The sequence below is a fragment of the Quercus robur genome, chromosome 9 (assembly GCF_932294415.1).
Source record: "Quercus robur chromosome 9, dhQueRobu3.1, whole genome shotgun sequence".
NCBI classification, from domain to species: domain Eukaryota; kingdom Viridiplantae; phylum Streptophyta; class Magnoliopsida; order Fagales; family Fagaceae; genus Quercus; species Quercus robur.
The window spans coordinates 31,926,979-32,071,157 of record NC_065542.1 but is presented as its reverse complement, the minus strand read 5'-3'; the positions used below and the strand labels follow the sequence as shown (position 1 = coordinate 32,071,157).

Below are 144,179 nucleotides of genomic sequence, written 5' to 3'. Positions count from 1 at the left end.
TAAAGTTTGTTTGTTTATTCCATGTTTCTATGTTTTTTCTTAATTCAAAAATTTCATGTAGCATTTAATGAGCTTTGTTTGTGTATATATATTTAAAAAAACAAAAACAAAAAACAAAAAAACAAAAACATTCAAAAAAAATTTTCAAGATTTCCAAATCTTCCCCCCCCCCCCCCCCAAAAAAAAAAAAAAAAAAAAAGAGAAAAATTTTCAAATGAAAAAAAGTCTTTGGACAAGGGGCATTGAGCCCTTAAGTCATTTTTTGAAAAAAAAAAAAAAATTCTTTGAATTGGGTGCATTGGTCTTCCTAGTGACTTTTTCAAAAAGGCTCATTTTTTTTTTTTCAAAGATTTCAAGATTCTTTAAAGTCTGCTTTTCAAAATGGTACATGAGAATCCCTTGGACAAAACATTTTCTAAATCTTGATGTTAAAGGCTTGAACAATCAACTTGTACTAAGAAAGGATTAATTTCATTTGATTTGTGTAAACACTTTTGCTAAATTACTTTGAATAAAAGAAGAAACGGTCTTACAAGGCAATCAAAGAAAATCTATCCATCAGAAAATTCAAAATGCTCATGCATTCATTCCAAATTTCTGAAAACTTTTGTGTGTCCAATAGAGCATTCATACTTTTTCTTTTAAGAGAAATCTATTAAAAGAGCTCAAGTCACTGTGCCTGCAAGCAAGCATTACTAGGGATAGGAGGCCATCTTTGGTTAAACAAGATTATTCCTTACTACCTAAAATGTTCATTATCCATTGCTAGCCCATTTGAGCTTTCAAACATTTAGCCTTTTTTGTTATAAACCCACTAAAATCTAAACCTAGGGTGGGAAAATTCAAAGTATGCATGCTTAAATCTCATGTTGAGGAGGAGTCGACCTTGTAGCTTTGAAGCTAATTGATAAAGCTCTCCTAGAAGACATGAAAGACAAGTACAAAATTCATTAAGCTAAAGATAAGAGATTATCAAAGAAAAATGAGCTTTCACTCAATCAAGGAAAGAGAAATGAAATTCCATCAATGTGAGAGAAAAGAAAATGTGCATCAAGTTTGAAGAACCTAAAATTCATCATGCCAAGAAGAGTAGAAGGTTCGTCCAAAAGAAAGTTCATCAAAAAAGGAAAAAATTCATCAAGCACAGAAAGGTGCAAGTGCATCAAGGCAAGAAAGAAGTCTAGAGAGTGCATCAAAATGACCAAAAATCATTACTTTGAGAAAAACAAGGAGGAAAAAATGTCCCCAAAAGTTCATTCCATCAAGAGATGAAAGACAAAAAAAAAAAAAAAAAAAAAAAAAAAAAAAAAAAAAAAAGAAAGAAAAAAAGCCCGTTAGGCTGAAAACCTAAAAGGGAGGCCTAGGCAAAAATTAGGGTCAAAGAAAAGAAAAAAAAGGTGTAAATCCCACCAAGTTAGAAAGTTGAGGATGCAACCTAAAAAGGAGAAGAATTTTACAAGATGAAAGTCTAGAGATATGATTTAAGATGAATGAGCATAAAAACAAATGTTGATACAAGTGACCAATAAAGACTAGTGAGAAGATGACAACAAAGAAATGAGAAAACTTCTCCAATACTTGATTTTTAAGTAATGCATACTTGGGGAAACATCATAGGGAATTTTGAGCATTTTTATATCATTCATTTCATAACCTAAACCCGGCCTACATTACAACCCATGAATAAGACCTCCTTGAAGTCTTGCTAATTGTAGGCGTATCTTAAACTCTAATAATATTTTTCTCTTGAATTAAAAAGGAAAAATACTTAAAATTGTCAAACCCCACAGAATGATATGTCCGAGGAAAAATTTTCTCAAATTCTCAAATCCTCAAAATGACTCAAAAGAACTTCCAAACCTGAAGCACTCTCCTTGTTTGTACCCAACAATGTGATTCATAAATATTATCACATTTCATTTCTTAATTGCCTTTGAAGACTTAATCTAACGATGTTCAAAAGGATGAAAAATTTGATTATATGAGTTTAATGATCTTGATCCTTCCTAATCAAAAAGATTTGTTTGATTCTTAAACACTTTGATTTGCCAAAATGGTTGTTCAAAGGACCATCTCTTGTTCATAAAAAAAAAAAAACATAAAAAAAAAGAGAGAGAAATCTCATTTCAAGAAAAAAAAATCATTATTTTCCAAAATCCAGTTCTCTTAAACTATGTCTTGACCTGAACCTCTATGAGAGAGGTATGTAGGTAGCCTTGCAGAGGCTCGGTCCCAATCACCCAAACAATCTTGGGGAACAAATTCAAAACAATATGACAAAATTGTTTGGGTGCATGTTAGGCTAAGCTCATTTATTTTGCATCAAATATGCTCAAACTTGGGGCATTGGCCTATTATATTGTGTGCAGATATGTGCTTCTTGCATGAAAGCATGTTTTTATTTCAGGCATCAATCCATTTTTTTGCAAGCATGTCCACACTAGGGGCATTGGCCAAAAATGTTTTCATAATAATTGGTTTCTAATAAGCTAGAGAAAGAAAGCCATTTTGCAAGAACCAATGATGGCGGACCATGGTCTTCTTTCATGTTCCCCAATGGTAGCAATATCAAATTAACTCAGCTTCCATCCAAGCAAGGAATATGCCCCAAACTAGGGGCATTGGCTAAGTGCTTCCAATTTCTCATAATGAATGACTCCATTGCTGATTGAAAATTGCTTTTTTGCAGGAATCAAAGTGAAGGATCCTTTATCTCATTCAATACAAGTTATCTCAGATATACACCCTCATATAGCCAGATAATAGCATGACTTATACCATGTAGGATTGACAATAGCTCTCCTACTTTCAAGGGATCGACCTTAGTTCTCTCGAAACTCATAGGATCGACCTTAGCTCTCCTATACACTGTAGGATCGACAATAGCTCTCCTACCTCCAAGGGATCGACCTTAGTTCTCCAGAAACTCATAGGATTAACCTTAGTTCTCCTATACACTGTAGGATCGACAGTAGCTCTCCTACATTCAAGGGATTGACCTTAGTTCTCCTATACACTGTACGATCGACAGTAGCTCTCCTACATTCAAGGGATCGACCTTAGTTCTCCCAAAACCCATAGGATCGACGTTAGTTCTCCTATACACTGTAGGATCGACAGTAGCTTTCCTACATTTAAGGGATCAACCTTAGTTCTCCCGAAACTCATAAGATCGACCTTAGTTCTCCTATACACTGTAAGATTGACAGTAGTTCTCCTACTTTCAAGGGATCGACCTTAGTTCTCCTTAAACTCATAGGATCGACCTTAGCTCTCCTATACACTGTAGGATTAACACTAGTTCTCCTACTTTCAAAGGATCGACCTTAGTTTTCCCTAAATCCATAGGATCGACCTTAGCTCTCCTATACACTATAAGATTGGTAGTAGCTCTCCTACCTCCAAGGGATCGACCTTAGTTCTCCTGAAACCCATAGGATCGACCTTAGTTCTCCCGAAATCCATAGGATCGACCTTAGCTTTCTTATATACTATAGGATCGACAGTAGCTCTCCTACCTCCAAGGGATCAACCTTAGTTTTCCATAGGATCAACATTAGTTCTCCTATACATTGTAGGATTGACAGTAACTCTCCTACATTCAAGGGATCGACCTTAGTTCTCCCGGAACTCATAGGATCGACCTTAATTCTCCTATACACTGTAGGATCGACAGTAGCTCTCCTACATTCAAGGAATCGACCTTAGTTCTCCCTAAACCCATAGGATCGACCTTAGTTCTCCTATACACTGTAGGATATAGTAGCTCTCCTACTTTCAAGGGATCGACCTTAGTTTTCCCAAAAATCATAGGATTGACCTTAGCTCTCCTATATACTGTTGGATCGATAGTAGCTATCCTACCTCTAAGGGATCGACCATAGTTATCCTAAAACCTATAGGATCGACTTTAGTTCTCCTATACACTGTAGGATCGATAGTAGCTCTCCTACCTTTGAGGGATCGATCATAGTTCTTCCGAAACCCATAGGATCAACTTTAGTTCTCCTACCTTCCACAAATTCATTGGACCTTTGGGAAGCACGTCCAAATTCAAATCCATTGGACCTTTAGGAAGCACGTCAAAACTTCAAATCTATTGGACCTCTGGGAAGCACGTCTAAATTCAAATCCATTGGACCTTTGGGAAGCATGTCCAAACTTCAAATCTATCGGACCTCTGGGAAGCACATCCAAAATTCAAGATTGTTGGTCCTCTGGAAAGCACAACTAAAATCCTCATTTTGTCTTGACCACTGGTAAGCGTGTCTTGTGCTCATCCAAAAATAAATAAATAAAAATTTGCATGCATGAACTACGTTTGGACCTGATCCCTCCACCAAGAGGTATGTAAGCAATCTCCCTCAAGATTCGGTCCACATTTTGATCCACAACATGACCATCCGCATTTTTTTTTATCTACATGCATCATACATTCACCACGGTTAAATACTGATTGCAAAGTTAGGTATCTCTTTCATACATTGACATTCGCTTTTCAAGCTCTGCCAATGAGGGGCATTATGTTGACACTCCATTTTGCAACCTGCATTTAACCTCACCTGGAGGGTAAAAGAGTAATTTTGTTTTGGAAATATGCATTTTGATTCTGATCATTAGATCCTTAATCTCATTTCACGAAAATGATCTTGATGTTGTAACGATCAAATCGACTGGTCATAAGCTCTAATCGGACCATCAGATTGAAAGTTATCATTAAATCAAATTTTAATAGCCAAGATGAACTATCACAAATTGAGTCCGACTATATGTAATTATGAACAATTGATTTCAATTGGTTATAAGTATAATCAATTTGAGAATGATGATGTGTCATAATTTGATTAGTTAGGACTACATTTTATGATAGGGTTGCATACACCTAATTAACTAGATGGTTAAACATTAATTATTCAATGAATAATTTGTGAAATTATCTTTTAATTAGAGTAAATTTGGAACCAATTAAGTCTAAAATGGGAGTGATTAAAGTCATTTGATGTTAATTGGGAGCTAATTTGAGACCTATTAATGTTAATTGTGCTGAAATTGTTTTCTAACAAATGACCTCTGCTCACCATTTCGTTGATATCTCTCAGACTATTTTGAATCTATGAATGATGTTAATTTTCCCAGAAACTAGACATCCGGGGCTTCAATTTGAGTACAAGAATGAGACAATTCTGATTAGAATTGAGTCAGATATGATTTTTCGAAATTAGCTCTACAGGCTATTATAGGAGCTATGGGAAAATCGAATTTTAGCTTGCTCCTCACTCCCACCAATCTCTCCATTTAATGCACCAAATTTTTCCCAATGCTAAAATGAGGTCTAGGTTCATGATTCTTTGTCAACTCTCATTAAATAGTCTTCCATTCATATTTCCTCCACCACTATTATATAAACTCTCAATTTCCTTCATTCCAAGACAAACAAAAAACTCCTCTCTCTTCTCTTCTCTTGAGTTCTAGTGAAGTTGAGTAGTCTTGTCATATCTTGGTCTTCTTAAGACTCAAGGTATTGAGTGAGACTCACTCTCTCTCTCCTAGATCTTCTTTTCCTCCACCCTTAGGACCTTCATCAAGAGTCCTTTCCTCCGCCATATAGATCTTGCATGAAGGTATAATTTCCTTCCCTAACTGTTTGTTTATGTTGCCATGATGAAAATTTAAGATTAAAACATGATAATTCCCTTGAATATATTTGAATGTTCTTAATTGTTCTTATGTGTTCTTCACATGTTCTTGGTTGTTCATCACATGTTCATGCATATCACTAGATTTAATCTTAAATCCACATCAAAAATATGAAAAACATGTTTGTTTAAGAATTCTTTCAAATCCTTGAATCTAGGTTATCACCATTCACACACATTCACTGGAATTTATTTTTTTAATCCAAATGCAATGCTTAATAAATTAAATTAGGATTTATCACATGCACACACATTAAATTCAACATGCAAATTGATTGATAACATATTGGTTAATGTGATATGAATATTGACTACCATAATCTAGAAGACCGATTTCACTGGGCAAGGTGGGTGCCTAACACCTTCCCACCTTATAATATAGCCTCCGAGCCTAGATCAAGAGTTAGTAGATCAAATGCTTATCCATGCAATTTTCAATTTCTAGATTGTAACTAGGAAACAAAGTAATGTACTTTATCTTAGATTGTATCTAGGACCAAAGCCATGTAATTTTCCTAGAATCAATGTAAATTCAATTTCAAATTAATAAAATGAGGAATTTTTCAATTATGGTTTTCTTATTTTTCCAATAATTAAATAAGTGGCGACTCCATTGTAAAACCCTTAACCTAAAGGAAAAAATATAACTAGTCGAACCTCCATTTTTAGAGGCAATAACACGACTTCACCCATTCACACAGGGCCCAACATCATATAAAAACGGGTCGGAGGCGCGGTCTCTCACACACCATAGGTAGAGTGGTTGAGTCATGTTTGTTGAAGTGGGGTATCGACCGATTATTTACAATTACCGTGGAAAATGCTAGTTCTAATGATGTGACAATTGATTATGTGAAGAAGAAAAGTAAAGAAAGAGACAGTAGCATATTGGGTGGTGAGTTCATGCACAGGGGCGTAGTCAGGAATGAATACTTGGGGGGGCCGGGTTGTAACAGAAATATACTAAATATAATTCTTAAGTCTATTGGATACAAAATTATCAACTAGGAAATTCACATATTTGTTTACGTGATCCTGGATCACGATCTATCTCTTTAAATTGAAGTTTTGGACATTTGGAGGGATGTTCATCAGACATTGAAGTATTAACATTTGTTTCTACAGCCACAGGTGTCCTAATTTCTAAATTGCTAACATCTTTTTTCTTAAAGAATGCATCAATTGTTTTTCGTTTGCTCATAATTCTTTTAGCTTTAAGAATATGACTCAAAAATTAACCTGAAAAAAATTTTAAAAAATAAAATTTTAATTAGAAATTTTTACTTAATTATATGAATGTTATTCATACTCAAGAAAAAAACAAAATTTCCACTATAATTTAAACAGTCAACCCATTTTTAATACAACTTTAATTAATAATAACCCCTCAAACAAAAACAAAAGTAATTTAATTAATTTGTCTTTTATAATGTATTGGTTAATTTAATTATATAGCTTTAATTATTGTTGTTTAGCATAACAATAAACTATATTGCTTTAATTTATTTGTCATTAATTATACAATTAACTAATTATAGTATAATAGTGATACTGTAACTAATTAACTATCTATTGTATCCATTAGCTAATGGACCGCAACTAAAATAATACTCCCTCCGTCCCACTTTGTTTGTCCTCTATTCTATTTTGAGATGTCCCAAAATATTGTCCTATTTCTAAAAATAAAAGCCATTAATTTATTAATGTTCCTATTATACCCCTATTAATTTACTAATTCAATTTTTTGATAAATTTATTTAAAGGTAGTTTTGGAAACTTATACATTTTTAAAAGGTAGACAAAACAATAAATGATGTTCCCTTAAAAAGTTTGACTTTTCAAACAGGACAAATAAAGTGGGACGGAGGGAGTATTAATCAATAAAAGTTGGATGGTGAAGTCCTTTAAAAAAAAAAAAAAAAAAAAAAAAAACCGATATTATTTATATTATATGATTTTCAAAAAATTTTTAAATTGTTTTTTTCCAAGTTTCAATTCCAAAATTGAAACTTGGGTAATATGTGAAGCTCAAGCCCAAGTACTGCAGTGAATAACTTCAAAATCCATTCAAAGTTTCTGAGCCTTAAAGAAGTCCAAACCAAATAGGATACAACAAGCCCAACCCAACACACAAACACACCAACCAAAAACAAAAACACTTATAACACATAAACACATGACACACAACCCACAAACACACAACACACAAACATTGTTGTGGTTGTACAACAGGACCCAAAAAAAAAAAAATTTGTTATGAGTGCAGGCGTGTAAGACGCAAGGGAGCATAGTGTGTGGCCAAATTAAAAAAAAAAAAAAAAAAAAAAAAAAAGATGCTGAGTTTCATTTATAAGTTTCTTCATTTCATTCTTTATTCAATCATTCAGTGAGATAAAGAGAGAGAGACTGAGAGAGAGTCAGAGAGAAAAACCTTGAGGGAGGGCCGGACTGCCGGAGGAAGCAACGAGCACCGCTCACCGGAGCATAGGCAGAGGCGCAAAGCGATGAGTCGATGACCGATCTACCGTCTACGATGTCAATCTACGATTCATTTCCTTTTTTAATTTCAGTGAGATAAAGAGCGAGAGACTGAGAGAGAGTCAGAGAGAAAAAGAGCGAAATACCTTGAGGGAGGGCTGGAGCGAGCACCGAGCACCGGAGCAGAGGTAGAGCGATCTGCGTTCTCCGATCTCTGATCTGCGATGAAGGGCAAGCGACGACGACGACGACGAGCTCGCTGCGGCGACGTGACCGTCTGTGGGTTACTGGGTTTGGTTTTGGTTTGTGTATTGGGGATTTTTTTTTTTTTTTTGATAAACACCTCTGTGCTTTGTGTTTGGTTTGCTGAGTTTTGTGTTTGGTTTGCTTTTGTAGTGGGGTTTGATCTCTCTGCCAGCGACGACGCGACGTGATGGGATTCTGCCAGGCGCTAGCGACGTGATGGGTTCAATTTCTGATTCTCTGTATTTTTTTTTTTTTTTTTTTGGTTGAGAATCCGTGGGCTTGCCGTGAGTGAGCTACCTGTAATGGGCTCGCCGTGGGCTTGGCTTGTCGTGGGCTTGGTTTTGTTATATATATATATATATATATATTTTTTTTTTTTTTTCAGATTTTAGTTCAATTTTTTTTTTGGGGTTTTTTTTTTTTTTTTTTTGCTCGAAAGTAGAACAGATAGTTTTTTTTTTTTTTTTTTTTTTAATTTGATGGTGTTCCTAATTTTTTATTGAAGGCTGGGAGAATGGGTGAGAAATGGGTGGGGAGGCCGGCTGTGTAATGTTGGGGGGGCCTATTTATTTTTTCTTCATAGTCTAATGGGAAAAAAAAAATTTGCAGGGGCCACGGCCCCCCCCAAGCCACTATGTGGCTCCGCCCCTGTTCATGCATATGCATTATTGTGCGCATATCTTGAATTTGATAGTGCAAAGTGGGTTAAAGTTCATTCATGAATTAATTGCCAAAGTTCGGAATGCGGTGCTATATGTGAGAGCCTCTCCCACAAGGTTTGAGAAGTTTCAAGAATGTGTTGAAAATGAGAAAATCAAAGCCTAATAATTAACTTCAAATGCCCAATGATTACATTGGCTTGGGCCATGCAAACTTATGAGTTGAAAATAACGGGCACACCAAGAACTTGGGTTTCGCTTCACGTGGGCTTGTTGGGCCTATAGCAGAAGTGGGCATCAACAACTTCTCACTTAAATTGTGACTTACACATTTTAAAACAAGGTATTGTTAAGGTGTACACACACCTTTTCTAGACTCTCGAGTTACAAACTCTGAAATCCATACCATGTTCCGTCTTTTCTTCTTCTTTTTTCTCGATGGGTAGATTACATAGCATTCCGTCTTCGTTTAAGTAATCTGCATATCCACTTCATTAAGGATGGGTACAAGGGCAAGTTATTGACTTACTTACACTATAAATGTCATCTCTGATCAATGACACATACAATTAACGCTAGATTGCTACCTTTGAACTAAGAATAAAGGCCATAAGTCATTGATGTTGTATTTTGAAGATTACAATTATACGTAATAAATAAATAAATAAATAACTAAATAAAAAGCATAGATGTCACTATAAAAAGCATAGAGAAAAGTTAACGACCGACTTTAAAGCATTGGTTTTAAAAAATAATAAATAAATAAAATAAATAACTTTTATAGGAATATAAAAAAGTAATTTTTTTTTACAGTTTTTTATATTTTCATAAAAATGGTACTACAAATTTCTTTAAATATTCCATTAATTAATACCTTAAAAGCACCTATTAACTGGACCCATAATATATATTTCATTGAGAACACGCTTATTTAAATTTTATTGTTATCTTCCTCCTCTTTCAAAAGATTATGAGAGGGAGATAAAGAAAATAAAATCACACCCTAAACAGTACAAGCATAGTTCCACATATCTTTATAAATTTTTTTTTTTTTTAAAGTTCCTCATATCTTTATTGTCGAAAAGGTATCTGATACGTAGATTACATGTAAAAAAATCTTACAAAATATTTCACCAAAAAAAAAATCTTACAAAATATGGGATCTACGAACGTATACAGCCTGTACTGTCTGTAAGACAACGATTATATCCAATCCATGTACAAGTAAATTTCCCTGTCTTTGAGGAACAAACCTCAAACATCACTAAAAATTTGTACAATTCACATGCATTGAGAAAGAGGTGTACCTACTTGTGGTGATGTACACAATAAATTGATGACATAATATTGTGACCCATAACTAACTAAATCAGGGTGACATTCACTACTAGCCACTAGGACCTCCCATATCTAGTGTTCTGAAAATGAAAGCACTTTCTCCCAACCGATATTTAACCAAGTCATGCACAGCAATATCTTTCTGGGGTCTAATTAATCTACCTAGTTACACAACCAGTCAACCACTAATTTGAGAGGTCTGATATCTTCTTCTTCTTCTTCTTCTCCTTCTTTTATTTTTTATTTTTATTTCTTTTAACATAAGTATCTAGAACTTGTCAAATACCTAGTGTGAGTTTGGATAGCACTGATACGTTTGGCGTTTGGCCTTTTTTTGAGGACCCACGGCATTGTTCATGGGACCACCAAACTCAGCAAAATGCACATTTTCATGTATTTTCAGCAATAAGTTTTCAGTTTTCAGCTAATAAACGGTATTCAAACAGACTCTTAATTATATTCGAACTATGTAGTAGGGTTAGGGTTGTAAATGAACCAAGCTGTTCATGAACAGCTCGAGTTCAGATCTAGGAAAAGAATGTTTATTTTCATTTTCCTTAGTAAAAATGATAAGCTCAAACCCAATTTTAGGCTTAATTATTAAATGAGTTAAGTTCAAATATAATAAAGTGTTTATAAACAAACTCATAAACATGAGGGCTCGAATTAACTATATATAATACTAAATATATATATGCCTAAAAATATATTTATATAGACTTGAAATTAGATTATATAAGTTTTTGAATTAGTTTATATGATATAAAATTATTATTTATTGTTTATTCATAACATAAATAATCTATTTGAAGTAAAAATTCATAGATTTGTGATAGGATAAAACATTTTAGTCATATTTTTACTATATATAGGAAAATAATAAGTTAATCAAATAGCTTGTGAGCAATTTTAAGCTTGCTCGACAAGTATATGAACCAAACTTGAACATGTAATTTTGTTTGATGATAAGCTCGAGCTCGGCTTGTGTTCAAAATAAAACTATATAAACAAGCCTGAACTTTTATCACTTGGTTCGACTTGGCTCGTTTACATCCCTATGTAGAGTTTCCCATCCCAAACATATCATATAATCAATTGCAAAGTGTAATTCCTTATGAATGATCTAAAGATGCTGATTTGAAGTTTTAAATTAAAAAACTAGTTCTCATAAGGTCATAGAAATCACGAAACCAAAATCTTGATATTGAGAGGTCTAATATCAAGTTCCACAACCACAAACTCGAATACATATCTTGCCTTCCATCTGGTATTGGGAAATGTTAATAAATGCCCTTAGAGTATTGATTTAAAAAATATTTTTAGAAATTTTTTATAGTAAAAGGGAAAAGTAATTGATTTTTTTGACAACTTTTTATATTCCTCTTAAAAGTAGTATTAAAACTTTCCTAAAATGTTTTATTAACAAATTACCTAAGAACACTCATTAACAGGAGCTTTAAAGGAGTATAAAAAATTTCATAATTTCACCAAGATTTTCACATTATCTGTCACATAGCAATTGCCACTCACCTCAATTAAGCCCACCACAACATAAAGACGGGAAGGGTTTGGAAAATTAATTGGTGAAATTTAAGGTGTCAATAGACTTATTGTTTAAGATTATAGTGTCCTAGAACTCGAAGACTATATTCCTTTATTCACAGGAAAAAATTCCACATCTTCTTAAATCAACAGGAATTCATTTTACTAAGAAAATTATTATTTTTTTAAATCTCATTTTACTCAGGAAACACGACAAATATTGTCATTCATTTATTATTTTCTGTTTAATCTACTAGAGATCTATTGGATTTATGAACTGAGTTGGAAATCTTCCTCTCTCTTCTCTTCCAATATCAATTCAAAAAAAGAAACATGATAATTCAATAATGAGGGTAGTCACCAACTTGCTGTTCCTATTGATATAGGCTGAATTGGGTTTAGTTAACTCTATAACTAATGTTTTGGCCCCAAAAAGGAACCAAAAAAAAAAAAATCTATTGTAGGGTAGCTATGATAGTTCTGCTAGAGATTGGTGTTACTATATAAAAAAAATAATAGTAATAATAATAATTTTTAACCTTTTAAAAAAAAAAATTTAGTAGTAGATTTGGTGCCTTGTAATGGAAAGGAAGGCCAACAACTGACAAGTTACGTTTCATTTTCAGTCAGTTAAAATATGTTAGGTAGCTCAATGAAGTAAATGTGAGAAAAAAAAATTAGAGTCTGCTCGTTTTGTTTGGCACTGCCGCTATTGCATTGTTTTCTTTTAGTTAATGTGTCGTTTTGTTCTTCCAAATCCCATTTTACCCGCCATATATAGTTGGGGGTCACAGAACTAAGCAAGAATTATTGCACGTAACCGCCAATACAAATCGTAATTCTAAGCCTTCCTTAATTGCTTTTCCCTATTAGCTTAGGCACAGATTTGAGTATGAAAAAAGTGTCATTTTGGTTTATTAATCATGTAAAATATATTATTAGTACTTTAATTTCTTTCGGGAGGAGTGAGGGTACCATTATTGATGGCATACTTAGGGCCTTGTTTAAAGCCAAAATCCAAGCTATCAAGAATTGTGTCCAATTAATATTTTGAGTTCCCAAGATTGAGTCACCCTTCTAGCTAGGGGCTAGAATAGATTAGTTGTGCGATGCTTCAATAACAAGGGATAATGGAGTTTAGGAACAAGTACAGGAAATTTCTTACAAGGAAGGAACTAAAATCGAACAATTTGATTTGTTTTGTTAGGGCAGATAAACTAATATCTAAAGTGTTATGGGCAGTTTCTCAAAAAATAAAAAAAGTGTTAAGGGCAGGTGAAGGGGTCAGTAAAGATCTCGTTCAATATTGTACCTTTAAATATTGAAGAAAAGTTATTACACAGTCACGAACTCACGATACTTAAATGAAAACTTTGACGGTCATTATCCTTATCTATCCCACCCTTCCAATTGCCTTGTAAATCTGTTCTTATGGAAAGAAAATAATAAATGTATGTGATTTTTTTTTTCTTTTAAATTTAGACACAATAGATTTTCAATATATGACATTCACTCTGTAATGATTGTTTTGATTGACATTTTGTTGGTGTTAAATTTTAGATCTCAATTCTTAATTTTCAAGAGAATTAGTCCCAAAAAAAAAAAATCTTTTGATAATTTGATAGTTAAAGGATAATGGATTTTAACTCTGGATGTCTCCAATTGAAGTACCAACCAATTGAACTACAAGTTAATTAGTTAAGCATGTAAACAATTAAATTATATATGGCATGTAAAACAATGTGTCACCAATCACACAAAATCAATCACAATGAAAATGGCGATATAGTGACTAAGTGGAAAACCAAAGAAAATTATCCAAGGAAACTACAGGGAAAATCTTCCCCAATGAGGCAAATTCACTATGATAAGAGAAGTTTTATAATCTTAAGAAAAACTTTTTTCTAGACTCTACTGACTCATAGACAACTTAAAAGAAAATCTTTCGCTAAACCAGAACATTTGAATGCTTCAATCTTACAAATTGCCTCCATGAATGATTCACACGTGATCACGACTGGAACCACCAATTGACTCCAAGAACTTCTTAAAAGTTTTCTTTAAAGTAGCAAGTTTATGTGCTATGGCTTCAATTTCTACACCAACTAATCTTTAAATCTACTTAGATGTCTCCGGTATAGTAAAATTGAGAGAAACTTGGTTACAAAACCTTAAGCTTACAAACGTCGCTTTCTCTCCTCTGGAAAACCCTCTAGGTCAACTTATATTTCAACAAGTAGAGCACAAATTGGTTATTTGGCTTTTTACGTATCTAGTATGCATAGTCTCGATAAATCGAGATTGGTGTTGAGGTCACATAAACTCTGCTTTCTTGAACTGATCTTGGGTTTTCATTTTGAATTACACCTTTAAAACACAACAAAACTCATAATTTAACACGATTCGCCAACCCCAACACATACAGACCTAACAGTTGGCTTAGTGCTAGTGTGGTATGGTGATTTTTTTAATTAGTTGTGTTGCGCTCAACATCCTTCATGATTCATCCCTAATTATATGTCGCATTTTCTATCATATGTCGCATTTTCTATCAATTTAGGCTTACAATTAGATTTGGAAATTTGCAAATTTGAAGAGATCAACGTGAGAATGATGTTCCTCCAGACCTCCACTATTTATGATTAGGATAATCTGATTGGCATAGGAGAAAGCTTGGCTTTTGGGTTAAAATAATCACTTTTCCTCTTCTTCATTTTTCTACGTAAAAAAAGAAGAAAAATGAATTGATGTGGTTTATACTTTATAGACTCTGGGCCAGACATTCCTCTGTACCTTTTCTTTTGCCCAATAAAAACAAAGATACACGTACGTTTTTTCAAGGACAGGAAGCACCTTCCTCAAAACCCTTTTGGCTGGACCATCCGTGAGGAAAAGGAAAGCTAATCCATCACAAAAATTCATGGAAAAAAAAAAAAAAAAGGCATTTACTGGGGCCGCCATATTATTAATAGTATATCACAGAAACCCCACCATTCACTAGTTAATATATAGTAATCAGACCCATAAATTAATTTATCATATTAGCCCACAAATATATCATATCAAGATTGATATGTTTGTCTGAGACCTGTTATCGTGGTAGGTCTATCCGTACAAATAAGAATCCAAGATACCCTGCACTTTAGCTAGAATTTCATGTAATAATGGTAGGAAATATCATGTGAACGTTCTCTATATAATCATCATAAAATTAACGCATAAATTTAGAAAGCACCGCTAGGAACCCGAACATAATTAAGTACAAGTACCGGTACAAATTTTGAAAAAAATAAATTAATATAACGTAGTGGAGTGTCATGTGACATGGGTATGACATCCTGAATGAAGTATTCATACTTCTTAGATATATCTAGAGTTTAGATATAAATTTCACTTACCACCCAAAATAGAAAAAGTTTTTAAATAGAGTTTCCTCCTTTTATATGGGAAATTCAAATTTTGATAAAATCAGTTTGGAAAAAAACATTTCAAACTTTGTTTATATCTTCTTTTTTTAATCTGGATTTTGACAAATTCATTTCTTCTTATATTATCATTGCTTGCAAAATTTCCAAAAAAAATCAAATATCAATAACTATGTCATCAATTAAACATTTAATTTGAATGAAATTTGATACGCATATAAGAATATAAAAATATACACTCTAATAGTTAAATTTTCAGAATATATAACTATCTTAATTTTTTAGTGAAAAATTGAAGGATTTCTCTCTGAAACTTGTCCTTAAAATTTTACTTGCCCCCACTTTATGGGACCTCAAAAACATGACTATGTTGTTGGTCAACAAAATTTGAGTGAACATGAGACAGTAAATTGTGTTTGAGAAAATAAAGTAATTTTGAAATCTTTTTTCTTTATATATATATATATATATATATATATACAAGATAGAAATTCTTCTCTAACGTAATCTAATTGTATATATGTGTATGAAACTCTCTCTTGAAAACTTAGACTCTCGCATTTGCCCCCCACACCTCACAAACACTTATATTTATGGTGTGACCATCACACTAAAGGTATGCGATGGTTAATTTTGAAATATTTATATATGAAAAAAAAAATTATTTTTCGAAACTACTTTTCTATCCTTTCATATTCTATTCTACTTCAAGCATCTAAAACAAAATTAAATAGAAGGAATAAAAAAAATAGTAAATCAAGATTCTTTTCTCAACCAAATTCCTTAATACTTGGATCTAAAACAAAATTAAATAGAAGGAATAAAAAAAAATAGTAAATCAAGATTCTTTTCTCAACCAAATTCCTTAATACTTGGATGGCATATAAATTCATTCTCTTTATAATTCATTTAGAGGACCATATACGGTGTACCTATTCCCTACAAGTTGGGGTAATTATTAAGTACTTCCAGAATACCATAAATGTGTACTCTCCCCTCACATAACTGTGAGTCCTACTAATTAAATTTATAATGGGACCCATAATTCATATGAGAAGAGAGAGTATACATTTATGATACTCTCGGAGTATTCAATAATTTTCCCTACAAATTGTATCCTACACGTATTATTTGTAGGAGAAAATCTACCATCACAATTATTCTTTCCACAATCAAGAAGTTGCAAATTAAAAGTGGTGAAGAAAAATAATAAATTCATGAAAAAGTGGTGAACAATCATTCACGATTACACGTAAAAGTTGCGGTAAAAAAGAGTTATGATTTTGTAACAACTCTATTAGTAATTGGCTCCAACTTTTGTTGGTTTGGGAAGTAGGAAATTTGTGCTTTAATCACGTGAAAGAAACCATATATTTTGACCCACCGACAATGCATCTTGACCTCTTCATTTTTGAGCCGAAGACCTTTTCAATTCAATTGATTTATAGTTGAGAAAATACAAACAATAATAAGGGGCTAGTTACTACAAGGGGAAGGTGGCGGACCCCACATCATCCGATTGATGTTGAAGCCGAAGAAGAACCCATCTTTCCATCAAAAAGAAAAGAACCCATCTTGTATAGAACCGCTCGTCACATGTTATTCAAGGACAGCGATCAGGGATTCATCAATCATCCTATTGTGTCCTGTCGTTCCTTCAATTTGGACTCACCCCCAACTCCAACGATGGTGATAGTTCGGGACTCGATCGATTTCCCCCTCAAGTCACTGTTCATTTATATATTTTTTTTAAAATGTTATCTTAATGTGGAACTCTGTCAATATCTAATTCTATATGAATGATAGTTTTGGAGAAAAGAATGGGGTAAACAGTTTGAAGATCTAATAACATGTGAAAAAAAGTCATACAAGAAAAAGATTTAGCGGCCACATTAATGTCCACAATGATATTTGATATCACTTTTTTTTTTCTTTTTTGAGAAGATATTTGATATCACTTGCTGAGGTGCAATGGCAAGATTTTGAGTAAGGGCGGTAACATTAAGGGGGTCACTTTCAAGAAATGGATGTGAATGAAAAGAAAAATATCTAAGAACCGAAAATATCAAGGTATTTTTTTTTATTGTTTAAGTTTTTTCAAGATTGAATGAAAAAAAACTAAGAATTTTTTTTTTTTTGATTTTGTGTTTTCAAAAGAGTTTATTAGTAGTTTGAGAATTTGTTTTTAAACATAGTTTTTTTTAATGTTTTCTCGCCCCTAAAAAACAGGCACTTGTTTTCTATTTCATTTTTTTTTACTCAATCCTTCATCACTTCCAAGTAGTGCACAATTCAGATCCACCGAACCTAGCCAACCCAAATCCACTTAACCTAGCTAACACACCACCACAAATGCCCCCTCCAAGCACCACCTTAACCTCCCAAACATCAACTATGTTGCTAGTCCAAGTGTCATGACTAATCAACCCCAAAATAAGGTCGAGAGAGAGAAATTGTAGGAAAAAAAAAATCTCGCAGTGACTACTCATTCACTAGTCTCGTGGTAGACTCGATCATGTTTGGTAACGGGGAGAGAGAGAGAGAGAGAGATATTTATTATTGTAAGTGTAAAATGATTTTGAGAACAAAAAATGGAGAGAAAACACCTTTGGGCTTTTTTTCTGAAAATTGTTTTGCATAGTGACTTTTTATAACAAATTTCTAAAAATTGCTTGGTAAAAATAGTTTCCAAACAAAACAATATTAGGGGGACCCTTTTTTTTTTTAAGTTTTAAAAACTATTTTATTAAACCAACTACCAAATAGGCTCTGAGTTTTCTACATTTAAGTTAAGAATGCTCACAAGTCAATTGAGCTCAAGTTAAGGGTTAATTCATCACTCCATTTGAATCACTGGCATTGATTTCATATTAATTACTCTTTATCATTAAGTTAAAATATCAATAATATTTTTTTATCTAGGAAAAATTTAATTTCAAGTCTCTTGTTCAACAATAAAAGAGTTAATTAGTTTTTTTTTTTTTTTTTTTTTTTTTGAGAAACAAACACACACACATAAGGGAGAGGAAAATGGATACTAATATAAAAATACATCACAATTTCACTCTAAAGTCATGATAAGAGTTTATTAGTTGAACTATTAAATACTATATTGTGTATATATATATATATATTTTTTTTAATACTTAAACGTACTATATTTCATAATTGCATGAAAAATAATTCATTGACATGCTCATTTTATTCTGACACAATTGTATCCCTAAGTCTAACCATACATTTTTAATTTCTATTCAATGAATTAACAATATAAATAAAGAAATATTATGTGACATATAGATGATATAATTGAATCTTCATATATATGTATATATATATATATACAGAAAATCTTCATATTTAATCAAAGAGATATGATCATGATCATAACTTAGTATCTTACCTGTAATTTTTTTTATATTATTAAATGAATTACCGCAATAACAATTAAAAAAAAAGGAGTTAATGTGACACGTACATTATGGTGGCACAAAGTTTACAAATTTGTAGCCATTTGCGTCATACACAACACTCCAATGTACTTCGCATTAAAACCTTATTTTGCCCACATTTAAAATCTACTTTAGGAGTAATGCATAGAATATAAAATATAATTAGATAGCTTCTAATAATAATATAATATAATTGTTATAGTTTGCGGAAACATTGATTGCAGGAGGTGAGCACGTGGCCGTCAACTTGTGGTTCACGTGTTATGAGCTAACAAGTGGGGGCTCACACTAATCAAGTTTGCCACGTGTAAAGTTTACTTGATTGGGAATCACGTGATAACAAATTACACTCATCAACGGCTCCACTGCCAGGAGGACCGTGGCACATTAAGGTAAGTCTCTCTGTGTATTAATTAGCCTCTTTCACCGACCAAACTTACCTTTCTCACAATTCACAAATATCTACCCTATCTATATGCTTCTTTTTATTGATCAATGGAGCATTTACATTTTACAAAAATTCCCAATTAAAAAAAACCACCTGAAGCCTTACCTTAACTTGACGTTGGAGTAATTTCATTCCCACGAGTAGTTTTCATGTCAAGCCTTAACACGAGGTGAAGTCAATTTTTTTTGTTTGGGGTTGATTTGTGTTACTAACTTATTAGTTTATATAAATTTTTTATATACATACACAAACTAAGTTAATATTTTGAAATCCTTAAAGTTATATTTTTAATAGAATTAAATTTATTTTTCATCATTTTCTATAGTAAAATCCTTAAAATTTTTATTTTCAATATAAGTTACCAAATTGTTTATCATTGTAAGTAGAAAAATTTCAATTGAATTAATGATGTTTTCAAAGGCATGAATGATCCAAAACTTTAAGAAATACAAGAATGCATTTTACAATTAAAAAAAATGAATTTGAGAAACAATAAATTCGCTATAACTACTAAACCAATTGGACAATTTTTTAAGAACATTGTTAGACTAACTCAAATATTTGAAGGGGCAAGGACCATTTTTGGGGTCTCTAATTATTAAAATATTAAATATTTCTATATACTATAATGATATTTTCATAAATTTTGGGGGGGCCATGGCCCCCCACCCTAACATGTAGCTCCACCCGTGCATCTAAATTAGAAAACAATTTTGAGGTGGTGATCGAGCTCGTTGAACTAAGATGTAACATTAACTGAGATATTCTAGTCTTAATCCACACCATAAAAGGTATATGGAGTTTCACATTTTCAAAATATCTAATGAGCAGGGAATTAAATAGTCTAGACAAAGGGTGACACGTCATTTCAAAATTTTTTATGTATATAATTTAGAAAAGGGTGTTGTTAACAGGTGCTGTACAGCACCCGTTAATGTGATAAAATTCAAAATAAACTATTCACGTTTTTTTAGAGATGTGGAAAAAACTGAATATATATTAAATGTGTGTTAGTTTAGATGGAGAAAGTCAAATTATTTTGTGATAAATTACAGTTGAAAAGTAAAATTTTGCCAATTTCTTATGCAATGGGATTTGTGATAGATCATAAATGAACCACAGCTGGTGCTGGCAGGCACCTGTTAACAAAGTCCTTTAGAAGAATAAGTCCAAAAAATATAAATCAAGGTAATTCAATATTCTATTAAACCTCCTATCAAAATAAAAATAAAAATAAAATTCTATTAAACCGTATTTTTATATTTTTTTCTTTAAAAAAAGAAAATTTTAAACCATGTATAAACATGAAAAGTACATATAACAATGATAAATTTATTCTAATAAGCCAATAAATTTTGAACAAGTGTTTTTTTTTTTTCTTTCAAAATGTATAATTTAGTTGTGTAAATTATTATTATTATTTTTAGTATACATTAAAACTCTCATTAACAAAACCCAAATAATATTGATCCTATTGTCCAAATTTATTTTTTATTTTTTTCTTTCAAAATGTATAATTTAGTTGTGTAAATTATTATTATTATTTTTAGTATACATTAAAACTCTCATTAACAAAACCCAAATAATATTGATCCTATTGTCCAAATTTAAAGGTCAACTATCAATTTATCATTAACTTATTGACTTTCCAATATATCCCTGCAATTATCTTGTTCAGGTCAAAATTATTGATTGTCTCAAAGGTCAAAATTATTGAAAGTTTGTAAGGATAATTTAAAAAAATTCTACTGTAAGGATAATTTTAAAAAATTCTACTATATTTTTTGAGAGACAAAATATTAAATATTAAGTAATTTCACTTAGAAGGATTTTTTAAACTGAACAAACAAAAAAGGTAGAGAGAGAGAGAGAGAGAGAGAGAGAGAGAGAACATAACCTATCTGCATGGTCTGTTGGACTGACCATTGATGCATAAATGTTAACGCAAACGGAATGATTTGATTCGCCTAATGGGCAATAACGCCTAATATTAGTTACTTGTACAACTCAAAATGATGACTACTATAACTATCATTACTCATCGTTCTATGAAACAATAAACAATTAAGTTCGATAACTAACATCATGGTTGGATTTCTCTTCGTGATCGGAAATTTCATTTTTCAATAAATGCTTGTTTAATATTGAGAATATGATTTATATACCACTTAGATGATTGGCCTTTGGCCCTATTAGTATTAATTTGATAGATAATGTAATTTATAATCCAATAGTATTTGGTGTGGACTTATAAAGTGGATGATTACGGGTATTGAATAAAATATTGTTCAATTTTCCACATTTGATTTCATTTATTATGTGATTTTTATATGCTTTATTCATTAAACGAAACTTTCCAGAAGATTTATATCCTACCAGTTTGGCAGCGATGACATAAGGTGACAGTTTATATGTCGCTAGATTAAACTATAAGGAATATTATTTTATGGGAATTTTGTAAACATAGCCCATAATCTTTGACATTAAGGTTAATTTGACTATTGAACTTTCGGTTATAAGTTAGAAAAATTAACCTCTGGATATTATAGGTCAATATAAAATCAAACATTTTGTTAATATTTCTTGTTAAAGTCAAGCAAATCTATTAATTAAGTGATGTACACATCATATCTATTGGACTATCAATAATTTTGAAATGTTATTATTACCATGTATATATCATGTGATTAAATCCATTAGAATTTAGCTTAAACAAACAGAAAAAAAAAAAATATATATATATATATATATATATTTGTCATATCCAATATCTAGAAGTTAATTATTCAAATTGAAGGTACAAAAACTAATTTGACACTTGTATGAAAGTTCAAAGATAATAGTTATAAAAACCTATTTTTAATTTTGACAGGTTAAGATTTTACATTAAAAAAATTTATAGAAAAACTTATAATTTCTAGCATAACAAAGAAAGAAAATTGCAATAGACCAATGACCATTAGCCAATTGTCATTGGTCTATTATGAATAATCTTAGGAAGCTATGAATAATTTGAAAATTATTCATATTTTCTAATTTCCCAATCCCATGTTTTATAATTATTCATAACTTCCTAAGATTATGAAAATTGTATGGGTAACTTCCTAAGATTATTCATAATTTCAAAATTTTTCATATTTAACTTGGAAAAGCTAGATCAAGGTACCAATATAAATGAAAATAGATTCTCAGAAAAAATATATAACTGAAAATAAAACATGGGATTGGAAAATTTGAAATTATGAATAATCTTAGAAAGTTACCCATGCAATTTTAATATTTAGCCTTATATATACATCTAAATAGAAGGAATATGTGTTGCTTCAAAAAAAGAAGAGAAGGAATGTGAAAATTTTGGATTAAATACATAGGCTAAGATTAAAATAGAGGTAAATTTGTAAGAGAAGAATCGCATTAAAGACCTCAACCGAATAGATTAATGGAATGAGTGAAAATTAACCTGGTAAGATCTTGCAAGGATGAACTAACCTACTTCTTAAACTTTGAACCAAATAATAGGATTAGTCTGTTCATAGAAATTAGTATATATATATATATATATAGTGAGTGAAATTAGTATCCAATTTCTTATAAAGAGTGAAAGCTCCTAACAATGCAATAATGCATCATCCCCCTAAGTCAGCTATAGGGATATGCTCCTAAGGTGCCCACCTAATGCTGTAGAGCAATGACTTGTATTATTACATTAAATGCAAAATGGGGGCATTTGCTAAGAGTAATTAATGTTGACATAATGAGATAAGTGACTTTTCTCAATCATTTTCTAAGGTGTGGTGGGGGGGGGGGGGGGTGTTGCTCGATTATAGAGCTCTGGCATCCTCGACCAAGGTCTGGAGCTTTGCCCCTCTAGGTGTTAAGCCCTTTGCATCATGTGGTCCTTGTTTGAGAGTACTTTACACAAATACTAATAAGTGGATGGAGAATGTTGCACGATAGGGTGTTGTGGGGTTGCTACATAGACATGATTTTATATTTGACCCAATTGGGTTAAACCCTTAACTCGAAAGCTTGTTTAGAAACCCATTACGCTTGGGCCTTAAAAGGTTCCTCTTCTTAAGTCAAGCTAATTAGAAGCAACTAATCATACATAATATATTAAAGTCGAAACACAATTAGAATCCAAATAATCTTTTAATTGTAGTCTAATTTTATGTCAAGTATCTATTTTAATTTTGATGCCAAGTTACTAATTCGTAATACTTAAACTTAAATCATCAACACTATTAAATGTTTACGCAATATACATGAGTTATAACCTAGTTAGCATATAAAATTAAAGCCATTGACGGTGGACAGATGGAGCAACATAGAGAGAGAAATTTAAAAACAAGAAAAATTTAAAACTAATTAATACATCCAAGATGGACCAATCCTTAGAGTGGTCCAAGGACCAACAATTTAAAATTTTCCATAAGTAATTGCCAACTTGTAGATAGTTAATTGAATGATCAACTAGTACCTACTTTATTCATAGAAATTTCGTTATTGAAATTCTATTAATAGATAAACATTACACATTGAATGATCAACAAGAAGTAGACAAATACTGCGTGCGAGAACAAACTAGAGGGAAAGGAAGAGAATGACATTCAAAATAAGCAAAAACACCCGCGCTACGTAACGTAACCAATTAACTATATCCTATTGCCTATTGGGTGAAAATAAATTCTAGTGGGCCCTCCTTCGCTCGTGTGATCTGATCATATGAGGTCAGTCATCAGTCTTATGATTAAACAATCAATTTCCATAAATAAATAAAATAGGTTGCATCTCAAAATAAAAAATAATGAAGAAAGGAAAAAAAAAATCACTTTTATGATCCAGTACACTCAGTCAGAACTATATTACTTACACTTACTGTGGCCCCACATCGTCCGATGATTCAGATCTAACCTCATACCTTTTTTTTTTTAGAAAAGATCTAACCTCACACCTAATTGTTCTTTGATACTTTTTTTTTTTTGAAATCCGTAAACTCCATTCCCACTGTTTTTTTGGAAAAAATTTATACTTAAGGTTCGTTTGAGAACAATTTATTTAATTAAAATTGAGAACTTTTTATTAAAAGTACTCTAGATAAAACTACAAGTTAGCTAAAATCATAAATAATATCAAAAAATACAATAAGACTCATAAATAATAACAAAAAGAAGTTAAATAATAAAAGAAGTTGCCTAATATAAACTATCTCAAACACAACCCTTAATGTATATTCCATAAATAAAATTTTCATAATTTTACATTCAATATTAATATTTTAATTAGTATATATCAACATTTAAAATATGAAATAAATCTATTGAAAAAAAGAAAGAAAGTAAAATAGGTGTCAAGTGATGTGTACGTTTAAGAATCAATTGTCAACAAACAATCTTGTAACTTAATTGATAACTTCTGAAAATGATTTGAACTATGAATTAGAAACTATTAAAAAAAAAATTCTAAAATTGATTTTGTATTATTTTTATAATATATTTGATATAAAATTTTAGCTTCGACGTCCACTGCAGGTGGGGTCCCATGGCCCATTTTTTAATTTTCAACACAGATCTTGCGTCAAAAACTAAATTACATTAATTTTTTTGTTTATTTTAAGGAAAAGCTAAGTTACGTTAATTAAAGCTAACAACTAATGATAATAAAAATAAAATTGATGATAAGAAATGTTATAAAAGCATAATCAGAAAGCGATTCAAGGAAGCTAAAAATAGAACTGAGTGTAGTGTAAACATTCCCTCCCCTCTATCTCTTTCTATTCTGGTGTCCGAGCTTGAAAAGCAAACCAACTTGACTGTTAAAGCCAAACCCAACTTTCATAATCGCTCAAACTCTAATGCACCACTTTTATTTATTTATATTTTGTATGTATCTACTATATATATGTCTCACATGACTGCAATAACCGGCAACAAAACGACGAGGTGGTCGGAAAGCGACAGCTTTTGAGTTTGAATTAAAAAAAAAAAATGCCGCAAAATGGTCTGGCCGGAGAAGCCCAGGCTTTGGGCGAGTCCGGTGGCCGGACGGTGGTGGTGGGGGTGAAGCTAGACTCGCCTAGCAGAGAACTGCTGACATGGGCTCTGGTCAAGGTGGCTCAGCCTGGTGACCTTGTTGTTGCTCTTCACGTTCTTGGACATGATGGTAATGGAAAAAAAAAAACATGAGCAGAAGTCTATGATATAAAGTTTTGTACTTGGTTTTTGTTTTTTGATTATTTTTTAATTTTATTTCTGTGTTTTGATGGGGTTTGTTGTTTTTGTTGTGAAATGGATAAATATGTGTAGAAATTGTGGATCGAGATGGGAAGTCATCTCTGCTTTCGCTTGTCAAAGCATTTGACTCTGTTTTTGACGTCTATGAAGGTTTCTGCAACCTCAAACAGGTTCGGTTTCCTGCAAAATTTAAGCTTAAGTTGCAAAATTATTTCTGGGTTTTGTGCTATTTATTCATGGAATTTTCTAGTATATAATTGCTTTGCTTTTGGTTGGTTTGAAAGCAGAAAACTAAGTTAAACAGAGTAAAACTTGAGTTGCATGTGTATTTCTTTTTGTTATTTGTATCAAGAATCAAAATTTGTACTTTCAGCGTTTTTGTTTTAGCTAACAAAATTTTGAAGAGTAGAGGATTTGGTTGAAATGTTGCAGGTGGATCTCAAGCTTAAGATTTGCAGAGGTACATCAATTAAAAAAATTTTAGTTCGGGAAGCACAATCTTATTCTGCTGCTACTGTTATTGTCGGAACTGCTCGTAACCACCATAAATTGCGGCCATCGACATCGCTGGCTAAGTACTGTGCTAAAAAATTGCCCAAGGATTGTTGGGTTCTTGCTGTTAATAATGGGAAAATTGTGTTCAAGAGAGAAGGGTCTCCAACAAGTGCAAGCTACTCCAAAGGTTTTGGATTTTTTTATAATTGATTTGTTGTTTTTTGGAATGAATTATAGTACAGTTTTCTTATTTTATGTACTTAATACAGAAACTGAAGATCATCATCGAAATGGGTTGCTTAGAATGATTCAGGGGACACTGAAGAAGAACACGAAAGTACTGAACGAAGGCAATGCTAGTGTGAGTTTAAAGGAGAGATTTGATAATGGTACCTACCAAGAATTGGAGGAGGGCTTAGCTAAAGCTGCTCTGGATAGTAGAGAGAGTGCTATGACGGAGAAATGCTCAATTTGTGAGTCGAACTCCGATTTGCCAGATAATTGTGGTGAGCAATCTGCAGAAGACTCTTCCAATGATGGCGTTGAAGACAAGTCTTTGGCTATAGTGCCAGTACAGAAGGAAGAAGCAGCGTCTAGTTCAATTTCTGTTTTGAAAAAAGAATTACCAGAATCAAAACCCGGCTGGCCATTACTTCGTCGTTCTATTCTACCAGATAAAAAAGAATCTGAGAGGTCTTTGGTGCGGCAGATCTCTGTGGTTCAATGGGCATTGCGGTTGCCTAGTAGAAAGTATTTGTATATTACTAATTCAGATCACAAACAAAATAGTTGTGATCAGTGTGAAGATCAGTCCTCAACTTTAGATAGTGAGAGTGGCGCTATTGTTCCAGTGGATACCAAGACATCGACTGCTCCACCTTCACCTGAACGCAATTCCAGCAGCCCACCAAATGAATTGGAGGGTCTTCATGAGAAACACTCATCAAGTTGCAGATTGTTCAAGTACCGAGAACTCCTTTCAGCAACATCGAATTTTTCGCCAGGTTTGTTCTGATCCACATTTCATATTCGAATTAACTTACTTATAGTCCATTGTATGTAAATGTGGTTTTACTTTTACAAGTATTTTGCTCTGTAATTCCAGAAAACTTGATTGGGAAAGGAGGCAGCAGTCAAGTTTATAGAGGCTTCCTTCCTGACGGGAGGGAACTCGCTGTGAAGATCTTAAAGCCATCTGAAGATGCTTTGAGGGAGTTTGTCTTGGAAATAGAAATTATTACTACCTTACATCACAAGAACATTATTTCCCTTGTGGGGTTCTGCTTTGAGGATGGCAATCTTCTCTTGGTTTATGATTTCTTATCAAGAGGAAGCCTTGAAGAGAACCTTCATGGTATAAAATTACATATAATTATTGTGAACACTATGAAAAGTGAAGATTGTTATGCTACACAGGCTCCGAGTAGTTTCTAATTAATGTTATGTTTTTCTGGTTCTTGCTAACTTAGGGAATAAGAAAGATCCTCTTGCATTTGGTTGGAGTGAGAGATGTAAAGTGGCTGTGGGTGTAGCTGAGGCCTTGGAATATCTGCACAGTGGCAGTGCTCAACCTGTGATTCACAGAGATGTTAAATCATCAAATATACTATTATCTGATGATTTTGAGCCACAGGTGATGTAAAGCTTATGTCTTAATTTAGTGATTTTTTTTTTCTCCTTGTTGTGCTGTTGATGCTGATGTTATGATACTTGGTTTCTTCAGCTCTCTGATTTTGGACTTGCAGTATGGGCATCAACCTCCTCATCACACATAACCTGCACCGATGTTGCAGGCACCTTTGGGTTTGTAACTTCAACTCCCATAGTTTTAGCATCCATAGCTTATCTGCATGCTCAGCATTCCTTTCAAAGAGAAAATGATGGTTTCATTTTTGAATTGTTTTCTGAATAACGGTGAAATTTATGTTTAACCATTGAATATTATTACATTTTGCTGCAGTTACTTGGCTCCTGAATACTTCATGTATGGCAAGGTAAATGACAGGATAGACGTCTATGCATTTGGTGTTGTACTTCTTGAGCTTCTTTCAGGAAGAAAGCCTATAAGTAGTGAATATCCAAAAGGCCAAGAAAGCCTAGTCATGTGGGTATGTCTTCTTTTACTCATGGGGCTATCAGTACTGAACTCACCTCTCAATGTTATATCTTAAAGAAGGATTAAATGATTCAAATTTGCTGTCCAGGCCAAGCCAATTCTAAATGATGGAAAGGTGTCCCAATTATTAGATCCAAGCTTAGGCGATAACTATGATCAAGACCAGATGGAGAGGATGATATTAGCTGCCACACTTTGTATTAGGCGTGCCCCACGAGCTCGGCCTCAAATAAGCATTGTAAGTCATCTCTAGTTCTTCTTCATAGCTTCCCTTCGATTATACTTAATGACTTGCCTACACTGCCCCCATGTCATATTCTAAATGTTATTGGAATTGCCTTCCCCCCCACCAAACACTTTCCTTTTCTTTTTTTTTCGGTGAGTGAAGATGTTGTTTTCTGGACCCTAATCTCACTTTTTATAACTTGCATATCCCTCATCATGTGGTCCCTCAATTATAATAGCTCAACTCCTGAAGTAGATTCTTTAAGATTATACTCTTGTCTAAATAACATTTTTTTCTCCTTTCTATGATTATTTGTCTAAATTTATATCTGTTCTCATTGGCCACAGGTTTTGAAGCTCCTTCAAGGTGATATTGAGGTCACCAAGTGGGCAAGGCTACAAGTTAATGCTTCAGAAGAATCTGACATGCTGGATGGCGAAGCTTGTCCACGTTCTAATCTACAGTCACATCTTAACCTTGCATTGCTTGATGTGGGGGATGATTCACTCTCCATGAGCAGCATTGAGCAGAGCGTGTCACTAGAAGACTACTTGCAAGGCAGGTGGAGCCGCTCATCAAGCTTCGACTAACCACAGTACTGGCTAATTGCAAGTAAAAATTGGTGTCTCCATTGTGTGATTCTTTTGTACATTCTTTTTTTTTTCCCTGCCATTTCATTGGCTTTTGTGTCTTCACTCGGTTTCATATAGATGGGTTTTGGATGAGAGGTTGTTTGTGGGTGTGCCCTCCTCCTTCCCCAATTAGTTGAGAATCTAGTCCCAATTTGTTGGGGCTAGCTTCCTCTGAGAGAGAAAAGGATGGTTAAAAAAATAAAATAAGAGAACAAGTGTCAGTTTTATTCCCAAAAATCTCAATTAAAATGAGAGTGGAATATGTTGTAATTTTAAGAGATTCATACTATTGTGATCACAATTAAACATTGCTCATATCCAGAACAAGCTGGTTAGTAAGAGCTATGCTGCATTTTGTGCTTGATTTATCCATCTTTTGATTACATATTTACATCTGTTTACTAACTATTTGATGCAATAGCATTTGTTATTTGCAACTTTATGACTCACAAAGTGCCCTTCATATGAGGACTATACAAGTCTTTATCATCCTCAACTTGCTACAATTATTGTTGAGCTACGTTCTGTTTGCTTTTTCCCTCCAAACCCACTTTTGGTATAGATTCCTCCCCACTCACCATCAACATCTGCTATTGAATCCTCACATTATCTGCTATTGAATCCTCACATTTTTGACCCCGACGCTCTTGTATCCTCTCGTGGATTTATAAAGTCATCAATGTCTCCAACCCCACGAAAGCTACAAGTGCTACTCTACTCTAGAAATATGTACTATTTTACTTTGTAGTGGTGCTCTAGGCATTAGTAATGGCAAGTCAAACAGGTCTCATGCACCCAAATAATAATCGCCACCGACACTCCATGTTCTGATGTTCATTACCCACACGTACACATTGACATCACTCTATAGTCTATGTCTTGTACCGAAGTGCTTTCGTTTCATGGTCTGTGTACAACACTTGTCAAGGTATCATGGGGTTTAAAATGACTGCAAGTACTTTTAACTCGTCAAACACTGCCTCATTCCCCTTCTCTCCTTCCAATTTCTGATCTCTACGTACTTTTAACTTGTCAAGGTATCATGGGATCAAAAATCACTACTAGAACTTTTAACAAAGGACTACAGGAAAATATCTGTCAAAATTTTGTGCAGCACAAGCCGACACTTCTAAACCAATCTTCATCCAGGAATACCTTGTGTATACACAATTACTATTTTAGCAGGCCAAACAAGTAACAATTATGACAGATATGCTTGACATGACACTCTAATATGTCCCATTCTAACACAATCACTACTTGCTCCTCCTACACGCGTAGCAGAAATTAGCTTCTACCCAAAGTATTGGCTAAAAATACTTGTTCCACATGCCGGACTTTGAGCAAATATTACATGAACTGAGAATATAGCCTCGCACAGGTGTTTGATGCAGGACAAGGTGGAAAATTAAGGAAATAAAGAAGAACAAGATAAATCCTAGGCTTCACCATCTAGAATCTATCTGAAAACCTTAGGCTTCATCGCCTATGGTTGTTTGGAATCACTACCAAGCCTAGAGATATATGAAATCTCTCTAATCAGAAAATTGTTATTCAAATTGCAGTACTTAAAGTCATTCCCTAGCTTAAATTTAATAGGTTAGGGATACATCAAGCCACATTATATTCCATAATTCAAAGTGAAATCTAGAAAAATCTGAAATTCAAATTTCAAAAAGTGAAATCTAGGATTTCAAATAAGGAACAAAAAATCTGAAATATTGTGGTTTTTATTTTTATTTTTATAAACAAATATTGTGGTTGAATCTGATCAAAATATGGCTATTAATGAGGTTTTCAGCATAGTTTTTGAGGAGTATCCTTGTTGGAACCATGTGATGGCATATGCCAGATTGCCAGGTTCTCCTTGATTAGAGTTTGGAACCTAAAATGAAGCATACTCTTCTGCAAAGAAACTTCTGCATGGACTAGTGCTAGCTGTAACTCTGTATGACTAAGGGTTGCGCTATGGATAATGCTAACTTTGTAGTAGTAGTACTGCTAATAATGATAGTCTCAGTTTTGCAATTTCAGAACGTGATAATCTGACTTCTTCATACCTACAATATGTGCAGAATACACCGATGTCTGACATTTGTGTCAAGAAACTTGAATTTTCTGGTTTTACCATCTACCCTTTTCATTTTCAAGGAAACAATGTGAATGTGAACTGCTTTTCACACAAACAATATGATTGTGAACTAACAAAGATACAGTGGTTTCTCAAAAAAAAAAACAATGATACAGTTATGTTATGGTGTCCTGACTTTAACTATTGCCTCTGACAATTTCATTTTCTTTTTCTTTTTTTACAAAAGTTAGAAACTGACAGTTTTAATGTTGTAACATCACTTTTGTATTACAAATCTACATATTATTATATCCTTTATTTTTTATGCTTTGTTCATTTCACTTCATAGGATCCTGATCTTCATTAAATACATTTTGAATCACGTTCTCCACTTTCTTTAATCTTAACATCATTTCCTTATTCTCTCCTTTTGTTTCAACATGAGTCCAACTTACTATGATGAAAATAGACTGATTGGTAATGTTTATCTAAGACACATTAGACTTTTTTTTACTCCACTGACAAATTTAGTGATTCTAGGTGACATTTACCTTGCATGTTGCTTGTCTTCGTTTAAATTATTTCGTTGGGAAAGTGAATTATATATATATTTAATTGAATCCTGATTGAATGCCACATTCATACATGATGCTATGTCAATCTACTTATGAGACTACTCTTGCATTAGACTTTAGATCATCATGTTCCACTGGAGTAATCTTAACAAGCTTGACCAATTTCGCCATTATGTAATAGCTGATGTAATAAACATTTCTTCCAATTTTATGGCAAACCATATTTTTGCTAATTCATAAAATGAGTTGAGTTCATGATTGTGGAAGTAAATATTAGAATGTTATAGGATTTTTTTTTAGAAGAATGTTATAGGACTTTGAGGAGTTAGTAATTTAGTGAGGACAAAAGAAGGAACGTAAAAATAATGTTATTGGGCGTATTTATCCTATCAATCTTATCAAATCTAAAGCATTTTTTTTTTTCTGAATATTCAAGCACATATTGAAGGCTAATGCATGGTTTCACCAAGCCAATGAAAGAAAGAAAAATTGTTATAGGGCCAAAAATTCTAGTTGGAAATCGCAATTTTAAGTTATAAGTTCAGTGTAAAAAAAAGTGAGTACGTGTATTTTATATGCAATATTGTGTTTAAAATAAACACCACTCTAAAATTAAATATAGGAATGATTTAAGACTGACTTTTTAGAAATAGAAAAAAAAAAAGAAAAAATGATTTATTGATCTTGCAAAAATATGTTAGGACTTAACAAGTCCTCTCTCTCGTTTCCCTAATTAGGATTTATCCATAGTTTTCTTTTTTGCGACCAAAAATCTCAACTTTTTTAAGTACATGACATCAAACCATATGATCATCTAATCTTTGTCTCAATAGTACTAAAATCATCAAGAGCCATGTAATAATTATTGAATTAAAAAAAAATTAGGCTAAAATACAAAACTCACCCTCTAAGTTTCTTCAAATGTTATTTCAATCCTCTAACTTTGCTTTTATTCATTTTAATCCTCTAAGTTTTAGATTTATTCAATTAAGGCCTTTCTGTCAACTTTTGTTAAAACAATTTTTTTTTTTTTTTTAAATCTTGAAAATACTTTTCAATCATTAATTGAATTTTTTTAATTTAAAATTTTGAAGAAAAATTTAAAATATTAGAAAATTAACCACAACATATAACAAAAGTTTATTTAAAAAAAAAAAACTTTAATTGAATAAACTTAAAAGTTAGAGGGCTGGATTGAACAAAAACAAAATTAGAGGATTAAAATGAATTTGGGTGAAACATAGAAGGAAAGTTTTACATTTTAGCCAAAAAAAATTATATATATATATATAGTACTTAAAATCCCTCTTTGAAGCTTCAGCAGGAACAAAAAATTTCTGGATTTTGAGATTTAACGACCAGGAACAAAAAATTTCTGGATTTTGAGATTTAACGACTTGTCACAAGGGGGTTTGAATTTGGATAAGTAATAGGGTAGTTAACTTGGAGAATGTGACCCAATCCGCAAAAAGCCCATATACTGTGGACTCTTGGAGGCAGGAGGCTCATGGCCTTGTGAGGCCTATTTTTGAGAAAAATCAATAAAGCCCAATTGCTTTCAAACGAAGTGCCAAGGCAGTGTTTGTTGGTAAGAATGATATGACTTCCAAACGTAGATAATAGAGCAATGGGCATGATTTTGTTATTGGTGGTGAATGTAACTGCACGTGCAAGTTATATTTTGGACTTATCTCATAAAAATCTCTAAAACCTTAAAAGTACATTTAGACATCATCCTTGTCAAAAATTGTGTCTTTGTGTTTGTAAAAAAATGAAGAACATGAGAGTAAAGTTGCAAGAGAAATATACATAGGTTTTTTTAACATGGAAACACTCTGTGTTGGGAGAAGGAGAATACCATGGGTACAAGCCAGTCGAATATTCCACTATTTTTCTGAAAAATAGTTACAATGGAGAAAGAGAGAATGAAACAATGGAGATAATAGAGAAAAGAATAGGTGGGAAGAAGACTTCCACCATAGTGTTAAATTGTGTCTATGTGTCCTCTTCATTGAGTGTTTTATTCTTTTATAATTGTTGAAATCGGCATATGTCACTTTCCTAATGGATAAGGTGTTGCCTTACTATTGGAGAAGGACAAAGGAAAGCCTTGACAAAATGAGACCACATGCTTGGTGCTCCTTTGACAAATGTGTTTGGTGCTTGTACTACATGCAATAATGCTTCCTCAATAAGTGGGCCCTCTACCACCGCACACCCTTAGTGCGATGGTCACTTTACAAAAATATAAGTACTTGTGGGGTGTAGGGGGTAAGGACTGGGGTTCAAGTCTCTAAAAGAGAGCTCCACACATATATACACTTAAATTAGGCTAGAGTATAGTTATCAGTATTGTACGATACGAGATATGTATCGTATCATGTGGAAAAAGTTATGTATCGTATCGGCATATTGTAAGTGTTAATAAATTGTACAATATAATGTGTGTATCGTATGAATCGTATCGTATCATAAAATCGTATGATATATAGACAAATGTTTTAAAATGAGATTTTTTGTTAAAATTTGTACTTTTATTTGAATCTAACAAGTTGTTAGACTTGTTTTTAGCAAAAAATTATTAGTTTACTTAATTTAGCCTACTCAAATAACATATTCACAAGTTTTTTTCCCCTTTTCTATAATTGGACTACACAGTACACACTTAACTTTCATTTTAATATTTAAAAATTTATTTATTTTTATCGCTATTGTTATAAGTCCAAGAAACTAGGATGCCAAAAAAAAAAAAAATTATAGAAAAATTATTAAAATGAAAAGAACAAGAAGAGATAGTAAATGTTAATGACAAATAACGATGAAGAAAATTTTAATGAAGAAATAAATTTACAAAATTATAAACATGATGATAGCGTTGACGTAGATGGGGTTGATTAGACAATTTGATGAATATGATGAAAATAAATTTTTTTTTTTTAGTCATTTGTAATATATTATTACTTTTAAATTTAAGTAATTTGAATGTGTATGTTATGAATATATGCTAGTTTGATTTATTTAGTTAGCTTGTTAAATATTATTACATAAATGATGAATAAATTAGTCATTAGTTGAATATATTCAAAATTTATATGATTATACCCTTTATATATATAAATTTTTTAATAAATTTTATTAAGTGTTTGTGTATTTTACGATGTACGATACGATACGATACACGATACTGAAAAATTAAAAATTGATTCATGATACGATTCATATTTTGACAATTATGGACTAGAGTAGAATTTCTATTTTGTATATATATATATATATATATATATATATATATAAACAAAACAAAAACAAAACAAAAGAAAAACAAGCTGACCCTCTACTGTAATATTCTTAAAACCTATAGCATGCAGTTGTAATGGTCTATGATTGATCTTGTTATCACTTTCATACACTATCTTGGACACATGAACCACAACTAATGGTTACATGCTTGCTATACCTTGGACACGTGGTGATGACAGATTGGTTCATTATAAAGCAAATCCAATATGCCCCACTTTTGGGGTTGGTGACCATACACAATGTAGCCTGATTGTTTACAATGAGGCTTTTGATTTTTGTGTTAGGTTTTTAGCTAACGTTATGTTTGTGTGTTGTAAGTATGTGTGCTTAGAATGCCTAATATTTGAAAACAAGAAAGTTGTCAAGTTTTGTAATTCACTATCTCAAATTTGTGGCTTCGACACTTTTTCGACAATTTCTTATCCATAAAAAATGTTAGTTAGATCAATCGAAGTGTGGTAGACCAAATTCGTGTTTCGACCCATTCTGCCAATTAAATCACTAGGGTTTTGGTTCCTTGAGTCTCTAGCATATAAAGAAAACCCTAGGGAACATGAAAAGGACTTTTGGAGCCTAAGATAGTATGGATCTAAAAGTTTTGTGTGGTCACTTACAAAAGTTTCTACTAATGTTCTAAAGTGTTGTGAAGCATTCATATGCTAGGCTAGTTTAGAGGCTATGATATTATGTGCTAGTTTGGATGGCACTTTTATTTGCTGCGTCTGCGTTTCCTCCTTCCTTTTCTTTTTTTTTTTTTTTTTTTGCCTTTTCAGCCGCAATGGTTGACCCATTCTCCGGTGAACAGTGTATTTATGCACTGTTTACGGTCCCACAAACTCCACTTTTTATCAACTTTTTCATTAAAAATGGGTCCCACAATACTATTCACACATTTAAAAATTATTTTGCTACAGTGTTTTCAGTTTTCAGTTTTCAGTTTCAGCAAAATAAGTTCTATCCAAACACACCCTATAAAAGGTTTTTACAGTAAGTTCATTTATTGAGATTTTAGAATATAAGGACAAAAAGTTTGTACCAGATCTATAGATTTCTCTTTATTATAGTGGAGTGCTTTTTGGTAAGGTTCCCTCTGGTGGATTTTACTTTAGAACAAGTTGTTTTATTGGTTTTCTATAGGTTATCATATTGTGTTATGTTATTTCTACTAATTTCATATTATTGGAATTGTTTGCCTAACCATGGACATTGCATAATTGGACTTAAAAATTACTTAGCCTAAAATTTGGTTGACCGATTCTTTTCGGGGTCTAAAAAACCCAACATTTTGAGTTGTCATGGACTCAGAAACTCACACCCAGTTTGTGAGCTTCAGAGGTTAGTGAAACTAGAAGTCCCCCAAGTCCTATTTGTAATTGAAACATGATTTGAAGAACGAAAGGTGGTAATGTTGAAGTTCCCCATGGTTACAAAATTTTCTAAATAGTATTTACAAATTGTTGTCACCAATCCTATGAAATTAATTTCGATGTTTATTTATTATTTTATAATTCTCTATCATATAAGTTTGCATGCCATTTATAATAAAACTGGTAATAGTATTATTATATTTTATAACATATTAATATTAAAAATCTTTAGAATAATAATATTGCAAAATACTATGATGTTAGATCCATTCAAGTTTATTTTTAGGATTTGTATTTTCTTCCGTATGATTTGGAGGAGTTTTTTTTCTTGTAAAATCTATTTAGTTTATTTTCGATGGTATTTTATAGATAGAGTAAGGATAAAAGTATAGTGGATTTGACACTTGAAAAAAAAGAAAAAAGAAATGGCATACCTCTGATGCAAAATGTCCTTTTCCAATAAATTATTAGTACATATAAATAGGCATAGAAAGGATGGAGAAAAATATTAGAAAAATAAAAAGATAGACATTAATCCAATTTGGCATTTATATTATCATTTAAATAATATTTAACTAACATTTTATATAATAATTTTTTTTTAAAAAATTCATTCTTTTTACTTTTTAATATGATTTTCTTTTTTAAGAAAATGCTAAAGTTATAACGTATTTTACTATAAACTAATATTGCAATGAATGTGATTAGTGACATGAGGCTTACAAAGGTGTTAGAGATATTATAAAATTTACAATATGAGGATTACAAAAATATATCACTAATCAAAAAAATTTATTAAAAAATGTATTTAATAATTGATTGAAGTCCACCTATCATATTCATTGTCACCTCAAATTATAAAAATTATGTAGTAAAATTTATAGCATTTTTAACTTTTTTTTTTATTTAAATTACTTGTGATTAGTGACATGTCTATTTATAAAACTTATTTATTTATTTTTTTCTCACTTCTATTTCTAGCATTACTTATCTCTTTCTAATTTTTTATTTTAAATCTCCCAACCATATATAAATATATATATATATATATATATATATTTAAATCCCCCCCCCCCCCCCCCCCCCCAGATTTGGGGCCTTTCCGAGGTAATGGCCTAAGTGGCCAGGCCTATGGCCGGGCTTGACATTACTATTATTATTTTTGATGTGGCCCTGACATTAATAATAGTAGTAATTATTCTTTTTAATTCTTCCTTCAAACAAATTTATTAACTCTCCATTAATTACTTTTTAGTATCCAAATTAAGAGAATTCACTTCAGTTCTCTAAAAAAAAAAAAAAAAAAAAAAAAAAAAAGGTTATTTTAACACACAAAAAACCCACTTTATCATTTTAGCACATCATTTTACAATATACCATTTATCAGATGTTCTATACTTTAATTCTATACATTAAAATAATATTTCCTACACATTAAAATAATATATTTATCCAAAAAACAGCAAATATACAAATGCACAACCCAGTCGCCATCAGGTCCAACAACCACCACCACAACAACAACCACCGCCACAAACTACAACCACAATCACCGAATCCTCCAACAAATTCCAAATCCAAAAACCTCAACAAAAAAAAAAAAAAAAAAACCCAAAATCTTCAACAAAATCCCAACCCAACAGATCAATCAATGACCAAACTCAACCAACCGTCGGCGACGAGATCGGCAGCAAGAGCTGTGGAGGACGACGAGCAAAGATCGGCGACTATCCCTAGGCAAGCAGAGGTTCAGATTGGCGAGTAGAGGTTCAAATCGACGAGCTCTGCTTCAGATCGGAATCACCTTCTCAGAGAAAAAAAAAAAAAAAAAAAAAAAAAAAAAAAAAAAAGAGAGAGAGAAAGAGGCGCAAAGACGGAGAGATAAAAAAAATGAAACTGAGAAAGAAATAGGGAGCAACGGAGAGGTGGAGACCAGAGAGGAGAGAGAGAGAGAGCTGTGTTGCAGACGGAGAGAGATGTGTTGGGAGGAGAGAGAAAAGTGAATAAAATAAGAAAAAAATTATAGCATTGATGTCTGTACCGTCTCATATTTGAGACGGTACTGTAGCGATGTGCCAAATTTTTTGGCATTTGGCACATCTCATGAGGGTCTATTTTTGATATTTGGTGTGCCAAATGCCAAATATTTGACATTTGACACACCTGATGAGAGTGCTCTAAAGGTTTGATTTTTTTTTTTTGGTCATAAAAGTTTGATTCATATTTTCTAAAAACAACAAAAAATCAAAACAACTAAAAGGACCGAACACCAAAAGAATAAAACAACTTATAAATTCAAAATCTATTAGAGCATCACCAGCAGTTTATCCAAATTTTTGTACTGTTTAGTGACATGTCTATTTATAAAACTTATTTATTTAATTTTTTATTTCTGACATTACTTATCTCTTTCTAATTTTTTATTTTAAATCTCCCAACCATATATATATATATATATATATATATATATGTATATTTAAATCAAATTTTGCCCCCTAAATCTGGGGCCTTTCCTAGGTAATGGCCTAAGTGGGCCTGACATTATTATTATTTTTTTGATGTGGCCTGACATTAATAATAGTAGTAATTATTCTTTTTAATTCTTCCTTCAAACAAATTTATTAACTCTCCATTAATTACTTTTTAGTATCCAAATTAAAGGTTTGATTTTTTTTTGGTCATAAAAGTTTGATTCATATTTTCTAAAAACAACAAAAATCAAAACAACCAAAAGGACCGGACACCAAAAGAAGAAAACAACTTATAAATTCAAAATCTATTAGAGCATCACCAACAGTTTATTTAAATTTTTGTATTGTTTAGATAGTGAACAGTGATATTTAGTTTTTACCTATCTATTTTTTCAAATACACTTTTTAACAAATTCTCTGTTATTTTTTTTATCTCATTTAAATATTATTTCTTAGTTAATTCTTTATTTATTATTTATTCTTTTTTTAATAACTACATATTTTTTTATTCAATAACTGATTATTATTATAAAAAAAACATTTAAAATGTAAACAGTAAACACAATTGTATTCTCTACTTGTAAAGAAGTACTATAACAATTTTACTCTAACATATGGAGATAAAGAAGCCGTTGAAGTTAGTTTTTAAGATATTTTTTTCTCTAAAATTGGCTTTAAAAAAGCCATTGAAGATGCATCTCAATCCATCTCCCAACATGTGACGTTTACTATGTTAGGCCGGCACCGTTTAACAAGTCATGACACGACACGAGGATCATATGATAATTATCCAGATCAAGCAAGTCAAATAAGCGTGTGACCCTACACGCACCAATGACACGCCTTCTTTTTATAAAGCAACCACTACCACTCACAAGACACGTACGCAACAACACAACTACACAAAAAGAAAGAAAAACGCGGAACGCAACTACATCACCCACACAAAAAATATCACAACATCATCAACAACAACAGCCGCCGCATCAGCATCCGCATCCGCAGCCAGCAGATCTGACCTTCCGCCACCATGGACCTCCATCGCTTCCTCCAACAGCAACAACACCACCACCACCACCACCACCACCAACAACAACATCCTTCTTCAAGGTACGCTCCTATCGCCTCTCCTCGTCCTCACTTCTCCGAAACCCCTACTTTTTCTCATCATCACCACAACAACAACAACCAAAGCCACCACTTTCCTCAGCCACATCCACCACCACCACCACCACCACCAGCGCACCCCCGCCCTCTTCCTCCTATATATCACCAACAACCCCTCCGTCCACCACCACCACCACCACCACAACAGCAACGCCATCCCTTCACTCCAACCCAATCCCAATCTTTCTCCTTCTCCTCACCCACAACTCCTCCCTTTTTCTCCCACAACCAGATCGACGATCGCACTCGCTACAGATTACCCGAACCCGACCACTCCCGACCCGAATTCTTCAACCAGCATCCTAGGGTTTTGCCCGATTCCCGACCTTACCACCACCTGGATCTCGATCGAAACGGCGCGCATCAGCATCATCATAATGAGCGCACGTTCGATAAGTTCAGGCTTGAATCTGAGGGTAATTCTAGTTCTAGGTTTGTTAGACCCGAAACCATTGGTTATACCTTTGGTTCCGATCCAAACCATAGAGATAGAGAAAGGAATGATTTGGTTTGGGGCGGCGATCATCGCCGTCTCAATACATCTTCTCGGGATTTAGGGTTTGTGTCTAATCAGAATCAAACTTTAAGGAAAATTGAGTCGAATTCTAGTGGTTATGATCTCCGATTTGGTTCAGTGCGCGAGAATGAGGGATTTAGGGGTGGTAGAATTGATGCAGGTCATGATAGACAAACCTCTAGAGATGGTGTAGGTGATTCTTTGTATGAGATTGGTGATGGTCATGGTGATGGTGATGGTGATGGTGATAGGGCTCGGATTGGTTCCGGCAAACGAGAGTATTTTGGTTCGGAATCAGGGAGATATAACAGTGGTAGGGTAAATAGAGAGGGTAGTTCTGAATATAATCGCACTCCGAGGAAACAAATACAGAAGAAGAGTGCTCTTTTGAGAATTCAGGTGGTGAAAACTAACCATAGGAATAGAGAGAGTGAGCGTGAACCATCACATTATTCTGGTTACTTTGATAAAACCAACTCTGGTTCTTTTAGAGGTAAAGATCAATTTGGGTATTCGAGTCATGGGATGGAAGAAGAAGAAGAAGAAGAAGTAGAACATGTGAGGGAGGGAAGCCCTGTAGAGCTTGATGTTTCATTCAAATCTAATTCTCTGGTAGCCAAGGCAATTGTGACACCTCCTAGTTCAACAGTTGTTTCGGATACGGATTTGACTCCTAAGAGTGAGAAAATTAGGAAAATGTCTGATGGGGATCGTTTGAATTCAAAAACGAGAAAACTCAATGAGGGTACTGTAAAATTGGATAGTTCAACTCATGTTACTAGTAAGGCATCCCCTTCTGGAAAGGACTTGAAACATTCAGGAGAGAAAGCAATGACTTATAATGTTGGGAATGTTTGTGATGGTAGTTCGCAGCCTAGTTCAAGTCGGGCCAGTGTATCACTAGTAAAGAGTAAAGTGGAAAGGTGTAGTAAGGATACTGTTTCAGATAAAGATGGTACTAATGTTGGTTCTGGCAAAAATACTGCTCCCAAGGTTGTAAAGAGGAAAAAAATAGTGAAGAAAATAGTGAGAAGAGTTGTAAATCCTCAATCTCGTTTGTCAAGTTCAGAGCAAATGAAAAAGTGTGACCAACCTGTGAAATCAGATGGCTCCACTCATGGTCCACCTGCTGCATCGGGGTCTGATAAGGGCGTGACACCTTCAGAAAAGATAATCACTTCTGATGGTATGGCTTCGAGGCAAGATGTTGTTTTGCAGCCTTCTACAGATGAGGTAAACTTGTTGCCTAAAAATGACATAGTATCAAATGAATGTGGAATTAATGTTGATTGTAATAGAGCATGTGTACCTAAGATCAGGAGAAATTGGAAAGGCTCAACTTCTCCTTTTGGTTCTCCAAGTTGTGAAGAAAATAAAATTGGTAAGAGTCCTGTAAATGCTGATAATTCAACTCATATCTTGGATAGCATTTCAAATACTGACAATGATGTAGCTAAACCGCTAAAGGAAATTACTTTTTCTGACATTGATATTGTGGAAGATGTCAGCAAGCAGATTTGTCATGATGGAGTCTCTTTATCACATAGAAATGGTGCAGAAAAAGATTCCACTGAGGCCATGCTTTCTTTAGAAAATAATTTTAATTCTGGTTTGTTAAGTTCAGAGGAAATCAAAACTCAAGAGGATATTACTAATACATACTCTTCACATGATGGTACAGATAAAAATTCGGGTTTTGAAAATGGCATGGTCAAATCACAAGAGAATATTACAGTTTGTGATGTTGGCATCATGGATGCCAATAGAAAACAGCCTTGTACAAATCAGTTTACCATATCACTTGAGAATAGTATTGCAGAAGAAATTCCTGGGACACGGGTAGGAAGCAGTGCAATTGTTGGTTTGTCAAGTTCAGAGGAAACCAAAATTCACCGGGGTCTTGTTCATGGACAATGCTCCAAACATGGTAGTGATATTACATGGGATTCTGACAATAGTTTTACTAGTTTGGAGGAGAAAATTACTGTTTTAAATGGCAGGACCGTGAATAATACTGGCAAGTACCCATCTCCAGTTAAGGTCATGTCACTTGAGAATTGTGCAATTAAAAGATCTACAAGTGGCGTTTCAGTCAGAGCTAGTGAGGGTAACACACAGAAGATTAAGAAGAGGAGAAAAACAAGGACTCAGTTAGACTTCTCAAATTCAACTGACATACATGTAGAGCCTGTAAATGATTTAGTTAGCTCTGCAAATGCTGCGGATTCAAACTTATGTTTATCTGTAAAGGGTCCAAGTCCTGCAGAAGTCACATTTTCTGGGGTTGGAAGTTCAAATGTTGGTTTACTACCTGGTCAAGATGGTATGAGTGGGATCCATGCAAAAAGTTTGACAGATGGGCTTTCTGAGGTTAAGTTTACAAATAATGTTGATGTTAATGGTTATCTGTATGGGACTTCACTTAGATGTGAAAACAAGAGAGAAGTTTCTGCCTCTGATTTGGTGTTTAGGTCAACGGCATATGTGACCAATGAGGGACCCACAGGCGCCTCCACATCTCGTGCAGAAGTGCCCTTATCTAATAATGATGATATAACACAACCAGACAAGGAAGTTGCAGTGTCTAGCATAAATAATCTGTGTACAAGTGGTTTGATACCTTGTCCAAATGGGCTCACAGCGTTGCCTAAGGATACTTTGGACAAAGTTTCTTCGAAAGCTGTGAGGGCAAGCAGGGATGTCTTGACAGAAGATGGTTTGAAACTTCTGCATCATGGTGTTGAATCTTGTATAATTGCTGAGGACAAGGCTATTCCAAATGCAGAGTCCCCTTGTATATCAGGGTTGGGAAGTGAGCCAAAAGAAATGAGTACACCTATGGCCTCTAATATTAATCAAAATGACATTATGGATATAGAGAGTAGTGGTAATGAAAAAATGGATGCACAGGCCGCAGAAGATCGAGTTCTAACTCATGGTGAGAGTCAGTGCAAAATTAAATCAGAACCTCAGTCTGCAGACTTTGATCAAAGATTTTCCGGTAGAGATAAGGAATATGATTATCCACTTGTAAAGGAGGATTTGCCTTCTGTTTCAAACAAGCCATCTTTATTTGCTGATGGTCATAGAATTTTTTCTTCTAACGCTAGTGATGAAGTTATGGAGTCTATGTCTGGAACACATCCGACTTTGGTTTCTCCAGATACCTTGTCTGAAGTCCAGAACATACACACGTTGAATGCCAGGACATCACTTAGCCAAATTTCCAATGAGAAAGTTTGTGGGGATGACCAAAAACTGGATCAGAAGTCCATTGTAGAAGGTGGTTCCAATTTATCTACTCATACATCATTTCCCCAGTGTATCAAGCCGGTTCCTGTGACTGAAATTAACCACTCAACCATGGGGAAGACGGTACTGTTGCCGTCACAAGATTCCAAAATTACATCTCACAGTCTGAGTGTCAAGACTACTGAATTAATGGGGAGGAAGACACAACTGGGTCATGCCATTCCTAGGACATATCCAGGTCATTCATCTTTTGTTTCGACCAATTCAAAGAACACAGCCTCTTCTACCCAAATTGCAAAGCCCCGAACTTGGCATCGAACTGGTAATTCTTCTGCTCCTTTACCAGGAAATAAGCCTTTCTCACAAAGTGTTCCTCCTCAAAGGCAGTTGGTCAAAAATAATTCGAAGTCTCAGAATACTTCTTACATTCGTAAAGGCAACAGTCTTGTAAGAAAAACTGCCCCAGTTCCTGCTCAACGCCAGGGCTCTCATGGTTTGAGTTCATCTGTTTATTGGGCAAACTCTTCAGGCATAGATGAATTGAAGAAGAGCACAGGGTCTGACATTAGGGTTGATGTTATTGATGCACAGAATCTTTTAAAAACAGGAACGAATACTCCTTTTGAGAAGCCTGGGACACCCCCATTACCCAATGACACCAAATTATTTACTCAAGCTACTGTCTCTTCTGGGGATAATACACCTTCCCCATTGGCAGAGCGTTCAGTAAGTGATTGCTTTGAAAGTACATCAGATCCCATGAAATTTACAGAAACTAAAAATGTGCCAAAGACTTCTGAAGATTCTTTGAAGATTTCTGAAATTTCTGAAAACTTAATTGGTTCATCAAACAATTTGGAAAGCCAGGCTGAACTAAATGGTGCCAATGTGGTATCTTCTAACATGAAGAGGATAGTATATGTAAAGCGCAAATCAAATCAGCTGGTCGCAACTTCAAACCCTAGTGACCTGTCTGGACACAATGGAAATAAGAATCAAGCTGCTTCTGATGGCTACTACAAGAGGAGCAAAAATCAGCTTATTAGGGCTTCATTGGAAAATCAAAGTAAGCAGTTAGTTGCCATACCTGATGACCTTTTCAACTCAGAGGGGCAACGGGCTACTACCATTGTTTCCAGCAGAAAATACAGTAAGAAACGACTGCATAAGGGTATGTATGAAAAACTTATTCATCTGATGTTGTCTATTTTATCCTTCATAAGGAACAATCTTCCGACCCATAGCAGTTAGTCTGTATGCATTCACACACACACACAACATATTTGAAGTTAATGTTTCTGTGGTAAAGGATCCGTTCATATAAAGTATGGCTGTGCTGAATGAGATTATCACGTATATTCTGTAATTTATTTTGTAAATGAGGCTTAGTTTTAAATCCTATATTATGACTCATGTTTTTCTAACTCTATGTTTTCCTACATTCATATTTTCTTCCTCCTCCCTCGGTTATTGCATATAGTTGTTGATAGCAGTGTCTCATGAAAAAAAAACAAAAACAAAAAATTTCTTTTCTCCCTAATCCTCTAGTTATATGATGCTAGGAGGTAGGATTTTAATTGGTACTAGCCATCTTTTCTAATTGACTGTTAATTCTGGTAATCAACATGCTCTTAATGAAGTGTTGAGCTACTCTTTGGTGAAATTCATTGTTTTAGATGAAGAGATGAATATGCAGGTTGATACCATAGATTTTCACAATAGAAGTTGTATGACGTCATGTAATTTGATGTCAAGATAGAAATTATTGTAGTTGGAAGTTTATTTTTCATGTCAGATACAAAATATCTTATCATAATTTTCTATTATAATGGGCATATTTTTGTTCTGGAATGCTGTGTAGTATCTGGACCATTGTGCAAACGTATTCCATTTTACATCATTTAATTCCTTCTCTTTTTCGTGGCATTCGGTTTGTTGATATGTTTTTGATAATGTGTTCTGGAATAGCTATGTTTCCAGATTAGATGAGTGAATTATGTTTTTTAACTAAAAATCATAATGTAGATGATTTTATATTCGAAACTGTAGTTATGTATGATGATGGTCAGTTGACAAAGTTCACTGTATGTATCTCATGGCGACCATTCCTAAGTGTTTTAAACTTTGAACTTACTATCAATGGAGATATTTGGAGATATTGGTGTAGTAACGTGGATTAGTTTGTTTTTGCATGATCGGTAATTACTGAGAAGCTAATGTTCGATTTTTATTTGCAGTTGTGGCAAAGACACGTGAACCTATGAAATCCTCTTTGGTATGGACATTACGTGGTACACAGTCCTCAAAAACTGATCAGAAGGTCTTGCCTCAGCTCTTTCCATGGAAAAGAGCAACATACTGTAGAAATTTCATGCAAAATACCGCTTCTATTTCCAATATTAGTTCCTTATCTATGATCAGGTACCTTAGCGTGTGAATATATGTTAATTAATTCAGCAAAAACAAGAAGTGAACATGCATTATATGTCTTCTTTCAGTAAGAAATTGCTACTGTTGAGAAGAAGGGACACTGTTTATACAAGGTCGAGCAATGGATTTTCACTTCGAAAATTCAAGGTTTTAAGTGTTGGTGGTTCCAGTCTAAAATGGTCAAAATCCATTGAAAAGCACTCGAAGAAGGCTAATGAGGTTAGTTTGGCTGCAGCCCACAGATACTTGTTTCTTCCCTTCAAAGTTAGCTAAAGTAAAGTAATGGTTGGCTTCAAGAAATAGAGCATTTTTATCATTTTCTAAATAATTTATTATCATCTTTTCTTTAGGAAGCTACACTAGCAGTTGCTGCAGTTGAGAAGAAGAAGAGAGAACAGTATCGTGCTGCATGCAGTAGTTCTCGGACAAAGAATAGAAATAATTCTTCCAGTAAGTCCTTTCATAGTATAGAGTTAGATCCACAGGCCATTTGTTAATCCTGTTGTGCTGATGCATTCACAGTTCTTGCACTCTATGATATGTCTGTTGTGTTGGATATATGATCAGTATGTTGTTTTAGAATGGACACTTCAATAATTATTTCATTTTAGTGTAATAAATTGATATTTAATGTATCCAATGATTTTATAGGAGAGCGTATATTCCGCGTTGGTTCAGTTCGCTACAAGATGGATTCTACGAAACGGACACTACAGAGGATTTCAGGTGGCCCATTCTTGATGTCTTTGCTGAATGATGACCTTTAAGTTTTCTATTTTCTCTCTTTTATTTCATATTGTATAATATGTTAAGTTATTTAATCACTAAATTGCTTTTATGAGTTTTCGCTTATGTTTTGTATAGATGAGGAATCAACATGCTCTACTGCTCCGCAATCAGAAAAGGATATCAAGAAATCTTACATTCCTAAGAGATTAGTGATTGGCAATGATGAGTATGTTTCCCTCTGTTTGCCTTAAACTGTAGATTACTGCAGTTAATGCAAGTAAATGTTAACGTTTATAACTGATGTCCTAGGCACCCCAAAAAAAAAAAGTGAACTTTAGTGTGTTACTTATTTTGAATGCATTAGTGATTTGGATAAATGTGTTCCAAATTTCCAATGTCGGCAGATATGTTCGGATTGGCAATGGTAACCAGCTTATCAGAGATCCAAAGAAACGAGCACGTATATTGGCAAGTGAGAAAGTTAGATGGAGTTTGCATACTGCCCGGCTTCGGTTGGCAAGAAAGCGGAAGTACTGTCAGTTTTTTACAAGATTTGGGAAATGCAATAAAGATGATGGAAAATGTCCCTATATCCATGACCCCTCCAAGATTGCTGTCTGCACAAAGTTTCTGAAGGGTTTATGTTCCAATCCCAACTGCAAATTGACTCATAAGGTTTGTCATGTATTCAGTTAGTGAACTTGATGTTGTAGATCACAATGTATCTGAAAGTGTTTGTTGACTGTGTATATTGATGCATTTCTCATGCACAGGTCATTCCAGAAAGGATGCCGGATTGCTCTTACTTTTTGCAAGGTGATTTTGTACTACATTGTGCTCTTGTTTAAGGTATTGAAAGGACAGTTCTTACATATTTGATATTTCCTGGCAGGTTTATGCACCAATAGAAATTGTCCTTACAGACACGTAAATGTGAACCCAAAGGCCTCTACTTGTGAAGGATTTCTTAGGGGCTATTGTGCTGATGGGGACGAGGTATTACCTTATCATAACTCTTCTGTTGTTTTGGTTATATTCAGTGATATGTTCTTTTGGCATTAATGTTTTACAATATGAATGTTGAACTGGTTTCCTTTGCTACTTATACACTGGTAAGTCTGGGTGGGTGAGTGTGCATTTGCACATGCTTGTTTGTTTTACAGGGTCATGAATATTCATTTTGACATACCATATGATAACAGCCTTTTCAAACCATAGTTTTTATTTCAGCCCAAGATCAGGGAGTAAATCTCTTCCATTTAATGATTGGGTAGATTTATGCTGGTCGTCATTCTGTATCTGGTCCAACCTGACTGAAGCCAATTGACCTCTTAGGGATGAGCCATAAATTTTTCTCTCACCTTGCTCAAAGTTTTCCTTTCTGCCCCCACTCCACAGCTGCAGGCTTCCCCTCAATTTTTATTCTGGGATGCTGTGTAGTACTTGAACTTTGAGTCTTGGATTTCTGTTGGATGCTTGATAACTCTCTCTCTCTCTCTCTCGCTCTCTCTTTCTCTCTCACGCACACAATTGCACACTAACTTCAAAAAAGTGAAATGGAATATATCTCTCTGCTCTCACAGTGTCGGAAGAAGCACAGCTATGTCTGCCCCCTTTTTGAAGCAACTGGAACATGTCCTCAAGGGTCCAAATGCAAGCTTCATCACCCAAAGAACCGAAGTAAGGGAAGTAAGGGAAAGAAAAGGAAACGAGTGGGACAGCAGAGGAAGGCTCAGGGGCGTTACTTTGGTTCTACACATGTCAATGTTTCTGAGCCCAGATCAGCAGTGAATGAAAAACACTCTACACAAAACAATGATGACATTTTCATTGAGGGGAAATATGCTGATTACATTAGCCTTGATTTTAGTGATGAAGAAGTTGGTGAAACTAATGATCCAACAAGCGAGCGAATGTTTTATGATAGTGATTCATCGGATCTACAATTAGATGACCTTGATGAGCTAATAAAACCAGTTCGAATAATGAATAGGAATACAGCTTAATTTTCTTAAGACCGACAGCTGAAGTTGAAACTCATGAGTAGGAATACAACTTAATTTTCTGAAGACAGTGACAGCTGAAGTTGAAAAGCATGCTTCCAATGCCATGAAGGAATTGTATATGTAGGAAATGAGGTATAGCATTTTTATTTCTTTTCTTTTTCTTATGAGGGAATAGTCAAGTACTCAAAAGAGTTCTAGACATCCGCAATTTCTAAAAAATAGAAAGATGTATTATGCCTTTGTTTCTTTTTTCTTTTTTAATCTTCTTTTCTAGGAATGTTTTATTTCCTTTTCATTTTTTTTGTAATCTACATTGTACATGAACCCATGAATTAGGAAATTAAATGATTTTCAGAGATCTTATTGAATGGTCACACTCTTTTATGATTCTAATATTCTATTCTGCCAAAGTTGCTTAATTGACATGCTAGATGATCTAGTGTTTCTGTGAAAGCTGTCATCAATCATATCACAGTCATGCACTCTTCGGCCAAAACAGGAGAGAGAGATAGGGACATGATTTGAAATGATATCCCAAGCGGTCTTCTACGTATTCCCTTCTGATAATTAAAAGCCCTGACAAAGTTGCAAAAGTTTTAACAAGTTATGGTTCAGTTGAAGGTCATTTAGCACAAAAACCCAGTGATGTAGTAAAAGGTTAAAAGTCTTATTCAGAGGTCGGGCTACTTCTTAGTAATTCATAATAATTGAGCCGAACAGAAAACGAAAGAAACGTGCTCATGTGCCTCGGATTCGAAGGGACTGCCATTAGTAAAGCTACCAAGTCAAATTATTCAAATTTACATGAATTAATGTACCTTGTACAAAGATTAATGATTATAAAAAATAGTGTAGGTATACATGCCTAAATCTTGTTTTGAAAACATGATTTCAGTTAAAATTGTGAAATCATGTTTCATAAACACGATTTTACAAACTATGCGTACAGCTGTTTGTAACTAAATGTGAGCAACAAAAATTAATCTTGCACAAAAATCAACGGCAAAGATTATTGAGATAAACGCATGGAATATACAAGGCCAACACTTTAAGTAGTGATTTGATAGCTGCCAAAATTCCTTGCACCTTCACCACAAACTCGCTTCCACTCCAATAAAGACGATAACTTATCCACAAAATATATGGATCTAAACGTATTGGCACAATTGCAATTTCTCAAATTTGGAGCAATAACCAAACAAAACTACAAAGAAAAAGTTTGATAGACTTGTACACCAGAAGGTATTATACAACATTCAGACATGGCAGCAATTTCCTCTTACATGGCTTGCACAAAAGTCCCCATGTTGGGTAGGATTGGAGGGAAAAGAGAAATGAGAAAGAGAAGCACATTTACCATTTCAGCTCAACAGCAGCAGCAAGCTGAAGTAGAAGAACCACAAGAAGTGAAGGTACAAGAAGAACAAGAACTACAGCAAGAGAAAACGAAGCAACAAGGAACTACACCATTAAGGCCAGTGGAAGCACAAGTGAACGTAAAGAGCAAGAATATGGGCAGAGAGTATGGAGGGCAGTGGCTCAGCAGTGCCACGCGGCATGTTAGGATTTATGCAGCCTACATTGATCCTGAAACCTGTGCATTTGATCAAACCCAGATGGACAAGCTTACGCTTATTCTTGATCCAACAGATGAGTTTGTTTGGAATCCTGAGACTTGCAATAAGGTTTACTCTTACTTCCAGGAGCTTGTGGATCACTATGAGGTAATTATTTCCGGAACACCGTTGAGCAGCCATCAATTTCTTTGTTATAAATCATGCCTCGTAGTTGAAAGTTGCAACTAATAATCATTGCTTAGCTAGAGTTCACATTTACCTGTGCCATATATTTCGAAACCATTAATTCTAACATCATAGTTGAGGCGACTTAAAAATCTTCAGTTAGCAAATCCTTATTAGGAATTGCGAGACAATGAATTTGATTGATTGAAATAGAGTATATAACTGGTTGCCCCAAAGGAGAGAAGCAAAATCAAACACCGCACTTCATCACGTCAATGATCCTCATGGTTGTCTAGTAAATGGCGGGACATATGGTACCATATTTTCTCATCAATGAGGATCCATCTTTAATGCTCTTGGACAAAATGTGAAGACTTCATATTAGTACACACTACACACTAATAGAGAAGAAAAAGAATTCTACACCATAATACTCTAATATCGTTACCACTATATACATTCCGAACATTCTATCCATCAATAATGAAGGGTTGTGCAACTATTTTCTACAACCCTTCATTATTGATGAATTATACCACTAAAAGACTTTAGTTAACTTGGTAGCGTAAATATAAATGTTCCCTTATTTACCAAGCTTGTAAAATTTGTACGGGTTTGAGGGTTACTCAATGATTCCAACAATTTTTGTGATGCCTAAGCATTGGGTTAGAACCCCCATCAACCCCATCCCCCTATTTACCTAGCGCAAGGACAAATAACTAAAGAATTGTAAATTTGTACTTTTTTTTAGGGTCATAACTCTATTATAAAAGAAAAGAAATTCGTTTAAGATTGTACCATCCAACTCTATAGTGTGAATGTAAATTTTGAATCTTAAATTTATTAGCAATTACATGTTTAGGCCCATTTTACTTTTATTTTTTAAGAAGGTAGGCCCACTACACTTAATAGAAAATTTCATAGAATGCATATTTTGAACCATAAATTTATAAGCAATTACACGTTTAGGCCCACTTTACTTTTATTTTTTGAGAAGTTAGGCCTGCTACACTTAATAGAAAATTACCTAAATTTTGACCACAATCTTTCCTTCCACTTTATAGTACATACCTTTTTTTTTTTAATGTACCATACTTATCCAATCTTAACAGTTAACATAAGATATTAGCTTATTTAACAATCTATCTATTTTTTCTATTAAACAGTTAAGATACTTGGTCATCTATCCATTTTATAATAACAGACAAAAAGTTAATAACTAAGTCTTTTCTTATGGTATGCCAACATGCACTTTACAATTTTTGACAAGGTTTGTGACTTTGTTCCACCATATTCTTTTAAGCCAATTTTGCCTGGTTGAGACCCTAACATTTCATGTGGAATCAGGGTTCCCCTCTGACTGAATACACGCTTCGTCTGATTGGTTCAGACATTGAGCACTACATAAGGAAGCTGCTGTTTGATGGGGAAATCAAATACAACATGAACGCACAGGTTCTCAACTTCAGCATGGGAAAGCCACGAGTTCAATTCAACCACGATGGCCAACCTCAAGATGTACAATCACAATGATTTGATTTTGTCAAAATGGCTGGGAAAGTAACTGGAGCCAGTGTCTTATAGGTTGTGGTGACAAGCTATTAGAAAAGTTAACCTTCTTCACACACCATTACGTAAATTACATCAAGTCCAAGATAATTGTCAATGTAATAAGACACAAAATTTATTGAACAGCTCTATTTCATGTAGGGAAGAATAGTTAAAATTTTGTATAAATTATTAACCTACTTCATACTAATAGAGGTAAAGAGATGAGACCATTATATCAGCAGTTTAAATTATCCTCTACCACTCAGACATACGGATTATTGGCTTACTATAGAATTTCAAAATGGACTTTCACGGTTGAAATCTAAAATTGTTAAAACCCGTCTTTGTATTGTTGCTAGAGTTTATCTCAGCTAGATGACAATCCCTATGAGCTGTTTTGCTTCAGTAAAGAAGAGAATATTTGGCAAAAATTGAGGAGGCTTTAATATTAATGAGATGGAGATGAAATAAAAAGGGAGGGATAATCATAAGAGTGCTAAAAAAAAATAGAGAAAACAAGTGTTTTAGAGGATGGTAACAGAATATGTACAACAAAAAATTACAAAAAAGATTAGATTATATATATAAATAATTGAAATATATTAAAACATATATATAGCTATATACACACATTCACATTCAAACTTGGACCCTGTTAATCAGTCATTTGACATTACGTTACTGTTATTGTAACAGGCTTGAAACAAAATCATTTTCAGGGTAATTTCAAAACATGACAAGATTGATAGACAGGCAGAGATACAAACCTTATGTTTAGATGAGAAGAGAGGAGAGAAGGGAAGGGAAGGTGACTAAAATGTAAAAAAATAGTATATTTTGGTCACCTTCTCTTCTACTCTCCGCCTTTCATCTCCCTCCATTCCAAAAATACCCTACATCATAGGCAGCTTCCAAATAGACAACACTGTATCTGCCACAATATTTTCACACTAGGTCTTATACTATACAAAACATGGAGTCTTGTTAGCTACAACTGCCCTCTGTCATGCACTGTCGATCTTGAGTGACTACCATCTGAATCAGAGGAAAATTCCTGGTTTACTTTTGGGGCAAAACACCCAAACAAGGTTTGTCCTTCCAAGGCTGAAATGCTCCTTCATGAGACAAATTCTGACAAAATATGACAATCATCAATGCCACAACATGTGATTTGCAATAACCAGTAGTAATATATATGTTACAGCACGCACTCCCCACACACACATGCATGCACACAGTTTGCCACAAAGTACGTTCAGAGTTGAAACAAACAGATAAGAGTTAGTGATGAAGTGCATTTAGAGCCTGTATTGAAACAAATTTCAGTTTCTGTTTAAAGGAAGTAACAAGTTCATTTATTAAAGTGCATATTGAAACAAATTGAAATTTCTGTCCAAAATTAGTCTGACAAACACATACAAATTGGATTCTCCATAGAAGGTTTCCTAACCCAAGAGGTGCAATAAGAGCACGTATTGTATCTAACAAATCACAATTTATGTTCAAAAGTAATTATTATTTTTTTTATTAGTTAATTTAAATATCATGGCAGTTGTAGAACATACACCCAACACAATGAGTGCTTTAATTATGGTTAGTTACATTAATTATTTTCCAGCAGCCTACTTTTTCCAGGATAATTTTTTGAGTAAAATGCACAAGCCATCATATATTTTCTAAGACTCTAAAACCACAATTATTCTGGCCCCCATCATCCTTTTGCTGATCCCTATATCACTCCTTGATGGAGTGATTAGTCTTCACTGCACATTTGTGCTACCTCTAACTTTTGGTTTATTCATCCATTCCTTATTTATTCAATTCATGTCTTTCTACTCATCCACAACATTCCATTTCAGAAATTTTCTTTACATGAAAACTATGCATTCTAACTCTCCATCATTCTATGAAAAAAACCTTGTTTAATATATATATATATATATATATATATGATGAGGAGAAATCAGAAAAAGATCGTATTCATACAGAGCTTGAAAAAACCAATCTGTTGGAGATAAGCTGGAGACAGAAGTCTAGAGTTCTTTGGCTAAGGGAGGGGCAAGAAATATAAATAAAAAAATTCCAAAGTATTAATTCTCAGAAACGGTATAATACTATAACCAGTTTGCAGGTGGAGGGAGAGATGACTACTAATCCAGCAGTCATTTCTGATTGTATTTTGCAGTTTTATCGTCATTTGTATTCTGAAGACGGCTTTCAACACCCATCTTTGGATGTTGTGGAATTTTCTAGGATCTTTGAGGAGAATGTTGAGTGGTTGGAAAGACCCTTTGAGGAAGAGGAAGCTTTTGGCATGATACAGCATTTTAATAGCAATAAGGCACCGGGGCCAGATGGTTATTCCATGGCTTTTTCCAATCTTTGTGGAGTATCATCAAGTCTGACATAATGGAGGTATTTCAGAATCAGAATTTTCATGCCCGTGGTAAGTTTGAAAAAAGCCTTAACGCTACTTTCATCTCCCTTATTCCTAAAATACCTAGCCTATGTGGATGTGAAGGATTTTTGGCCCATCATTTTAATAGGTGGAGTGTATAAGATTATTGCCAATGTCATGGCCAACATATTGAGGGTGGTGCTACAGGAAATTATTTCAGATTTTCAAAATGCTTTTGTGAAAGACAGGCAGATTTTGGACTCAGTACTCATCGCGAATGAATGGATAGTAGAATAAACTTAGGAGTTCCAAGATTGTTATGTAAACTGGATGTGGAAAAGGCTATGGTCACGTTAATTGGGATTTTCTCATCTATGTGCTTAGGAGATGTGGGTTTTTAGAGAAATGGAGGGAGTGGATACGATATTGTATTTCTGCAGTGCGATTCTCTATTCTGATCAATGGTAGCCCAAGTGGTCTCTTTGAAAGCATTGCAGTTAGAGATTGTCTTGTGAAGAGAGGTATTAACGTTCAGGTTGTTTGCCCTCTTTGCCTAAGGGGTAATAAGACCATCCACATCCAGGCCAAAACATCACATTATGTTTTATGATTGTTGTCTAAATTAAACAACATATAACAATAATGGAAATCAAACTGTGGTTAATTTATATCTAGTAAAAAAATTTTGAGAAGTAGCTCATACAGGTCATCCATAAAATTATAAGTTGGCCCATGAAAGAAGGTACTCACCTGCAACCAAAAGAAAAATCCACGTAAAATATTCAAAACTCTATGGCGATCAGATTGGACTGATTTGATCTTTCTTTTAAAGCCTGCAACATTATAAGACAAATCTCTAAAATTTACATTACAATCAGTAAGAATACAGAAGACAATGTATATGAAAATCAAGTCTACAAATCCTTAAACCCAAGAAGAGCTATGCTTCACCAATACTTAAATTGCAGTTTTAAGTATATAAAAGTGTAATACATAAGATTACGCACAAAGGAAAGGTCCTCACATAAACAAGGCCAAGAACCAGCACACAAACACTAATGAAGTAAATTCCTGAGTTTTAAATTAGATTCATCTGCTTCTCAAAACTACAGGGGTAAGATCTTTTTCCTTATAACGCCAATCCAGGCTGCCAATGAGCTCTAGCTCAGCTGGACCTTCTCCCCTAAGTAGATGGAGGATGAGGTTAGAGGTTCAAGACCCATTGGGTGCGTGTAACTTATCAATCAAAAAAAAATCCAGGCCCCACAAAATGAAAAACCAATTTAGCTGTTGTAATAATGATTACCACCATCATCATGGTTGATATTCTGAAATGCATTACCATCAACAAGTCAAGATTATTGTGGGTACCTTGGATGTACTGATTTTTAGCCTTTGGCTTTTATACAGCATCCTCAGAGTCCCACATCGAAGAGAATTAGTAGTGTACCATCAGTTATTAATAACTGATGGTACACTACTCCTTCGCTTTAGAGCTTATAAGGCAGAGAGTGGGGGAAGTTCTCTTTGAAGTGGGACTCTGAGGATTCTGTGTAAAAGCCAAAGGCTAAAAATCAGTACATCCAAGGTACCCACAATTATAATTATGCATATTCTAAGTGTAGCTTTCTTTTCTTGGTCTGCTTCCTTAGATGGGATCCTCACTGCAAACAACCTTTGGAAGAGACAAATTTTAGTAATTGATTGGTGTTATATGTGCAAAAGATGTGGGAAATCTGTGGATTATTTACTTCTTTGCTGCCCTATAGCATCTGAGCTATAGGTCGATGGTTTTTGGTTTGTTTAGTATTCATTGGGTTATGCGGCATAGAGTCATTGAGATGTTCGATTGCTGGCCGGGTAAGTTCAGTCAACACCGAAATTTCGCCCTCTGGAGGTTTTTGCCACATTGTTTGTGTTGGTGTATTTGGCGGGAACAGAATGCTAGATGCTTTGAGGATTGTGAACGGTCTATTCTTGGTATTAAGTCTCTTTTCTTCCTTACTCTCCTTGAGTGGAGTCTAGCTTTGCCCCTTTTTTATTGTATTTCCCTTCCTGTTGTAATTAATTATTGTAATTTGGGCTCTTGAATTTGCCCTTGTAGTACATTCCCAGTGTACTTGGGTGGCCTTTTATTTTAATAAAAGTTTTCTAGTTACTTATCCCAAAAAAAAAAAAAAAAAAAAAAAAAAAAAAAAAAAACTAATAATAATATACATACTCTGGTCAAAATAGAAGCTGTCAAGCATAGGGAGGAAAATTGATTCAAGAATCATCTAGCACTAGCAAATAAAAAGAATCCTGGATATATTTGAGTTGCTTATAATGTTTGGGAAATATTAAGGGGTATCAATTACACATCTGTTATATTTGAATGGTCAAATAACCTTTAAAGTGGACTGACTGACCAGAGATAAATGCGTTACATTATTAAGTGAGACAATGCCCATACTACAAAGATGACAAACTGCCCATTACATAAAACTAACATCCAGGCATCAAAGCAGTAAAAATGGAAGGAAGGCATGCCTATCCTCTGATGGCATGAAGATGTTAACAGTCCAACAACCTTAGTAGTGGGCTAGCTAGATAAAAATATACTCCACCAAATGACAGCTCATAACACAGACAAAACTGGTCTATATACAATGTAATGATCTTGAAAGTTTGTTTGCTTGTGTTTCAGGATAAGCTTTCTATTTCATGCAATGCAAAAAATCACAAGTTCATACTATAGTTGTAAACTAGGAATTGTTCTTGACATGAGACTCATCTATCATAAATATAACATTCAAAATATATGAAAACGTGGCATATGTCAGAATGAACTTACCACTGTACTGATCAAGATATGATTTACCGCAAGACTTTGTTGAATATGATTTTGTCCCACTACGCAACTCTCTGTCTCTTTCCTTTGGCCTTCTGTAAGCTACTTCATGCATAAGTTTTTTGTACTCCATTTCATTGTAAGGCCTTCTAAGAATTTCCGTAAGGTTTTTCCTAAACTGAGAATGTCTACCACTACCAGGACTTCCAATGCGTGTCCTTCTGTCTATATCAACATTTACCTTTGAACAGTGCACACAAACAAAACAGAATAAATTTCATAACTAAGAAGCATACAATATCAGAAAGACCATTCTAGAAATAAAGAAAACAGGCCAAAGGGGTAGCAGGAAGAAATAGAGATACACATACAATTGCATCCGATCTTGAAGCTACAAAAGGGCTGCAAATTCTATCACTGAATGGATCTTTGTCTGTTGCATATATTTCCAAATCATCTGAACTCTCTACAGCCCCCTCATATGTCACTGGTTTACCATGTTCAGGTTTAAATACAAGATTTCCACCGTTACTCTCAAGACAATTCAGAAATCTTTTGTAGCATTCATCTATCATATCAGATTCCACTCTATGGTTGCAGTCATGCTTAGCTGGATGAAGAACTTTTGCATTGGCCATACCAGACCGTTTGCTCAAATGTCCATTTGTTCCACCAGAAAAGGGATCTTCATTTTCCTCATTTACATCCATCATCAAATTCTTACTTTTCTTTCTTGTAACACCCCTTAAAGTTTCCAGAGTTTCCATGCTTTCTCTCCTCACAAAATTCATCTTAGTTATTTGCTTCTCAGTCTTTTCAAGACTTGAAACACCAAAGAAAACATTTGGGCTCTCTGTCTTTTCTCTCCTTGAAGCATCATTCAAAGTTCTCCCAGTTTCAGCCATGCCACTCCTCTCAACACTCAAAACATTATTTAAATTATTCAGGCTCTCAAACTTCTCTTTCTTCAAAGATCTAGCAGTTTTGGTATTCACTCCCCTCAGACAGCTCTTCAAAGTTTCTGAAGTGTCTAACTTGAGCCCATCACACAACCCCTCTTCTCTTTCATACCTTGAAGCATCATTCAAAGTTCTCACAGCTTCAGTCTTGCCACTCCTCTTAACGCCCGAAACATTACCTAAATTATTCAGGCTCTCAATCTTCTCTCTCTTCACAGCTCTTGCTGTTTTGGTATTCACTCCCCTCAGGCAGCTCTTCAAAGTTTCATGAGTGTCCAACTTGAGCCCATCACACAACCCCTCTTCTCTTTCATACCTTACAACCACCGGAATCTCATTGTTTACAACAACTAGTACATAGGATTTTCCATCATGTCTCAAATTTTCCATGAACATCTTATACTGAGGATCCCAAACATCATCATTATCATCCAAACACATCTTATGCTGAAAATCTGCTTCTTGGTCATTGTTCTCCGAAATTTTGACATTGTCATGTCCATCAAGCACATACTTAGCATTAACACCAGTATCATTATCACCATCAAGATCATTATCATCCAAGCACATATTATGCCAAAAACCTGCATCTTGGTCATCATTCTCCAAAATTTTAACCTTGTCATGTCCATCAAGCACAGACTTACCATTAAAATCAGTACCATTATCACTATCATAGTCATTCTCGAGAAGATAATTGACATAGTGTACATAATCCATATCATACAGAGGTGTGGCTTCCAATTTAACACTATTGTTTCTAGTTTTCTTTGCAGAGTTATCACAAACTTTGGCATTGAAACTACCATTGGCAATGCACCTTCTCTTCCACCGCCTCATTAACCTCACATCACACTCATCATCACCATCTTCCCCTTTAACTCTCACATTCCCCATTCTAGCCCACAATTACAAAACCCTAGCCTTGATATTTTCCCTCCATTTTCTCTGTAACTGAAACTAACCAAAAAAAAAGAAAAAAAAGATTTTTTGCATGGAGTTAGTAAAATACAAATGATTTTTAAGAAAACACAACAACAACAAAAATTGAAAAGTGAACGAAAATTAGAACATGCATTATGCTTAACTGACTCTATTAGTGTCAGCTAAAGCCTTAAGTTTTGTTTGGTTGCCGAGAAAGTGCAGGAAAAAAAAATCCACTTTTGTAAAATATCAGACCTTTACAAAGCTTAAAATTTTTGATAGACAAGGAAGCAAAAGACAAAATCTTTAACTTTCAGTCATATTTTCGCGGGAAACAAACGGAGAGAGAAGAAGAAGGAGGAGGGTGGAATTGCGTACCTGAATGCAGGTGACGATTCCGAGAGCGAAAATGTAAGCCCTGGTTGAGAAAAATGAAAACCAAAAGGGTGAAAATGAAGCGCTTTTGAAATCAATGAAATGTGACTGAGAGAGAGAGAGAGAGAGAGAGAGAGAGAGTCAGAGAGACTTCTTGAGAGTGAGTGGGAAACGAAAACAAAGCACAGGGTACGAGGGAAGGAGAGTAAATGAGTTCAGCCAAACAGAGAAGAAAGGCTCTTACCTTTTCAACTTCAAAAAAAAATCTAGTACAACTCTCTGTCTAGATGACTATATTTGGTAAAGAAAAAAAAATTGGAAATCTATGTGATGGTCACTACACTAATCAGAACCTCTCACGTAGAAAAGTTGTGAGAAAAATTATGAGTTCATTTGTGGGAGTAAAACAACTCTTTCAACTTTCATGACTTGTTTTATATAAGGTTTGGGAGGAGATAAGAGAATTAAAAATCCTGTGAGTTTTCTTAAAAAAAAAAAAAAAAAAACCTGCGGGCTAGTAATATTTGACATGACAGGACATGCAAACAAGATAGGATCTGATATCATTTTTTGTGGGTTAGAATTTAGCATAAATGGGTTCGTGTTAAAGTGGTTCAGCATGTTTTAATATGAGTATACATGAGTCAATTTGTGTTGGTCTACTTAACTCGTAATAAACCAAAATGATCCAATTCTTTATAAATTAATGTGCTTTCTATCTAATATAAATTTAAAATCTAGATATACTTGAGTAAAAAAAATGTTTATATTGATAAATTATTCATTGAAATTTAAAAATCCTTAACCTTTTTACTTGTAACAAAGAAAGAAGGAAAAAAAAAAAACTTTAAACTTTCTTTTCACTTTATTTTTAAAAATTATCTATTAAATAAGTTGTCAAGTCAATCTACTTTATAAACGAGTTGTATTAAGATTGATGGATTTGAACGCAATTATTAAATGGGTCAAGTTAGGTTGAACTATGTATCATATTACCCTTATATTGACACAACATGAACACGACTCGTTAATATGAATTGCCACCACTAACCTTGCAATACCTCTTAATGGCTGAGATTGAAATTTAAAATATTAAATTTCAATCTAAACATTTTGGACAGGAGGATTTTTTTTTTTCCTTTTTAAAATTTTTACCTTTATAACCTCACCCAGAGAGCAAAAGGGTAATTTTACACCCCTAAAGTAACATCTTAATTCTAATTGTTGGACCCTCAATCACTTGTCATAAAACATATCTCGATATCATAACAATCAAAATGACTTATCATGGGTTTCAACCGGACCATTGAATTATAATAATTGAAAATTCAAGTTTCAACAATAAAGGGGCACCCACATTATTGGGCATAATCACATGTGATTATGAATAATTGATTTTCATTAGTTCCATTTAGGATCAATTTAAAATCAATGATGTGTCATGGTTCTAGGCTAACACTAATGGTAAGCATGCACACACATAATTAATCCTCTCATCATTCATTAATAAACCCTTAGTTTTTATCTAAATTAATTCTTAATTTGAATTAATTTAACAATAATTGAGGCTCCATAATGTCTGACTATGTTTTTTTTTTTTTTTTCATTTGGGATAGAATTTTACTTTAACATAATTTAAATGTATGTGTGAGAAACTCCTTCTTAGAGATTTGAATCTCAACTCTTGTGTTTCACACCTCACAAGTATTTATACTTATGGAATGACCATCACACCAAAGGTGCGTGGTGGTAATGTCTAACCAAGATTGATTAGGAAAATTATTTGGTACTCTTAAGTACCATAAATGCGTACTCTCCCCTCTCATATGAATGGTGGGTCTCATCATGAATTTAATTAGTGAGATCCACCATTCATGTGAAAGGAGGAAATATGTATTTATGGTACTCCGGGAGTACACAATAATTTCTCGATTGATTAAGTGGAAAAACATTTTAAAAAAAAAATGATTGCCAATTGAAGCTTAAAAAAGGAAGCTGATGGCACGAGGAAGCTGACACCCCAAAAACCTTCCAATTCAGTTTTTTTCTACCAACGCCAACTTTATTGCTCTCAAGTCTCAACCATCCAGGATTTTCATCCTCCGCTATAAGTAAAGGATAGTGATTCAAGACTTTTGTTTATAAACATTAGTCTTAGAATTCTTTTTTAATAATTCTATAGTTATAACAAGGGGGGAATTTGAATGCTGGTTTTTTTTTTTTAGAAGAAATTTGAATGCTGGTTCAATTGTTAGAAGAGAATAGATAATGCCACTAGAAGGTTTATTAGATATTCATATATCCCAAAAATAAATAAATAAATTTAAAGAGTAGAAAGCCAATACTATAATGGACTACATTAGTCTAGAGCCTTACTATATGTCTATATGTACTTTGTAGGATTCCAGGAAAGAATTCCCGGATGTTCATGAATTTGGATTTCATTAGCATTCTCTGATTGGAGGATCACAAACCTAAATACACACAAGTACATCTTTTTTTCACAAATAGCATGAGAAAGATCATCGAGCTAGAGGGGCTATATATTCAATTAAGTAGGGTCTCACCGCCATAGCAGCTATTAGTATATATAATTTGCCATATGTATTTATCCTTGATTTTAGCCCAAATATGTATTTATCCTTGATTTTAGCCCAAATCAAGGATTCTTACCTATGTAAGATGCCAACTCTAGAGATCTATATACAGAAACTAGAGTATAAATATACAATATACAGTGAATATACATCTGTTCATACATTGTTTGTGTCATTTTCTTTCTTGTAAATATCTTCAACAGCAGCAACAGGAGTATAAATATAGCAAACACAAAGTGATCCAAGGATGCCTCAGCTTATTATTATACACTATCAGGTGCTCAGCAATCCCATATGTCAATTGGGACAAAAATTTCATCCAAATAATCTGGCCGACCGTTGCTCCACTCCAATGTTTCCCACCAACTCCTCTCACCCTTTATCTTCTTCAAATCATGACTAGATACTTCATTGATTAATGGATTCGAAAGACTTGGGCAATTATAAAAACTCAACCATTCTAACTTCGGAGCAATGTGTAAACCACTAGAGATGCTAACTAATCCAAGCATGTAATGAAGTGAAATCTTCTTCAAATTTGGGAGAAAATAAGAGGTTCTATGCTCAGCAGGGATTTTGCAGCTTACTATGCTTTTGATGGAGGGACAGTCTTCAACTTTAAGCTCTTCTAAGCTGCATAAGTTATCAAGCAACTCTTGTGTGAAAATAGTGGTCAACTGGGGACATGTGCGCAATGACAAGGACTTAAGAAGATATAAAGAATTTTGCGGTACTGGCCCCTCCCATATGCTCCTTAAACTCTTCATATAATATATATACAGGTATTCAAGTGATCCAAGGACAATTCTTTCAGCATCATGTGATTCAGATACTATTTCACTGATACCATCTTCTCCATAAGCATCTGCTGCATCTATAATCATTTGAACCTCATTACATTCCCCCACAACACAGCATTTTATTTGCTTCATATTTCTAGTCCCAAAATCAGACAGCTTCTTAACAGTTGCATGCCTGTCCAAGAAAAATGCAGTTGCATGTTGGAGTACATTCTTAATATCTCTAGGGACACCCACACCATTTATATATTTCAAGCATCTCTCCCATCGTTCCAGCTCAAACTCAACATCAAGAGGGACTCGGGACATAATGCGCTTGACATGGTGTCCAACAGTAAATCTGAAATGAGATAGCGATAGGCTATTCCACTGAAAGTGCCTCAAAAGTTCCACCCTTGGAAAATAGAATTTGAAAGTTTCTAACCTCTTTAAGTTACATACTTCATTAACAATATCTTCCACACGTGTATCCCACCGCTCATCATCTGGATTCACATCAATATTCAACTCCTCCAACTGAGACAATGAACAAATTACCCCACAAGGAACCACTGCATTTGATTGCATAGATCTCCTACCATTACCCGTATATCCATAAAATGAAACTTCCAAGCATATCAGATTAGTTAATTTCTTAATCTCCTTAGGTAAATTTATAATCTTTGCCCCTTCAAGATCAAGAACCTCAAGCTTCTCAAGATCTCCAACTTTTGGAGACAACATCATAAGACGATGGCAATCATTTAGAAAAAGTCTTTCGAGGCTTACCAATTGGAAAAGGGAATCAGGCAAAGACTTGATACCGGTCCTGGATAAGTTTAGGATTTGAAGGGTTGGCATGTAATCAAAAAATGATGGAGGAATCACTCTCAATTTGTAGTTTCTAGGAAGGAACAAAGCTGATAGATTGAGGCACCTTGGATTTTCAGGCAAAACAGACAACTCATTGTCCATCAAGTAAATCTCTTTGGCGTGCTTCCAATCCTCATCCTTTGTTGGCTTAGTAAATACTAAACCACCCTGCGTGATAAATAATCCATGTTGCTCACTTGCTTCAGGTTCCACATCATTGTCTTCAATCTGAAATTCCATTCCCTCACTCTGTATAACCTCTGGTTGTCTTGTATGTGAAGCGACATTCCAAATTTCTTCAATTTCAGATTTGCTTTGTTCACCTGAATCAGTCATCGTAACTGTTTTGACATCAAACACCATACCATGAGGCTCTGACACTATTTGTTTTTCACTTTTTTCAGAACCCTGCGTGATATATAATCCATGTTGCTCACTTGCTTCAGGTTCCATGTCATCGTCTTCAATCTGAAACTCCATCTGCCCACTAGGTTTAAGGATCTTAACTGTTTCAACATCAAACACCACTCCTTGAGGTTTCAAAGTACTTAATGCTTGCGGTTGCATTTCCTCAGCCTGTATAACCTCTGGTTGTCTTGTATGTGAAGCAGCATTCCCAATTTCTTCAATTTCAGATTTGTTTTGTTCAACTGATTCAGTCATCTTTACTGCTTCGAAATCAAACACCATACCATGAGGCTCTGACATTATTTTCTTTTCACTTTTTTCTTCTGAAAAAGAAAAAAAGGTTTCAAGTAAATTTATGTGCAAAAATGACTCCCTCTCACCGCCCCCCCCCCCCCCCCCCCCCCACAAAAAAAAAAAAAAAACTACATTGTGTTATGGCCAAAAAAAAAAAAAAAAAAAATTCATTAGTAATTTTTTAAAGAACCATATTAACACTCTCGTAAACCAATGTTGGAAATTGCCTCAAAATTTTATTTTGACTTGGTTACCTATTTGAGTTTTCTTTTGTGTGTAAAGAAAGTTTGTATCTCCTAGAAAAGTAATTGCCATTGTTTATCAAAAGACATAATGTTGTATTTTTTGCCCACCAAGGAATTAGCCACGAGGCCTTGTATATAGCCAAAACTGCAAAACGTTTTGTGATAAAATGTTTTTATTGTGTTCACATATCTGTGTGGTGTGAAATCCTGGTTGAACTGAAAATATTTTCAGTTGACTAGGAAAACATAGTTAAGAGAAGCGAAAAATGTTCCACACACATAAAACATTTTTGAGGAAGCAAACACCCTCAACCGCCAGGAAAGTAGCCAACCCTCTCGCCCAAGCCACCCACACCAAACCACCAAAGAAACAGTCCCACATGCCCCCCAATGGCGAAAGTATCTCCTGAGACAGGCTCACAAGACCCATATCTCACTGACCCATGGGTCTTGTGAGCCCGTCTCATACAAGATTTTTTCCCCTAAAGACACTCTTCTGACACAAGCAATTAGACCGGTACTCTTTCGGTTTTAGCCAAAGTTACCCACCATGAACACTATTTTTAAAAATGATTCTCGTTGTTTTTCATTCCCAATTTATTGACCCACCTCCATCCTCCACAGCAAACAACCATCATCCCACCCATCCCCCTGTCACCACTCTCTCTGATTCTCTCTCTCAAAATCTCACATTTATTCTTATTTTTGTATATTTTCTCATGGAATGTGTATTGGCATAATTTATGTGTGATATCCATCTCTATGTGCAAAATTTGTGACATCCAAGTGGATGCTTGCTTGAGAATTCTAAGATATGAATGCTTTCTAGAAGAGGTGATGATGTAGAAAAATTTATGATTTTTTGTACAAGACAAATGTCAGAAACTATTTTTTGTAACATTTTCAGAAATGCAACTAAACACTAAAAAATAAACAATATCCCAGTCGAAACATTTTTCAATGGTAGACATGTAATGTCAAAACAAACAAAACCTGAATGTTGAAAATTTGCCCAAGCCATCAAACACCTACCATGGAATCACGACTGCTGAACCAACTTTCTAGACTAAAATGTTTAATGTAATTCGTTAGCACTAGCTGGATTTTAGAAGCCTTTTATGGTTCATTTCTCCACACAAACATGAGACTTTCTTGGGGCATATTTTAGGACTTTTCAAAATAATAACGGAATTGACAATTTTGGAGCTCCAAACATGAGCTTATGTTAGTGAATAGTGGCCTAACAATCTGAGACAAATTAAATTTGATGCCACAAATTCTCAATTTCCCAAAAAGTGCCAATGCATGCACTTTCCTACCATGAAGCTCAACTACCCCAAATAAGATACGGATATGACACAATATGGACATAGGGATAGATCAAAAAATTTTGAAAAATTAAAAAATGTTTGAAAAATCTATATTCCGTCCACCCAAGCTATACACAATATGGACATAGGGATAGATCAAAAAATTTAAAAAAATAAAAAAATGTTTGAAAAATCTATATTCCCTCCACCCAAGCTATATGTCTCAAGTTCAAGTCTATAAATCAATCTCTACTAAAATTGAAAGTAAGACTGTCTACCAACCAACTTTGTATAGTAGATAAGAATTTTAAATGATGGCAAATAATTCAATTGAATATAATAAGAAACAAAGTAAATAGGAATGAAATGAGTTGACAAGAAGACACAACATATATCAAGAGAAACAAACCGCAACATCATGCATGAGACAAATGTCCAAGTGTTCTCGAAGGGAATACCTTTCTCATGTTCCTCATCAGCTAATTTTGTATCAAAGTATTCTTGTTGCTCTAGTTCCCTCTTTGCTTTTTCAGCATCATTTAGCTTCTTCAATGTGTCTGGGTTGTGATGCTCTGAGAGAGCTTTCTGGAAAGCCTGAATAGCTAGTTCATAGTCCTTTGAGAGTTTTGCCATTTTTTCTAGGACAGTACCCTTCCTAGTCAAAGCTATTGCTATCATCTTAGAGTCTGATTTAAGCTGTCTTCCCCTTTCAACAGCCTTGTCACAATCTTTAATACATTCCTCATACTTAAAAAATACAATATTATTAGAAGTTTGATCAAAGTGTGGTTGAAAATATATAAATGCAAATACTAGACAGTTCAATATAGTCAGTATTGGGGCAGGACAAAAGCTTGAATGGGCTCATATACCAATTTTTATCTAGGATCTTTAGGAATTCAACAAATTAGGGTTCTTGATGAGATCTTGAAGGGTTCCTTTTTTTGATAAGTAATAATATTTTATTAAAAGAAGAGGTTATTTCATATTCATGATGATGAGCACAACATAACCTAAAAGAATTTATTTAAAAAAAAAAAAAACTTATACATTAAAGCGAAGTGAATAAATGAGTATCTAATAAGGAAATTCTACAAGGAAAACCCACACATGAGCCCAATCAAAGTCCAACTGAGATGTTGATCTTTTTATATTGTCAAAAAAAAAAAAAAAAACCATTTCGTTCTTGCCACTATAACCACATCAAACACAACGAACATAGTTTCAAATATCTCATAAGCACTTCCCTATTCAATTCCTCCTCTTAAGCAAAAGATCATCTACTCTCCTTGGTAACATCCATTGAATCCCAAAGGCTCTAAAGACTACACTCCACAAAGTGTATGCCAATCCACAATGGATCAAAATATGTTCCATTGTCTCCCACTCTCCCCATTATACCAACACATGCAACACCAACCAACTAATGAGAAACCTTGCTTAATAAAATTATCACAAGTAAGAATCTTCCCTCAAACTACTATTGTCCAAACAAAGAATGACACATTCTGATGTAGAACAGATTGTCATGGCCTTTCTGGACTTTCACACGTGCCTAAAAGCATTGCGCAAGGCAAAAAAACATTAGTAAAAATCACGGGTTTCAAAGTCGGAATCGCATAAAATTTGGCAGGCTTAAGTGAAATGGCATTCTGAGTAATAGTCGTCACTTTACTATGAGGTACCCCCTAAAATTGGCAAATTTCTCCATTTAGACCCCAAAAAATTGCGATTTTGCCATTTATAGTAATTTTTGTTTCCTTAATAACTTTTTACTCAAAAGTCAAAATAAAGCCCCGCTTGTTTTGGAACGACCTATAAAGTTAGTAGTTTATGATTTTGTATTTAACTCAAATTTTCCATTTTTGGTAAATTTTGGTATTTTGTCACCTAATCACGAAATTAGTGTGAATTAGGGTTTTAGTCATTTCCTAATCGTCCTAGGGATTTACTTTCTTAGTATTTAAATATTTTGTAGCAGTCAAAGGCAAATCAGATTATTATTAATAAAATACAGACTTTTGGTCGAATTCTTTGTCTGGTGGATTCCATAATATCACATTGTAGATTCAAGGACCCCCTTGTAGATTCGAGGATTACTACCCATAAACTAAACTGCTAGTTTTTGTCCATCAAAAAGAGAATCGTAGGTGCTTTCTTCAGACTTCCATGACATCACATTCCTTGGGGAATTAACACACCAAATACTCACCAAAGGAAAAAGTTAGCCTTTATAACACATATCATAATAAGAACAACCAGTCCCTTTCATTCTCCGTCTCCTCCCTCCTTCCTAGCTAGGGCTATTTGAGTATAAAAGTTCTAAAAGTGAGTTTATTGACTTCAATTTCCAATCATGAAATCCTATATAGAATCTCACGTTCTAGCTCTACTAGGATTAGGGGGGCCACGGCCCCTCCAAAATTAAAAATATAAATAAATAATAATAATAATAATAATAATAATAAATCTCTTTTATTTTATGTATAGTTATTATTATTATTATTATTATTTTTTGATGAAGGAAAAATCTATATTAACAAAGAAAAGGAGACAACAAAAACACAGTACTAGCTGCCGGAATCACCCCAAACAACAGAAGCAAAATTAGGGGGGCAGCAACCAAAATCAAAAGATCCAACCAAACTATGTATAGTTATTAAAAACTTTGGACATCCAGTTACAAAAATATAACTTAGCCCCAAATATTTAAGTTTGTCCAATGATACGAGGGTTAGGTCAGAATAGGAAAGGTGGTTCAGACTAGAGCATAAAACAATCTTCATATATTGGTATACAGCCTCCATCATGTTTTTGCCAGTGAATAAAATAAACAGTAAGAAAAAATCAGTACATCCAAATCAGGGTCCCCTTTGTTTCAATGAATCAAAATTCAATGACTTTTGCGATAAAGAAATAATTGACAGAACCTTAATGGAAATCATATAATAAGCCCTAATGTCCACATCCGCATGAACTCTTTTAACTTATTAAGCTAAAGAACCAGTAAGGTAGAAGTAACATATTGCAAATTCTAGCCGTTTCCATTTTTTCCAGTCTTTTTTCTTATAGGTAAAACAAGACTACCTTGTGAAAATAAACACGAAGTAGTCTAAAGGATTACATTTAGAAAAATATCTATACATGAATCGACTCTATAAAGGATTGAACAAGGTTACTATTTGTGAGACTCGATACAAAAGACCACTTATAAGAACTATTGAAAGATGCTTGCAATTGAGTTGATGTGCATTCCATTCCACATCTTCAAAAGTATGCCGATTTCTTTCTCTCCATATAGTCCACGTCAAACATAAAGGAGTAAGATTCCAGATATTGAATTAGATTCCCTACCCTGCCACCCATATAATAAATCAAGAACTTCCTCCAGAAATACCCACTGAACCCCAAACATCCTGGATGTGAAACTCCACAACTCAAAAGCCATACTATAATGAATCAAGAGGGTTCTCCATAGTCTTCCACTACAATGGCACATACAACAACAACAACTCACTATTGAATAACCCATTTTGATGAGGTTCTCACAACCAAGATTTTTTCCCTAAGCCGCTGTACACACAAAAAAAAAGAAACTTTCGGAGGAGCCTTGGCCCTCCATATTTATATCTCAACCAATCTTTAATTTTTGAGCTTGTTTACGCTAAGGAAGGAGCAACAGAGTGTAAATTACACACACATTTCATATTTTATTGAGACATTCATCAACCTAGCCTGGTAACTACATAAACTAAAACAAAATTACAAGTAAAACAATACCAGTTAGCATATAAACTTCAATTGTAACAAAACATGAAAACAATCATAATCAAGAGTAAACCAGTTCAGTCAAGAAAAGTTTGTAACCAGATTTGTCATACCTGTCCCATTGCCAGATAAGCAACAGCTCGATTCATAAGACACGAAATGTGCCCATCGTCCAACTCCACCGCCTTAGTATAATGAGCAATTGCAGTATCAAAATCATTCTTAGAGTACGCTGCATTGCCCAATTCCAGTTCCTTACATGCCTGCGGATCACTATCCATCCCCTTCTCCACTGTCAACTCCATCAGGTCTGTTTCCTTCGCCGGCTCAGCCTCCATGCCTCCCTTTCTCTCCGACCGTAACGGCAAAGACGAAGACTCAGGCATCTCTGTGTTTACAGTAACAAAGCTTCAAGCTTTAGCAATGGAGGCCAAGAGAGAGAGAGAATTGAGATTTGTGAAAAATGCTTCATTGAATAATGATTACAACAAACTGTGTGTTTATATACACTAACAGAGAGCGGGAAACGTAACTAACTCATCTAACTAACTAACAATTAACACAGAACAATGACTAAATGACACCTGTCACTAACAACTAACTAATTAAATAAAGACTAAATTACAAGTAGTTTCACAAGCTCTGAAAGCATGTTTAGTAGACTGTAATAGATACAATAATATAATAGTTATTCTTACATTTTATCTATTCAATAATTTTATTATGTTTTTATTACAGGAAATAGTTATTTATTGAATAGTTACTTTTTAAAATGATGGATAACTATTCATCTTTAAAAGGGTTGTAATAGTTATTCTTTAGTAGGTGATATAATTTCTAACATTAATATATTTTCAAAAAAATAACTTTTCCATATTCAAGTAACAATTATTAAAATAAAAAATCATAAAAAATAACTAACATCTCTCTCAAATTTAAAAAAAAAAAAAAGAAATTAGGATATAATTATATAAGTAATATATTTCCTAAAATAGATATTAAGTTTTATTATCTATATATATATATAACCGAAGCCTCTGCTTGCACCACAATTTTCCACGTCAGCATTCAGCATTATTTAAAAAAAAAAAAAATTCACTAAAACCCTATAATACATAAAACCCTAATACAAAAAAAATTCTGATTTTTTTTTTTTTCACTAAAACGGTAAAACCCGATAATACATAAAACCCTAATACAAAAAAAATTTCTCCTCTCTTAAACCCGATTCTTTGCCCATCTTCACTATCAATTTCCTCTTCACAAGCCAGAACCACCATCAGTCTTTATCTCTCACCTTTCTCTGAATCTAAACCCGATTCTTTGCCCATCTTCACTATCAATTTTCTCTCCACAACCCAGAACCACCATCGGTCTTTATCTCTCGCCTTTCTCTGAATCTAACAACCTTTCTCTGAATCTAAACCCGATTCTTTGCCCATCTTCACTATCAATTTTCTCTCCACAACCCAGAACCACCATCGGTCTTTATCTCTCGCCTTTCTCTGAATCTAACAACAATAAAGAAGCGGGCTTAATCTAAACCGGGGTTGTTGACATCGCTACCGTTGAAGGCGAAAGTGGCCTCCACGATCGCCTCCTAGCCCGTCCATTAGTCCGACCCAGCCGACTGAGCCGTCCTTCAGAAAACCCGATTGTTGCTTTGTGGTGTGCTTCTTTTCCTCTTTCTCTTTCCTCTTAATTGATTTTTTGTTTTTTGCAGAGTTTCTACGTCTTCTTCTTCCTTTGTATTCAGAGTTATACCAAAGAAGAATCATTAAAATTCTGGTATTGAATTTTTTTTTTTAATGCAGTTTTTATTGGATTTTTATTTTCCTGGGATTCTTTAATTTGGTTTTGATTCTGGGTTTGTTTTGGTTTGATGTATGGTATTTTTTGTTGTATTTATCTTACATTGGTTTTCCCTTTCTATAATTTATTATATGGGCATTGTAAACATAAGTTAGTTTTGTACATTATGAAACAGTAAACAAGTTTAATGGGTAATATAATCTTTCGGTTTGTTGGGGCTACTGCTATTTTGCATTTTGTGGCGATTTTATTTCTGTTTTGAAAGTTTTTTGACTGTCACATACATGTTACAGGGACAGTTTGTCACAAAGCTATTCAATTGCTTGATTATTATCAAGTTTAATTGTAAAGAAATTAAAATTGGGTTTTTTGGATTTTAGGGAGGCATTACTCATCAAGATTCTGCAGGCCATAAGGATACAATTGGACCTTGTGATGTGCAGGTAAAGACATATTTTGAGTATGTTGGAAAAATTTGTTGTGTTTTAAGGTCTTTTATGAGAAACAAAGATGGATTTTTTTTTTGGTTTGATCTGTATTGAGTTTCCCCCTTTTTACAGTCTAATTAAATATTTGGTTTTGTTTTAGCTTCACTATTAATGTTCTGGGATATCACATAAAGTTCAATTTTGTTGTTGTTGTTGTTATTTTTTTTTTTTATTATTTTTTTTTTTTTGTGTTCTGACATGTGTTAATTGATATAAAAAAGAAGAGATTGTTGGCCAACAAATGAGGAAGAGCAAGGCAAAGGGAAGATGGGGCATTGCAAAGCCAATACTCACTTTGATTGGTAATCTGGTGCCTTCTTTGTTTACTGCATAATTTATATTTTTTTAGAATTTGTTATTCTTATTCCATTGATGTTGTGAGCTATAGATGGTTCTCTTAAAAAAGAACCACTATAGGCATGAGAATTACAATTTTCATAATGATTTATTCATTAGTTAGAGATAATAAGTGCTCAGGTATAATATTTCCATCATTTGTGAACAAATCCTTGGAAGTTAAGAGTTCAGTACCACTTACATCTACATTCTTTAAATGCTTTAGATAATTAAGCATGTGCAACTAAAGACAAATTAGCTATGTAGTAGGGGAATTGTACATATTATTAATTACTCTAAGTCACTTTCACCCAAATCAACAAAACTTTGAGTTGAACAGCTGACTGAATTCAAATACAAGAATCATGAGTGTAAGCTATTATGTCCTTCACAAATCTATTAAGAAAATTATTGGACTAGCCTTGGCCCTAATGTAGCACAAAATGCTACAGTAAATGCTGTTAACCCAGCCAGTTATGACCAAATGAAACAGTTAACATCATAGCATTATGTCTTTTAAGTTGAAATTATTTTGTATTTCAAAGTTGTTTCTATGTTAAACTACTTCCAAAATGTCCTGATTCTCTATACTTATGCATTTAGACTGTATGCTGGAAGAATTGTGGTTGGATCTGTATCTAATTAAGATAAATTGGTTCTTTTCTTTTGTCTTTTCTTTGAATTTTTCTGATTTTTTTTCTTTCATCTTCCCCTTTTAAAATCAGCATAAAACTAATATGATCTATGGCCTCTCTCAAGAACAATAACTTTTAACTGTTTGCAAAGACTTGAGCAACTTAAATTATTACCTTTTTTATTTCAAAATGGTAGCAACAGTCACCTTCACCTTGCTTCATTTATAGTTAGGACATTTTGGGCCTACAAATGAATATGAATTGGATGCCTCCTCTGCTTGATCACTTTAGAAGTCTAAGATGTTTAGTTTTCTCTATCCAACTTCACTGCTGACTCTTTTGTTTTTTGTTTTTATTTTTTATTTTTATAATAGTTATCTTCAAATTAATCTAACACTTGGTATCTTTTCTTTTCATCCATGATTCCTTAATGTGATATCGTATCCCTCATTCGTGTGGCGCAACTTACTGGCAACAAGAGAGATTATTTGGGCTGGGTCAAAGTGGAGAGTGAGGGACGGTAGGGCTTGATTTGATTGGGAACAGATTCTTTCTATGCAGGTAAATGAGCTTATTGATGAGTCGACTAAATAGTGGGATCGTGGAAATTTTTTTTCACTGTTTACTCATAGGACCTGTGTAGTGATACTTGCCATTCCTTTGAACAATACCTACTCTCAGGATCAGTGGGTATGGAAGGAGAATTGGTCACAAAATTTCTCCGTAAAATCTGCATACCAGGTTGCACGTCGCTTGCGGCAGCCGAGGAACAAGTAACATTCTTCTGCTAGAGGAGATTTGTTACTATGGAGGAAATTATGGGCCCTTAATGTGCCACCAAATAAAGTCAAATAAAACAGACATAAACAAAAGATGTGCCACCAAATGCTATGGACGAAAATAAAGACATAAACAAAATGTAAGGAAAATATTGTATTTGTGCCACCTGGACACCTAAAACATAAAAGTCTGTTTAAAGACATAAAAGTCACAAATCTGTCTGTTTAAAGACCAAATCCGAGAAGCCCCAACACCTTGACCAATCAAATAAAGTCTTTCTTTGATTGGAAAGTTGTGTTAATGAAGTTCCTTATCAGTTTTTATTGTATTTGGTCTATGTTTGTTTTTTAATATATTTTGCTAATAAAGTTTTAAATTTTTTTTCACATCGTTTGTAGTCATATTTGATTTTCTTTAGTTGTGAAAAGTTTTTGAATTAAAAGTTTCTAGCATGTGTTGGATAGAATTCATGATAAATCTAATGTTTAATGAAAGTCACAAATAGGTTCTTGCATTGATGTTCAATATTTTCAAAACATATTGGATCATCATCCCTAAGCCATCCATATTGCTTGCTTTTTGATTCATTATGATTATTTTTTTTATTTTTTATTTTTGGTTGAAATAAATGGTATCTTTCATAATTGCTTTATCTCCTGAGTATAAGTAGTTCATGGATTTATGTAAAGTATTCTTCTCAATGTTTCAAATGAGTGGTAAAGGGAGGGAAGTGCATACTAATTGCAAGCCTCCATTACCAGTAGAAAATTTATATTGATTTTTTTTTTATTTCTTTCTGAACGAATTATTTTTTTGGTATGAATTCTCTTATTTTGCAGATAATATTTTCAAGTGGAGATTAGAAGTTGTACATTGGAGATTTGTTCCTTTGTGTATAAAGACCTTGGGAATTTCAAAATATTTATGTGAAAGCTATTTTGGTAGTTGTATCTTTATTTACTTATGCTTGAATAGTAGTTTTTAAAGTTTTCGAGAGAGGGAGTGTTTATAACTTATTTGTATGGATTTAGTTATAAAATTATCTCTAAAAATGGTTAAATTATTAAATTATTATCCCTAAAGTTTGTTATGAGTTTCTTCCTTTATATTGTGCTCATGTAGAATATGAGTGTCATCTACTATTCTAGATTACAAAGTATAAGGAATATATTTTTTAAATAAGTCAAAAGATGAATAAACAAAAAATATTAAATGGAATATTTGCCTAAGCATTCATTTATTATATATTTTTTGTTCATCTAGATATTTTGCAATAATTGATATACAATTGTTTAGTTTCCTTTAATGTTTGATTACATTTCAAATAAAATTATACTTTATGTTTTGAGCCATAGTATGTATGTTTTTTTAAAACTATCCCGTGCATCGCACGGGTTAGCGACTAGTAATGTTAAAACTCATAACCAAACTTATGAATATGTTTAGTTATTCTATTACAACATATTTTATTCCCAGTAATAGAGAATATCATTTCTGTTGTAATCCCTATTTAGTGTACTAAATTAGTTTATAACCTTATGCATATACATAGATATATTTACAAATAAGCATAATTAAATGTATATTAAAATTTTTCCAAGTTTGTATATAATATAATATACTATATCATCTTTGAAGTTTTGAAAATATTAACTGGCTACTTATAAAAAAAAATATAAGCTTATTTGAAACAAATTAAAAAAAAATTCATTTAAATTGTTATCCATGAAATTCTCGATTTTAGTTTGTTCAATCGCTATTTGTATTATAACAATAATACTGTAAGAAAAAATATTGATAGCAAATGTTATTAATTTCCTATTGTGCTAGAGTTTTGTTTTTGTTAATTTAAATTTGGTCTAGATGGAAAAAAATTAAACCTAAGTTGAAGCTTAAGTCTAACATAAATATAAATTATATTTTTGTTATTTATTTATTTTTAAATTTCCCCGATTCTCATTGCCAACAATTATATCAATAGCTTGTCAAAGTCAAACCAAACCGTTCTCTACCTTTTTTTTTTTTTTTTTACTCTTCGGATTTTGCACTAATAATTAATAACTTACTTTGCACAAAAATTTAAATATTATATGGGACTTGTGCCACAGAATTATTGAAAATCTAATTGGATTTTCTCTTAATTATGATAATTCAAATTAGGTTTGTGCAACAACCTGCTTAATTCGCCTAAAATGGCCAACCTGTTTCACTCCTCATGGATATGATACTTATTTCTAAGCAATCGGGTTGGGCAAGTTCAGCTCTTAAAGTGGCGGGGTAGGTTGAGTTTTTTAAAAAGACCCAATCGGCTAGCCCAACCCACCTATATATATATATATATATATATATATATATATATATATCTCTCTCTCTCTTGTTAGTTTTTATCTCATATCAAATTTAATTTTTATTTATTAACTCCATGATTTACACATGTTAATATGGAAAATGTGATACTTTCCCAACATATTCGTAAGCATACATAGTGACATTGATATACTTAATATCTTTTTTTTTTTTTCTTTTTTTTTTTTTTTTTTTTTTGAGAAAAAGTTAGAAAATACTCACACTATTAGACTTATGTACTTTGATCTATGTAAAATGAACATTTCCTATGATTCACTTTAGTTGTATAATTTTGTCCCAAGTCCTTCATTGCTTTATAGATTAGAGAAAATACTTTTTAAATTTATTCGTAAATGGTAAAACAAAATTTGAAGTTTAATATACAACCCATAACTAAAATTAACCTGCCTAATCCGCCCAATCTGCTGAGTTGAAATTGCCCAAATTTTTAACCAACTTGCCATTTTTGTAGATTGGAAGGTCGGTGGTAGTTTGGTTCCAACCTGTTGATTGCAGATTGATTAAGATTTTTGACCTCAACCCTACCCTATCTAACCTGTGCTTAGTCTTAATCCAAATCATAAAATTTCAAGAATGTTCACAAAAGTATTGTTTGTACACCATTACTCTTAAAAATTTGAAATGGTAATGTAATTTTAGTAAAAGATCTATGAAAAAAAGAAATTAAAATACTTATTTGGTTCCTAACCTTTACACGGTATATCAGTTTGGTTTCTGAGTAATATCATTCTATAACTGTTGTTGCGCATATGATTTGTAACTGAAATCTCAATTTTTCTTTTTGCTTCGACTTTCATACACTCTGATGGATTGTTACTTTTATATTGATATTTATTTTTTCCTATTTGGAAACCTAGAAAATAGTTGCTGAGAGGTTGAGAAAATAGTTAATACTCTTTTTTTGTTTAATAGGTTAGAGGCAAAACTAACACGTTTAAAATATTAGGGATCAAATTGACACACAATTTAAAGATTAAGAACCAAATAGATAATTTACTGAAAAAATTGATAAGTTACAAATGGGCCCTATGGGTTTTAAACTCACAAGCTCAACCTCTACTCATTCTAATGAGAGAAAGAGTGGATAAGTTACAAATGGACTCAATGGGTTTTAAACCCACAAGCTTAACCTCCACTCATTCTAATGAGAGAAAGAGGTGTCATTTGAATTAGAATTCAATGGTTTATGACCATTCTATTCTATTTCTTCGTGAACTCCCAAACAAAAGCTAAGTGAACAAACTTAAACTAATTAAATAATGACTTAATTTCTCTAGTGCTTGTTTGATTATTATTTCTTAGAAAAATGGTAGGACAACCTACGAACCTAGAAATTCCATAGAGCACTTACATCAATGTCAAATTTACACATTTAGGGTCCGTTTGGATACAGCTAAAAACTGAAAACTAAAACTGAAAACTGAAAAATACAGTAGCAAAATAATTTTTAAATGTGTAAATAGTACCGTGGAACCCATTTTTAATGAAAAAGTTGCTGAAAAGTGAAATTTGTGGGTCCATAAACAGTACATGATGTGCACTGATTGGCTGAAAAAAATTTGAAAAGTACAACTTTGCGGCTACTGTTCATTGAACAGTATATGAACAGTAGCCGCAATCTAAAAAACGCGTAAAAAAAAAAAAAAAAGGAAAAACACAGACGCAAGTTTCAGTTTTAGCCGAATCCAAACGCAGCTTTAAGCCTAAAAACTACTCCCATCTCTCAATTTATAAGAGCACTTACATCAATGCTTGTATTATAGAAAAATTACCACATTTATTAGCACTTACATCAGTTGGTTTATAATAATAAAATATGTAAAATTTACACATTTTTGTCTAAATATGACTTGTGGGGCTAGTGTATTGTGGGGTTAGTGAATTCGCGGCCCAGGCCCATTCCACATGGGGGCCCAGGGGCTAGGGCCCACGCCGAGGAGAACCATTGCCGAGGACAACCTCCTGCTCGGCATCTCACGAAATGCCTGAGGAAGGGGGGAAACTGAGTTCGAGGGCAGGGTAAGAGAAAAAGCTACCAACATCATAACACCAATCACTGTATCTGACAAGTCCATACTCTAAACCATACTGGAGTAGGGGTTGACAAGACAGGTTTGCACCCCGAAAAAAGGGTGAGATTTACACGTGAACTTGAAGGAGGAGAAGAAACACGGATATAAAAGGAAGAACTCCCCAGAAGGAAATGAGAGGGGGGGGGGGTCTCTCCTCTGGTAAAAATGGAAAAAGGAAAGGATATAAGGGTCCTAGGACATCGTCCGAGGACCGGAGTCCCACAACCCATACCAATGGAAGGCTTAGCTAGTTAAGCCAGGCCCGCCCATATAAGAATTTCCATAAACGCCATGATAAAACCCTCCACCTGTGCCCAAGGTCATGCCTTTCAAGCCCACTCTCTACAAATCATATTGTTGGGGTCCTTTGCATACGAGCCCAACATCACTCATGGGCCGTTAAACAAATCGTGTCCCTACAATTGGCGCCGTCTGTGGGAAAGGCTTGCGCATTGGCGCAGGTGGCGGTGGAGTTAAGCCTCCGTCAAGCAAATGTCTGTGAAGGTTCCTACATTTCCAGCGACGTTTGTGAAGGCTCCTCCATTTCCAGCGACGTGCTGTTGTTGCTCCGACATAGATTTCCACTAAGGGCTACGCCTCGCAGTGCCAATGGCATGGGCAATTCTAGGGGCTTCAAACATCAAGCTAGCTCCCCCCACCTTGTTCGAGGAGCTAACCTTCGGAAAATAAATGAATAAATGAACAAATACAAGTTTTGGACAGAACCAAGGCCTTGCATGGTCCTCGGACCTAAGCCTCTGGGGAAACCAACTACTTACAAGAAAAAATACAAGTTTTGGACAGAACCAAGGTCTTGCATGGTCCTCGGACTCAAGCCTCTGGGGAAACCAACTACTTACAAGAAAAAATACAAGTTTTGGACAGAACCAAGGCCTTGCATGGTCCTCGGACCCAAGCCTTTGGGGAAACCAATTACTTACAAGAAAAAATACAAGTTTTAGACAGAACCAAGGCCTTGCATGGTCCTCGGACTCAAGCCTCTGGGGAAACCAACTACTTACAAGAAAAAATACAAGTTTTGGACAGAACCAAGGCCTTGCATGGTCCTCGGACCCAAGCCTCTGGGGAAACCAATTACTTACAAGAAAAAATACAAGTTTTGGACAGAACCAAGGCCTTGCATGGTCTACGGACTCAAGCCTCTGGGGAAACCAACTACTTACAAGAAAAAATACAAGTTTTGGACAGAACCAAGGCCTTGCATGGTCCTCAGACTCAAGTCTCTGGGGAAACCAACTACTTATAAGAAAAAATACAAGTTTTGGACAGAACCAAGGCCTTGCATGGTCCTCGGACCCAAGCCTCTGGGGAAACCAACTACTTACAAGAAAAAATACAAGTTTTGGACAGAACCAAGGCCTTGCATGGTCCTCGGACTCAAGCCTCTGGGGAAACCAACACTTACAAGAAAAAATACAAGTTTTGGACAGAACCAAGGCCTTGTATGGTCCTCGGACTCAAGCCTCTGGGGAAACCAACTACTTACAAGAAAAAATACAAGTTTTGGATAAAACCAAGGCCTTGCATGGTCTACGGACTCAAGCCTCTGGGGAAACCAACTACTTACAAGAAAAAATACAAGTTTTAGACAGAACCAAGGCCTTGCATGGTCCTCGGACTCAAGCCTCTGGGGAAACCAACTACTTACAAGAAAAAATACAAGTTTTGGACAAAACCAAGGCCTTGCATGGTCCTCGGACCCAAGCCTCTGGGGAAACCAACTACTTACAAGAAAAAATACAAGTTTTGGACAAAACCAGGGCCTTGCATGGTCCTCGGACTCAAGCCTCTGGGGAAACCAACTACTTACAAGAAAAAATACAAGTTTTGGACAGAACCAAGGCCTTGCATGGTCCTCGGACCCAAGCCTCTGGGGAAACCAACTACTTACAAGAAAAAATACAAGTTTTAGACAGAACCAAGGTCTTGCATGGTCCTCGGACCCAAGCCTCTGGGGAAACCAACTACTTACAAGAAAAAATACAAGTTTTGGACAGAACCAAGGTTTTGCATGGTCCTCGGACTCAAGCCTCTGGGGAAACCAACTACTTACAAGAAAAAATACAAGTTTTGGACAGAACCAAGGCCTTGCATGGTCTACGGACTCAAGCCTCTGGGGAAACCAACTACTTACAAGAAAAAATACAAGTTTTGGACAGAACCAAGACCTTGCATGGTCCTCGGACTCAAGCCTCTGGGGAAACCAACTACTTACAAGAAAAAATACAAGTTTTGGACAGAACCAAGGCCTTGCATGGTCCTCGGACTCAAGCCTCTGGGGAAACCAACTACTTACAAGAAAAAATACAAGTTTTGGACAGAAGTAAGACCTTGCATGGTCCTCGGACCCAAGCCTCTGGGGAATCCAACTACTTACAAGAAAAAATACAAGTTTTGGACAGAACCAAGGCCTTGCATGGTCCTCGGACCCAAGCCTCTGAGGAAACCAACTACTTACAAGAAAAAATACAAGTTTTGGACAGAACCAAGGCCTTGGATGGTCCTCAGACCCAAACCTCTGGGCAAACCAACTACTTACAAGAAAAAATACAAGTTTTGGACAGAACCAAGGCCTTGCATGGTCCTCGGACTCAAGCCTCTGGGGAAACCAACTACTTACAAGAAAAAATACAAGTTTTGGACAGAACCAAGGCCTTGCATGGTCCTCGGACCCAAGCCTCTGGGGAAACCAACTAGTTACAAGAAAAAATACAAGTTTTGGACAGAAACAAGGCCTTGCATGGTCCTCGGACCCAAGCCTCTGGGGAAACCAACTAGTTACAAGAAAAAACACAAGTTTTGGACAGAACCAAGGCCTTGCATGGTCTACGGACTCAAGCCTCTAGGGAAACCAACTACTTACAAGAGAAAATACAAGTTTTGGACAGAACCAAGACCTTGCATGGTCTACGGACCCAAGCCTCTGGGGAAACCAACTACTTACAAAAAAAAAAAAAAAAAATACAAGTTTTGGACGGAACCAAGGCCTTGCATGGTCCTCGGACTCAAGCCTATGGGGAAACCAACTACTCAAAAGAAAAACTACATTACATGGACCTTAGAATCTATCCGAGGAGAACTCTCCATTAACAATTGGGTTAATTCCCAAACTTCATGGATTCTCAAGTCTGCTCTCGGATCCTCAGTACCAAAGGGATTGATGCAATATTAACAATTGGGTTAATTCCTAAACTGCATGGATTTTCAAGTCTGCTCTCGGATCCTCAGTACCAAAGGGATTGATGCAATATAGAGCAATATGTTACCAAAAATACAATCGGAGTCCCTTACTGCTCGGTTACCCCCTCAAATGAATTATTTAGAATTTATCGTTCTCGGACGGTCTCCTCGCATGTATTACGGAATATTTAGCTGTTGTCTCGGTTAGTTTCTTAAGTTTAATTTACTGCGAATTATCGTTATTATGCCTGGTAATGTTGGTAAATTAGAATTAGTTGGATTATGTTTCAAGGTTTCCTGCTCTGAGTATCATTGAAAGGAAACACACATGGGGCACACCCATTCACAAAAGTAGTGTTGTAAAAAAGAAAAATATTCAAAACAAGTAATTAAATTTCCCTTTTTATTAAAACAAAAAATAGTACAGTGTACAATGAAAAGCTGGAATCAGCTTATATTAAAACTAACTACATAATCGAAAAGAAAGGTACAAGAGAATAAGATAAAGCTAAGGAGGTGTACGGAGGAGAGATTGGCTGCTGCTTCAAGACTTTGTTCTTCCTCAACACTTTTACATGCCCATAACTCAGGCAGCAAAAGAGCCCAACGTGGGGCCTGCACCATTGAAGAAAAGGTGCAGAGAGCGCCCAACTTCAGGCTGGCGCAACTGAAGAAAAGGTGCAGGGAACCCAACTTGAGGCCAGCACCGTTGAAGAAAAGGTGCAGGGAGCTGGAAGTTGAGGAGCCTACACAAAAATTTGCCTGCGACAAGGCAGACGGCGCTGATGGCGGAAAACTCTACTTCTGATGCACCAAGGATCTGGTGCGATCAGTACCTGCTTTGGATTTTGACTAAAAGAAGGAGAAACATCATTTCCCCCTTTGTCAAGACGGAGTATTTTCTTGAATCTGTGCCTCCCTTGCCTAGACCACGCTACCTTGAGTCTCAGAAGGACCCGGCGCCTCTGTGGCGGAGGGAGTTCCTTCACCCCAACCTGCGCCTCAAACATATTATACTAAGGGAAGATAACACCGGATATGGAAGTTGTGATTATGACTGAAGAATTGTGGTTTGGGAGGAAACTGAAGGATTTGTGTGTAAGTGGAGCAAGCTCCTACCCTATTTATTTAAAAGATAAGGAGGTGGCATTTAATTCACGCAGAGTCCCAAGGAACGCTACAGACAAAATGGTTTCGGCTCAATTCCCAACGCCATCTGCAACCATAAGATTAAAGGATTCTCGTGAAGGCGCATCTCGAACACTGGAACGTCAAAGGGTACCGCGTGACCAAAGACTAAAGGAATGCCTCTTAATCCGGTGCATCTCCTATGCAAATGGAAAAAGCCCAAATATCAAAAAGTACATAATCTGAGTGAGTCGTGATGTGGGCCCAGCATTATCAAAATCCTCATCTCCAACTAAAAGTCGGGCAGCAGGATTTTGAGGGGCTATTGTGGGGCTAGTGAATTCGCGGCCCAGGCCCATTCCACATGGGGGCCTAGGGGCTAGGGCCCACGCCAAGGAGAACCATTGCCGAGGACAACCTCCTACTCGGCACCTCACGAAATGCCTGAGGAAGGGGGGAAACTGAGTTCAGGGGCAAGGTAAGAGAAAAAGCTACCAACATTATAACACCAATCAATGTATCTGACAAGTCCATACTTTAAACCATACTGGAGTAGGGGTTGACAGGACAGGTCTGCACCCCGAAAAAAGGGTGAGACTTACACGTGAACTTGAAGGAGGAGAAGAAACACGGATATAAAAGGAAGAACTCCCCAGAAGGAAAGGAGAGGGGGGGGGGTCTCTCCTCCGGTAAAAATAGAAAAAGGAAAGGATATAAGGGTCCTAGAACACCGTCCGAGGATCGGAGTCCCACAACCCATACCAATGGAAGGCTTAGCTAGTTAAGCCAGGCCCGCCCATATAAGAATTTCCATAGACGCCATGATAAAACCCTCCACCTGTGCCCAAGGTCATGCCTTTCAAGCCCACTTTCTACAAATCATATTGTTGGGGTCCTTTGTATACGAGCCCAACATCACTCATGGGCCGTTAAACAAATCGTGTCCCTACATGACCCATATAAGTTAGTATATAATTGTTTAAATTTACAAATTTGTTACAGTAACTGTGTAAACTTTACACTAACACTATTTACCCGCATTAGGTCATATGAAATTATGTAAAAATACATTATTGCTATGTGTAATTTATTTTATATTTAATTTTTATCCTTTATCCTAAGTGTCTGTTTAGCATGATTATTTTTTCCAACTTATTTTATTATTCAACTTATTTTTTGTACTATTCATAAGTCTTACTGCTCTTTTTGGTATTATTCATGAGTTACAATGTACTATTTCAGCTAACTTTTACTTTTATCTACTGTACTTTTAACAAAATTTTTTCAGTTTCAATAAAATAAGCAGATCCCAAACAAACCCTAAGCGTCTGTTTGGCTAACTTATTTTTTGCTAATTTATTTTACTATTCAGCTTATTTTTGCTATTTTTCATGGGTTTCACTGAATATTTTGGTATTATTTATGAGTCCTACTGTACTATTTTAACTAACATTTACACTTATCTACAATACTTTCAATAAAAATTTTTCAATTTCTACAAAATAAGCAGATCTCAAATAGACCTTAAGAATGAAAGAAAAAAAAAGAGATAAAGACTATTGTATATAGAAAAAATTTAAATTTTTTTCTTTTTAAAAATAGATATTTTTATGAAATGCGTGTAAACAAGATAATGTGAATTTTGTTTTGAAAGAGATGGTTCTATAAAATAAGAACGAGCAAAATGCGAAATATTTATAAGGCGCGAATAACCAATACCTGGCCACCGCCTGTGGTGGTTGATATACTCCTTGCTGATAAGGAGAGTTATCTTGTCTTACCAAAAAAAAAAAAAAAAAAAACCAATACCTGGAAACAAGCTTCTCCTTGGTTGCTGTTCCGCAAGGTCGCCGCCGTTTTTTATGAGTTCCTCGGAGATCTCGGTTTTGGCATTCAAAACAGCATAGAAAAGGTTGAAGAGGTCCATGCAAGAAGGAGATGGGGAGATCAAAGGAGCTGAGAACCAACCAGAAGTACTGGCCATGAACGCGTTGTGCCAAAGTGGGCTCAGCACATGCTTCAGCATATAACTCTGCGGCTCTATCACCGGCGAGAAAACGCCATCTGGGATCGGCAGCAAAGTCGACGGCGATGGCGATAATACCCCAGGATGAGTACTTGCGTTACTTAATATTTCTGCTACTTCTTCTTCCAACATAGCCGTAATTGTGTAAGTACTGTCGGCTCTGTCTCTGTCTCTTTTTGATGGGCTGGCCTTTACTATAGAGGCCAGCCTCGTCGCCGGCGAGAAAAACTCATCTGGGATTGAAGGCAAAGTCGACGGCTCCGGCGATCCTGGATGAGTACTTGCCTGAAGTAATATTTCTAAGACTCCTACATTTTCTTCTTTCAACATAGCAGTAGTTGTGTTAGTACTGTTGGCTCTGTCTCTACCTATTTTTGATGGGTTGGTCTTTACCGTAGAGGCTAGTCTCGCCGTAGGTACGAAATCTCCGTCGCCGGCATATGATGCTGATGAATAGCCTGTGACGCTTTGGACCATGGACCTGAAGTTACTGGTTGAGGTTTGGTAAATAACTGTCGGCGGCCGACGTCGGGAAGACTTTTTGATCTTGTGGGAGTCTTTGCTGACTCGGAGAGGAGGAGGCACAGGACCTTGGATTTGCCGAATAACTGCCGGTGGTGATGATTTTAATTCCAGTGGATTTGGATTCATTTTTTGTGCGTGGGAGTCTTTGCTGACTCGGAGAGGAGGAGGCACAGGACCTTGGATGGTGGTGATGATTTTAATTCCAGTGGATTTGGATTCATTTTTTGTGCCATTGTGTGTTTATTTAATTTGGTAGGAAAACTGGATGGTTGTGGAGATGGGTGAGGAATGAAAGGGTGAGGTGGTTTTGGAGATGTGAGACCAAGAAAGAGGGCTTTGATTTCTTTGTCTTTTCTTTTTTTTGAGAAACAGGGCTTTGATTTCTGAGTTGGGTTGCTTCTGAGTAGGGTAATTAATGGGCTATGATTGTTATCGTAAGAGTTGGGGAATGGTCACCGATTATTGTATATTGAATTTGAATCATTGATCGTGGTCAAGGTTGTTGACTTCAAAAAATAACAAAAATAAATTGACAAAAAAATTCAAAAATTCCGGCATATAGCAAGTTGGCAACGATCGAGATTTGTATGTTTTAACTTTTTAAGAGGTCAAATTGCCAAATTCCCAAATTTAACAACCAATATAACAAAAAAAAGGAGCTGCGTCAACCATAAATTTAGCAATTTAATATCATAAAAAGTTATTTTATCTATTTTATTATACAAAACGTTTTGTTTTAATTTTCAATACAATAAAATAATATATCTACTATAATAAATAACATCCACCACTATCACAATAAAATATAATATAACTTTTAATAAAATATTATTTTTTTAATATTCTTAGCCACGTTGCACATCCATCTTAAATTGTGCACTTAAGCTCAACAGCAAAATTTTTTTACTTTCCCTCGATCATTACAGTATGCTTTTTAGTATTAATGGTGTTAAAAGAGGATATGACTTTTTATAGCAACACCAATACTAAATTCACGTGAAACTATAGCTAAAATTTTTAGCTCTCTATAGCTAAAGTTTTTAGCTCTCAAGTTACGGTAAACTATCGTCAATAGCAATGCACTAGCTCAAAGGTAAAATATATATATATATATATATATATATATACATTATATTCCATCTTCCCCTACTCTAATTAAATATTATTTTCTCTTTCCTCCTAGTTATAACTTTTTCCTATTTCTCATCTCTCTTCCCTATCAGTCCTCCCTTTCTTTATTATTATTAATTTTTTTTTTTCCATTCTTCCTCCATCCCCTCGCCGATGCCAATTGCACTGCCCAGTCGCCTGGCTGCCGAAGGACCCACGCCCCAAGCCGCCGCCAACCCATCTCTCACGCGGTCTCCACCTCTCCATCTCTCACACAGTCTCTTTTTTCTCCGCCCGTCCGTCTCTTTCCTCCCTTCTTGATATGGCTGTGGTGGTGGTAGTGGTGTTTGATTTTTCTTTTTTTTGTGGATTTGGTGGCTGTGGTGGTGGTTAGGTGTTTGATTTTGTTTGTGGGTTTGGTTACGACTATGGGTTGTGGTTGAAAGGGTGGTTTGGTGTTTGATTTTGGCTATGGGTTTGGTTGTAATAATGGGTTATGGTTAAAATGGTGGGTCAGCGGTGGCGGTGGCGGTGGCGGTGGCTGGTGGTGATGATCTCTTTTTTTTTTTTTTTCTTGCCGTGGGCTATGGTTGCCACATGGAGGTTGTGGCTGGTTGAGGTGGTTGCGGTAGTTGAAAGATTTTTGTGGTGGATATTTTTTATTTTATTTTAATGAATTCTTTATATTATTTTAATCAAATTGGTAAAATTATATAATCATTTATGTTGGATGAATTATAAAAAGAGATGATTAAATAGATAAAATAGTTTGTTGTTTAGCTAAACTAGGAATTTTTTTCTAAATAACAATAAATATTAAAAAATTTAGTTAATTGTCACGTTTTAAAACAATGTTGAAAACTAGCATCTCGAGTGTTTAAAATTCGAGTTTTTAAGTCTCGATTTGTAAAAAAAATCAAGCTGAAAATCGAGTTTTAAAGACTTGATTTCCATAAATTGAATAAAAACGCCGCTATAGGTCTATAAAACGTCACTATAGGGCTTAAAAACGCCACTATAGGACTCCTTAAATCTGTACTTATAAAAAAAATTTTGCAGGAAAACGTCGCTATAGGGCTTTAAAACGTCATTGTAAAACTTAAAAACGCCACTATAGGTTAAATTTTTTTTGCATGAAACTCGAGTTTTAAAGACTCGAGAACTATGTGGAATTTTCACACTCGTAAAGCGAGTCTTTTAGACTCGAGTTCTAATATGGATCTCGAGTTTCTAAAACTCGAGATGCTACTTTCCTTTATTGTTTCAAACGTTGCCTAACTTACTATTTTGAATGGCTGAAGACATCTGTTATGCACAATACCTCGCTAAACTAGTCGCTAATTCGTGCGATGTACGAGATTCTTTAAAAAGAAAAAAACAATATTGCAATTATTATTTGCTGGACTAAATCAGAATGTCTCAAGACTCACTAATCAAATAATACAACTAAATGGAGAAGACCCAAGCATAACATAAAATCTTCACTAATTCAAATATTAAACATTGTCAAACCTAGTACACAATATGCTTGTGCCCAATAAAAGAAATCATGTATATCAACTCCATAAAAATACATACATGCCGAAAAGATTAATACCACTACCATAGGTCCATTGGCAATGAAGATATTTTCACAGTTGCATATATTCTGTGAATAAACAAATAAACAAATTGCAATAATGATCACAATCTCATTTTCATAATAAATAAATAGAATATAGTCACTAATTTCAAATTCTTTTGCTTTGACTCAAAAAGAGTAGAGAAAGAACATAATACAACAAATCTGCATTATATAGAAGAGTACATCATATATTTATTTAACATAAAACTTTGAGTTCTATAAATTGTTATTTAGAACAAAGAAAGCAAATATTTGACCTCACGCCACATGGAGAGAGAAAGAGAGTAAGGAAGCTTTTACAAATTTGAATCAAAAGAGGACGTCCACGGCATCTTGATTTTGCTCCTTCAATCCCAATTTTGCAAAGCTCACAAAAAACCAATAGGAAATTGGTTGTCAGTTGAATTGAAGGTTAAACAAAGAGAAAACAAGTCTCTCCATTTACTTTTAATTGCTTACCATCATTAGGAGCGGAGACAAAGGAGAAGGTGCACTAAAGGCGAAGCATAGAGATTGGACAGAGAAACGGATGAGAAGCTATGGTTTTCCTTCTTCTTCTTCTTCTTCTTTTTTTTATTTTTATTTTTTTTTATAGGAAGGGGCTATGGTTTTTGATTTGGGGGTTTCCTGCGTATTAGTGTTATCATGGGAAATTTTAGCACAGCTCCAAAATAAGTTTTAATAAACCATCTCTTTTAACTGATTTTTTTTAACCAAAAAAGGCCAAGAATTGTTGAAATAAACAGAGTATTTACAGGAAGATTTATAAACAGTAAACAGATGCAGGACATGACTAATCTAATCCTAAACAAAAATTAAAGCATGATGGCATTAAAGTTAGATAAGTTTGACTTGTATAAAGAGAACAGGAATCTTCACATTCCTAACCACGTCTCTTGTGCTAAGATACCATAGATATTGCTTTTTCAAAATCATGAACAGACTTTGCCAATTAAGCCTTCTCCATGTTAAACCCTTTTGCTTTGCCTTGAAATAGTTCTTAGAAGTTAAGTAGACATTAAACATAAGTTATTCCCAATTAAAAAATTATGCAGAAGTTATTACACTTAAATGGTGGCCAACACAATTCAAAGCATACCACATCAATGATTATGTTTGTTCAACATTAAAACAATGCTAGAATGGAGAGGCATAAAGCATTTGAACCAAAATAGATAGAAGATTGAAAGCAATCACCAACCTTATTAGATCTTAGAATATCTATCAGTCCACCAATGAACTTATGACCAATGGCCATGTGATAAGGAAAGGACCTTGTAGCCTCCTCTAAGTCAAATGGATTGTCTATGCACGTGGCAGCTGTATCTGCCAAGTACTTCATCAACATGACCAATTATGAAGCAAATATAAATCATTAAACAAACTTTTTTAAAAATCAATTACATAGATAACAAATACCCACAAAGCCTTGGCAGCTTCTCAAAATTATCAAAGAAAATAGAAACTCAACCACAAAGCCTTGGCTATATTTGTCCATTTTCACCACCCTTTCTTCTACCAAAGTTCCAGACTTGTCCTGTAAATTCACCTACTCAGCTGCCCTGTTTTCAATCGATATGATGGTGGTTAGGATGTTGATATAAGGCTTTGAGCAAAGCACCTTCAGTGAGGAACTCGCTTTTAGCGCCTAGGGGCCTCATTTTGGTGCCTCTCAACTTGGGAAATTAGGCATTGGCAACTTAATAACACCAATACACTATTACAAATTACAACACAATGTAAATGTGCCCAATTAATTGAGAAACCAATGACAATTTAAATTGAAGTAGTGCCTAAAATTCAAATCATCTTTAGAAGCCCAACAAATAAAATAAAATAATAAAAAAATAAATAAATTCATCTTTTATTAATATCACAAGTAACTGGAGGCATAGGTAGATATCATCTTTCCATTTTGAGGCAGTCGTATATGCTAATCATTTTTGATTTGCTGTCTTTTGAGGTAGCTGCAAATTGATTCCATGCACTAATCTTTTACCGGATAGATAGTGAAGTAAGTCTGCACAAAACTTAAAACAACAACAACAATAGCAGCAAATAAACCAAGAGCAGACCATGGGTTTCTAAAATATTTGTAAATATTTTAGAAACCCAGGTCCTTATCTTGCTCCTACAGTGCTCTTCAATCTCTTGTCTAACTTTTCTATAAATTGAGGCATCTTGAATTGAGCCTGTGGATATCTCTTTGAAAAATTTAAAAATCTCTTTGTCACTGCCTACATCATTAAGAAGTATACGCTTTGAGCGCAACTCTCTAACATCGTCAGGATTGGCAATGAGTGCATTTAGGAAATTGATGTAAGATGTAATAACAATCTCTACCTCAAGCGGAAGACTCAATTCAAAGGCTACCAAGTTGTTCCACAATATTGTTGTATCATAATCAAGGATCAAAGGGGGAAGCTTAAGCTGTGCATAGAAAAAGCCAGGTATGAATTCAACATCATTAAAAGAAAACAATTTTCTAAAAATCAGCATAGCCCTTTTGCATAAATCAACACATAATGAAACAAACAACAATTAAACTTCCTCAACTCTAGGGTTCACTGTTTCAAACCTATATTGCTCAATTTTGTTCCAGATAATAGAAAATAAATAAAAAAATTGTTGTAATTCTGTCAAATTTATCATTGCTCTCCATATGCAGAATCCCACTAAGACCTAGCATCAAACACCTCACAGGCACTATTATAAAGACTCTTTTTATCACTTTGTCAAATAAAGCAAAAACTGAGATAAGTACCATTCAAAATTTGAGAGATAAGTAGGATAATTGATCGATATTTAGTTATAATAAAAAAAGCAGACAAAGCAGAAGAAGAGTTTGAAGAAATTACCCATGACTGGATTAAACTATAACTAAATCAAGCAAAGAATGAACTTTGCCCATACACAGATATCATCTTTCACCATTGTCATCCAAAAATCTCTACTTAAATCTCAAATCATGAATCTAGAATCACAGAAATCACAGGTCCTCTTCTTCGATTTGCTCTTGCTCTTGCTAAAATTTGATATATTGAAAGGAACCAAATTTGATGGAGAACCTATATTAGGGAGAACGTTTGTGGCTTAGTTTAATTCACTTACCGTCTCAGGGGATAGAAATAATTACGGTATTTAGGGTTTTTATTTTTTTTAATAGTTTTATTTTTTTAAATAATGCTGATGTGGAAAAATGTGAGCTTTAAAAACTTCGGTTATATATATATATATATATATATAGATTACTAAATTTTTGACACCAGCGGATACTTTAAAAGCATCCACAGCAGTGGATCTATAATTTTAGCTATTTAGCACCAATAAAAATTACTTTATTTATTTTACCTATACACATGCTGCTGCAGTAGATCAATTTTAGCTTTTAACACGATAAAATAATATAAACATCATAATAAAAAATATTATAACAACTACAATAAAATAATATATCCCAATACCAAAAAAAACCATAGCACCAACTACAATCACAATCACCTTTACCATCAGCAACAGCCACAACCATCACCAACACTACCACCACCACCACCACCACCAGTCCACAGCAGGGGAAAAAAAAAAAAAACTCAAATCTCAAATCTTTTTCCTCAGCCACAACCACAACCACCACCACCACCACCACCACCAGTCCACAGCAGGAAAAAAAAAAAAAAAAAAAACCTAAAGCTTGATCGACGGAAAAACCCACGAAACCCACGACGAGGAAGGCAGTGGTGGCTTCGACGATGAAACCCAGAGAAACCTAGAGCTTGGATCGACGATCAATGATGAAACCCAGCGGCGGCTTGGGGCTTAGGGACGGATTGGGCGATGGGGCTTGGGGAGATCGGCGATGGGGCTTGGGGTGGGTCGGCGAGCTGGTTTGGTGGAACAGATCAGGGATGAGGGAGCTGACCGGCGAGTTGAGGGATGAGGGAGATAAGGGAGCTGGCCGGCGAGCTAGAGAGAAAAAAAAATTGAGGAAGAAAGAAGAAAGAAGAGAAGCCGGAGAGAGAGAGAGAGAGAGAGAGAGAGAGAGAGAGAGAGAGAAGGAAATGTTTATTTAATGAGAGAAGAGAGAGAAGTGTAATTTTTTTTTAAAATTTTTTTTTTTTTAATTTTTATCTTTGAGCTACAGTGCACATCTAAAGATAGATGTGCACTGTAGCTGAGGATCTAAATCTTTTAGATTTAGCTCCACTGCTGCATCATTGTTTTTTGTGATTGAGAGCTAAAAAATATCATTATACCTATATAGCACCATTATTGTAAGTGCAAAAGTCAGTTTAAAAAAATTCCTTTTTAACGATTGTGGTCAAAAGTTAGAAAAGTTACTTTTAATATCGACCATTAGATTAAAAAAGTTTATTTATTTATTTATTTATTTAAGTTTACAAGTTAAAAGAGGTAAAAAAATGAAATAGTTGAAATTTTTTGTGAGTGATTTAGGGGTATTGGAATTGACATCAAACTTTGAACCTTTTGCGTATCATGGCATTAAAACCAACACAGCGACTTAAGGAACAAGTACAAATGCACAATGGCAAGGCAAACGGAACCACACGAGATTGCCATAGGAGGCTAGCCCATGTTATTGTCAAGCAACAACCCAACTCACTACGGAGGAGATGGCGAGGGACCAAGGCCTTAAAGCTAAATTGTAACCTTTACAGCTAGTTTGGATGTCTACTTTTCTCCCCCTCCATCCAAATTGACCGAATCTTTATCTATGATGGCTGCTTTGGATAAGAACAAATTAAAAAAAAAAAAAAAAAAAAAAAAAAACAAAGATAAGTTTTGAATCTGATTGAGGAAATCTTGTCCTCTAAAATTCAATTGGGTTTAAGTTTTTTGATGCCTTTATTTCATAATACTTCCCTACCTAAATACATAACCAAGCAACGTAAAAAACTAAATATCTGGACCTGCCTCCCACAATGTGGGCTACTAAGATAAAAAAACCCAACATACTTGGGTCCACAACAGACCCAAAAACTACAAAATCAAAATGCAATGTTAGCAAGGACTCTTTCAAAGACATCAAACTAAATTAGAAAATCAAATGCTAAAACGAAGGGAAACTAAAAAGAAGGAACACACCACCGTACATCTTTAACATGATGGTCATTCCACAAGTATTAATATTTGTGGGGTGTGAGAGGTTAAAGGCAGAGGTTTAAGGCCCCGTTAGGTATGCATACTTCAGCAACGTTGTTTGTTGTTTAAACACCCAAATAGGTGGGCCCCATGCTGAACTATGTGTTTGGTGAGTGATTTAGAACAAGTGTTGTTTGAGTTTAAGTGTTCAAGTGTTGTTTGAATTTGTGTTTGACATTGTAAGGTGGTGGGCTGTGCTAGTGGTGTTGGGCTGCTTCCTGCGACATTAAGCCCAAGTTTTCTGGATAAGGGAGTTGGGACCGGTCTAGCTGCAACTCAAATTGGTCCAGCTTGTGCGCAAACTAGGCCAGGTCTGCCAGGAACGTGCTTACGGCAGGCAGAACTGTATCAATCAAGTTGTGGCAGACAGACATAATAATAATAAAATAAACAAAAATATCCAGCCACTTAGTGTGAAAAGACTAACCGGCCCTTGAACTCAATTACAGCAGCAAAATTAATCGTTTTTTTACAGAAGGGAAAGAACAGAACAGAAGTTAACAAATATTAATATGTATGGGTTAGTCAGAATGCTAGGAAAATCAACTAAAATCCGGTCCGCAAGAGCAGAGCCAAAAAGGAAAGAACGTTCCTTCTCAACGCAATTAATCTCTTAGGAAAAAGTCCTGCCGTGGAGATTAACTGCCTTGAGGGAAACGGACCTGAGTGGTTTTTCTACACAGAGGCTCCTTGAGGTTTTCACAGAGAGCAGGCTTTCATGAGGGAGAGAGGGAGCCAATCTACTGGTGCATGCCTACCGTTCTGATTCTCACTTTTGTCTTTCTTTCTGGTTGTTTTCTTTCTTTCTTTTCCCACTCGTTTCTTTGCTATTTCTCTGTTTCTCTTTTTAAGTTCCTATTTCTTAGTCGAAGTTCCCGTCGTTGCCTCCTCCTTTGCTCACGGCAAGACACTCTTTTTATAGTGCCTACCATGACCTGATTTTACTATTTTAGCCCTTAACTCCCTTTGTTTGGTTTGGGTGTACTGGCCGATCATCACTGTTCCGTCTGTGTGTCACCCTCCCATCACCAGACAATGAAGAGTATTTTGTTTGCTTGTCTGCCGTGATACCGTTTCCTGCTACGATCTGGGTTCTTTCTCTTTCCCTATCCCTCATGGCATGCACCTAGTGGTTCCAACTCAGCTTGCCTCTTTTGGGTAGTAAGCCATCCCAACAGAACACCTCCCCGAAAGAGCCTGAGGCAAAACCTTCAAAATAGATTTTTCCCCTCTCCCCACCACCAAACCATGCCCTTTGAATCTCTGACCCCCGAACTCACCATGCTCTGTATTGGTTGGGTACAGGCTGGTACTGCCTGGGCCTTGTGCGTGCCTTCTTTCCATATGTGTCCAAAATCTGCATGCTGCCCATTTGTCTGCCGTGGTCTGGAGGCTTGCCTGCATTGCTTGTCGTCCGTTTTCTTTTGACCTTTTATGTGGCTGCTTTTTTTATTTCCTGCTCCTCTTAGGTGCTGGGCTTTATTTGATGATGGGCCTTATATTTCTTTGGCCCACCTCATTTCCTGCCATATTTGTTCTGTTATTCCTACTGTAATGATTTAATCCTACTGGGCTTCTTTAGGCCAGCCGTTTATTCTTTCTCCCAGTGGCTTGGTATGGCCACTGGTTTCTTTTCTTACTTATGGGCTCCTGTGTCCTTTTGGTTTTTCTCTTGGGCGTCTTTGGCCCATTTGCTTTCTTTGGGCTTCCTTGGCCCTTTTCCTAATTCTGCATTCCCATGGGCTTTTACTAACTTCATTGGGCTTCCCTGGCCTAATAACCTTATTCTCATCCTTGGGGTTCATGGGCCTGCCATAAACCCCTTACTTTCTTAGTTTGCATTACTTTAGACCTGCAGCGGCCCTTTCTCACTTTTCTACATCATACACTGCCCATGGGATACTATTTCTCTCTTTCCGAGCTTCTTTAAGCCCATTTGTCTCTTCAAGACCCATTTGTTTATTTCTTGGGCCTGTAATCCATTATTCCTACCGCTTGGGCCTGATAGTTTTGCTGTCTCTTTGCCAATTCTTTACTGCCCTTGTTATTGGGCTTTCTTTCTTTCCACCTGGATCTTCACAAATGGCCCTCAATAGACATATTACCGTAGAGAGTAAAACACTCTGGGCCCACCTGATAGTAAACTCTCACTCTTCTCTCCCACGCGTCTATGCTGATGGTCTCTTCTCTCCCACGCGTTTGTGCTGATGGTCTCTTCTCTCCCACGCGTTAGTGCATTGTGGCATCTCAGCAACAATGCACTAAAACTAATGTGTAATCAATTCAAAATAGTACCGTTGTCAGCTTTTTAAAAAAAACACACACACACACATACCAAACACACAACTTATATTTCTAACACCAAAATATACTATTTGAAACACATTACCAAACACATTTTTCTCTTTATGAATACTATAAATACGTATTTTTTACAACACTTTTTAAACCACATTATCCACATAATTTTAAACAACATTACTCAAACTCCTCTACCAAATGACCCTTAAGTCTCTATGAGGGAGGTTCAAACACATACATTTGGATTAGTCTAGAAAAAGAAGGAACACCAATATTATAATAAATCCACATCCACAGATGTAGCTATGCACCTATCAAATATGTATATGAGAAAGGTTATGATAGTCATTCTAATGGCTACTCCAATCAAAACATGTCCACAAAAAGGATGGATAAAAAAATAATAATAATGACTTGAGAATGAGCACCATACGAATATTTGAGCTAACAAACTATGATATAGATATGGATTGATATCAAGTGCACCTAATGCAATTGCAATGAATGATTGAGATTTAAAGTAAAAAAATGAACAGAAAAAATGAATAGAAAAAATTAAAAAAAGTAAAAAAATTAAGAATAGTAAAAAATTGTTGTGAGAGGGAGGAGGATTAATTGCATAATGCAATTGCATCAAATCTCAATCCAATAAGGATACCAACCAAAAGGACACATAAATAAATCAAAACCTTTGATTTAGATCATTATCGAATATAATATCATATCATATATATATATATATATATATATATAACTGAAGCCTTGACCATTTGTTGACCCGCTCCACAATTTTCCACATCATCACCCATATTATTTATTTATTTATGTTTTCTTTTTCTTTTTATTTTTATTTTATGTTTTATATTTTAGTAAAATATTTTTTTTGTCCTTATCTTCTTCTCCTATAATTTCTAAGTTGATAAAAATTTTAATTTGATTATAATCCAAATTCTTCATCTAATCCTTTTATTATTAATTTATCTATAATTTCTAATATTAATATTACAATCCAAATTCTCTTCTAATCCTTTAATATTAATATTAATTTCTAAAAAATCATATCATCATAAATTGCTTTTCGTTTGGATATGCTTAAGAAAAAAAATACCTACGACTCTTTTTCCAGACCCAACCATTCTCATATTATTATTCTTCATAATAATAATTGTACAAGAATTTTTTTTCTTCCTTTTATAATATATAATTGTTAATAAATAAACCAAGATTAAATCATATATTATATTTAATACCTTTCTCATGCATTATTCGAGCGACTAGTATAATATATAATAAAAGTTGGGATTAGACACTGTGGTTGCACCAAGTGGTTTCATCAAATTGCAGAAATTTTGTTAGATTTTTAAAAAAAATAGATATATATATATATATATATATATTTTTTTTTTCCTTATCTTCTTCTCCTATAATTTCTAAGTTGACAATTTGATTACAATCCAAATTCTTCATCTAATACTTTTATTATTAATTTATCTATAATTTCTAAGTTACTAAAAATCTTAATATTACAATCCAAATTCTTCAACGTTTAATTTCTTAAAAAAAAAAAGTTGGGCTTAGGATCCATGGTTACGCAAAGTGGCTTCACCAAATTGCAGTAAAGATTTAGAAGTTGTGGTTGCGCTAAGTAGCTACACCAAATTTTGTTCTTATCAACTTTTTTTTTTTTTTTTGGTTTGGATAAAGTAGCAATTTGTGTATTCCTATTTGATTTTTACATAAACTTCTTTTACCACATATTAGTTACTTCATCTTTTATAATTCATGTAATTTTTTAATGTTAATTATGGAGTTTTGAGAGATTTTAGAATTGGAAAAGATATAAATACGAGATAATATTTTTAAGATAAAAGTAACTTCATTTAGATTTTAAAAAAAGTATCTTCATTTAAATCAAAATTAATATAGTTCTAGATATATGCATGCAGTGCTTGGTTTGTGATCAATGAGTTATAGTCAAATTGCAATGCTTATTTAGCTTAGATAATTTATATTTATATATCAATTTATAAAAATTAGAATAGATAATGAACATATCCTTAAAGTAATTGAATGAAACATATCCTCAATATAAATCTACAGTTTAATTGGATTATTTTAGCTAAGTTCCATTTGAGCGGCTAACATCCAAAGCTAATAATAATATATAAACCAGAGAAAGAACAACATATGGAGCGCCACCAATTTCTCTCAACCATTCATAAAATCCATCTCCTTGACGTTTTGAGTCTTTCAATAAAATGCTTATTTCTTGATTTATTAATCTCACTTTGAAATAAATTTTTTTGTTCTTTGTGATTCATGGTTCTTTTTTGTAAATAATGCATGATTCTTATCCATATATCTATATATTTATGAATTTGATGCTGATGGGCCATTATTCTCACCTCATTCTATGAGGTAGGTAAAATACATAATTTGATTTTGAGTCCTTGCTAGGTATTTGCAGGTTTCCTATGCAACAAGATTGATCAGATATGTGAAGAGAACAAAAAGCTCTTTATGAGGTAAATAATTATAGTATTGTTTATCAATTTGACATGGAAAACAAAGGAGGATACTTATCTAGACATTTTAAAAAAAAATTAGTTAACTTGATTAGAATTACTCATTACTCCCAGGGAAAAAATTTCAATTTTCATGTAAGTCTCTCTTTATTAACTCTTGTAAGGACACGATTTGTAACGAACCGTAACAGTGTTGGGTTCGCACGTAAAAAGGCCCAAACAATATGATTTGTAGAGCGTGGGTGTAAAGAACTAGGTTAACTGTGGTTTTTTAAAAAGATTCACTTTCACGTATATTAAAGGTCTCAAGTTGGTACAACGATCGTTTTCTTTTGTGATCAATACAATTCTTTTCTCTCCTTTTGCTCCTTTCCTTTTTTCTGTGCTTTTCTCTCTTTTCTTTTTCTGTTCCCCCTCTTTTCCTCGTATGTTCTTCTTTCAGTTTATATACCACCCTTTGCCTTCCATCCTCACCGCACACGTGTAGGTTGGGTTCGGAGGATTTCTTTCTGTCCCATCCAGCACCTCCTGGAACTTCCTATGGGCAGCTGTAAGACTGCCTCCTTACTGTTCAGGCATCACCTCCACATTAATGTGGCCAGAGAGTTGGTTGAGAAGTCATTAATGCGGAGGCAGTTGTGGTTATAGATATTTGTCTATCTTTTCCCTTTTACCCTTGGTCTGCGATCTTATCAGCATTGGTGACGTAATTCTGAGGCCCAGCTGCCACAAGACTGCGCCCTGTTCGTTCTCGGACGCACAGTGCCGAGGAGTATGGCGTCCTCGGACGAATACAGCACCTCACCCTCGTGATATAGACTACCACCCCCTTCAGTAATTACCTTATGACTGGACTTGGCCTCTTCAGACGGATACGCATCCTCGGACGGGCCACAGACCCAACAATCCTGACCTTAATGGGCCTATTGATCGAACGGCCCCCCACAACTCTACTTCTATTTTTTTTTACCAAAATTGTTGTATATTAGTTAGTAGTTACCCATATATGATTAGTCACTCTATTCTAACCTTTTGTATTTCTTAAAATACTAATTGTTATTCTCATATTATCACCAACTCAGTTTACTAAATTTGCTTTTAGTACATATGATTTATATCTAATTCCTGATTTCATTTATTTGCTTTTACTTAAACTTTTTTCTTTTTATAAATTATGATTGTTTATATATATATATATATATGTATATATATATATATATATATAAATGAATATTTTGTATGTCTTATTTTGTTTTGTTAATAATAGAGAGAGATAGAGGTTGAGATCAAATAATACATGTGGGGCCCAATAATTCGTGGGCCAGGCCCATTTACTCGTTGGGGCCCAAAGGTCCAGGCCGAGGAAAGTCATAACCCAGGATCGGTAATACAAGTCCAAAATAGCCTTGGGACACAGCCGAAGACGATTCAGTCCTTGGCATGTCCGAGATCTCACAGGAAGGAGGGGAAAAATGGTATAGAAACAGCTTGGGAAAAAAAATCTAAAATATCTGTGTCAATAGAAAAGGGTATGCTGGAAAGTATAACGACCAGGGAAAGCTGCTCTTACTGCCATTCAATACTCTGCACCTGACAGAGCCATACTCTTCAGCTTTTACAACCACCCCCAACCACTCTGGGTATGGGCTGATGGGACAAGTATCAGTCTTGGAATGCCGATCCTACACGTGGACGAAGGATAAGGAACACAGGCTAGTATTAAAGGAAAAGTAAACAATCCAGAGAGAGGGCTGGGAAAAATGGCCAAAAACCAGAGCCTCCCAGCTCGCCTCCAGGAGAAAGACTCCTAGGGCGAAGACGACTTAACCATGTATGAACACCATGAAAAACCCACCGTCTGGTGACCAAGGCCTAGCCTGTCAAACCCACACTCTACAAATGATATTGTTTGGGCCTTTTTACGTGCGAACCCAACACCGTTGCAGGTCATTACGAATCGTGTCCTTACAATACATATTGTTGTTCACATGGGATGTTACTCAGTATTACTTCTAAATAGTCAATTCTCATCATATCTCAAGGTTTTTCCATTCAAATATGCGTTGGTGATTACTTGAGCCCTAAAGCTCAATGTATTATTTTAGATATATATGTGTGTGTGTGTGTGTGTGTGTGTGTGTGTGTGTGTGAGATACCTTAGTCTCACACACAATATGCATACATTATGTAACTTAAAAGTAAAATATTCATTTATTTTTATTATCTATTTTATTATTTAATTTTAATTAAATTAATAATAATAAAAATTGTTTACATATGAATTTTGATAAAGTTGTGCATCGTACAGATATAATGCTAGTACTATATAATAAAAGTTGGGCTTAGAAACCATGGTTGCACCAAGTTGTTAGGACATATGTGAATCATGTTAGGAACATATGTCATCTAGAATTGGCTAATCCTTTGACAAAACGCACTTTACTTGTAATTGGGTAGATCTAGAATGTGTTTAATACTTTAAGGATCAATAGTTCAAGTCCAAGTGTTAAAGCCATGTAAATTTGTCCAAGAAACAAGTGAAGAAGTGCTGAATTTTAAAGTTTGACAGCTAACTTGACAGATAGCATCTATTGAGGTTTAAAAGGCTTGTTTAGCCCGATGCTCGACAGCTGCTCGATAGATAACCTATCTATCGAGATCTACGAAAATCAGTTTTTCATATCTGATTTCACACTACTCCGTATATATTTGTTTAGGCTTTCATTTTTCACAACCCTAAACATATATAAGGATTATTTTAGGGGCCATCACAGTTGATGAAAGTGGATGCAACTTAATGCAAGAGTTTTTCACAAGCATATTATGACCAAAGACATATGCCCTAGTTCATCTTTCTCTTGGAGAAGCTGCTGCATTTGCACAATGTAGGGTTTTGTAACCAAGGAGTTTCGTAATCTTCATCGTGTTGATAAAAAGAAGAACTTTGCAGCCAACATCTTTCTCAAGTTGGTGGTTAGTCATGTACTTGGATCCATGCATCGATTGGTTAGTCACGTACTGAGAGCCGTGCATTGAAAAGGAGAGACTATCACTACAGAACAAGTCCAATTGGGTATTAGGGTAAGGATTCAACTGTAGGTTGGTATAAGATAGTTAGATTCCTTTACTTGTAAATGCTTGTTGTGATAATAATGGATTCTCGAGAGTGGTGACCTTAAAATCACTCGATGGGGTTTTGCCTTAGAGGTTTTCCTCATCTGTAAACAAATCATCATGTCAACTTTATTTTCCACTGCATATTAACTTAGTTGGTGATTTGTTTGTGCTACCATGCGTATTACATTCTTGGCCTATCACAAGTGGCTGCACCAAATTATAGAAAATTTTTAAAAAATAAATATAATTTATTTGTTCTTATCTTCTTCTCCTATAATTTCTAAATTGATAAAAATCTTAATTTGATTACAATCCAAACTCTTCATCTAATACTTTTATTATTATAATTTATAAGTTGATAAAAAATTTTAATTTGATTACAATTCAAAATCTTCATCTAATTTTTTTTTTAATTATATTAATGTGTAAAAAAAAAAAAAAACATAGTACACGTAAAAAATAAAAAACAGCAGCAATCTTCATCTATTCCTTTTTTTTAATAAATTATATTACTTTGTGTAAAAAAAAAAAAAAAAACATAATACCTGTAAAATAAAATAAAAAACAACAACAACAATAACAACGAATTCAACAGCAAAATCATCCTCTTCACACATGTGACTTTTTTTTGAAGTAATTATTGTAACATCTTATTAATTCTTTTCAACTTTTCTTCCATTGGTTTATCACTTATTTGGATAATGTAACTTTTTTTTGAAATAATTATTATAACATCTTATTAATTCTTATCAACTTTTCTTCCATTAGTTTATCACTTATTTGGATAAATTTATGTTGATAACAACTTATTCTTCTTTGTGTGTTTTTTTATTTTATTTTAGGTTCTAATTTCTACATTAATTGATAATTAGGTTTAAGAAAAAATTCTATCATATTTCCTTACGTTTGTTTGGTTTTTTTTTATTATTATTTTTTATGTTACATTCATATCAATTTTTTTTTCTTTTCATACTATTCATATGACTTTTTTTTTTTTTTAATAACTCAAATTGCGTCAGTTCTTTTTAACTCAAAAAAAGAAAAGAAAAAAAGAATGTAATAAATCACCTTCTTTGTTCTTATCGTGGTTTAGGCTTGATTTCTCCTGCTATACCATAGCCCGTAATTCTGAGATAGGAGAGTTGGGACTGGCCTAACAGAAACGCACCTCAGGCTAGCTTGTGTGCAAGTTAGGCCATCCCCATATAGACACACCTTGGCAGAAGCCTTGAATGTACCGTGTGCTCACGGTAGGAACGACTATTACAGATATTACAGTAGGAAGCACAATACGGCAAGATAACCAAAACATTTCTACTAATAACAATAATACATGAATAACACAACAAGGGAGAATAGAGCAATACAATCATGAATAATAAGATTATGGCAAATAGTTTAGTAGTAAGATAACGAGTTAGTCATTTATCAACCAAAAAAGAAAAATTCGTTTGCTAAAGAAATGGGTTTAGCTCTTCAACTGACATAAGCATAAAAAGGGAACTGATCTCCAATGTGGGCAACCTCAGAGGGAACTCCTGCCGTAGAGATTACACACTTTGGAAAAAGGATCTAGATGACTTAAACTTGAATTCTTAGCTTATCAGAGAGTGGGTCTATTAAGAGGGAGAAAAGTGGGTAGCCTATTGATGCATGCCTCAATTCCTATCCCTCATGTTTCTTTCTTTCTTTGGGATTTTTTTATCTTTCCTTTCTTTTTTTTCTTTGTTTACTCTACTTTCTTTTCTTTCTTTCTACCTCTGTTTCTTGCCGTTGTTTTTCTTCTCCCTTCCCCCTTGCTTTTCACTATTCATGCCTATGGCCTTTTATACTGCCTGCCGTGATAGAATTTACCATTTTTACCCCTCAACCACTTTTGGCTTGTTGTGGGCATCCTTCCAAGACTACCCATTAGTCTGCCGGCTGCCCAACCACTACCATTACACTGTGTTAGCTACACCATGCCTTATTCCCAGACAAAAAAGGTTTTTGTTTTGTTTCTTACCTCTCTTTGTTTTTAATACTCTCATCCGAATAAGGGTTAAGCCTCTCCCTTACCTACCTCTATGGCATGCATCTAGTGATTCCAGCTTATGTTTACTTCTTTTGGATGAGATGTCATCCCAACACGACATTTTTCCTAAAAAGAGTTTGAGTGGGAACCCTAAAATAGGCTTCCCCTTCTCCCCACCACCAGACCACACCCTCTTATATCTTTGACTCGGGGCTCATCTTTCCTATATTAGCTGGGTACAGGTAGGTGGTGCCTGAGCCCTGTGTGCATGCTCCACTTCCGTCTAAATCCATTACTTTTATGGCCTCCACGCATTTGTCATTGCCACTGCGTTTGTCTGATTTTGCTGTACGTTCTAGTATCTGCTTAACTCTTGCAGCATGAAAGATATATGGGTCTTTGGGCTTTCCTTCTCTACATTCCATCTCCTTTTTGGACTAGGCATTGCTTGAGTACATGCCTTCTCCCCCTTACCTAGCCCATGTCCTCTTCTTTTCCATATTCGAGGGTTGGTTGATGATCCTGCCATGCCACTGCACTACTTATGCTATAATATCACTCATCTTTTTTCTTTGTTGCTACCTCTGGGCTTAACGATTGAGGCTCTTGCTAGTCCACTTCTTACATTCTTTCTTCTTTTGGGCTTTACTGGCCAACGCTCCTGCCTAGCCAGCCCATTCCTTTCCTTGAGCTTCCTCAACCCGTTTCATTCCTTGGGCTTCCTCGGCCCGTTTCATTCATCGACCCATTTTCTTCTTCTTTACCTCTTTCATTCCCATGGGCTTTTGCTAAATCCTTTGGGCTTCCCCGACCCAATTACCACATCCTTATCTCTTATTATCTTTCGGGCTTATTGGCCTTGATAGGCCAAGAATGTATTGACCCCTTTGGTAAATTAACCAATTAATTAGCCAAGTGAATTAATTAAATCCAATTACATGTAATAAGCGTGGTAGCACAAACAAATCACCAACTATGTTAAATGCAGCGGAAAATAAATTTGACACAGGTGATTTATTTATGAATGGGGAAAACCATCGAAACAAAACCTTACCGAGTGAATTTAAGGCCACCACTCCCGAGAATCCATTATTATCAAAACAAACGGTTACAAGTAAATGAATCCCAGTACCTTATACCAACCTACAGTTGAACCCTTACCCTAATACACAATTGAGCTTGTAATGTAGTGACAATCTCTCCTTTCAATGCACAGCTCCAAGTATGTGATCAACCAATCAATGCACGTATCCCAGTACGTGACTAACACACAAACTTGAGAAGGATGTTGGCTGCAAAGTTCTTCAGTTCATCCAGAAGATGAAGATCAAGAAGCTCTTTGGTCACAAATCCCTACGGCATACTAACGCAGCAGCTTCTTCAAGAGAAAGATGAACTAGGGCATATGTCTCTAGTCACAATATGCTTGCATAAAACCTTTGCTTCAAATTGCATCAAGTGAGATGACTCTTAAAATAATCCTTATATATGTCTAGGGTTGTGAGAAAAGAAAACCTAAACAAATAGCTTGAATATGCATGAAAAACAGATCTAAAAACTGATTTTTGTAATTCTCGATAGATACAGCTGTCGAGATTATCTGTTGAGCTTCACCTTTTAAATCTCGATAGATAAATCTGTTGAGCTTTAAAGAACAACACTTCTTCACTTGATTCTTCGACAGATTTGCATGGCTTCAATACTTGGACTTGAACTCTTATTCCTTGAAGTATTAAACACATCCTAGATCTATCTAATTACAAGTAAAGTGTGTTTTGTCAAAAAATTAGCCAACTCTAAATGACATATGTTCTTAACATGATCCACATATGCCCTAACAGGCCTTTATGCCAACCCTATGAATTTACTAATTCATTTCTTAGGCTTCTTCAGCCCATTTTACTTCTTCTCCATCTCTTATTATTCACATGGGTTTACTACTTCATTCCTTAGGCTTCCTCGACCCATTTGCTTCTTCCTACCCACTTATTATTTTTGTGGGCCTGTTGACCATTATTCTTGCCATTCTGGCCTGCTGGTCTTTACTTTACTATTTTCTATTCCCATCTTATTCATATTGTTAGGCTTCTTCTGCCATTGGGTCCTTTTGTCAAAAGTGGGCATCAACATTCAGCCCCCTGAGCATATGAATTGCTCCTGCAATTCATATAGGAACTAAATTTTTTTTTTCGCAGGTTTTTTGAACAGTAGGCCTCGCCTTATTTCGTTTCGTGCCATGAATAGGATTTCCTCTTCGAATTCCCCAATTTAGTAGTTATTAAGAAACACAACTTCTGTTTCATTAATATGATGCCTCTTTTAACGGCTGACTCGTTGCCTCCTTTCACATAACTTTTATTGTCTTTAGCCTTTGGACTTTTCCCTTTCCCATCATTCTCCTAGAACTCTTTTCTTCTTTCTTTCTCTTCATCATGTCATCTTTCCCAAAACTTCACTACCCATCTTCTCCGTTCAAACAACCCATTATGTCGCCGATCAAAGATGAAGGTTCTTCCCACTGTAAAGGGAAACACGTCGTCGTTGATGATCCTCCAGCCAAAACCGTGGGTGAAGAGACTCCTCTATCCAAATTGGACCTCTTCGAGGAGGAGGAAGGGGGTTGCGACCTAAATAGTGAGTGTCCTCCCCTCATCAACCCATGGTATGATACTCACATCCACTTCTCTGTGGTGTCTGGTGAGTACTCGCCTCCGCCGTCGGGTCGTGTGTGGCTTTCTATTTGCTGCCGTGACACGGAGGTTTCTTAGGCCCCTTTGGCTTCCACCATTCCTGTTCTTGATATACGTCAAGGGACATCACTTCCCATGCCTATTCTCTTCGAGTTTGGGTCGGGCACTTCTTTGGGTTGGAAGGAGTGGGTGGACAAGGAGTTGTTTGATGCGGGTTTCATGGCAGTGTTACAGTGGGCCGGTGTGTTGAAGGCCATCGTTTTGTCTCGATGCTTGTCCAACTATCGAGACTTGTTTAATCTTCACCATTTGGTCTGCTGATAATGCAACACCACCTATGCCTTCTTTCTTTCTTACGGCAAGATCACCGTGACCTTGGAGGATGTAGCAAACCAATTGTTGCTACCTATTCTCGATGATATGGACCCGAGCAATATCGAGATTTCCGCAGAGGAGGAGGCCGTGAAGGCTGAGCTGAGGAAAGGGATGAGTAGGAACACAAAGTTGTCCCATTGGGTTGGGGCTTTCTCCAAGGCTTCTGATGTTGTACACCATGCGGCCTTCGTTGCATTTTGGCTTTATAAGTTTATCTTTGGCTCTCACCCACATTACGCCGTGAAACCTTTTTACTTTCAGTTAGCCATAAAGATTTCTGCTGGGGTAAGTTTACCATTGGCCCCTATGTTTTTAGGTCATTTGTATGTGCAGTTGGATATTCTGTAAGGTGATAAGAGGCAAGCAAATTCCGGCCACATAGTTACTACTTCTACTCACAGTACCATATTGCAGCACCTACTATAGGAGTGTTGTGCCAGGCATTTAGCCAAGTGTAAGTCTGTCTGTTTTGCCAAAGAGAAGTACTAGTCTTATTCGAAGGTGATTACTGATTTCTGTAGTCATTTCATTTTTGATTTTCCGTTGGCTTACCGCTGGGTTAGGTTAAAGCCATTTGGGCATCCTGCCATTGAGTTCTTTGACAAGGGAGTTGGTTTTTCTTGAAGGGCTTATAGAGGTTTAGGTAGTGGTTTCACAAGTGCTGATTCGATCATGAGTCCCTTTATACTGCCGGGACCACCACCCATTGACTGCCTTTAATGAGAGGGGGATCACGTACTTGGCAGTCATCAATGCTGGGTGGTTATCTTATCTAGCTGACGAGGGCATCCATTTCGTTCATTATTCTACTAATAAGGTGAGGAGGCAATTTGGGTTGGATCAGGACATACTTGATGACTTTACTGCCATCTTGGAGTCTACTACTTCTGTTCGACCTTTTCTACGCCCCAGTGCTTTTGAGTTTTGGAGCAAGCACTTCACAATAGTCACCATTCTAGGCTCACAGAGAAAAGGCCTTTGTACTGCTATGATGCATGGGTATTGGTAGGCTGTGATGACTTCTTTTGGCCAAGAGTTATTAGGTGGCCATGGGTTTTTCCTTATTCCTCCTAAGGGTCTTCATGCCATTATTTCTATCAACACACGATTATTGCTCCCCACCAAGTCCGTGGTGGCATACGCTAGGAAGCAAAGCAGGTCTGCCATATTTGAGTGATAAGAGAATGAGAATGGGTGGTATCTGTATGCTGGTGAGTATCCTGCAGGTTAGGAGAAGAAGGTGAAGGTGGTGAACCTTCTTGTGCCTACAAAGAAGGGCTCGGTGTCTCAAACCGCCAAGCCCAAGTCTGCCAAGAGAGAGGATGATTCCTCTAAGACATGTTCTGACCTTGTTCTGTATAGGGGTGGCCTTCCTCCCATCGGCAACATAGTCCTTAAGAGCTCTCCTCCTTTTTTTGCTCGTACTCATTCTAGCAGGCGTTCTATTGCAAGCACGCCTAAGACCTCTGCTCCAAGGACATCGGTGGATTCTCCTCCTTCTAGCAGAACTCGTGGCAGTAAAAGGAAGACATCTCCATCAGCCCCATCTGTCATTGTCGAAAGGAGAGTATGTTATCTCTAAATTTCACCCTTCTTTTATTTTGATTATTTATGGGACTTTCTTGCGGCTAACTCTATATGTATACTTATTCCTCTCCTTTTTTTCTTTTTCTTTTTTCCTTCTTCCTTGGCAGTCTAAGCATAAGGAAGACACTTTGGCCACTCGCCCCATATTGCTTAATGAGCCCGAGTTTAAGGTACATCCCTTTCCTTTGCATGCATCTTCATTGCCACATGTTGTCATGTGCTTTCTTTCTCTTGCATGTTTATTTATCCCTTCCTTTGCCTTACCACCTGCCTTTTTTTTTTCTTTTTTTCTTTTTTTAAGGTTGATCCCGAGCCCCTTTCTATTTATCACCCCACAAGCAAGGAAGATCCTATTGCTATGGGCATGCCCATGGAGGGCTTCTTCGATGGGGCAGATGTTATGGCTGAGGCCATGGCCTCTACTTCTGTTGCTGCTACACAAAAAGCTCCTGTCGAGGTCCCAGTTCCTCCATCTGAGCCCATTCCTGCCAAGAAGAGTACTCAGGCTGAGAGGGTTGTTAGTGGTGAGTCTATTCCTATTCCTACTGAGATCCCTACTCCTCAAAAAGAAGTCACTCCTACAGGCGCATCTCAGACTGGAAGTGCTTCTCCTGCTACTCCTTCAGTCATTTCTGCCAGGAATCCCTTCATTGCCCTTTCCCAGGTCGTGAAGGATGGTTCTTCCTTGGTGGTCACTCCATCTTCCATCCCTAGCTCCACCACCTAAGGGCCTGATCCAGATTTTTCTTCTGATGAGGGGTCAGACGAGGTCCTTGAGGACTCCAAGGATGAACCTGTCATGAAGACAAGGGTTTTTGACTCCGATGATGATAGCGATGGTGGTGAGCAAGAAGCCAAGGCTATAGGTTTGTGTCTTTCATCTTTAGCAAATCTTCTTTTTCTTTCCCTCCTGTCATTTCCTAGTATATTCCTCTAATCACTTTGCATATCACCTTTACGGCCATAGACATACCTAAGGAGCCTAAGACTATAGCAAGCCTCGTAATGCCCACAGCCCTTGTTTCTGCTGCACCTGTAGCGTCCACTCCTATGGATCTTGATAATTTTTTTTGTGTTTTCTTCAATTAAAGCCTTCATCATTATATTCGTTCCTTCACTTTGTCTATTCCTTGCAAACTCATGTTGTACCTCGTATTTCTTTTCAGGTCTGACTCCTACCGAAGTGGCTCCAACCTCTCAGTTTGAGGTTGGCAGTAGTTTTGCCACCATTCCTGACTCGGTGAGTGAGGTCGCTGCCTTCTTCACCCGGTTTGACCAAGTCGAGACCAATGACCTTAATCCTGTGGACTTCTAGGGTGCTAGAACTCCTTATGCTGACTTTCATAGCTTCCGGGTTCTTGAGGAATGTATCACCCACTTGAAGGCGGTCTATAGCAGCTGCGAGGATTTCGTGCAGGGATTCCTCTTTGGTCTTTCTGCAAGGGAAAACTTCCTTAAGTTATTGGGGAGTGTGATGAATGACATTGAGCATAACTTCATCGAAACTATGTTTACTGAGAGGATGTTGTAGTGGAGGGCCGCGGTTTAGGAGTTGATCAAGGTTAGATTTACTGTGGAGTTTCTGTTGGGTCACCTGCAAGAGATTGTTTGAGCCTTCTTCACAAAGAAGGTTCAGCCTGCTGTGGACGCTATAGATGCTCGCATCAAGAGTTTGAAGAATGAAGTGGCAAACTTAGAGGCACAACGTGAGCATCTCCTTCCTGGTGTTACTGGCTCTAGTCGCTTTGGGGATCAGACCCTTATTTCAAGCCTTTGATTAGACTATTACCTGTTATGTACCTTTATTTCCTTCCCCCATGTTTACTCCTCTCCCCTTTCTTCTACTAAGTACACTTTATTTTTCTAGCACTTATTTGATAAGTCCGGTATGACTTATATATTTTGGGTTTGTAATTTATTATGCCATATCTGCTACAGCTACTACTATGTTTTATGATACAGTGTATTTTACTAATAGTTCACAATCTTCAATACTCTTTGTTTTGCTCTTAATCATGAACTACAAATGAAAACATGCTACAATGCTTTCTTGTGACATCATCCGTTGCAAGGGTGGTCACTTGGAGAAAAAAAAATGAAGGAAAGGAATAGCTACACAATGTTTCCTAGGAATAATAATGCTTTAGCCATTTGCCATTGATGGGGTCCATTAAATCTTTTCCATCCATCTAGGCCAAATGATAATACCCACTTGCATGTGCTTCCCTTACCACAAAGGGTCCCTCCATTTTTTGCAAGAATTTAGATTGTCTTGCCATACCTCACCTGACATGGTTTACTGTCTTCAACACAAGCTACCCTTCTATGAACACCCTTTCTTAGATTTTCCTACCATAAGTTTCAGTCATCCTTTGCCTATATTTGCGGCTACACTATTGGGTTTCCTTCCTTTTTTCGTCCAATCCTTCCAGGTCCTCGTACCTTTCCGCAGTAAAGACTTTTTTTTTCTCTTTTTCTTTCTTTTGTGCTTGCATAACTCTTGAAGAAGGTATCATCACTTCTACTGGGCTCATCACCTCCGTCCCATAAACTAAGGAGAAGGGAGAAAATCCTGTGGCAAATTTGGGCAACCTTCGGTAAGCCCAAAGGGCGTCTGGTAGATGCGTTACCCATCATCCAGTGTACTCCTAGCTCATCTAGCTAATAATCTTGATGAGGGTTTTGTTCGTTGCTTCCGCCTGCCTATTCCCTTGAGGGTAATAAAGCGATGACCGATGGTGCTTCACTTGATAAAACTCCAATATCTTCCTCACCTTTTTATTGACAAATGGAGTACCATTGTCACCTTTGATTCTGTGAGGCACCCTAAATCGAACAATTATATTTTCCTTAATGAAGTTTTCCACAGCTCCTCTAGTGGCTTTATGGAGTGGTATGGCCTTTGCCCATTTAGTGAAATATTCTATAGCCACAAGGATCCATATGTACCCGTAAGAAGGTGGATTAACTGGTCCTGCCAAATCGAGCCCCCAAGTGTGAAAAGCCATGGAATGACCATGCTATGTAAGCTTTGTAGGTGGGTGTGGATCAAATTGGCTTGCACTTGGCAGCTGTGGCATTTTTTCACAAATTCTGTTGTATCCCTTTTCATAGTGGGCCAGTAATAGCCCATCTACAACATGCATCAATATAGCTTCTTTTTCCCTTGGTGTTCTTCGCATTCTCCTATGTGTACCTCTTTTAACATCTCTCCGGCCTTTTTTGGACCCAAACATCATAGTGGGTCCCCATCGTATCCCTTCTTGAAAAGAATCCCCTCATGTAAGAAGTAGCGAGTTGCTAGTTTCCTGAGTTTATACCTTTCACTATGCCTCTGTGGCAGGACACCTTCTGTCAGGTATTGTATGAATGGGTTTCTCCAATCTTCATTGGCAAACACAACATAACTCTTTTCCCTGTCTATGGCCTAATGGTAGGCACTGGGTTTGGAATAGGTCTGCATCCTTACCCATGTTTGGCCAATAAATACCTGCTCTAGAGCCTATAGTATAGGCTGATCTAGCCACAGAACCCACAGGTTCTGCCATGCAGTTCCCTCAGTTTTCTTTAGGCCTCTTCATGCCCCACACACCTTGAAAAAATTTCTCCTAGCATTCTGCGATATAGTTCCCCTTTCATCAAGACATAGTCCTTTAATATCTTTAATTCTACCACGTCTCCCTCCTTTAACAGGGTTTTCTTAATGGGAACCCTCCAATCCTCTTCACATCCTTCCTTCTCTTGAAACCTTTCCTAAAGTATTTCAATGATGGACTCTCTTCCCTTGTTAATTTCAACTTTGGTACTACTCCCTTCGAAGGCTATCTGTGAGCCCAACATGGCCAGCGCGTTTGCATACCGATTCTCGCTCCTCTAAACGTGCTCTATTTCGAATGTAGAAAAATTTTCTTCCATTCTCTGGGCCAGTGTTCTATACAGGGCCAGACTTAGTTCCTCTAAGGAGAAACTCCCCTTATCTTGACAAACCACTAGATTGGAGTAGCCTATCACCTTCAAATGTTTGATCCCCATCTCGAGGGCTGTTGTCAACCCCGTAAGGTAGGTCTGCGGTATTTTTTGAACATGGAAACTCCAGCTTGAATGAGAGAACCATGGTCTCTTCACCTTTATGATAAAGGACCACTCCTACGTCTCCCAATTTTGCTATAGAAGAGCCATCAAACTTCATGACCCACTGTTCATAAGTCATTTCTACTGTAGCCACCTCTCCGAGTACCTCATTATCTAGTAAGAATTCCTCTTCTCCCAAAAAATGGGCCAGCAAGTCCACTATGGCCTGACTTTTCACCTTCTTGGATGTTCCTGCCTTTAAGTCATATTGCAACAATTGTAACAACCACTAAGATATTCTACTAGAGAAAATAAGCTATCAAAGAAGAGCTTTAATCACGTGGAATTTTGTCATCAAGTGTATCTCGTAGGCCAAGAAATAATGGTGTAGTCTTTGTGACGCATAGACTATTGCTAAGCATGCCCTTTCCACCCTGGGGTAACGAGTCTCCGCATCCCTTAGGGCATGGCTTATGTAATAGACTGGCTACTCGACACCGCCTTTGTCTTCCTGGGCTATCAAAGCTCCAATGGCAGACGGGCTTGAGGCCAGATAAAGTAGTTATGGTTTCCTATGAACTAGAGCTTGTATCGAGGGGAGGTTCATCATGATCTACTATAGCTTTCGAAAAGCTGCTTGTTGTACCTCTCCCCACTCAAAACCTTGTCCCTTCTTTAGTAATCTTGTAAAAGATGAAGTGGTTGATGCTAAACCAAGAATGAACCTCCTGATGTAGGAAACTTTTCCCAGAAAACAAGCCAAGGAGGCTATTGGTCCCACCTTCAACCATAACTGTATGTGGCCTACGGTATACTCACCTCTTTCTCCAAACCCCGTTACTTCCATTAGACATCACTAAATCTTGCTTTCTGAAATTCTTGTTGCTTGTAGTGTGCTAAGCAAGATGAGATTCACCGAAGTGCTCATATCAACTAGGGCTCTCTTAATGGGGATTTGGTTTATAAAAGCTACCAAATAGAAGGGCCTCCTGTGGTCTGAGTATCCTACTTTCATGTCTTCATCGCTAAAACTAATCTCGTTGGTTTCTTGTACAAATGCTTTGTCAGCTCTAGTTTCCACCGCGAGACATTCTACTCTTGCTCCTAAGGCAATACTTACCAGAGCTTCCATGGTAATTCTTCGCTTGTTGGCTACGAGTTCCAGCTAATCAAACAAGTTCTTAAACCTAGAACTTTTTTGCAAGGTGGTAATGGCTGCGACAGGTAGAGCCGGCCTTTCTTCTTCATTCTCTCCCGAATCCACACAAATAACGACTATTACTACTCCCTTTCCCTTGTGATTCGGGAGTGGGTTTCTTTGCACTTCTGGCTGGGACAACTCAAGAGTTCCCTCTCTGATTTTGCAATGCACTAGTCTGCGAAGTGCCCAGCATTTTACAGTAGGATGCTACACATAATTATGCAAACGGTAGAAACATGGGTCCCTTCAATCTTCCTAAGTGGGTTTTCTGGAAACCTGATTGGGTTTGAAAACCCCATCTACTATCCATTTGTCTAGAAGCACATCTAGCTCCTTTGGTGTACATGGTAGTGGCGGGGGGATCTCGTACTCCTTTCCATCTGACTTCCCCTTTTTTTCATTAGTGGATACTACCATGGCCTACGGCGTGGATCTCCGCTCCTTGGGCTTGTCAAAACTCAACCTGACTAATTGAGCGGTCTTTCTAGCTTTTTGTAGTAGCTGTGTGAATTCTGAAATTTTCAAGTTTTCCAAGATAGCTCACTCCATGATCATGTTTCCCATGCACATTTCCACCAACGTCTTCTCTTCACAGTGATCATAACAATCGAGGGCTATGTCCCTGAACCTCTTGAGTACTCCATCAGGTTTTCACCATTCTTTTGCTTAGTTCCTTGTAAAGTTGCAAGCGTTACTGTTTTTTCTCCGTGAAAATACTTGGTGCAGAACATGTCTACCATATCATCTCATGTCGGGATCGATCCCGGATTCAAGATAGTGTAGCAGGTGTACGCCCGATCACATAGGGATTTAGAAAACTCCTGAAGACACAAATCCTCGTCTGCTGCATAGGGATCGAAGGTGTCAATAAACTTACTCACGTGCTCAATAGCATGTCCCCTTCTGCCATTGTATTGTGTGAAAATTCATTGTTCATATCTCTCGAGGTATGACTTGCTGAGTATCCTAAGCAAATAAGGAGGTTTTTGTGCGTAGAATCTCTCCTTAGGCGCCTTGACCCTTTCCTGCTCTAAAAGTGTTGCAACCTTAACCATGGTAATGAAACACTGTATTGCGTTTTGCAAGCCACCACCCACAAGGGTTTCTTCCTTGTTTGCTACATACTCTAGGTCATGTTGGCTTCCCTTCTTTTTAGTCTTGTTCGCCTTCAATTGGCGAATCTCTTCCATCAGTGGTACTGGGAATGCTGCATTGACTACAGTACCTCAATAAAGAAGTTGGTATTGTCAGCAGGAATTCTTTGTTGCTACTGCGGCCTAGCCCCCACTCCATTAACACCTTCCGCATGATTGGGCTGGTGAGGTATGGTTGGCCTTGATTCTGCCTGTGATGGCACGGTACTCATATTTCATGTCATCTTTGATCTTGGGGGCATAACTTGCAAGGGCTTTATCTACTTTCCTTGTCTTTTTCCCAACTCCCCAGCGGAGTTGCCAATTTAAATGCGGTGGGCATTTTTTGTGTTTTGGGCTTGATTTCTCCCGTTGTACCATGGCTCATGATTCTGAGTTAAGAGAGTTGGGACTAGCCTAACTAAAACACACCTTAGGCCAGCTTGTGCGCAAGTTGGGCCATCCCCATATAGACACGCCCTGGCAGGAGTTTTGAATGTACCGCGTGCTCATGGTAGGAACGACTATTACAGATAGTACAGCAAGAAGCACGATGCGGCAAGATAACTAAAACATTTCTACTAATAATAATAATAATACATGAATAACATAGCAAAGGAGAATAGAGCAACACAATCACGAGTAATAAAATTACGGCAAACAATTTAGCAGTAAGATAACGTGTTAGTCATTTATCAACCGAAAAAGAAAGATTCATCTACTAAAGAAATAGGTTTAGCTCTTCTGTAGACACAAGCCCAAAAAGGGAGCCGATCTCCAATGTAGGTAACCTCAAAGGGAACTCTTGCCATAGAGATTACACACTTTGGAAAACTGATCTAGATGGCTTAAACTTGAATTCTTAGCTTATCAAAGAATGGGTCTATTGAGAAGGAGAGAACTGGGTAGCCTATTGATGCATGCCTCTATTCCTATCCCTCATTTTTTCTTTCTTTCTTTGGGATTTCTGTATCTTTCCTTTCTTTTTTTCTTTGTTTACTCTACTTTCTTTTCTTTCTTTCTCCCTTTGTTTCTTGTCGTTGTTTTTCTTCTCCCTTCCCCCTTACTTTTCATTGTTCACGCCTATGGCCTTTTATACTGCCTGCTATGACAGGATTTACCATTTTTACCCATCAACTGCTTTTAGCTTATTGTGGGCGTCCTTCCAAGACTGCCCACTGGTTTTTCAACTACTCAGCCACTACCATTACACTGTGTTTTTTGCACCACACCTCATTCTCCAAAAAAAAAAAAGGTTTTTGTTTTGTCTCTTACCTCTCTTTGTTTTCAATACTCTCATTCGGATAAGGGTTAAGCCTCTCCCTTACCTACCTCTATGGCATGCACCTAATGATTCCAGCTTATGCTTACTTCTTTTAGGTGAGATGTCATCCTAGCAAGACATTTTTTCCCAAAAGAGTTTGAGCAGGAACCTCAAAATAGGCTCCCCCTTCTCCCCACCGCCAGACCACACCTTTTTATATCTCTTACCTGTAGCCCATCTCTCCTGTATTGGCTGGGTACAGGTAGGTGATGCCTGAGCCCTGTGTGCATGCTCCACTTCCGTCTGAATCCATTACTTTTCTAGCCTTCACACATTTGTCATTGCCTTCACGTTTGTCTGATTCTGCTATACGTTCTGGTATCTACATAACTCTTGCAGCATGAAAGATACACGGGCCTTTGGGCTTTCGTTCTCTACATTCCATCTCCTTTTTGGACTGGGCATTGCTTGCGTGCAAGCCCTTTCCCCCCTACCTAGCCCATGTCCTCTTCTTTTCCATGTCTGTGGGTTGGCTGATGATCCTGTCATGCCACTGCACTACTCTTGCTATGATATCACTCATCTTTTTACTTCGTTGTTACCTCTGGGCTTATGGGCTGAGGCTTATGCCAGTTCATTTCTTACATTCTTTCTTCTTTTGGGCTTTACTAGCCAATGCTCTTACTAGGCTAGCCCATTCCATTCCTTGGATTTCTTCGGCCCGTTTCTTTCCTTAGGCTTCCTCGGCCCGTTTCATTCCCTGGGCTTTCTCGGCCAATTTTCTTCTTCTTTACCTCTTTCACTCCCATGTGCTTTTGCTAAATCCTTTGGGCTTCCCCAACCCAATTACCACATCCTTACCTCTTATTACCTTTCAGGCTTATTGGCCTTTATGCCAACCCTATGAATTTACTAATTCATTTCTTGAGCTTCCCCGACCCATTTTACTTCTTCTCCATCTTCTCTTATTCCCATGGGTTTACTATTTCATTCCTAGGGCTTCCTCGGCTCATTTGCTTTTTCCTAGCTACTTATTATTTTTGTGTGCCTGTTGACCATTATTCCTGCCATTCTGGTCTGCTGGTCTTTACTTTACTATTTTCTCTCCCCATCTTCTTCATATGTTGGGCTTCTTTTGCCATTGGGTCCTTTTGTCAAAAGTGGGCATCAACACTTATCAATTTTTCTTCTATGACTTTATCATTTTTTTTTTTTTTGGATAATGTTATGTTTCTCAAAAACCTTCTTCTTTTTTTTGTGCGGATAACTTTAAACTTCTAAGTTGATTATAATTTTTTTTAAAATTTATCTTATTTCCTTATTGCCATCATTCACATTTACTTTCTTTCTTTCTTTTTTACATCACATTCCTGTCGTTGATGTCAACATTTTTTTTTTTCATTCAATCTATGTCATTTTTTTTTTTGGGATAAACATACATCCTAAGTAAATTCTTCTTCTCTTATAATTCCTAAAATGATTAGAAATCTAACTTCCTCATAATTGAAAATTCTCTCTCTCTCTCTCTCTCTCTCTCTCTCTCTATATATATATATATATATGTGTGTGTGTGTGTGTGTGTTTTTTTTTTTTTTTTTTTTTTTAGTGTATTCTTATATATTTTTAGGCACAACTTCTTCTTCTTCTTCTTTTCTCTCCCCCATTATCAATAATTTTCATTCTCTTACAATTTCTATGTTTAGAAATCTAACTCTCCTTTGTTTTTTTTTTCTTATTACTTAGGCAATTTGATGTTTGTGAAATCCATAGTAGAAGTCTTTATCAAACCTACCATCCAAACTATTATAGGTATCTATTTCTCTTCTTTGTTTTTGTGTTTTTTTTAAGGTTTTGCTTATGAGTCATAAATACAATTTTAAATCCATGAAATCTATTATATAAACCTCTATAAATATTTGTGCTTTATCTATTTATTATTTAAGAATTATCAAATTTTGTATTCTCTCCTATAATAAGGGTTCCATATGCATTTGTGTTATGTTTATTTGTGCATTATTAGATTAAATTAATTTTCTTGAATTGTAAAATTTTTATTAATAAAAAGGAGAATAACTGAGCAAAAGCATGATGTTTTAAAGATTTAGATTTTAGCTTCACACATCCAAAAATTAAGAGAGTTTGAGTTTAAGTTTAGTATTGATTTTACTTTTTAATGACACTCTTATGAAGATAGTTTTCTTGACATTAAACTCTATTAGCTAAAATTTTAATAGTGCAAAATTCAATTTCAACTAAATCTAGAGTAAGTTTACAACTTTTAAACTATTGCTATAATAATTTTTGGATAGATACAAAAGTTTATTTGTTGATATCAACTTTTTTCCCTCTTCATCACTATATGAATTATCTCCAATTTTTATTTTGTCAACACACTTTTTTTGTCATCAATTTTAATTTAAGTGCTAATTTATCTACTTTTAAAATTTTCAATCCACACACTTGAAAAAGTATAAGTTTTACAAATTTCAATTTTTTTTCCGTGAGTTAAGAGTTTTAGTTTAGTATATATTTTACTTTTTAATGACACTCTTATGAAGAGTTTGTTTGTCAATTTGGTTACAATATATGTAAAGATCTCATATATAATCATCTCAAGTAACTTTACTCCACACATATGGTTAACACTAAATGCATATTGTCATTAATTATTAATATAGTGACAATAGATAGTTAATCTAGATCAAACTCTTTTACTAATATATTACTATGAATAACAATCTATTTTATAAACTATAAGAAATTTAAAATTCTACTTCATCTAAGATTCTATTAGCAAAAGTTTCAAGTAATTAAAAACAAATTTACTATTTATTTTAATTGTATATCATAATTTTATGTTTGAATATGTAAAATTTATACATTACACACTGTGCTTATAAAAAGTGACTCAAATGTATGTATCAATTATATGTCATAACATTAATGTGTTTTATAATGTGACTAACTAGTTATTAACATAATTTTGAATCTTTTAATTTATTTACATGTATTTTTAAGTAAACCGTGCAACACACGGGCCTTTAACAAATAATTAAAATAAAATAAAAAACCTAGCTCCATTACATCTCCCCCTAACAAACATATGGTAACCAAAATTGTTGATGCACATTTTGGGGCCCAATAGCAAGAAGAAGCCCAACAATATGGGTAGAGAAGAGTTAGTGGATGGCTAGAAAAACCATTAAGCCTGGATGGAAAGAACAATGGTTCACAGGCCCACAAAGTACATAAATGGGCCTTGAGGAAAGTAGACGGGCCTAAAAGAGTCAGGAGAGAGAGATAGTAAACCCATGAGCATTATGTGATGTAGCAAAGTAAGAATGGGCCAGAGCAGGCCTGAAGTAATGAAGCAAGAGAGTAAGAGGTTGATGGGAAGCCCATGAGCCCCAAGGATGAGGAATAAAGTAATTGGGCCAGGGAAGTCCAAGGGAGTTAGTAAAAGCTCATGGATATGCAGAATTAGAAAATGGGCCAAGGATGCCCAAGGAAAGCAAATGGGCCAAGGATGCTCAAGAAGAAGGAAATGGGACAAAAGAGCCCACGAGCAATGAAATGGGTTAAGAAAAACCCAAAGTAGCGTGAGCATAAAATCAATGACCATATTGAGCTGGAACCACTAGGTGCATGCCATGAGGGATGGGAAGAGAGAACACCCACACCTTGGCGGATAAGAATGCCACATTGAGCAAACAAACAAAATAATCTTCTTTGTCTGGTAATGGGAAGTGCCGCAGCCAGCATAGGTAAGTGGTGGTGGTTGGACAGTTGACAAACTATTGGGGTCGGCAAGGACACCTAGACCAGACAAAGGTAGTTAAAGGCTAAAATGATAAAAGCCAGTCACGATAGGTAATATATAAAGGACCCTTGCCATGCACAGTAAGGATCATCAGGACGACGACAATAGTAACCATTAGGAGAGAATCACAATATTACTATAAGTGAGCACTAAGAAAAGAAAAGAGGGAAAAAGAGTTAGAAATAACAAAAAAAAAGAGAGCATAGAATGGCAAGCATGCACCAATAGGCTAATCCCTTCTCTCCCTCTAAAGGCCTACTCTTTGTCAAAGGCAAAGGATTCTTTTGGGCATAAGCCATTTAGGCCCTTTTCCTTCAAAGTGATTAATTTCTACGGTAGGATTTTCCTGAGATATTATTCATATTGAGGAAATGGTTCCCTCCTTGGTCTTGGTCCTGTAACATAACTTAGCATGGCAGATTGATCTTTTCCTTCTTTGATAACTCATTTCTTTCCTACTTACTTCTGCCATTTCATTTACAAGGCTTTTCTAGTCGTTGTGATCTTCATTTTAATCCTTTATTTATTCTGTCTAATGGCAAACATGCTTTCTTTTATTATTATTACATCTGCTTGCCATGACTCTTCCATAGCAGCTCCACCTGCCATGGGCATGTGACCAAAGTTTTGGCAAATGGGGCATAGTTTGTGCACAAGTTGGACCAAGGTGGATTACAATTGGACCAGTCTTAACTTTCTTATCCAGAACACTTGGGCCCAGTACAACAGGACGCAGCCAAGCCCAACATCTCAAAAAAGGCCAACCACAAAAATCAACTTTTTCTTCCCTTTGATTTAGGAGAAATATATACACGATCTCCTATATTATATCCTAGAATAAAGTATTGTTTGCTTCCATGGACTCTAAAGTCTAAAGAACCATCCAACACAACTTTTTTGAAATGTTCATTTTTAATTAAAGAATAACACTACTTTATAATAGAATTTTCGACTGATTTGGGTAAAATGGACATCCTCAAAATTTGGAAACCTTTCCAACCTCATGAATACCTTTTGGAGCAACCAAAAGGGTGAGTCATACTTTCGGACAATTAACTTTTTTTTTTTTTTTTTTTTTTTGAGAAAGTTCCTGACAATTAACATTTTTTTTTAAAGAAGAAGAATGTAACTTTATTAAGGAATATCAGCCATATCGGTTAAGATTACATCGTCGAGGTGTAACTTGAATTGGAAAAAATGAACTATTTTGGCCGTAACCAAAGAAACTTTATGAAAAACAATAACAATTGTAAAATTAATAACATAACTAAACAATGTAAACATATTAATATAAAAAATACAATTTACCTTTGAATTTATGTTGATCACCATCAATGAGAATACTCTTACCAAAAGCCCATTTCCCATAATGTTAAAGAAACTCATCCTAAATTTGAGGGGGAGATTTCTCGGATTTGGATATTGGAAAGGTTATGACAGTCATTCAAATTACTACTCCAATCAAAACAAATAATAAAATAAATAAATAAAATCATAACTGGCCATTTGGTTTGGGAGTATCCATGTTACTCATTGGCATTCAAATTTCTCAAAATGTGATGCCGGACAATCTGAATGCCTAAGAATATAATAATTCATATGCATGGTTTAATTAGGAATCTAATAGGATTCCTAGGAATATGGGAAGCTTATGTTTGGTTTATTTATAAGAATATTATAAGAATTATTTATTATTTCCAAAATATCATATGGTTTGTAAACAGTAAACATGAATATCGAGTTTTTTATATTTATAAATCTTCCTCCATATATATCATAAGAAAAAAAAATATAAACTACAAATCACAGAAAATTCAATAAAACCATAACATAGAATATTTTAAATAACATATATAATACAAAAATAATTTTTTAAATTATCAATTTATAATAATTATTTTTTTAGTTTTATTTTTTATTGATTGAAGGGGGGGGGGGGGGGGGGGTGGGGGGAATTAGATAAAATTTTTAATTTATAAAAATGTAACTTTTTTCCACACAGAGAATGTAGATACCCTGACGATGGTCCTCAATTTAGTAGTTTGGATCACTGGATGTAAGCAGTGGTCACCTCAACTCTAGCACCGACCCAGAGTTAGCATTAGGCTTGGTTTGGTCTAAGAGAGCTCGTAGTGCTTTCATTATCGATTTCGGTCAAAATTCCAAGTTCTAACTTTACCTTCTTGGTCTCTCTTTGGAGCTGTGACTCCAACTCGATCTTGGTCTTCCATTCATTGATGTAGTACATTGCTTTGATTTTCCGTCCTTGACACCACGTCAGAATTGAAGACACACTCAGATCTGCACTTCACAGAACTTGGGGTTTATAAAAAAAATTATTTCCCAAAATTTTCTTCTAAAAAATAAATTTGAATAATTAATTGGATATTTTTAATTTGAAAATTTAAAGAAAATAAAAATTGGGACATTTAACGGCAACATCTAATAGAAGTTGACATGAAGGACTTAATTGAATAAACTTGAAACTTAAAGAATTTGATTTAATGAAAGTGAAGTTAAAAAATTGAATTAAATTTTGGTCAAATTTAGAGGATGCAATTTGTAATTTAGCCATACAAAAAAACTTAAATATAATTAGGCATTTAAATGGAGTAGATTTAAAGTAGGGGTGTTCGCAGTGTAGTGCAGTGCACTTTTGGGTCATTTTTAACACCGCATTTTGCAATGCAGTTTAACCAAACCATAACCGCATTGCACCTCATTTTTGTAGTCATATGTGCGGTGCAATGTATAGTTTATCTAAAACCATAACCTTACCCAGGGGTATTCACGGTGTGGTGCGGTGCAGTTTGGGGCCATTTTTAGCATTACACTTTGTGGTGCAATTTAGCCAAAACTACAACAGCATTGCACCTTATTTTTGCAGTCACATGTGCGGTGCGGTGTGGTTTAGAGCTTAGCTAACACCATAACTGCATTGGACCTCATTTTTGTAGTCACATGTGTGGTGCGATATTTAAGATGATGTTTGAACAATTTAAAGCTATTTTTTAAATTTTGGGCTTTTCTTGCCCAGCTCAAAATTGATTTTTTTTTTCCTTTATTTTGGACCAAGTTTTAAACTATTGAGCTAGTTTTTCTGTATTTTTTGTTGGCTTTCCTAATCAACACTTGCTAAGACTATTAAACTATATAAATATATAAATATATATATATATATATTTTAAACTAAGGTCATTAAACTATTATTAATATATTTAATATTAAAAAATATATATATATATATATATTATTATATATGGGAAAAGCTAACGAGTGTCCTTAGGACACTGGTTAAGAATCCAATTAAAGAAAGTTTTTATGGGAAAAGAAAAAAAAACAATTAATATTTTGACAACTTTTTTCATTTCCCATAAAAGTGATGTCAAAACTTTCCTAAAATGGATTGTTAACAAGTGCCTTAAGGGCACTCGTTAGCATGACCTTTAATATATAAGATGAGTTCAAGTTAAATATGGTATAACTCCTTAAGAGTTACATATTTTTTGTACTGTAGATTTCTAATAGATCTAACGGTTGAAAAAATAGCATTAAATGATTAAGGATTTCCACATTCTTTACCTAATTAATAACAGATTTCCTCTATCCTCATTTATTACTTTCCATAGACCCTATTAGATGTTGTTTAGCTGTGTCCCTTTCTTCCTTAAAAAGAAAAAAAAAAAAAAAAAAAAAAAAAAAAAAAAGAAAAAACTTTTGCAAGCTTAGTAACGAAAATTATTTATATCATAGAACACACTTTTGACACTTTGCCACCTTTTCTCATTGACTGACACTCCACAAAATTTGATGTTTTCTTTACATAAACACTCTTCTTGTCCTACTCCCTTCTTTATTTTATTTTTTGATCTCAGATCCGCCCTATCTTCAATAGATTTGAGTTTTGTCATGTGTTTTTGCTATTATGTGTTGAAACTAGAAACCACAAGGCTGTTGCTCATTTTGTGAATTGTTTAAGGCAGTTCTGGCAAACACAGTGCACTTATAAAATCACAAATTATATATCTTTAAATCTACTCACCGGCCGGCACCCAAGGATTTTGAGAGAAGAAAAATTTTAACTTTTTTAGTCTTTGTTTTCTGCTTAGATTCATATAAATCCAGCAATTTTAGTAAGAAAAGGACGTAGTTAAACAACACCCAATGAGATCTATGGAAAGTAATAAATGAGAATAGAGAAAAACTATTATTAATTATGAAATTGAGGTGGAAAACAATAATCACTTAATGCTATTTTTTCAACAGTTGGATTTATTGAAAATTTACTGTAAAAAAAAAAATGTAACTTTAACCTATCTCTTAATATATAGAGAAATGGTGTGGTGTGGCTTGCCATTTTGCAGATAGTTTTGGTACGGTTTTTTACGGTTTAGTGAACACCTCTAACCTCACCAAACCTCATTTTTTACAATCAAATATGCAATGTGGTGTATAACGCTCCATTTGTTTTGATGTAAAATATTTTCCAAGTCCATCTCTTAATATATAGAGAAATGGTGTGGTGTGGCTTGCCATTTTGCAGATAGTTTTGGTACGGTTTTTTACGGTTTAGTGAACACCTCTAATCTCACCAAACCTTATTTTTTACAGTCAAATATGCAATGTGGTGTATAACGCTCCATTTGTTTTGATGCTCCATTTGTTTTGATGTAAAATATTTTCCAAGTCTTTGCAATGACAAAATACATGAAAATGCAAGCCACCACCAGCCACTCCAAATGAGCAAAAACCACCAACGCCACCCCTAAATGAGCATAAACCATTAAACCACCACCAACCACCCCAAAAACCAGATTTGGAAGAGAGAAAAAAGACAGCCACCACCTAAAAATCTGATTGTTAAACCACAAATCTGAGCACAAACCACCAACAATCCACAATATATGAGCATTAAACCACAAATCCAACTTAAACGACTCTATAACCACCCAAAAGAAAGCCAAAAAACTCACAAACCCATATTAAAAACCCAAAAACCCACCAAGCCAAAAACTCAAATCAGAGGAGCTCGGCCACCATTCACCTTAGAGACAACCTGTAAAGACGAAACAGAATAGCGATCTACCATTAACGTCAACCCACATCTCCATCCCAGCCATCTACTGCCACCCTTAAACCCAGCCACCTATGACTCTGAAACCATCCAAAAACCCAGATATATAAACCACATGGTAGGGAAAAAAAAAAAACTAAGAACCTATGGATGAGTCAACAGCGGTGGAGGTGGCCAAGAATCGATGAAGCCGACGAAGATGCTTAAGAATAACAAGAACTTATGTGGAGCCTATGATGGGTAGCGTTGAAGGTGGAGCCAGTGGGAGAGAAAGATCACTGGTGGACTGGGTTAAGGGTACAAAATTGAGAGTGCATGAGAGGGAGAGAGAGGCAGATGTATCGGGTGGACTGAGAGAGTACAAAAGTAAAATATTTTACCCATATTTCAAGTGTAAAGTTTTAATCGGTTGAAAATATTTTACTTTTGACCAAATATTTTACTTTAAAATAAACACGATAAAATATGAAAATATTTTCTTGAAAATATTTTACATTGAAACAAATGGAGTATAAGATGCGGTTTGAATCTAGTATATTTTTCAAATTTTGGGCTTTTCTTGCCCAGCCAAAAACTGATTTTTTTTTCCTATATTTTGGGCCAAGTTTTAAACTATTGAGTTAGTTGTAAAATATAAAAATATTTTCTTGAAAATATTTTACTTCAAAACAAACGGAGCATAAGATGCAGTTTGAAGTTAGTATATTTTTCAAATTTTGGGCTTTTCTTGCCTAGCCAAAACCTGATTTTTCCCTATATTTTGGGCCAAGTTTTAAACCATTTAGTTAGTTTATTTATTTATTTTGGGTTGGCTTTCCTAATAAACACTTGCTAGGTTGGTTTGGGCCAACCCAAAGCTTTGTTTTCATGAACTATAATACACCAATTGGTATATAACAAAAATTGAACACATATCACTATCTCAGCCCATAATACACCTGCTATATAAAAATTCAACATATATCACCATACAGTTCAACATTTATTAGTAAAGAGTTTATGTGAAACACCAAGTACAAAGCAAAAAAGAATTACCCAAACTCAAAGCAATGCTAGTCATGCCTACTAATTTCAAGTTTCAATTATCAAAACCATAATGTAAACAAGTCTAAAGCAAAGCATGAAATGAATTACAAATCCAAAACAAGTATTAATTGTAAATCCAACAAGAAATTGTTTATATTGTAGTGGCAGGGTTTTATACGCTCTTTTTTTTTTTTTTTTTTAGAAGTTGATATAGTGAGTTTTTTTTTTTTTTTTTTTGAGAGAGAGAGAGAATTTCAACCTATGGCGTCCGCTCCTGATAATAGCCCTTTTATCATCAAACTAAGACACCAATCAGTTTTTGGTGTAGGCGGGGATTAAACCCTAAATCTCTTATTCAACCATCAGAAACTTTATCAGTTGAGCTAATTGGAACCCATTGATACATTGAGTTAGGCGGCTAGCTGCTAGGATATTAAACTATTAATAATGTGTATTTGATATTATAACAATTTAATACCCTAGCAACTAACTGCTAGGGTTATTAAACTTTTTTTTTTTTGAAAACTAGAGTTATTAAACTATTAATAATGTATTTAATATTAAAAAAAATATATATTAATATATGGAGAGAGTGCGGTGCGATGTGTCTTGTGCAATTTTCTTATTATAAAACTACAAACTGCACTTTACCATGCGATGCGGTGCATTGTTACTTACAGTGTGAGCAATTATGCTATTTTGCAAATGGTTTTGATGCGATTTTTATGGTTTGTGTAGTTTGTGCGATTTGATGAACACCCCTAATTTAAAGGGAGTGGAGTAGATACTAGATAATCAATTTGCAACACAAAACACTTATTCCATCAGCAATTTGATGGCGTATAAATGTATAGCTTACCAAAATTAATAACTTCATCTACAATCAAAATAGGAAAATTAATTGATCTAGATTATAAATAATTAATACATGCTGATAACGGTTTTTTTTTTTTTTTTAATGATTTAATAGTTGGTGGAGAGGGATGAAAAACCTAAACATCTCCTTTAGAAACACTACCAAGTGTATATACTCAAAGGAATAGTTAGATACTCAAAAAGGTCTAAATACCCTCATTTGTCAAAATAAATATATATATAAAAAAAATAAAAAGTAAAAACCATAAAGTACTGATAAATTGAGCTACTAGCTTATTAGCATGTTATATATATTTTTTAAAGCATTAGCTATAAGTTGAGATATTGTTTCAATATAATTGAAAAACGAACCATTTGAATGAAATGCTGGTGTCAGATCTGATTAATCAGGAGCTGCATATGTGGAAATATGAGGAGATCATGGCTACATTTCACAGGGAGGAAGCCGAAGCTATATGCCAAATTCCACTGAGCCGAAGAAATGTTACTGATGCTATAATTTGGCTGCATAATTCAAAGGGTATCTTTACAGTTAAATCCACTTATCATGTTGCTAGAAGACTTCAGACTGATGGTAATCGGGCAGGAACATCAAGGGGCTATGCTGGAAAAAAATATATGGGCTGCAATATGGAAGCTTCGACTCCCAAAAAAAATCAAAGTATTCGGATGGAGGCCTATCGTGACATATTACCAACTTCAGAGAATCTGACTTGAAGGAGAGTAATTCATGAAAATTAATTCTCCATATGCACTAGAGAATCGAAATCAACAATTCATGCATTGTTGGATTGTGCAGCGGCTCAGGACATTTGGTTAGGAAGTATTCAAAAACTGCAGAAAAGTCAGCATGGGCAGTCAAATATGATGCAACTGATGGAGAATTTGTTGGAGCGCCTGACCTTGGATGGAATGGAATTGTTCTGGACCCAAGCGTGGTTAATATGGAATCAGCGAAACAGTGTGGTGCATGGAGGTAAATTGAAGGATCTGAATAGTTTAAATAAAAGAGCAGAGGATTATGTTGAAGAGTTCAAACGTGCCCAAACTCAATTGACTATTCAGATGAGGTAGCAACACAGTGGGGATGTTTGGCAACCACCACCACCATCGGAATATAAACTTAATTTCGATGCAGCATTATTCTCAGGTTTAGGCAGATCAGGATATGGTGCAATAATTCGAAATGAAAAGGGAGAGGTCTGATAATGCTGGAAATAATACCACCAGTGAGTCACACGTTCCTCGTACGATCGCAAATGACACCTGCACAACAAAAAGGAATAACCTAGCAGAGAGTACCGGTGTGGTACCGGCCAAATACCCTCCGAAGGTTAAGTTAGAACTATTCTCACTGCTCTAGAGTGCTAGAGAGGGTAAATTATGCATACCTTGAGTTGCGAGGATGCTTAGGTTTTTATAGTAGCGAGGGTCATCCCTCTTTACCTTGGAGTAGAAGTCCTTTCCTTATAGGAGTCCTTTTGGGCGTATTTTTCGGGATCCTTTCCTTATAGGAGTCCCCCGAATATTCTCTAGCGTGGGAAGCAAGACAACTCCTTATACGTAGCGTGGGTAGCAAGTCAACTCCTTATTCGTAGCGTGGGTAGCAAGCCAACACATGCTAGGTCCGTCAGCCTTAATTTACTTCCTTTAGCTTTTTGGGCGTCATCTAGTGATACCGTCACTCTTGGAGACAGTTGACTCGATGACCGTCAGCTATCACTCCGTCTGACCGTCAGCTATCGCTCCGTCTGCTACGTACGAGAGATTGCACTAAACCGTCAGTCTGAGGTTCTCCTTTTATCCTCATCAGTTGCCCCCTACTCTACATGCTCGACGTTTAAAACCGTCAGCATGTGGAGTTATTTTTTAGAGACGAAAAAGAGAACGAATTATGAATGACACCTCGAGCCGCGAGCTATTAAATGCAAGGTCACGTGGCGCGCAGTCGTTGGCCTCGTTTCTGGGCACGGGCGTCGCCTCGCCTTCCGTGCGTTTTCCTTCATATAAATACCACGCCCATTGTCTCATTTCGCCATTTCAACCTCGCAGAACTTTCAAGAGAGAGCCCGTCGCTCTTACGCAGTTTGTTCCGTCAACTGTTACTAATACCGTCATTCCCGAGGTCGTTTCACCCATTCAAGATCCATTTCACCTGTAAGTTCTTCTTCCTTTCTCTTTGCTTTTTTACTTTAGCCTAAAAAATTTTTTATTGAGAACGTCAGTCTAGGAACTTAGAGTGTATCCGTCATTTGTAGGTAGTCAGATGTCAAGTGACGCGTCGAGTGATCAGTCGTCAGTCTGCGATGGAGCGGGCTACGACGAATTCTTTGGCTCAGGTCAAGAGTCCGACGGCTTTTCTGAGTCATCAGGAAAAGAAACGTCAACCCAATCCCTTAGTATTGATGTAGAAGACCATGTCGAGGGAGTTAGGGAGAAGGTGTTAAGTGAGGTTGAGGTCGAGGGGAGAGACGAGGAAAATGTTGGTGACGGGAACTGGGATGAAGGCGACGAGGAGATAGATAGTGACGGGGATAGAGATGACGGTAACGAGGTCAGTAGTAACGGGAATGAGGATGAAGGTGACGAAGAGTCCAGTGAGGGAACTTCAGGGAGTTCTAGAGGTAATCGTCCCTTCATCCTTCCGGAGGAGTGGGCCGTCAATAAATTTCTTCCAAAGATGAGCAACAGAGTTTTTAATGAATTGCGTATCCGTTTTCAAATCCCAGACCACATTCCCGTCTGTCTCCCTAGAAAAAACGAGAGGTGTTATACGGGGAGGACTGCTGATGTGGGAATGTATGATGCCATGTTCGCAGCTGGTCTTAGATTACCACTGACGGCTTTACACCGTCAGCTGGCGGATTTCTTGGGATTATCCGTCAGCCAGATTGCTCCGAATGCCTGGAGGATCTTTATTGGTGCTAAGATCCTTTGGGGTCGCTTGAGTGGGGGGAACCGTCACCTTTCGCTAGATGAGTTCTTTTATTGCTACAGACCCCAGCATAAAGTATCCGCCAAGGGGACATATCATTTTGCTCCTCGTGAGAAGAACTTAAGATTAGTGTCTGACATGCCGGACTCAAATAGGAATTGGAAGAATAGATTTTTCTTTGTTAAGGGGACGGACTGGGTGTGCCGTCCGGATGAGTGGGATACGTTGCCCGGGGGTTATTTTGATAACACTTGGGCTTATATTAGGGAGTCAGGTTGCCCCCCTTCTCTTTCTTTCTACCGTCTCTTTTCACTTACCAGGGAGTTTTCACCGTCTCTTTTAACACCGTCTATTCCCTTTTGTTTCAGCTATCGCTCGCCCGGAGGTGTCTGACGAACAAAGGGAATTCATCCGTCGGATACTCAGCATACCGCTCGAGCAACGTAAGTGTAGGGATTTGATAACCCTAGACACTCTCCATTTGTATTGTGGGGGTCCTGAGCCGACGGTCGAAGCTTGGAGGTTGGAAAAATTTTCTAGAAAACGTGAGTGCCTTATTTAATCCGTCGGCTTATTTATTCCGTCTGCTCTTACTTATCCGTCAGTTTATTTTGCGTAGAGATGGAAGCTGCGAAGCAAAGGGTGAGGGCCGCTGCTGCTCGTAAGAAGGAGGAAGACAAAGCCAAGGGAAAAGAAGGAGCGTCAACCCCTCATTCTTCTTTGAAGGGTTCAATTAAGAGAAAAGCTGACGGAAAGGATGATCCTCCTTCTAAGAAGGTGACCGTCACTCCTATGGACGTGCCTTCCAAGAAGTCGCCCCTCAAGTCTAGTCACGGTGCTGGGAAAGGAGTGATGACCTCTTCTGGTCCCGTCATTGAGGGGCCTCGTTGCTTGTTGACTCACAAGGATTACGCTGTTGAGGGGGTGGAATCTCTCATTAAACAGACGGATCTGGATCCTTGTGCTTAGCTAGGGACGGAGGACCTGGGAGCGTCAGCCTTCTTTGATATAGCACGGGTATGCTTCCTACTTTGAACAATCTAATCTTTGCCTTGCTTAATAGCTGACGGTTGTGTTTCCTTCAGGCCTTGGATCGTGTTAAAGCACTTCAAGACCGGTGCGTGGCCAAAGAAGGCGTCGTCTCTCGGGTGAAGAGGCACAACTCCAACCTGATGGATCAGCAGGCGTAATATAAGGAGGTCGTCCGTCTCTTAAACTCAGATCTGAAGGATGTGAGGGAGAAGTTAGGAGAAGCTGAGGGCCAGCAAAAGAAACTTGAGGAGGAGGTTTCATCTTTGCGTGTGCAAGTAGAGACGGCTGGGACCGACGCGGTCGAAAAGTTCAAGACAACCCAGTCATTCATTGATTCCTGCGCTGACTATTATGGCACAGGTTTCGATGACTGTTTGAAGCAAGTAGCGTTAACTTACCCGGAGTTGGATCTGTCTGGAATTACCATGGATGCCTCTGTGCCGATGACTCCTGCTGCTGACAAAGATGACGAACCCCTCAGTATGGACTTTTTGCTTAATGATGCCGGGGTTGTTTTAGCCCAGCCTGCTGTCCCTACCCCTGCCGAGTCTTCAGATCAAATTGCCAAGGATAAAGCTGACGGGGTCTCTAAGGATGTTCCTGCCACTTAATCCTTGCTATTTATTGTAATTTTTGAACAATATTTGGCTATTTATCTCAATTTTTGAACAATGCTTTTAAGTGCCCTTACGTTTGTTGGGCTTTTTACTTGTAATTCTATATGCCCTTTTTATGGCGCTTGGTATCCGTTGCTTCGAACATGTGTATCGATGTTTTTATTCCTTTGTTGACTAATTTCAATGAGACCGTTATTTTTTTGATTTTTAGCCTTTTTCGATTAGCTCGTCATCTTTACAGGCTTGCTGGTTTGAGGACCTCGTTTGTAAGTAGTTTTATTTTTTTTGGTCAGACCGTCATCAATTCGACCATCATCCTTATAGGTCTTGGTTCTGGTCCATATGATGATATTTTCATCCATTGGACCGTCAACTTTCCAGCGTTGGCTTTTTAGGACCGTCACTCACTTGGCCTTAGCCTTGATGTCTCTTGACATCTTCATTAGTCCGTCAGTTTCTAAGACCTGGTCCATATGATGATAGCTTCATCTGTTGGACCGTCAGCTTTTTAGCTTTAGCCTTTCCGAACCGTTATTTTCTTGGCCTTAGCCTCGATGTCTTTGACACCTTCATTAGTCCGTCAGTTTCTAAGGCCTGGTCCATATGATGATAGCTTCATCTATTGGACCGTCAGCTTTTTAGCTTTAGCCTTTCCAGACCGTTATTTTCTTGGCCTTAGCCTCGATGTCTTTGACACCTTTGTTGGTCCGTCAGTTTTTTCGTTAGTCCGTGTGTTATGGACTTAGTCGTTTTGGCCGCAAACTTAGTGGACCGTAGAAAAAATACACTTCAGCAATTTCTGAATAAAACTCCTCTTATTGCCATGCATTTAAATAAAAGTAATTAAAACCAAATCCTGCCCCTTGGGCTAAAAATTATTGTTGCGAAAAAAAAAAAAAAAACTAAAGTAAATGATAAATCTGAGGAGTAAAACTATAATTTGCTGAAAATAGAAAAGAGGTTGGTCTTCATGCTGCCGCTCCTATTGGTAGTACTTTCGTAGGTGCTCGGTGTTCCATGGGTGTGGTAGTTTCTGTCCCTCCAACGTTTCTAGGTGGTAAGTACCTTTTCTCTGCTACGATGAAACTCGGTAAGGACCTTCCCAATTGGGGCCGAGTTTCCCTTGGGTAGGGTCCCTAGCGGCGCCCATGACCTTTCTAAGAACAAGGTCTCCAACTTGGAAGTCTCTGTGTCGAACCCGAGAGTTGTAGTATTTGGCCATGTGGTCCTGGTACCTAGCGAGCCTTTGTTCTGCTGCTGCTCTGATCTCGTCCACTAGGTCGAGCTGTAGTCGCATAGCCTCGTCGTTTCTGTTCTCATCATGGTTGTGTACCCTGTAGCTTGTGAGTCGACTTCGGCCGGGATGACTGCTTCGCCTCCGTACGTCAGGCGGAACGGTGTCTCTCCTGTGGGTGTTCTTGCCGTCGTCCTGTATGCCCATAGTATACTCGGCAATTCTTCGAGCCATATACCCTTTGAGCAAGGATCGGTTTGTGACTTCGACCTGTCCATTAGCTTGAGGGTGGGCGGGGGAGGAGTAGTGGTTCTTTATTCCTAACTGTGAGCAAAAATCCCGGAAATGGTCGTTGTCGAATTGTCTCCCGTTGTCCGAGACAAAGACTCTAGGAATGCCAAACCTACATATGATGCATCTCCAGACGAAGCTCCGCACGCTCTTCTCTGTAATCGTGGCCAGAGCTTCAGCTTCCACCCATTTCGTGAAATAGTCGATGCCCACTACCAGGAATTTCAACTGTCGTACGGCTGTAGGGAATGGTCCCATAATGTCTAATCCCCATTGCACGAACGGCCACGGGGCCATCATCGGGGTCAACTCTTCGGTTGGTTGTCTAATAATGTTGCTGAACCTTTGGCATTTGTCGCAGGCCCTGACATAGGCTTCGGCGTCCTTCTACATGGTGGGCCAATAGTACCCTGCTCACACAAGCTTGTGCACCAACGATCTAGACCCTGAGTGGTTTCCGCAGATCCCGTCATGTACTTCTCTCATGACGTAGTCTGCCTCTTCCGTACCCAAGCATCTCAGATATGGTCGGGAGAAACCTCTTTTATACAGGACGTCTTTTATCAGGACAAACCTCGCCGCCTGGACTTTAAGTTTCCTTGCGGCTTCCTTCTCGTCTGGTAAGATCCCGTTTTTTAGGTATGAAACTAACGACGTTGTCCAGCTGCTATCGGAGCATATTTCCTGCATGTTACTGAGATCTATCAGCGGGGAAAGCTGTACGAAAGAGAGTACATTACCAGGGATGACCATTTGTTCAGCTGAAGCGGCCTTTGCGAGACGGTCGGCTCTCTTGTTTTCTTCTCTGGGAATTTGGACGACTTTGGCTTCTAGGTCACCTACTCTCGCCCTTACTTCATCAAGGTACCTCTTCATCTTTTCGCCCTTGCACTCGTAGTCTCCATTTATTTGGTTAGTGATGACCTGTGAATCGCAGTAGATGACTACCCTCGCGGCTCCTGCTGCTTTGGCGAGGTCAAGCCCCGCTATCAGAGCCTCATACTCCGATTCATTGTTGGTGGCAGGGAAGTCGAGACGGACCATACATTCAATGGTGTCTTCCTCGGGCGATAGTAGCACAATGCCGGCCCCTGCAGCTTGCCTGTTGGACGATCCGTCCGTATATATGCTCCATTGAGGGGACTCTGCTGCCCCCTTGTCTTCATCATGAGTGAACTCAGCTATAAAGTCGGCGACGACCTGTCCCTTGATGGCGGTCCGTGGGCGATACTGAATGTCAAATTCGCTTAGCTCTATAGCCCATAACGCCAATCGTCCCGCGGCCTCGGGGCTGCTCATTGCCCGCCGTAAGGGCTTGTCAGTCAGGACGTTTACCGTATGAGCTTGGAAGTACGGCTTGAGCTTACGGGCTGCCATAACTAATGCGAAGGCAAGTTTTTCCATGGGCGGGTATCTTTCTTCGGCACCGTGAAGCGCTCGGCTTGCGTAGTACACGGGCTTTTGCACTTTCTCTTCTTCTCTGACCAAGGCCGCGCTAACGGCTGTGGGGGAGACGGCCAGATAGAGAAAAAGCTCTTCTCCCGGCTGCGACGGGCTTAGCAACGGTGGGGAGGATAGGTAAATCTTCAATTCTTCGAATACTTGCTGGCATTCGTTGGTCCATTCGAAGGATTTCTTCAATGTTCGGAAGAAGGGCAAACACTTGTCCGTCGCTCTTGACACGAACCTGTTTAGTGCCGCTATCTTTCCATTGAGGCTTTGCACCTCCTTCACATTTCTTGGTGGTGCCATGTCCATAATAGCCCGGATCTTGTCCGGGTTCGCCTCGATTCCCCTTTGAGACACCATGAATCCTAAGAATTTTCCTGCCGTCACTCCAAAGGCACATTTCCCTGGATTGAGCTTCATGTTGTAGAAGCGAAGTGTGTCAAATGTTTCTTTGAGATCTCCTAGATGATCTTCCTCCCTCCGGCTTTTGACTAGCATGTCGTCCACGTAGACTTGGACATTCCTCCCGATCTGTTGCGCGAACATTTTGTTCATGAGCCTTTGGTACGTTGCGCCTGCGTTTTTCAGGCCGAAGGGCATGACCTTGTAACAGAAGAGGCCTTGGCTGGTTACGAACGACGTTTTCTCCTAGTCGGCTTCATGCATTCGGATTTGGTTGTACCCCGAGAAAGCGTCCATGAAACTCAGCAACTAGTGTCGGGCCATAGAGTTTACTAGGACATCAACCCTCGGGAGGTGGTAGCTATCCTTGGGGCAGGCCTTGTTAAGGTCGGTGAAGTCCACACACATCCGCCATTTCCCGCTCGCTTTTTTTACCATTACTACATTTGCTAACCAGTCGGGATAGTATACTTCCCTAATGAAGTTCGCTTCCTGTAGTTTTCTGACTTCCTCTGCTATGGCTCGGTCACGCTCGGGGGCAAACACCCTCTTCTTTTGTCTGATAGGTGGAAAGGCGGGCGATACATTCAACCTGTGCACCATGACTGAAGGATCTATTCCCGGCATATCTTCATGGCCCCATGCGAATACGTCCCGATTGCGTCTGAGGAAGGTTATGAGCTCCTGAAGGACAGTGGGGCTAGCGAGTGTTCCAATTTTGGTCGTCCGGCTAGGTTCGGAACTGTCAAGGGGTATTTCTTCTAACTTTTCAACCGGCTCCGTTACCGTCCGGTGCTCTTCTATACTTAAAGCCTGAACCTGATCCTCCATTTCCATCATGGCTATGTAGCATTCGCGCGCGGCTATTTGACTCCCGCGCAGCTCCCCTACACCGTAGTCAGTTGGGAACTTTATCATCAGGTGGTAGGTGGAAGTTACCGCCTTCCATGAGTTGAGCATGGGTCGCCCGAGGATAGCGTTGTAGGCTGACGAGCAATCAACTACCAAGAATGTCACGTCCCTGGCTATCTGTTGAGGGTAATCACCCACAATTACGGATATTGTGACCGCGCCCAGCGGGAATACTCGGCTCCCGTCGAAGCCCACAAGCGGGGCATTTGTTGGGACCAGTCGCTCCCTGTCGATCCTCATCTGCTGGAACGCTGTGTAGTACAAGATATCTGCTGAACTGCCATTGTCGATCAGCACCCGGTGCATATTGTAATCTCCTACACGCAAGCTAACGACGAGTGCGTCGTCATGTGGATGATGAAGGCGTCGCGCGTCTTCTTCCGAGAATCCGATTATGGGACCTTCTCTCCTTATTATCTTTGGTACGACTCCCGTTAGCTGAACATTTTGTACCATCCGAAGATAGGTCTTGCGGGCCTTCTTGGATGACCCAGCGGCAGCCGTTCCTCCTACAATCATCTTAATATCCCCGATAGGGGGTCTCGGTCGCTCATTGTCCCGTGGGGGTGTTGGTCTCGTGCGGGGGGATCCGTTTTCTCCTTGCTAACGAATCTCTGCAGCTTTCCTTATCTGATAAGGGCCTCAATCTGCTGCTTGAGGTCATAGCAGTCGGCCGTGTCGTGTCCGTGGTCGCGGTGGAATCGGCAATACTTGTCCCGGGAACGTTTGTTGGGGTCACTTTTCAGCTTTCCCGGGAACGTCAGAGCCTCTTCGTCCTTAATTTGCATAAGGACTTGATCTATCGGGGCTGTTAGCGGAGTGAAGCTCGTGAACCTTCCCCCCAGAGGCTTGGGGCGCCTTTCGTCCCTTCGGTCTGCGGTTCTTGCCTTCTTTCGGCCTTGGTCCTGCCGATTGTCTTCCTGCCGTTCTCTTTTCCTGGGCCTCTCTTCCCGAGCTAACAGCGCATCTTCAGCATTCATATACTTTGTGGTGTGATAAAGCACTTCTGACATGGTCTTTGGGTCGTTTTTGTATAGGGAAAACAAAAACTTGCCCTTCTTCAAGCCATTCGTGAATGCCGCAACAAGTATCTTATCGTCAGCTTCGTCGATCGAGAGTGCCTCTTTGTTGAAGCGGGAGATGTAGGCTCTTAAAGTTTCATCTTCTCGCTGCTTCATACTCATCAAGCAAGCCGTAGACTTCTTGTATCGATGGCCTCCAATGAAGTGTGCGGTAAACTGAGCGCTGAGTTCTTTGAAGGTGCTGATGGAGCTTGGTGCCAGTCGACTGAACCAAATTCTCGCTGCGCCCTTCAGCGTTGTAGGGAAGGCCCTACACATGATGGCGTCCGCTACTCCTTGAAGGTGCATTAGGGTCTTGAAGGTCTCCAGGTGGTCCAGTGGGTCCTTGACCCCGTCATAACTATCTATCTGCGGCATGCGGAACTTACTTGGTAAAGGGTAGGAGTTGACGGTGGCGGTGAACGGCAAGTCAGTTCGGTTGACAAGGTCGTCAAGGTCGCTTGATACTCGTCCCTTGAGAGCATTCATCATAACCTCCATTTGTTCCTTCATGGCTTGCATCTCCGCGATAACAAGTGGCGAAGTGGTTTCTGCGAGGGAGGGGATGCTTGTGTTCTGTCGTTCTGGTTTGCTTGGGGCGTTGCTGGCCTGGGGTCCTTCCTAGTTTCTTTTGTCAGCGCTGGTTCCTTCTTGATATGCTTCTTGGTTGTTGGGAGCTGCATTTTTCTATCTCAGTTGCTCTTCTAGGTCGTGGTTTTGTTTTGGGAGGCGCTCCACGGCAGCGGTGAGTGTCCTCACCTGTCTTTCAAGCGCAGTCGTAGGGGCTTCTTCTTCTTGAACGTCGTTGGTGGTCGCCATTGAGCGAGTGAGTACCATGTAACTCTTTTGTCTTGGAAGCGAGAATGTGCTAAAACGTCCCCACAGACGGCGCCAACTGATGATGCTGGAAATAATACCACCAGTGAGTCACACGTTCCTCGTACGATCGCAAATGGCACCTCCACAACAAAAAGGAATAACCTAGCAGAGAGTACCGGTGTGGTACCGGCCAAATACCCTCCGAAGGTTAAGTTAGAACTATTCTCACTGCTCTAGAGTGCTAGAGAGGGTAAATTATGCGTACCTTGAGTTGTGAGGATGCTTAGGTTTTTATAGTAGCGAGGGTCATCCCTCTTTACCTTGGAGTAGAAGTCCTTTCCTTATAGGAGTCCTTTTGGGCGTATTTTTCGGGATCCTTTCCTTATAGGAGTCCCCCGAATATTCTCTAGCGTGGGAAGCAAGACAACTCCTTATACGTAGCGTGGGTAGCAAGTCAACTCCTTATACGTAGCGTGGGTAGCAAGTCAACACATGCTAGGTCCGTCAGCCTTAATTTACTTCCTTCAGCTTTTTGGGCGTCATCTAGTGATACCGTCACTCTTGGAGACAGTTGACTCGATGACCGTCAGCTATCGCTCCGTCTGACCGTCAGCTATCGCTCCGTCTGCTACGTACGAGAGATTGCACTAAACCGTCAGTCTGAGGTTCTCCTTTTATCCTCATCAAGGTCATAGCTGCTATGACTGCTAGTGGACCGAAGGTGAGTACAAGTGATGAAGCTGAAATGTTTGCATGCAGAAGAGCTATTGAATTTGCTATGGATGCTGGTTTCTCAAGGCTGATCATTGAGGGTGATAATATCAATGTTATCTAAGCCATTTCTTCTTCAGTGGAAAATAATTCACTATTTGGTAATGTTGTTGATGATATTTGCCATTTGATTCAGGGGTTACAGTAGACTAGTGTTTGCTGCATAAGGAGAGGTAGGAATAAGGTGGCAGATGCATTGGCTCAATATGCTAGGAATACATTAGATGATGATTTGTATTGGACGGAGGATTCTCCCCACCAGCAATGGATGCTTTGTATCATGATTCTTTATCAATTTAAATGAATGAATATTCTTTTCTCAAAAAAATAAAAAATAAAAAGAATCATTTTCACTTTTTTATTTATTAAAATCAACTTTAATTGCTTGAGAGTTAAAACAACAGGCCATTCTTATTTGAAATTGCAATATACGGATCTATATGTATAGCCCATGTCTTACAAAAGACTCAATCAGTCCGGTAAGATTTTTTTCTCCTCTATACAACTATAATGATTCAGGACTTGTCTATAAACATGATTAGTCTTAGGTTTCTTTTTTAATAATTCTATAGTTATTCCGGTAAGATTTTTTTCTCCTCTTTACAACTATAATGATTCAAGACTTGTCTATAAACATGATTAGTCTTAGGTTTCTTTTTTAATAATTCTATAGTTATAACAACGGAGAGGAAACATGGAAACACCACAGAGTAAATTATTGATAATAGAGTTTAATTTAAGGCAAATTAACTTAATAATTAACGAGGGTGTAGACACTTGTTGAAGATATGTTACTACACCCTTGTTGACGATATGTTATATAACCATTTGGTTAATCAAGATTTTTAAGGGCCCAATTCTCATTATATAGTAATATGATATGACGTGGCAACAAGAATAATTTAGCATGGTACTATATAAGCAAAACAAATAGCAATTTTTATTTTCATTTATTCTGAAAACAAAAACAATATGTTTATGCAATGCATAATAAAACAGAAACAAATAATATATATATATGTTGGTGCAAACACAATAATAATGGAAATAACACAAAGAGAAACTCAATAATACTTCTGAATATTATTAATTTAATGAGAAAAATTACACAATATTATTTGCATTGAGGAGTGGCACTCGCTCTGTTTAAAGAGATTCAAGCCCTTGGTTGGCTAAACTTTGTAACTAGTACAAACCTTCTCTGACTTGTCTCCCCCGGGATACAACAGCCCAACAAGTGTCATATGGTTAGAATAACCTTTGCATAAAGTGTTCAAGCCCAAAACTCCACCAAAATGAACACCCTTTCTTGCCAAGAACCTCTTTATTTTTTTGTGTGTATATTGCAGTCACTTGGTATAGGTCAAAATGAGTCTATTTATAGGCTCAATAGGCCTCACGAAATTACTAACCAAATTAATCTGATTAATTAGGTCCATTATTCTAATATAGTGGGTGTTACAAGAGGATATTAATTTGATGGGCTAGAGTTACACAATTAATGGTGAGTGGGTTAAATGAAATTACTACCCAAATTAATCTGATTAATTAGGTCCATTATTCTAATGTCGTAGGTGTTACAAGATTAATTGCAGGATATTAATCTGATGGGTTAGAGTTACACAATTAATGGTGAGTGGGTTAATGGCTCTTCATTTTCCATAATAAAAGTGGAGTATTAATTTGGGCCTAGTAGGAGGATCCAAAAGGCTGATTCATTTCCATTTTTGATACCTCAACCCTTCACCTCTCCCTTGCACTCGTATCTAGCCCAATATCTAATTCAATTCATATTAGCCTATTAATCACCACAATTAAAAAGAACAAAATAGTCTCTCTCTTTTTCAATGTGAGATTAAACATTTTCACTAACTCCTCATCTTCCACATTCACTCCCACATCTTTATATTTATGTTGTAATATTTATTCATTTTAATTAATTAATATTAAAATGCTCCAACAATCCCCCACTCATTTTAATATTAAATTTTTTAGTTATAAAGATATTACTAGACAAAGACAGGTCACTATGCATCATAAAGGTGAGCTCTGCATTGAACCTTCACTTAGTAAAACAACGATCTCAACTGTGGAGTCGTAGTAGTCTCTGACTTGAACTAGGACTGCTTTAGGGAAATTAAGCTTCACTGCTTACACATAACAACCCAGGTGTTGACATGAGCTTTTATAGCTAACACTTTACGGCCGTGTGCTGATCGTAGTTTCATGAGTGTATTTGAGATTAAGTCCAAACCTCATAAGGAGCAGCCCCACCCCCACACTCACATAAGTGAAATTTTGTCAAGGGTGCTCCTATAATTCTGACACCCTACTCATACTAACTACAAATTTCATTAAGAGTTTTTTACTCAACCTCTCCACATTACAGGATAAATGCACTTACATCATAGGAATGAACAATAAAAAAAACTAGTCGCTAACCCGTACGATACACAAGATTGTTTTAAATCAAATGTTAACATTTTCAAGTTTAAACATTTCTCAAATTTCAATTATTGAAAGCTAAATTGGCTCTAATATAAGATGAAACATGTAATATTATGAAGTAATATTAAAAATGAGATAAATACAAATATTATGAAGTAATATATTACAATAATCATAATGTGCTCTTACATTTGGTTTCATAAGTATTACAAAAGACCCAGTAAATAGAATAAATATACAATTGTGCTTACATCTTCAAGCTTTATCCAATACTTTTCAAGAATGTATTTCCTCCCTTTCTTAGGCTCTTCTCTTTTCTCAACTTCTTCAAGCTACTTAATTTTTCGCCAAATTAGTATCAAGTATAACACCAAATTATACCAATTCATCAAAGATTTACAATGTAAAACCACACACTCTTAATGTCAATAAATTTCATAATAACCCCACCCCAACTATTGAATTATTAAAAAAGTTCAACATTTCTATAATCTTCATGAAAATAAGTATTCCATTGGTTTTCATCATGAATTTAGAAATAAATAACAAAATAGATTATTCACACACAAAAAAACTTCTATATATCCAAGTTATAAATAAAATACTAGAACGAATTGTGCTAAGGTGGAAAATGGTACTATCTTTTGCCATAAATAAATACAACATGACCTAAGACCTCAAAAGCTTATGTGAAACATGTTTAAATTGTACTGTATGGTTTTATTCAAACATTAAGAATACAAAAGCCAAAAATCTAGATATTTATGGCACTTGTTTCAAGTTTATGCCAAACCAAAACTAGAGGCATGCCTGAGTGCAGTTCACAAAGGCTTAGTGGCTTGGTAGTGTTGTCAAAATTTGTGCAGTCTTCCAAAAAAACGAAAAAAAAAATCCAAAAGGGAAAAAAAAATGTCAAACCATCTCAAGCAAGGTAGTTCCAACAATTTTCCTGACTTTCTCATGAATCGAGTTGCTAAGATAGGATGGTATTAGACATCCAATTAAATGAGCAAAAACCCAAAATCAGAGTCATTGTCAACATGAATTACCAAGAATTAAAATCTCGCCAACAAATTAAGATTATTTAAATAGGTTACTAATTTAGTGATATATTCTAAATGTGTTTCTGCTTATGTTCACTTACAGAGAAATTATAATCAGCATTAATAGTTGTAAAGACAAAATAATAAACCAAAACTACATCTAATAGAATGGAATGATGCAAGGAAAGCCACACGCATAAAATTGTAGAGAAAACAGTTAATGATCAAGAGAGAAATATGCTCCTGTCAGCACCACTTTAAACACAGTTTTTTGAGGCATCAATCAAGAAATTTGCACTTGAGAAAGAACTCCACTTTCTCCTTTCCTTACAAAGTACAATATGTACCTTCCAAAATGTACATAAGGTTATCAACGTGATACTGAAATAGATGTTCTCAATTCTATGACTACAATATTCAAATACCCTACTTGTTTGATCTTAATTCTTCCTTTCTTTTTTAATATCCTTCATATCATCAAACAATTTGATTGTGAGAGCAGGCAACTTACCCTCATAAAAAAAAAAAAAAAAAAAATGAAACCTCTTCCTATATATGTTATTTTCTTCAAGAATTAAAGAGATTAGCATAAAAATTTCAATGTTTCTATCCAATGAAAAAACAATCACTTGCATCACCATAGTTGCTTCTGTCAGCTAACTTCAACTCATGTTTTCCATAGTGACCAGTACTTTATAGAGGCAAAGGAACCCAGAAATTAAAAGCAAAAGCCTAAACTAAATCCTCTAATTGATTTAAGAATTCCATTTTGTTTTATGCAGTTACTTTCAGTTATAGTCTTGCAGCCTTGCAAGTATTTGAATGTATCTTATCTAATCAATGTGTCAACTACATCATACCTTGCATGTCCATACGTTCATGTGTTTGAAGACAAAAAATCTGAACAATATTCAAATTTGAAAAACTAAACAACACTATGCTCATGGGCATTTCTAAAATTTTAACAATGTTAAGCTACACTCTACAATTTTTTGTTTGTGTTGAAAAAAGTTTTAAACACTTGGGTCACATGGGCTACAAAAAATCTACCCACACCAATTTTGCTAAGGTAGCATAGCATCCTCAACGTATAAAATTATTGTATTGCAATACACAATCTGAACAATGTAATGAATGTCTAACCTCAACGTACTCCACACCAATTTCACTAAGATTATCAGGAATGTTGTGCGATGAAAGCAAGTTGATAACTCCACCAGAGCCAAAAACTTACTCCACACCAATTTCACTCAGTTTCCACTAAACAAATTCAAACCCATAACACAATTTCCACAAAAAAAAAAAAAAAAAAAAAAAAAAAAAATCAAATTGATTATCACCATATTAATATCTATTTAAAATATTGAAGACGTGACTCACTTCAAAAAATAATATTGTCAAAACACACTACTAAACTCAGTTAAAGAGTTCCAAACTCAAAGACTTATCTAAGTGTGTGCACAAACTCAATTACAGATACAAAGAGAAACACAGCTAAAACTACAATTCAATCAACATTAAGTCTAACTTACAATTTTCTGCTTCTAAAATTTTAACAATGTTAACCTACACTCTACAATTTTCTGTTTGTGTTGAAAAAAGTTTTAAACACTTGGGTCACATGGCCTACAAAAATTCTACCCACACCAATTTCGCTAAGGTCGCATAGCATCCTCAACATATAAAATTTAGATTGTGTTGCAACACACAATCTGAACAATGTAATGAATGTCTAACCTCAACATAATGAATGTCTACAACATGCATAAAAGAAAATACATCTTTTCTAAGCACAACTCAAAAAAAGCTTTAAATCAAGTTTAGTGTAGTTATATCAGTTTTGGCATAAAAGTAAACCACAATCAAGTGAACAAATCAGAGGTTCTCAAAACTTTAAATCAAGACAATTAAAAACTAAAAACAAAGTTCAAAAAATTTCATGTCCCAAATCATTTCATTAAGCAAAACATTGAAGCCAACCACACAAACATAGAAACCTAGTCACGGAATACAAAACCGACAAAACAATATGAAACACATAGCATTAATTTCAGCGAAGCTTAAATACATACATAGTATGTACACATATACACACAAACAGAACACAACTAAACAAATTGAAACCCATAGCTCAGTTTCCACAAAAAAAAAAAATCAAAAAAAAAAATCAAATTGATTATACTAAACTTAGTTACAGAGTTCCAAACCCAAAGACTTATTTAAGTGTGTGCACAAACTCAATTATAGATACAAAGAGAAACACAGCTAAAACTACTGAAAATTGAACTGCAAAGAACCAAAGGTCAACGTGAAACAAAAATATGAGCCAAGAATGGTAAATTTGTTAAATAATTTAAACTGGGGAATTTAAAAAATCAAAGAAAAAAAACCATCAGTACCCTACCTAAAATAACCCTAATTAAAAAAAAAAAAAAAAGCAAAGGCTTTACAAATCAATGTCAAGCATTTGTTCTTCCTAAATCACAACCAATCAGACCACAATACCATAACCTAAATCATATTTCCAAATTTTTTTTTTAAAAAAAAAGAGAGAAATATTTCCTCTATTTTCATCATTAAGTAGGCTGCCTTTCCTCTATTTGGTTTCAATTGAAAAACTTAAATTCAGAGAAAAGAGAAAGAGGAAAGCAAGCGTACCTAGGCATTAGGTGTGGAAAGGGTGATATGCTGAAAAGGCCAAAATGGGTACATTGAAAAGGCCCTTATGCTATTCCATGATATACTGATGGCTAATTTCACCATGGTCTATATCACAGTTTCATCATGCTGGGAGCTATTGCACTTTTGAATAGATCAGGCATTAGGACTCAACTGCATGCCTTTATTGCAAAGTTGGGCTTAGATTTAGATGTCCCTATTGGCAGTTCACTGATGACTATGTA

The 144,179-nt window shown here is 36.0% G+C and overlaps 4 protein-coding genes, 1 long non-coding RNA gene and 1 pseudogene across 11 annotated transcripts; 4 read left to right on the top strand and 2 right to left on the bottom strand.

The window, feature by feature from the left end:
- The first annotated feature begins 25,025 nt into the window (after positions 1–25,025).
- On the top strand, positions 25,026–29,373 carry LOC126700605 (protein kinase STUNTED-like; annotated as a pseudogene).
- A 10,282-nt stretch (positions 29,374–39,655) lies between these two features.
- On the top strand, positions 39,656–49,250 carry LOC126700602 (uncharacterized protein At1g21580). The gene is made up of 10 exons (XM_050398816.1): positions 39,656–44,877; positions 45,944–46,127; positions 46,205–46,355; positions 46,487–46,586; positions 46,788–46,862; positions 47,001–47,091; positions 47,270–47,540; positions 47,639–47,681; positions 47,758–47,861; positions 48,449–49,250. The coding sequence occupies exons 1-10, from the start codon at positions 39,801–39,803 to the stop codon at positions 48,869–48,871; spliced, it is 6,519 nt and encodes a 2,172-aa protein (XP_050254773.1). The 5' UTR covers positions 39,656–39,800; the 3' UTR covers positions 48,872–49,250.
- Positions 49,251–50,029: 779 nt separating this feature from the next.
- LOC126700604 (NAD(P)H-quinone oxidoreductase subunit M, chloroplastic) lies at positions 50,030–52,405 on the top strand. The gene is made up of 2 exons (XM_050398823.1): positions 50,030–50,595; positions 51,961–52,405. Exons 1-2 carry the CDS (start codon positions 50,134–50,136, stop codon positions 52,144–52,146), a joined length of 648 nt encoding a protein of 215 aa, XP_050254780.1. The 5' UTR covers positions 50,030–50,133; the 3' UTR covers positions 52,147–52,405.
- Positions 52,406–52,796: 391 nt separating this feature from the next.
- LOC126700603 (uncharacterized) lies at positions 52,797–60,060 on the bottom strand. 6 transcript variants are annotated; one of them, XM_050398818.1, is made up of 6 exons: positions 59,895–60,060; positions 59,654–59,693; positions 57,764–59,311; positions 57,396–57,633; positions 55,313–55,395; positions 52,797–53,295 (listed from the first exon to the last, which is right to left on the bottom strand). In XM_050398818.1, the coding sequence occupies exons 3-6, from the start codon at positions 59,246–59,248 to the stop codon at positions 53,224–53,226; spliced, it is 1,878 nt and encodes a 625-aa protein (XP_050254775.1). In that variant the 5' UTR covers positions 59,249–59,311; positions 59,654–59,693; positions 59,895–60,060; the 3' UTR covers positions 52,797–53,223. The 6 variants fall into 6 exon arrangements, with proteins under 6 accessions (XP_050254775.1, XP_050254777.1, XP_050254778.1 ...); XM_050398820.1 differs by having other exon boundaries at positions 57,764–59,305; XM_050398821.1 differs by lacking the exon at positions 59,895–60,060 and having other exon boundaries at positions 55,313–55,418; positions 59,654–59,887.
- A 2,209-nt stretch (positions 60,061–62,269) lies between these two features.
- Positions 62,270–85,706, bottom strand: LOC126700600 (uncharacterized). The gene is made up of 4 exons (XM_050398815.1): positions 84,553–85,706; positions 70,038–70,312; positions 66,615–66,903; positions 62,270–64,630 (listed from the first exon to the last, which is right to left on the bottom strand). The coding sequence occupies exons 1-4, from the start codon at positions 85,418–85,420 to the stop codon at positions 62,529–62,531; spliced, it is 3,534 nt and encodes a 1,177-aa protein (XP_050254772.1). The 5' UTR covers positions 85,421–85,706; the 3' UTR covers positions 62,270–62,528.
- LOC126700601 (uncharacterized) lies at positions 71,068–74,361 on the top strand. Of its 2 annotated transcripts, none has more exons than XR_007647254.1 (4): positions 71,068–71,712; positions 72,117–72,179; positions 72,449–72,526; positions 73,675–74,361. It is a non-coding gene; the product is annotated as an uncharacterized LOC126700601 (long non-coding RNA). The 2 variants fall into 2 exon arrangements; XR_007647253.1 differs by having other exon boundaries at positions 72,446–72,526.
- Positions 85,707–144,179: the final 58,473 nt, after the last annotated feature.

Excerpts from the sequence above, each read along its gene's own strand:
- LOC126700604 (XM_050398823.1), top strand. The coding sequence starts at position 50,134 with ATGGCAGCAATTTCCTCTTACATGGCTTGCACAAAAGTCCCCATGTTG. Across the intron at positions 50,596-51,960 it reads AGCTTGTGGATCACTATGAG|GGTTCCCCTCTGACTGAATA; the intron begins GTAATTATTTCC and ends ATGTGGAATCAG.
- LOC126700603 (XM_050398818.1), bottom strand. The coding sequence starts at position 59,248 with ATGGGGAATGTGAGAGTTAAAGGGGAAGATGGTGATGATGAGTGTGAT. Across the intron at positions 57,634-57,763 it reads CTTCAAGATCGGATGCAATT|GTAAATGTTGATATAGACAG; the intron begins GTATGTGTATCT and ends CACTGTTCAAAG. Across the intron at positions 55,396-57,395 it reads ATATCTTGATCAGTACAGTG|GCTTTAAAAGAAAGATCAAA; the intron begins GTAAGTTCATTC and ends ATAATGTTGCAG.
- LOC126700602 (XM_050398816.1), top strand. The coding sequence starts at position 39,801 with ATGGACCTCCATCGCTTCCTCCAACAGCAACAACACCACCACCACCAC. Across the intron at positions 47,541-47,638 it reads ACTGCAAATTGACTCATAAG|GTCATTCCAGAAAGGATGCC; the intron begins GTTTGTCATGTA and ends TCTCATGCACAG. Across the intron at positions 47,862-48,448 it reads ATTGTGCTGATGGGGACGAG|TGTCGGAAGAAGCACAGCTA; the intron begins GTATTACCTTAT and ends CTGCTCTCACAG.
- LOC126700600 (XM_050398815.1), bottom strand. The coding sequence starts at position 85,420 with ATGAATCCAAATCCACTGGAATTAAAATCATCACCACCGGCAGTTATT. Across the intron at positions 70,313-84,552 it reads AAGGAGAAGCTTGTTTCCAG|AGATGCCTGAGTCTTCGTCT; the intron begins GTATTGGTTTTT and ends CTGTAAACACAG. Across the intron at positions 64,631-66,614 it reads TGATGAGGAACATGAGAAAG|AAGAAAAAAGTGAAAAGAAA; the intron begins GTATTCCCTTCG and ends TTTCTTTTTCAG.